Below are 103,231 nucleotides of genomic sequence, written 5' to 3'. Positions count from 1 at the left end.
CCCCCCCCCCCCCGGCAACATTGTGCCCACCCTTAAGAAAATTACATAAATTTAAGTTTACACAGTTAAAAAAGGTATCAATATATTTTTCAAAAAAGGGTTCTTTAGGGGGGCACAATTTTATTTTTTGCACGCTGACGCCTGCAAAATATGCCCCTCCTACACAAATGCTCTCGTATGCCCCTGTTTATGACATTGAATAATAACCAATTCAATTCATGACTTTTTAAACCCATGAAAAAAATTGTGATATTTTAAAATAAATTAAAGAAAATTTTTGTACAATGTTGGTTTTCAATTTACAATTTATTCGTATGTAAAAAACCTAAAAAATCCAATGAATCAGGAATTTTTAGGTTTTTCCTAAACGTAGATTTAGGTTTGAAAAAATCCTATCATTTCTTAATTTTTGGAATTTTAGGTTTTACATATACGTAAAAATACGTATTTTTCAAGTTATAAAACTAAAATGTTAAGAAGTGAACTATAATTTAGCATGGGCATTTTTCAGAGGCGTATTCAGGGGGGGGGGGATAGGGGCTAAGCCCCCCCTGGACCAGTGAACTCTATTGAATTCAGGGGGTTTTCAGACCCCCATGGATGCTGAACTCCCCCCCGGAACAAATTCCTAAATACACCCCTTCCTTCGTTTCTATACAACTAATTCCACAAATTTCTTAAATCCATATTCATTGATATTAATTATTTTTAATCGAATCCAATAATCTGTCTACAGAATTTCACACCATCAACATTCCTTCATCTATAGCTGTATCCATCTACATTCATATATGCAATTTGTCTGTATTTTCGACAATTACGTATTCAATATGTGTTATACTGTATACAATTACCATTATACCTGTTACAAGACTGTCAAAATTTTTGAAACATTGATTTTTCCAAAATATTTCATTAAATTTCTTACAGAACAATTCTCTTAAAAAGAGTACAAAATATTTTCAAATTCTAACTTAAAAATGCGTTTTTGTGCACGTTGAGGTTTCGTGAATAAATTAACAAGTAAACAATTAAAAGTAAACAAAAACTAAAAAATATGTAAAAATACGTAAATTAAAAAACCTAAAACTTTGAAAAATTTCTTGGTATGAAATTTACGAAAATATACGTATTTTTAGGTTTGCATCTAACTTTCAGACTCTAAAAAATACAACTTTTTAAGTAAAGCAAACCCCTAAAAATACGTAAAAATACGTAAAATAAAAACCTTAAAACTTTGAGATATTACTTGGTATGAAATTTACGAAAATACGAAATATACGTATCTTTAGGTTTGCATCAAACTTTTAATTACTCTGAAAAAATACAATTTTTTAAGTGAAGAAAAAACCTAAAAAATAAGAAAAAATACGTAATATAAAAACCTAAAAATTGAAACATATTGGTGTGAAATTTACGAAAATATACGTATTTTTAGGTTATGCATCAAACTTTTAAACTCGAAAAAAATACATTTTCTAAAGTATAAAGAAAAAACCTAAAAAATGCGTAAAAATACGTAAAATTAAAACCTAAAAATTTAGAATAATTACTTGGTAAAAAGTATACGTATACTTTTTCGTATAAATACGTTTTTGGAAAATCAAAGCATGATTTAAAAAAATTGTTTGGTATGATAAATACGTAAAAGTTCTTTACCCAAAAGTTGAGCATACGCATTTATACGTAAAAATACCGCGCGTATACCTATATATAGAGACTTTGGTATTTTTAGGCTTCCGGGTTTATAGTAGGGTGACTGACGGTAATGTTACATCGTCTATACGCAACATCCCCCTACTGAACTTCTGACCTACTAACTTTCCGACCTACAGCAATATCGGACCTACGCCAGCTGTTTATGTTTGTATTATTTGAGGGTTTGATTAGGTTAAGACGATTTCTGGGCCGAGCGCTGCGGCTAGGGGGCCGGGCGCTGCGACCACAAGTCCATATACCAGCTGTAAAACCACTTCCTAGTTGGTCGGATGTGTAGTATAGCGGATTTGGCGTAGGTCAGAAGTGGAGTATCGCGGATTTGCGTAGGTCGAAAAATACACCACTTTGACTGACACCGGTAAGACACCGGAAAGAGAACTTTCAGAAAACAAAGACGACCAAGCTTAATATACATATTTTAAAATTTATGTTTTTCAAAAAATTGTTTTCAAACGTAAAAATGTTTTAAAGCTATGATATTTTTTTACACTTCTTCAGCTATTAACCCATTTTAAATAATTTTACACACCCCTGAATTCCATCAATGCCGCAATACAATCAACAAAATTTCCACAGCAGCACGTGAACTATTAGCGATGAACATTGTACTGTGTAATGTGAAGATTGAAGAATGAATTCAATGGATCCAGTTGCTTCTGTTAAAGTTACAATATAGTCAAATAAGAAAATTTAAAATTCTATGAACGTGAATTTTCAAAGTGTATACATGTGTTTTTACATTTCTCTCACTTGATCATTACATTATTATGTTTTCTTTTCCAGAGTCCTTAAACTTATCCTTAATCGCTTCAAGATGGTTAGGGAGGACAAGAGCGCCTGGAAGGCTGGATATTTCGAGAAGTTGGCCACCCTCCTCGAGGAATACCCTAAATGCTTCATCGTTGGGGCTGACAATGTCGGATCCAAGCAGATGCAGGTGACGTCTTAAACTTAATTATATAATTCGGTACATTCCCAGAGAACGAGTTTTGGACCCCCCCCCGGGTCCCTTCCCCCTACCCAGGGTAGCAGTTAACTCTAGTCTAGGGTTTTAGAAATCTTTAAGAAATTGGACTTTACTCCATTATCTTCTCAAAAGCACCGTGTCGACCTTTCATGTCAACCCTGGTCGTCAGTAGAAGTAGATCGACTTGTTTCTGGGTGTGATTAATTTACTCTTAGTGAGATTAGTCTCAATCAGATCCATACATTGTTTAATTTTTTTGGTATTTTCTATCGTTCGGTATTTAAACCCCCTACCATGACGCCCAATTTTTCTAATTCATCTTGTATCATTTTATCGGTTCAGAAGCATTTACCCCCAGAAGTGGGGTGAGAAAAATGAGTCATTTTGCCGCCGGTGTCCTGCATTTGTTAACTTACCTGCGACAGCTCACCACCCCTGATGTGAACATTTAAAACGCATTGTTAAGACTTAACATATCAATAGTAAACGTTCAAGTTTTTGCGGATCCCAAGGATCTGGATTTAAGGGTGAAAGATCAACCAAAAACTTGAAAAAAAACTTTTTCACTCCTAAAACCCAAATCTGAACTTTTGAACAAAGAGAATATAAAAATTTCGTTTTTTATGAATGGTTCATCAAGTTTTAGGTTAAAAATAAGCGAAAAAAATAAAACAACAAATTCGAAAAAATTATTAAAAAAAACTCAGTAAATCTTAAACAAATGACCCGGATCCGGATTTGGATCCATTTTTTTCCAGTGCGGATTCAGGATCCGGATCCGCATCAATAATAAATGGATCCTAAGCACTGATTTGTTCTGTATAAAAATATATACATGTATATTTTTTAGTTCGTTTGTACTATCCAATTGTATATAAAGATAAATTAATTCTCTAATCATTGCTTTTTGATGCCTTAAATTGTATTTAAACTAAACTATCTCAGGGCTGACAACCGGTTAATTTTTCTTCAGATACTTATTTTCTGAAATTCATAAATGTTCCTGGGGAGTAAGATTTAATTAATTTGATCTGTATTTGGGAAAATGTAAATTATGATCTGTACGTGGTAAAAGGTTGTTAGTTATGTGGGGGGGGGGGGGAGTTTCCTCAATGGGACTGAAGCTAGGTTTTTTTTGTTATAACTTATTATCATTTTAGGAGATCCGTATCGCCCTCCGTGGTAAGGCTGTTGTGTTGATGGGTAAGAACACCATGATGCGCAAGGCCATCAGGGGACACTTGGAGAAGAACCCCGAGCTCGACAGGTAGAAATACTTAAGCTGGGGTACACGTGAATTAATCCCCTCACTCCTTACTGTGTGTAAGCTCAAACATATTTTAGGGTTCCTAAATATTGGGGTAGAGATTCATACTGGGGAGAAATTAAAACTTACAATTGAGTGAGAACATTCGTTAGTAAATTATTTTTTTTCTCCGTTATCAAATGTCCTAGACTATTTTCTTATCCTTCATTTCAAAAATTACAATTATACGCGTCCGGTATGGTTGGACTGTATTTTATTTAATTCTCACGTTGAATCGCACCATCTGTCCTAACATGGTCAAGTTGGTCGGAAAGATGAGATATACTAAGCTCCTAGATTACTACAGCTACTACCCCCAGATCTCTTCATGGGGTCTGGTTCATAGTAATTTTGGAAACATTTCTATTGTTATAAAGCATTTTCACACATGAATATCAAGCCTTTAAGATAACGTTAATATTGATTTTTTATTTATCATTTCAGGCTTCTGCCTCACATCAAGAACAATGTTGGGTTTGTTTTCACCAAGAACGACCTCACTGAAGTCCGTGATCTCCTGGTCGCTAACAAGGTTAAGGCCCCTGCTAAGGCTGGTGCCCTTGCCCCCCTGGATGTCGTTGTCCCTGCCCAGAACACCGGTATGGGTCCTGAGAAGACTTCTTTCTTCCAGGCCTTGAGTATCCCAACCAAGATTACCAAGGGTACAATTGAGATTATCAGTGATGTCGATCTGATCACAGCTGGAGATAGGGTTGGTATGTCCGAAGCTACTCTCCTGAACATGCTGAAGATGTCTCCCTTCACTTACGGTCTGGTTGTGCAGAAGGTCTACGAGGCCGGATCAGTCTTCGACCCCGCTATCCTCGACATTACCGAGGCTGATATTAAGGCCAAGTTCATGTCCGGAGTCGCCAGCGTCGCTGCAGTCAGTCTCGAGATCGGATACCCTACTATGGCTTCTGTGCCCCACTCTCTGGTGAATGGCATGAAGAACCTGTTGGCTATCGCTGCCGTCACCGATATCACCTTCAAGGAGGCTGAGATGATCAAAGAGTTCTTGGCTGACCCTAGTAAGTTTGCCGCCGCTGCTCCAGCTGCCGCCGCTGCTGCTCCCGCAGCTGCTGCTGCCAAGCCTGCCGCTAAGGTCGAGGAGGAGGAAGAAGAAGATGATGATATGGGATTCGGTCTCTTCGATTAACTCGAAATCTCTTTAACAAGGGTTTTAATCCTTCCAAGGCAAATAATATTTTCTGATTTCAGATTGTGCTTTGACCCGTTTCGTGTCTCATATCGACTTAAAAATGCGTTACGTGGCCGCTGCACTTCTGCTCGCTCTCGCCGAGGATAAAATTACCGCCGAGAATATCGAGAAGATCCTGAGTTCTGTTGGTGTGGAAAGCGATAAGGAGAAACTGGCATTGGTAAGGAACACATTAAACAGAGTTAAAACCGCGTCGCTGAACCGCCAAAAACCGGTTCCTATTGAGTGCAGGTTCAAATCGCAATCCAATCTCAAACCAACCATATTTTAATTCGGCTACAGGTCTTTTATCCTACATTAATGAAATTACATTGATGAAATGATAAAAAAGTAATGTTTTTCCCTGAACCAATTAACATCAAATGGTTGGTGGGAGCTGGGAGTGGAGTTATTTTAAGGAAATGGTTTTAATTTACCAGGGACATAATTTATTCCTAGGACCTTAATACAATTTACGCTTAGTTTTATTTTTTTTTTCCTAGGACCTTAACACAATTTACGCTTAGTTTTTTTCATGAAATATAGCGTGGTTCTCCATGCTTAAACTGTTCAGTTATTTGATTTAACATTGCACATTGTTTAGGTTGTGAAACAACTTGCCGGTAAATCTATCGACGAGCTCGCTGCCGCTGGCCGATCTAAGCTCGCAGCCATGCCTTCAGGTAGACTTCGTTTGCTAATTATTTTTTGTCTGAAAGCGTGAAGATAAGTGACCCTCCTTTCAAAAATGAAATGTCCGATTTACAACAGTACCCTTGAAAAGTGATGAGAAGTGTGAAAGATACCGTCGTTTTTATCTCTTGCGCAGGTCACTTTCGCAGAGAACCCTAAAATGAAAATAGATAGTTTAAGGAAACAAAAACAAGCATCTAATTTGATCAGACTAAGCTTTAAGGGTACCGTTGTAAATCGGGCGTTATCATATTTGCATAAAGAATATCTTGAAATTACGGTTACATATCCTGTAATTATATTATTCCGGGACATAGTCTGATCTCTTAGTTTTACTTAGTTTTCTCGCTTCAGAATCGCACCACTAGGTCCTAATAAAATCGAGTAGGTCGGATAGTTGAGATAAATTAAATTCAGAACCCATTCTACTCTAACCAACATGGTTCCTGTACAAGTAATTCTGAATCAAATTCACCACGTACTCATCATGGTTTGGATGTGGAAAGTTTTTACGTAATTTCAAGTAAATATTTTAATGCCAGAGTCACAACGGTACCATTTATTTTACGTCTGATCAAGTATGACATAAATATCTATGTTGAGGTTTGAACCCTTTTCCGTACCGTTGCAAATCTGACACTGCCATCCTTGCATGGAGGGTCACTTTTAGCAATTAAGAAAAAAGTAATTAGTCTTTACAGTGTGCTGGTCACTGAAAATAAAACTTTATTTTCTTCTCGATTAAAAGAATCGCACCACTAGGTCCTAATATGATCTAGTTGGTCGGATAGTTGAGATAAATTAAATTCAGAACCCATTCTACTCTAACCAACATGGTTTCTGTACAAGTAATTCTGAAACAAATTAACTAGTTTATTTTGTTAAGTCTATGGTACTAGGCTAATTCTAACCAACATGGTTTCTGTACAAGTAATTCTGAAACAACAGAAGACTAATCGAAGTTAAGTTAAAACTTCACATTTGTAAGACAAACTGTCAAAGTTTAAAATAACTAAAATGTCAAGTTTCTTTTTGACTTAAACAACCTTGTTGAAAACATTTGGTGCACAGTGAAATTAGGCGAATTTAAAATGCCTTTTAATTTCATTAAATAAGAGTGATGTCTGTCTAACTTTCATTTTCATCAAATCAGTGTGATGTCTTTGTCTAATTTTACCAACACCCTTAAATCTGAATATCGTCTGTTCTCTATCTGAAATGGTATATATTTTTAGTAATAAAACTAACTTAATTTTGTAATTTTTTATTGTCGCTCAAGATCGAAATTCAAATTTTATTCGTGCTTTCAAAGCATTAAAATCGAAATAGTGAAGCTTTTTTCGTGCTTTCAAAGTATTTTAATCGTTTTACTTGATACAGGTGGTGCTGCCGCCCCTGCTGCTGCTGGAGACGCACCTGCCGCCGCCGGTGGTGCCGCCCCCGCTGGCAAGAAGGAGGAGAAGAAGGTTGAGGAGGAAGAAGAAGAAGATGATGATATGGGATTCGGACTCTTTGATTAATTCCGATAAAGCTGTTCACATCTATTTTGTAAACTTCCTCGTAACATTCAACGGAATAAAATGGAAAATAAAAAACTGAAATTATTTTCAATCTTTCAGATTAAAGATGGTTGTAGAAGAGGATTATTTCCCCCGAGGGAAACAAAAGGCAGGATTTATTTAAACTTGTTAAATTACGTTCTTAATATTTTTAACAAAGCAAGACAAAGTCCTAATTAAATTAGAACTTAATTTTTGTCTGGCAAATGGATCATACAGGGTGTCCCATATCAAATTAGACCGCGTCAATCTAGTCTAAATTACGATTTGGGAACGATTCAGAAAATTTAAGAAGGATTAATCATTTTGATAAATTTAATAAGTCTAATAGAAATTTTTTGCAGAAAATGCTACATTTTTTTGAGTAATATGTGCGTAATTTGGCGTTAAAGAGGATATAATTTAATATGATAAGGGACGCTCTGTAGCATAATTAAGCTTATCTCATGCGGATGAAATTTCCTTTCCAGATTTGGAATTTATGGAATAGACGTAAAATATTCGTTAAGTATTAAGTCTTATTTTGAGCAAAAGTTAGTTTGATATGATGTTGACTATTGAAGGCACAACGAATGCCTGTGTCGTACGTGTCGTGAAGGATGCCTTGGGAAACTTTTGTTTAGCAATGTTAACCTAAGAATTATCTTAATTCCGTGTCCTGCGACAATATATCGGATACTTATCTAACCTTTTCAATACCAAACTTTAATTAATTTAAAAATTGATGTCAATATATTTTTAAAAGAAAACAAATTTACTTGTAAAGATAGATTAATGTAAGTTAATTCTGGTTTTAACGTATTTTTCAAGCGTTACACTAGTTTATACAAACTTTCAAACCTAGTTTGCTCCAGTAAAATCATTTATTAAGTAATCAGTTGCAACAATTGATAATAAAAAATCTGAAGAAATCCGAATTCACTCGTTTAAAGACTTACAAGAACTTATCGTAAAGTAAGATTGATTCCTCATTTTTGGTTTAAAATGCCGTCGCAAGACATGTTCATAGTCCAATTCATTTTTATTCTGGATTATAAAAAATGTTTTTCGTTTTAACAAAAGAAAAAAAATTTAGGTCCAACATGAGCTTTAAAATATTTTAAACATCGACCGATTCTACCTTATATAGTGTTAAAAAACCTACCCCCCCTCTCAGATGTTAGGCATTTTTAGGGTTTTATTTACTAAGTTAGGAAAAATAATTGCATTTTTGGGAGGAATAAACAAGGGGGCCATACACATATTTTAAATACGAGATTAAATCCAAACAACTAGAGGTTTTTTAAACCTTTGTGTCAATGCGTAGTTTGTTCTTCAAAAACAGAAATCGATTTTAAAAAAAGCGCGTAGGATCCTTTTAATTTTGATGCGGATCCGCACTGGATCCAGGTCATAAAGATTATTGTAAGATTTACTGAAATTTTTAACAAAGCAGAATTGTAAAGTTATTTTTCTACTTTATTCGCCCATTTTTATCGTAAAACTTGATAAAACATTCAGAGATTTGAAAATTTGTAAAATCTCTCTTGTTTTTCAATATTTTAGATTTGGGGTTGAAGAGTAAAAAAGTTTTTTTTTCAGTTTTTGTTTGATCTTTTTCTCTTTGGATCCGTATCCAGGAAACTATGATCTTGCGGACCCAATGGATCCAGATCCTTAGCACTATTTTTTCTTGCGTTTAATCTTTAATCTTTAATCTAAATAATTTAATACTTTTTGAGTTTGAAATTTTTGAAATTACTGTTATTTTTATTTCATATATATAATAATTATAGTTTAACAAATATCTGGTCCAGAGTGAGAAGGTGGAGGGAGAGGAGAAGGTTGAAGACTTGAACAAGGAGAAGAAGTTCGTTAATATCTTCTCCGAGAAGGACACTAATGTCAAACTTCAGAAGAAAAAAAAAATTAAAGGAAAACATTTTATTTTAAAATTCTTAACAGCTTGTGTGTGTATATATAAATTAAGGTGGTTTAAGGTGTTCATGAAAACAGGTTACCCAGTGACCATTTAGTTTTGCAAATTGAATAGTAATCATTTCGATGGTCGACCACTCTAGAGTATCTTAAAACTAAACTCTCGAGTTTTCTTTTTGGGGTCTGTACATTTGTATAGATTTCGATTAAAGAGATTCGAAAAAATTAAATGAAACAAAAAATATTAAACAAAAATATTGATATCGACATAACCTGCCTAACCCAATTCGTGAAACCTGGGTTTCAAAACTGGTTTTCATAACGATACCCTGTCTTAAGTTTTGGACTCGGAGAGAAAAGTATAGGAATGACTACACATGTCGTCCAATGTTGTAATAAAATGAATGTTCAGGAGTGAAGACTCAAGTCTCCTCCGTCCTTTTTGTTAAATCTGTGCCAACCCTCTCCTACAGTGATCTCAAACAGGTAAGGGGGGGGGGGGGGGGGGATAATGTCAAAACTACCGTAATCTATCTGTCTTTAATATGAAGAATATCATTTTTTTCTCTTTATGAAAAGGTTGAAACAAATAATTATCTGGAAGGACATCAAAGAAGTTTTTCAGATTATTTTTTTTTCATTCCACCTTCATTATAAACAAAACAAATGGAATTATTTAAATTAGGGATATAAATATTTTGCGGTTTTTACCATTTATGTTTACAAAAAACTGCTTATATTTAAAGGGAAAAAGTTGGAAGGAAAGATAAATTTTATTTAATACAACAAAAAATTGTCAAATCAAATATCAATATCATCAAAAAACTTCTAATTACGGAATAAAATACAGAACGTAAAAGCAAAAGGTTTTTTATTATTATTTTTTTTTCTCCTAGGGAATGGTCTTGTCTGGAGTAGTTAGTGAGGTCGCTGAGTTCGAGGTTCGGATATCTCTTCCCGGTCACTTGGTGGCCTCTCTTCCCATCACCAATATCAGCTCAGCGTACACTGACGCACTCAGGTAAAAACGTACAGAGCCGCACTTTGGTTAACAGTGTACACAAACGCACTGTAGTAAACAGCAAAAATAGACTCACTTTAGTTAACAGCGTACATAAACGCACAAATAATTAGTGTACATAAACGCAAAAGGTCAACAGCGTATACAGACGCAGGAAGGATAATAAAATATTAATCTTGAAACTATTAAGGAAAGCAGCTGAGGCTTTTGAGAATAAAATATCTATCTTTTAACTGTAAAGGAAAGGTGCTGCAGTTCCAGAGAAAAAAATATTAATCTTGAAACTGTTAAGGAAAGCAGCTGAGGCTGCTGAGAATAAAATATCTATCTTTAAACTGTAAAGAAAAGCTGCTGCGGACCCTGAGAAAAAAAAATATTAATCTTGAAACTATGTAGGAAATCTGCTAAAGCTGCTGAGAAAAAAATATTAATTTTGAAACTGTAAAGGAAAGCTGCTGAGAATAGAATATTATTCTTGAAACTATAAAGAAAAGCAGCTGAAGCTGCTGAGAATAAAATATTAATCTTGAAACTGATGAGGAAAGCTGCTGAGAATAGAATATTAATCTTCAAACTTTAAAGGAAAGCCGCTGAAGCTGCTGAGGATGATGGCGATGATGATGTGGTTCCTCTCTCCTCACTCTTCACTGTGGGACAGTTCCTTGTTGTGGCAGTTGTATCATGTGAGAAGGTGAAGGAGAGCAAGAAGATGGGGGGGCACACAAAATATCCCCTTTTCTTATTTTTACTATTTTCTCGAAGAATAAAGAATTTTTATAAACGGTTTAAGTTGTGTCCCTTGTTGGCAGGTGTTCAGATATTATTTGAAAACAAATCTGTAAAAATGTATTTAATGGCTTTGTTTGGTTTAGGGTAAACACTACAAAGTAATTGTATCTGTTGATCCTAATCATGTGATGGCGGGACGAATTCCAGGTAGATAAGTTATTAATTAATAATTGATAATTAATTCATTAGTTAATTCATTTATTAATTTATTTATTAATTCATTTATTTATTCAATAACTAATTGAAATGAATGTTAAAGGAAATAGTGTTGCAACTTGTAAAATGTCAGATTTGTTAATTGTTTTGAATAATTTTCATGTAGAGGTTCTCTGATCAAAATTTATTTACTAAACTCTGTTTATTAACTAATTTTTTTCAAAAAATATATATTTTTTTTCATTTCTTTATTTATTTTCGCCAAGTCATTTATACATAATTTTTCTGGTTAAAAATCATCGATTCTATTTTTATAACTTCATCAGTTAAAAATTCCTGCAAGAATTTTAAAGTAACACTTTGGATTTTACATCTTTCAAAATAGCCAATAAACATGTTTAGTTTTTTCACCTTTTGAAACACCCGGCCCAAAGCCCCCCCCCCCTCCCCCCCCCTGTTCAGCAAATAACAGTCAAAAATACATTACAAACATTAGGGGGGGGGGGGTACTATTTATAGTAGGGGGAAATGATTTTGCAGAAAATATATTCTCTTTTATAAATAATATGACTGTGTTCAGGTGAAGGTGATCTGTGTGTGGCCAGTATTCTGTCTAAAGAAGATCATGGTTATATTATGGATGTTGGAAATAAAACCGTCCGAGGCTTTATTCCAAACAAAGCTGCTGCAAAGTAAGTGGAAAAATTAGTGTTAATGCAATGGCAGGGCTGTCAAATTTTAAGAATTACTAAATAAAATAATTATTGAACGTCTGATTCAAAAAAAGTACATTCTAGAGGCAACCTGTTCAGATTCTTTTTGCACTTTTTACCCAAAAATTTATTTATTTTCCCCTAAAAATCATTTATTTTCTCTAATTCAGTTATTAAAACTAAAAAAATACATATCTTTGGTGGGGGGGGGGGGGGTGATTTTTCAAGACAATATACACCCATGTGAAACATTATCATCCTGATCATTTGTCGAAAAAAAGAAGAGAAAGTGTCTCTTTCTGCATCATTTTTGATTTTGATTTTGCATAATTAATTAACCTGATATTTTAGTAACAATTATATAATTGAATAGAAATTGTAAAGCTTAAAAACGCAAATTTCAAAGCATTTCAATCGAATGTAATTTCAGGCACTGGATAAAGGATTTACGTGAGGGTATGAGCATACTGTGTGTAGTTGTCAAGAAGGAGAAAGGAGCAATTATACTTAAATGTGACCCAGGTAAAGAAATGCAGACTCAACGAACTCTATTACATTCAGTAGTTTAAAGATAAAACTACTACTGATTGCACTACTGACTAAATGAACATTTTACCAGTTAAACTGGTCATGTGTTTATTTTTAAGACATCTTTGTCTGGGAATTAGAAGATCAAAATTAGAAATCCCTGTGGAGTCCTTATTGAGAAAATCCATATTCAAGAAATCGTAAAAATCAAATGCATTTTCAGTTATTATATCCACTAAATGTTTTAAATGTGTTGGCCTTATTTCTGAGATTGTCTTATTCTGATGTTCGTAAGTCTGGGTAAAGGTTTCCTTAAAAGACCACATATACTTATTGTTATGAACTGAAATTTTAAAATATTTGTAATCAATTCTTGAATATAAAACTGAAGGTCAATAAGCCCTGGCTGAGATATGTAATGGACCATGGTTCTTTCAAGGGTTAAAATAATGAAGGCACCTTGGTCTAATAGTTCATACTTTTTAGGAAAAGTTTTTAACACTGCGAGACAAGAGCCAAACCTTCATAATACGCTTCCAGGAACTACATTTAACGGAAAGGTAAAGATAACATATTAAAACTGTTTTCGCCAGCATTTATGGGGATAGACAATAAACAATAATTTATTAATACAGGGGTGGATATTTTCTCAAATCACCGCTTCCCATCTTTTTCATGAACATTATTTTTCCCCAGATGGTATGTAATATGTAATATGTATGTTTGCGCGTAATGCGTAATTCTTGAAATTACATATTCCTTTATTATTATCATGAAACACCATTTGAAAGAATGATTTTTCTTTTTACCCAAAAATGAATTTATTTGTTTGAAAATGTTTTGTCCGAGGCTAGATTTGATAAGTTTGAATTGTAATGTCATTTTATTTTTAGTTGAAAAGTTGTTTCAATTTCGTTTTTACAATGCAATTTCTTGGATCTTATGGGTATTATCCTAGATATCTCAAATTGTTTTGCCGATTTTTTTTTTGTGGCACCGTAAGCGATTTATGTAACAAAACTATTTTGTATCTTTTTTTTGAAATATTTAATTTAGAAAAAAAGATTCTATCTGGGTTGACCTAGATTTATAGTTGTTTATTTGTGCAGGTACTCTCGCACCTTGAGAACGGGTTGAAGGTTGGGTTCGGGAAGGATCTTGTCGGATACCTCCACCAGAACCTTCTCCCTAGTCCAGTAGAGGACTTGAAATCTATCCCTCTAGGCTCAGAGATTAAAGTTAGATTAGGAAAACATAAACACTCATTCACATTCAAAATTATTTTAATACCGACGTTTTTTATTTTTGTTCTTTGTTCTTTTTAAAAGTCGATTCACCATTTAGAGATCTGAGTCCGAATTTATTGAATTTAAGCCGCCTATCAAATATCCCAAAAACCGCTTTCAATCGAGCGCCGGCTTCAATCTTTAAATATTTAATACAGTTTTAAGTGGAACCAACCATATTTGAGCCGCGGCTTCAATTTAAACCGCGGCTCAAATTCTTTAAATTCGGCCTCTGAGCTGGGAATTTTTGTGTTGGACATTTATCTGGATAAACACAGTGGACACTAATTTATATAATTTTTTTCATTTCATTTTTTCCTTCAGGGTACGATTACCATGTGAGACATAGAAATAAGATTAAATTAATCTACAGATTAACAGAAGATTGAGATCAAGCGTTGATCTCGATATCTCGTGAGTTCCCACCACTCTGGAAAGTTTTAACAATTTCTCATCAGTTAACGCTTTAAGTTTATATGTTTAACACATTTTTTGTCTAGTTTGAATATGATATAGCTTGTCTGATTCGATTTCATGATTATGATCGATTTGGGATGAACTTGAATGAATTTCCGTTTTAATGCAATAGATTTCAATTTTAATTGATTATTAACTAAAGAGTTGGATTGATTTCTGTCTGTTGTTCATAAATTGAAAAAATTCATAATGATTAATGGGTTATTTAGTTTGTTGTTCAGGTTATTAAATGGTATATTTACGTCTGCATGTATTTAGCTTGTTGGTCAGGTTATTAAATGATATATTTACGTCTTCATGTATTTAGCTGGTTGATCAGGTTATTAAATGGTATATTTACGTCTGCATGTATTTAGCTGGTTGATCGGGTTATTAAATGAGATATCTACGTCTGCATGTATTTAGCTGGTTAATCAGGTTATTAAATGATATATTTACGTCTGAAAAACAACGACGAAGGCTAATGTTTATGTTGGGTTTAGTGTACGTTGTACCAACCATAAACACGGTAATCCTGAGCGCCAGATCAGTCTATCCATTCAAACAACCATTCCAGGAGATTAAGGTAAATATATTTTTTTTTTACTAAATTACACTTTGTAAGCTCTTCGTCAAGTTCGTTTACAAAATAGAGGGAAAAGCTTCCTTGTTCAACCCCGACTTTCTCTAATCAACGCCACCTTTTTAAATAAACTATTTTTTTTTCTTCATTGCAGACGGGAACTTTTATCTCTGACGCCGAGATCCTGGTTGTTACTTCTAGTTATCTACTCGTTCAACTCTCCGAGTCTTGCATTGGATATGTGTCTGCAAGGCAGGCTAGGAGTACGCCGGAGGATAAAACAAATCTCAAGGAGAAGTACAAGTAAGTTTTCATTGAAATGTCATTGTCCTGGTTAATTTTTTGGATTGTTTATTTTTAGAAGTTTTTAAAGAATTGAGGAAAAATAAACAGAATTGACATCAAATTGTTGGTCTTTCGTCCTTTCTGATACTTCTGACAACCCCCCCCCCCCTTCAGTGATTTCCCTTGTATTCTTTCACTTCCTGTTGGAATGAACTTGACCCAGCTTTGTCTTGTATTGCTAGTAATAATGAATTTAAATGTAAACTTAAGCAACATTTTCTGGATAGATTATCGAACTTTGAATGCAATCGGCTATTTTGCTATAATTGTTCAACTCTAATTTCTTAGATTAGATTGGGGTTTCCATGGTCTTTAATATGATCTGTTCATATTTTTTAATACTTGATACATATAATGAATATCATATATATGTATCCTTGTCTGAAGAAATATTCAGCTTATTCTTGATCTCTTATCTTGATTAGAATGACATGTATTAATAATATTTCTTGATCAAGAAACATCTTTTACGTTATTGAGCCTAAAACTTCCTGTATTTCTGACTAAAGATTGACGCCATGTTTCCGCCTCCTGTTCTCCAACCGCCACCGCCGCTACTCTTCGACATTTTTGTGCTCCATAAAGGCACATTGCCCAACGTTTGAATCTAATCATTATTTTTCTGAACCAGGGGAGCTCGTGTGAAAACAGCCTGAGCTCCCCGGCCACAAAATATATATATGTAATTGTATAGTCATTTTTATTAATATGAATATTGTTAACTTGTGGCCCAATAAATGATTTGAAAATGGGGGAAAAAGTGATTTTTTGAAAGGGGGCGTGAGAAATGATTTTTTTATTAAACACACACCCCTAGATGTTATTAACATGTATTTTTTCTTCTAGGATTGGTGAGAAAGTAAAAGCCCGAGTACTCGGCCTGGATTACTACTCTGAGGTTGCTGTGTGTACTCTGCAGAAAGCACTCCTCTCCGGTCTTTCAAAGATAGACAACCTTACCATCGGTTAGTACTGATTTTACTCAGCAGATGGCTCTGATTCGCGAAAATAGAATATGAAAATCACAAGGTCCAGTGCGGAAACGGATTCGTCATGAAAAAATTTGATCCAGATTTGGATAAATATCTAAAGAGTTTATTTGTTTAGCTTTAGCAAAACTGCCTACTGTCATACTCTTATTTGTTTGTGTTTTCATAGCTAATATTGTTATGTTTGGAATCTTAATTTTGCGGATCCGGATTCAGGGAGCTGAAAGTTTGCAGATCTGGATCATAAAAACCACTTAATAGATAATGGTTGAACATGTTAAATTTTGCCAACCATGAAGGAAAGTATCGCTTAAGTCTATCAGCATTTTTCTGACTTGAAACTAGCTGGAGTGCCCAGCGTTGCCCGTGGAATAAAAAATCCCAATTTTGAATAAACAAATGGAGTTTTTTAGCCTATGTTTCCCCTTGGGTAACCTGAAAAATGTCAGCCCATTCGGGCCAGTCTTCTGGCCAGCTATAGCTGACATATATGTATAAACATATATATGAGTTCAAAGCTTTATTATATAGATATTGATTTCAGGTCAGAAGGTACGAGGAACCATCAAGGGGTTTGTAGACGGTGGATTAGAGGTTAAAGTTGGAGCTACTCTTGTCGGATTCATCCCAACCCTCTTCCTCTCAGATGTTCGTCTACAACACCCAGAAAAGAAGTTCTTCATAGGTAATAAACAAGAATTACGTAATCCGGCAGAATGGATATTTAATTTCTATTTTCAAGAATTATTCTATTTGTGATGCTCTGGGGGGGCCCCCTTCCACTCTAATTCAGCCAAGTTGCATTTCAATTTTTAAATAGTTGTTTTTAAGTCACCTCTCGTTAAATGTGTCTAGCAAGAGCAAATATATACTATTCAAAGAAATATACTTAATCATTTTCTTCTCTTTTTACGCAATAACTTTTGTAATTTTTAAAGAAAATTAAAGACAATTTTAAAGGACTTCAAGAAAAAATGAATTTTTGAAGATGTTAAAAATAGCTTAAGTCGAAATTCTTTTGCTGTTAATCAAATAGTTAATGACTCAATGACTGAACAATTAACATGTTTTTTGTCAAAAATCGAATTAATTACTCTTGGATAATGATATCCCTAGCTTGATTGAAATCTTGCAAACATAACCTATGGGAATACACACTTGTCCCTCAAAGTTCTAAGTTACCACAGTGGATATCGAGATTAAGCGTTACTAGATTATTGCTATTTCCGTCCTTTGGCGGTTATTTTTGTAGGGGACTCGGCCTTGACTTCCACGAAATGATAATTGACCTTCTACTTCTTTATTTGTATCACTCAAAAGTGTTCATCAAGTTAGCAATGTATACATTTTTCACTTATCCCTTAAGCTTAAAATTAGTAAAAAACGGGATTATTTTTAGTTTTTCGCATTTTAGGCAAAAATAAAGTAAAATGTGAAGAAGAAAAAATATTTTTTGAACATTGAAAAAAATCGCAAAACAAAAATTACCTCAAAACATCTGTAATTCCGGTTTGTTTGTCTCAGCCCGTAGATTGTAGGGAGATAAAAATATACATTTCTTATGTTATTCAGGGGATAAGATTGACTGTAGAGTTCTCCGAGTAAATCCGAAGAAAAATCGTCTTCATTTGACCTCCAAGCCTATTCTTGTCAAAGAAGAGTTCAGGTGTGATAAGATAGTTTTTTTATGATATTTCTATTTACGACTTACCCACCTATTTATCAATATTTTTTAACCTACTTATTGGCCGCTAATTTAACCTCTACCTATAATGGGATATACAAAACTGGAATAGGAAGACGACATTTATGCAATTATTATTAGATATTATTCAGCAAAAAGTGTTAAAAGTTGCATAAAAACGTACTTATTTAGTGAGTTTGGTTTGTGTACACTAGTGCACAATTACTGTGTTTTATATCCATTGAACTTGATTTAAAATCATAACTTGTCCTAATAGTGTTCATTCTATTCCACAGGTCAACAGATCTCGTTATATTCACCTTTTACTTATTTTATCTTGGGCTGCGAACTTACCTCCTCATATTCCTACATACTTATTTCACCACCTATCTACCCAGTTTTGAGCATTCATACCAACATTAGTTCATACTTACTTTCCTACCTACTGATGTACCCACCAGCTTATTTACCAACATATCTGCTAAGATAATAGATATAGACCTTACCTCCTTTCATGTAACTTTTAAACTATACACAAGTGCATACTTCATATCTAGTTAATATATAATTATTTACTACCTAACTACTTTTCAGCCTAGTTTTATCTGCCTGCTAGTGCTAATATTCATATATTGTCTAGTATTGTATCAACCTATGAACAAGCTGTGGTTGGAACTATTACCGAAGGAGTTATAACTAAAATCACCCAGGTTGGAAGATTTTATTTCTATTTTAGTTTTGGGCAAACTTTCAAAAAAATCATTTATTCGTTGAAAGAATTCTGCTGCCCTTATTTTCGAATATGCACGTCTTCTCGAAAAAATCGCAAATCTAAAGTAAAGTTAAAGGAATTGTCGGAGTAATATCAAGTTACTCAAGTTAAAGAGTTTCAGGGTGGCCAAAATGTACGGATTGTACGGTTTTTTTAACCCTTAAATTGTACGGATAGTACGGTTTTATTTCAAATTTTACGGATTGTACGGATTTTTACACCTTTTTTCCTGTTTACTCATTTCAGCAACTTTAGCATGAAAATTTTCAAAACAATATCTCGTCAAAATGAAGTTAGTTTAATTATTTTCTGCATTCTAAATAATATTAGGTTAATTGTTGTTTCAATTGAAAATCAAAATTCATTCATAATTTTTCGAAAATATTGATTAATGCTAAATGCCGAGTTTTTTAAAAAGCTTAAACAAAGAAGGAAACCCATCCCAACGAAGAGAAGTAAAAGACTAAATGCCATGTTTATAGATATTTAGATTTTAAATTCACGTGTTTCTCCTCTCATTCACATCATAATTTACTTGTTTCTCCTCTCATTCTCATCATAATTTACTTGTTTCTCCTCACATTCTCATCCTGGTTTACTTGTTTCTCCTCACATTCTCATCCTAATTTACTTGTTTTCTCCTCTCATTCTCATCCTGATTTACTTTTTGAACCGATTATCTTTTAAATGTACTGATTGTACGGGTTTTTTTTCAATAAAATGTACGGATGTACGGATTTTTCTGCACGGATTGTTCGGATTTTTTCCCAAAAATGTTCGGAATGTGTTCTGGAAATGTACGGATTTTTTCAAAAAAACTTTTGGCCACTTGTATGCCCGACTCTAAAAACCGGTGGACTCGGATTCAAAACCGGATCCGTGTCCAGATCCGGGTTATAAACATTACTGTTAGTTCAACTTTTATCGGTTTTGTGTAATAAAACTTGATGTAGTATTTGGAGATTAGGAAGTTTTTAATAATCCCTCATTTCCTAACAGTTAATGTTAATGTTTTCAGAACTTAAATTTTCTTTGCAGGCTTTGTCTGTTTTTTTTTGCTTCTTGGTCCGTCGATCTGCATTTTTGTGAAGATCCGGATCATTTTTAGTCAGAGTTTAGCAGATTTACCGGATCCGGATCCCAAGTATTGCTTAAACCATTAAGCACCAATTAGGAAGAAATCTTCGTTTTTATTCTGAAAAAGTGATAAATCTGAACATATGATATAATTAATTAGATTTTTTATAGCATGGATTGCTGATCAGCTTATTCGGCGATCTCATGGGATTTGCTCCAAAACATATGATATCAGAGGAAGTTATTCAGCATCTGGAGAAACTTTTCTTCTTAGGCCAGGTAGCAGATTTTGCTCCCTTTCTTTTCTAAATTTTAAATCTGGGGTCGTCTTCATTCACAAAACTAATCTTGAAAGATTTTGAACAATCAAATAAAAAAAATCTAATTTAAAAAAAGGAAAAAAAAATATTTTAATAATATGGAACTTATCACCCTTCAACTTTCATGTTTTACTTAATTTCTTTAAAATATATATCCCTGCCTTTGTAAAGTTTAAACCTGAACAAATAAATACATGTGCGTAATAAAATATAAAAATGTCAAGGCTGTGAAATGTCAAATAGTTGGGAGTGATGAGGAAAAGAACAGGTAAGAGAAACATTAAGAAACTTAATTTATTTCGTAACAAATCCCCCCCCCCCCCCCCCACACTCGTTTGCAAATGGTAAAGGTTTTGTTTCAGTTATAACAATAAAACTGTCAAAGGATAACGTAAATGAAATTGGTAATAAATTATGGGTCTCATTGTATAGTAATAATCTGGAACATCTGTGTAAATAAGTGTTGTATTGGATTGGTGGGCACCCCTCCTCTACCTCTAAATCAACATGTGCAACGTGATAGTCTGATGATAGTGAAATTGGAAATCTCAAATGTGCAGCATTTTAATAAGCAATTCTGACCCGTTAAGAAATTCGGCAGCTGTACAGGGTTCCGTAAAATAAACTTTTTTCCAAATTGCCTGAAGGGAGAGTCAACAAAAGAAGAAGATAGAGAATGAAGGGGGAAAGAAGATTAACAATTAAAATATATTTTTTAAGCATGATCTGTACCCAATAATTAAAAAAAATAAAATGTTTAAGGATAACACTGTCCCTGAAGATAGGAAGCATGAAGCCCCTGGGGAAAAAGCAGAAGGAGAGGGGGAAATCTCTTGCACTGGGGAGTATATATACTGCAAAGGTAAAGATCTGTTTTACAAAAAAAAATTAAATNTGTTTACTCAGTTAAATTTTAGCACAATTATTTTATAATTATTGTTAAATTCATTCTAGGTTACAGGGATCACAGAGAAGGGTTTGGATTGTGAAGTAGAGAAGGATGAGCTTTGTATAACCTGCTGTATACCAACCCAACATCTAACAGATAATACGGGCCTAGCCGCAGCGCTTCTCAACCATTACAAGGTTACATTGACACCAGATACAGAATAAGAAAATATTTTATTTTTTAAAGAATTTTATGTTCTTGTACAGTTTTTTTAATTATGACATCTGTTTCATTTCGTTTGTTTGTATCTATGACACTTCTTAATTAGTATTGTTTATGTTACTTATAGTAGGTTTTGTTCATGGCCATTTATATTTGGATCTGTTTGAAACACTAGATTGGGTTCTGTTAATGCCCCTTCTATGGCACTCTATAGTGGTTGCTGTTTATTGCACTCTTTATTGAGTTCTGTCTATGGCACTCTATATTGGGTGCTGTTTATGGCACTCTATATAGGGTTCTGTTTTTGGCACTCTATATTGGGTTCTGTTGATGGCAATCTATATTGGGTGCTGTTTATGGCACTCTATATTGGGTTCTGTTTTTGGCAATTTATATTGGGTTCTGTTCGTGGCACTCTATATTGGGTTCTTATAATACTTCATATTGGGTTCTCTTTATGGCACTTTATTAGGTACTGAGTGTTTATGGCACTTTATGACACGCAATATTGAAAGTGCCTGTGAACTTTCCAAAATTAATTCTTAGTCTTTTTATTTGTTGGATGGTTTGTTTGGATGGTTGATTTTGTAAAAAATAATTTTTGATATTTTCTTAAGGTTGATGATAGCGTGGAGGCTGTTTGTTTCCAGCACGACGTTGTTCCTGTTCTAACACTGAAGCAGTCAATTATTAGAGCTGTCCAGGTAATATTACAGTTATTACAGTGACAACCAGAATTCTCTCAAATAGGAAGACGACTTCTAGATTCAAGTTGTAACTTTTAAAGGTACAACTCTAAGTAAGTGAGTGAGTAAACGGATCAAATTGACTAACAGATCTAAAAAGTTCATCAGGGGCAAGGTTATAATGCAAGGAAAGTTAATTACTGTACCGTATACTCTGCGTACATATTGAAACCAGTTCTCTCTGGGCGGAATTTGTAAACAACAGTAGATGCATCAGTGTTCGTTTAGTTTCCAAGGAGGTTAAAATCATTAAATTTGATAATTTTGATAATTCACCCAGAAGAAATTCTGCGCCTATACATTTTTCGAAATGTATAATCTACAAACATAGTAGTTTCCTATGACCAGAATAATTCATTGATTTTTATGTGAAAGATGGATCCCATGTCAGACTTTGAGATCCGTCTTGTATTTACATTACCGCCCAGAGACATTACACTGCAATGTACAAAAAATGCATACACTCTGAAATAACTTTCCTTGCATTACAACCTCAATCAGGGGTTTAAAGTCATGTTTTCCCCAGAAGTGGAGCGGAAGCGATGCGCCAACTAAATTTAAAGGTTTTTTTTTCGCTGAATTTGAGGAAATATTCATGTCTTTCATGGATTCTACAATTGGAATTAGTCAACTTTTTGATAAAAACTAGTCTCTTTAAATATAGGGTCACCTGAAATACGCTGACAGTCCCACTAGCCAGTATATATTTGAAGGTGTGTGCTGTGTAATGTTTGTTTTATGTTTCACTTCTAATTTATATTATTTGTTAAAGATTTTAAATTGTATTTTATTCAGGAAGGATGTTTACCGGATGAATTCTCTAAGATCGAGGTAGGTAGTCTGCTGCCAGCTGTTCTACAGTCCATCAAACCTTTTGGAATCTTCCTTCGTCTCCCTGTCTGGTCGTACTGGAAACCTATTTTAGGTAATTTTTCGATGTTTCACCTCTTATTTTAGGGTTGTGCAAACTAATTATCACGAATTTCTTGAACCAAGAGATTTTTTATTTAAAGAAAAAATTATTTGACGCTTATATAATTGTCATTTTTTGTCTTATATGCAGTATTAAACCTGAATTTCTGTTATTAGTTCCGAATCGTCACATTGCGAACTTCTACATGGAACGGCCGGCGGACGTTCTAGAAATTGGCCAAACTCTTATTGTAAAGGTTAGTAATTGTTAAATTGTTGTTTATAAAGCTTGTTTTTAAGATTGGGATTAAAAAGATAATTCATTACTTTGTAGAAGGTTTGACAAATAATTAAGTTTTTTGTATTGTTCCTTCCTTTATAACGTTCTATGGAGTGCTTGATACTTAGTACAAATGTTAAAGAATCAATGATATATTTAATCATAAAAGTCATTTCCGGAAAAAGATGGCGCGCGTTGCAACTGGATTTATATCTTGAAGTCCATCTCGTTGACTGCAACTTCTGTTTGTGTGGCTCTATTGATAAATTTCTTATCGGACTGCAGACGTAATTTCAAGTGACCTTCAGTTATTGAGTGGCATGTCCCAGCTTTGTTTTATCAAGATAATATCCATGGTTTCTCTTAATTTCATTCGAGGGTTTCCAAGTAAACTGGTTAAACGAAGGAAGACATGTTCCACAATATTGCTAAGATAAAGGATACTTCTGTAAATCAGGTTTTCTTTAAATGTAGGGTCACTCAGATTTTTCATCGACAGTTCATTGAACTTGAGCGCTTTAACATGATCCAACAAATCAACATGTTTGTTTCAGATAACAGAGAAGGTAGATGATGGAATGAGATTAGCAGGCTCTACTAATTTTATGGTAAGATTTTAGTTCTCAACAGTTTATCAATTTCAGCGAAATTGGATTTTAAATAGTTCAAGCTTTTTTATAAATCCTCCGACAAGAAGTTTAAAGTTTGTTTTTAATACTGTGGTCAGCAGATATGTTAATCATCATTTCAGTAGAGAGGCTGGTATATATTTTAACACAGAATCCGTAACTTTAATATTACAGTCCCGGAATTATTTTATAATTAATTAGACGACTTAACAATTTAATTTTACAAATATGATTAATGAAAAGATAATAACTAAATAACCTAGTCCTGCCAATTACAAACTGGTGTCTGCCTTTATTGTGTTTTTAAGATTACCAAAGATATATATGTAAAAGTCATCAGTCAATTCATTCCGGGTCTTTCTGGTTATGACATGACTGTACATAATAAAGATGGGTCGTTCAATTCATTTTATTTCAAGAAGCTTGGAAGGTGTACAACAGCTCCTTGACCTATGGGGGGTATGTCATCACAATCCCTTCTAGGTTAAGGCTTTTCAGCCTGACATAGTTTAAAAGCCTAACGTCGGACAGACAACCAAATTTGAGCCATACCACTACACCGGTCCGATTCCTTATGTCAGCCAATTACCTAACAAATGTATAATACATTTAATAAAAATACCATGCAATGAATTATCGGGTACCGAGATTGTAATCTATCACAATCTATGTTGCAGGATATGCCGATAAAAAGCTCTGAAACTGTTGATGTCATGAAGGGAATACTACAGGATTTAGCTTTACTCAGGTTAGGGAGTTTTCTAAATCATCAATCTTTGAAAGTCATCAGTGAGAAAGGGGGCAAGGCCAGGGGGAAGTAATAAGATATTAACACCAGGATACAGTGAAAATATTAATATTAAAATTATTTTGATTGATTTGTAGATGTCTGGATTCTCAAACTCGGTGTTTTTTAATTAATTAAATTGGCAAAGGCAAAAAATTATAATTTAAACCGTAAACATATATTTTTTTTGTGGGAAATTTAGACTCCAGCATGAAAATTAGGTTTAAGGATCAATAAAGAAAATTCACAAAATGGTTTTGAAATAAAATTTCCGAGAGAATCGTATTATGGAATATTCATGTTTCATACTATTATTATCATGTTTCATTTCAGCCCTGGTTTACTAAGGTTTTATTTTCAGGTCTAAGTCCGAGAAGCTGTCTAGTATTCGTATTGGAGATTTATTGACTGCAACCGTCAAAGAGATTACTGATATGGGAGCCATCCTTGGTAAACGATGACTTATTTACTTTTCAGGGTGTTTTATACTCTTTTTAACTTTTAATTCGACTGCAGAAATTTATTGCATAGGATCTGGATCTGTTGGATCTGCAATATTTTATCCTCCTGGATCCGGATCCGCAAAAAATATGCGTATCCACGGATCCGTATCAAAACAGAAAAATATCAAAACCTGCAAAAAAATTAAAAATCAACTTGTTACTCTCAAAACGCACATCTCAACTGTTAACTTTTATGAGTTATCATTGAAAATCATAATCTCTGAATGGTTTATGAATTAAGTTTTAAGTATAAAAGTAAGCTCAAAACAAAAAAGTTTAATTTTGTCTGTCTGTTTAAAAAAAAATAGCAAATCTTTAAGAAAACTTTATGACCTGTATCTAGTTTCATCCAGATCCATTTTTTTCACGGTGGATCCAGGATCCAAATCCTCTCCTGAGCCCTGTACAGAATTGAAACAAACTTGATCTGGATTTCTCAAATTTGTGACGTATGAAAACTGTAAAATTTTAAGATGTATCCGGTCATGTGAGTTTAGCTCCTCAATCCAACCTTGGGGATTCTCAACTTAAACCCGGAGACAGGGTTCCAGCAATGGTTCTATTTGTAGACTATCAGGTTCGTTACATAGATTTATTTCGGATAAGATAACAATAAAAACATTTCAAATTTTGTAATTTATTAACTATCTAAAGTGTCCGGCGTTGCCCATGAAAAAAAAATATTTGAATTTTGAAAAAATTTCAGCCTATTCGGTCCAGCCGTTTGGTCAGCTATAGCTAATATGTAAATATACTATAATATACTGTGCTGTGCTGTATTGTCTACTGTACAGATTGGTGTACTAATGTATTGTCTACTATACAGGCTGGTGTATTAGAGGTTAGTTGTGATCCAGGAATTATTACAAAAGCAGCAGTTTGTGTGAATATACCAGAGGTAGGATAATTTATGGAATAATATCAACTTCCTAAACGTATAAAGAATTAAAAAACCTAAATTTTTGTGTTAAACACACAAAAATCTACAAAATATGAATATGAATTTCATGGTCATAGGTGGAAGTTAACCTCTGCGAGGGATTTTTGACATTTTTTCAGTCCATGATTCTACCCTTATATTTATTCAGTCTCTCATAAAAAAGATTATTTTCTTCAATTCAGCAAATAAAACCCTTTACAAAAAAATTTTCCATTCCGCGGAAACATATCTATCTTCTGCTTGGAGAATTAAGATATGGGGCAGGGGTATACGTTGATACGTTGATAGTTTCACCGCCAAGGTCCTGCATCATGCAAGAATGAAGTGGCGGGTCAGGTCATCATTTATTATTCTGGATCCATGGCTGCATTTCTATGCTCATCATAACTGTTTTTAAAAGCATGGACCATTGCCTCAGGCAGTTGGTTCCAGACTTTAACAACTCAAATAGAAAAAAAGTTTTTTCTAATGCCAAGGTTTGTTCTCTTCATCTCCAGGTTGATTATAGCTGAATTCAACCTTGTGCTTACTGTAGAGGCTGAATTTAACCTAGTAAACCAGGTTTCGCAAACATCATCATGCTGGTGCAATATTTTCGAGGTTTGTATCATGTCACCTCTTCTTCTTCTCTCCTCTAGGGAGGGTAAGCCTAATTCTTTCAGCTTGTCTTGGTAGGTTCCTGGCTTCAGTCCTGCTGTCATTCTCACAACTCTTTTCTGGACATCCTCTAGGAGGTCAATATCCTTCTGGTTCAAGGGTGACCATGCATGGACAGCATATTCTAGATTAGGTCTCACATAAACCTTGTACAGTCTTATCCAATTGTATTTGTCTCGATATGTAAAAGATCTAGACATTTGTCCTACTAGTTGGTTTGCTTTCAATCCTGCAGCTTAACATTGACTTGAAGGTTTCAATGTGTCAGAAATCTTCACTCCTACATCCTTCTCATCTACAGACTCCAACACTGTACCACCTGGAGCAAAACCATGCATTGTGTAGGTGAAATGATTATATATTTTCCCTCGTTATCAACCGGAGATAAAGTATATTTTAGACCCCTGAATTGCGGGGAATTTTCAAGAAATTGTTTACTCCTGATTCTCAAAATCTATGAGTAGGAAATGTGTTCTACTGCGTCCATATGACATGTAAACAACAATACAAATTAAGGAGTTCAAAAAATGGAGCTGCTTCAGTTAGACCTCCTGATATACCTAGGGAGTTTCTAGAAATGGAGCTGTCTCAGGTAGCTCCCTGTTGTAAGTCTTTCTCCCTTTATGCATGCTGGATTGATGCCAATAAAGGACCGCATCATGATCTGACAGGCCAACTACCTCTGGATTGCTGTATGCAAAAGGAAGAACTTGATTTATACATGCAGTACTTCAGATCCAGTTGGAATGGCCGATGGACCCATACACCAAGGTGTTGATGGCCATCCAGAAGGAAGTGGGTATACTAACAGACTTCCCGATGCGCCAGGCTCTAAACAAAGCACTGTCCAGCATATCTGTGAACCATGCACTTTAGGTCCAGGCAAAAGCTGTGACCAATGGACAGAGCACGCCAGTCCGTCCTCAGAGCCTACTTGGGAGGCGGTGGTCCTGCTGGAAAGAGGAAGGAGGATGGCCACTGTGATAGAGGCTTGGCTCCTAAAAGTCTACAAATAGCTCAGTAAGATATTGACCAATCTAAAAAAAACGAAGAGAACCTGAAATGGTTCTGTTCCAGGCGATCCGCCCAGCAATAAGCCTCCTACCGGGGTAGTGGAAACATTATCCTTTTGAAACGTTATGTGGGAGAGGAGCACCGACCCCTACCTCATCGAGCGATGGTTGGTGTTATAGTAATTGTAATAGTAATAGGGAATAACAAACCACGGTCCCCATGTATACGTTTCAACGTCTAGGAGCGCCAACCTCTATTTCATCAAATGCCGGATTGTCCGTTAATAATAATGATAAATTGAGTTAATAATTGATTAATATTTTAGGTTGGATCCAACGTTAAAGGAAAGATTATTTTAACTCGGACTGAACTGAACCTAAGAATTGTATCAGTGACCAGCCCAGCTAAATTTGCAGGTTACTCATACATTCATATTTGATAAAAGAACAAAAATTATGGATACCATTTGGTTTTTCCCTAATATTTCCTCGTAGGATGAAAAACTTTTACAGAATACTGTTTTTAAATATTGGAATCTTCACAAGTTCACAGTATTGGCGCGGTGCCTTCAAAAGTAAAAAAAAAACGAAAAAAGAACCCCATCTTTACTTTATGACTGCAATTTCGTACTGCCAATCCCGTTTTTCACTCAACATAAAACGCGTACAGTTTAATTGATCTGGGTTTTTCTTGAATTGAATTCAGAGTTTGGAATTTATGAAAAGTGAGAGATAGTTCAACCAAGTACACAGATTATTTAACCGTTTCTATGTTGTAGCAGAGATTGCAACTAAGCATTTGAACTAGCAATACCAAAGTTTGACTGCTTCTCATTAAGTATTAAATCCGACTTGAGAAGGAAAATTGGTGACTAAGCGGATTCCGTAATCCCGTCATGTTAATAAAGTAGTTTTGTTGTAGGGTGTTTGGTGTACACTCCGACTGTTATCCATCTCAATGATTTGGCTGGAGAAGATACAGAGCTGGTTGTGGATAAACTGACCAATATAAATATACAGGTAACAAAAAATTGGAAATTAGATATAAAACCTAAAAAGTCGGTAATTTTAACAAAAAGCTTGATTAAAAAGAAACATACATCTTTAGAATTTTTAATAAGTCGACCTGTCTTACTGTCCAGGTATCTGGCGATGAGATTATTGGACTAAATGACCGACAGCACAGACTTCAGGGGAAGAAGAGAAGAGACAGGCATAATTCATTAGGTAATAAATTAGTTGCAAGCTCTGTGGTATATTTTTATTTAAATTTGAAATCTCAGAAATGAATATATTTTAACAAAACTATATGTAGAGATTTTTGCCCTTGCTTATTAAGTTATTGGTTTAAGGAAACAAGATGTAAAATAGTTTGAAGCAAACACACTTTTAATTAGTTTCAAATAGATACGATGTGAATTAGTTAAGTTCAGAGTAGACACAAATTTAATTAGTTTAAAATAGACGCAATGCTTATTAGTATAAAGTAGAGACAATCTTGATAAGTTTGTTAATTAGTTTAAAGTAGGCACAATGTTGAATGTTGATAAGTTAAAAGTAGATACAATGTTAATTTGTTTAAAGTCGACATAATGTTAATCAGTATAAAGTAGACACAATGTTAGTTAGATTTGATTTGATTTGATTTGATTTGATTTGATTTGATTTGATTTGATTTGATTTGAATGTAGGTTCAATTATTATTATTTAAAGTAGACGCAATATTAATTAGTTTAAAGCAGATGCAGTGTTGTTAGTTTAAAGTAAACATAATCTTAATTAGTTTAAATTAGACACAATATTAATAAGGTTAATGTAGACACAATGTTAATAAGTTTTAAACAGACACAATGCTAATAAGTATAAAGCAGACACAGTGTTAATTAGTTTTAAGTAGACACAATTTTAAATGTTAATTAGTAAAAGTAGATGTGCACTTTTCAGTTTTTAGTTTATCTCTCTATAACTTTCAGCGTCGGAACAATAGAAGTGCATAACTATTTAACCAATGTATTGTTTATACGCCACCCCGTACACAGAATAATCAAGTCTAGTACATACTTTTAGAATTTATTTCTTGATCATCTAGCTGTGAAGCTGAAATATAACAATTAATTAGTATTATAAATTTATAAAATGCAATGTTTGGTAAAATCTTGCGACCAGACAAAGTTACTTAACAATACACATTAAAATCCAATATTTCAAAATGTTACGTCTGGTGATATGTTGTGACCAGATAAATGGATTCAAAGCAACATATGAAGACTTTATAAAAGCTTAATCATCAGTTTTAAAAGGCACATAAGAATATTTCACAAAACACAACGACGTCCCAAGCTTTCTAATAAAAATCTTACATTTGATGGCGGTTTGGTTTTCTCACACGCTGATCCAAATGTCTTCAATTAGTGTTTATCAGGTTTCAAGTTCTCCATGTACAATGTAACTTCTCCTGCGAATGTAAAGAACCATAAGCACTAGTTCATTGTAGGTTATAAATCATTTACAGAGTTACATTTAAATTGTGCCATTAATAGTTTCTATAAAATGCTTGTTGATAAATATGCTTGATAAAATACAGTTTCATTTCATATCGTAATTTTTAAAAAACAGGTAGAAATTGCATTTAACATTATTTTAACTTGAATAGTGCGGGATTAATAAGAGTTTATTGTTCATATTCAATCACCCTGCATAGAAAGTTCTTGACAGGATCACACTGATTCACAAATCTTCTCACAGGCTGTAGTTTATCCTAGAATAATAGTTTAGATTTTACAGTAGACACAATGTTAATAGGTTTAGAATAGGCACAATGTTAATTAGTATAAAGTAGACACAATGTTTATACATATAAAGTTGACACATTGTTAATAAGTTTAACGTAGACATAGTGTTTATTAGTTTAAAGTAGGCACAATGTTGATAAGTTAAAAGTAAATACAATGTTAATTAGTTCAAAGTCGACATAATGTTCATCAGTTTAAAGTAGACACAATGTTAATAAGTTTGAAGTAGATACAATGTTAAAAAGGTTGATGTAGATACAAAGTTGATATAAATAAAGTCGACATTATATTGAAAGTTTAAAGTAGACACTTGGTTAATAAGTTTAAAGTAGACATAATATAAAAGTTTAAAATAGAGACGGTGTAATTTGTTTAAAGCAGTCACAATGTTAATTAGTATTAAGTCAATAGTTGTAATCTAAGTAGGCGTAATGTTAAATGGTAAAGAGTACAATCGAGAAAACAAACTAGAAACAAATAAAGCCTTGTTAAGATGACAGTGGAAAATCGAAAAGGATGAGAACTGAATCTGAATCCTCTGTTTCTCAACTCCTTGCCTCGGTTCAGACTTCCGCTCCTGAACTCCTGAATTCTGCGCCTGAACAGAAGTCTCCTGCTAAACATGTTGATAACAAATCAGAGGTAATGTTTTTATCAACATCATAGCAATGTCTCAGATTTCTTTTTAGTGTTCTTTAATTGCTTGTAACAACTGATAAAATTCTCTAAATTGAATTCAAGAAAACTGGAATTCACTGACCTCATTGTTATTAATTTAGATTTTACCCGACTTTGTGCCACCCAACCCTGTGTCACCGAAGGTTGCTAAGAAGCGCAAAGCTACCAATGTCGAAAAAGACACAACTTTGGAATCGTCCGCTGAACCCAACACCGAGTCTTCCTCAAAACCCAGCGTCGAATTAGAAACTGGTACCCCAGAGAAGAAGAGAAATAGGAGAGGTAAAAAGAAGAAGAAATCGGAATCAAAGTCCAAGAAAACCGAAGACACTGGTAGTGAAGAGCCAACTCTGAAAGACCCGGTGAAAGAGAAAGAAAAGGTACATTGGATGAAATGGTTTAAACAAAACAATTAATTTAACTATTGAAATGGGTTAGTCGGTCACTTAATTTTTTTTTTCACACTTTTAAACTTTGAATGGTCTAAAAGGAGTTCAGTTGACTAACTTATTTAATTTTATCATTTTGAAGGTTGTTCTGGCAGACCCTGGCTGGGATTTTTCTCTGACAAGTGTGACCTTACCCGCCTGGGGGCAGGTGTCCATCTGGGGAGACGAGGAGGCTGAGGCGGAGGAATCAGAAGCAGATACAAGCAAGAAGCACGTAGGAAAAAAGGAAGCTAAAGAGCTGCGCCGGAAAGAAGAAATTGCCGCGGAGCGCGAGGAAAAGAAAGTTCTTGACGGAGAAAACCTTCCACCTTCGTCTTCACAAGAATTTGAGAAATTAGGTTAATTATGCGTTTTAACAAAATGCTTTATCATATTTGAAATATTGTTAAATTGTTTTCTATTTTAGTTTTATCAAGTCCCGACTCCTCCCTTGTTTGGATCCAGTACATGGCCTTCTACCTGCAGACCTGCCAGTACGATCAGGCCAGGGCAGTAGCGACCAGGGCAATACAGAGGATTAATTTCAGGTTAATATTTTGTCATCTTTGCTTCCCCTTAAGTTTGCTACTCTTAAATTGTCATTTTTACAATTATTTATACATTATTTAATATTATTCTTAAATTGGTGAGAAGATTTGACCTTTAAAAAAGTTTGCGGCATTCTTTCGGCGATTTCAAAAATGTTGTGCCATTTTTCTGCTTTCTAAATTACAGAAGATATTAAGATTTTTTTTGTATTTAAATTTTTTAAGATGTTAAAGTTGACTTTTATTAAACTTTTATTAAACAATATCTTAATCCTAAATAAAATTGGAAAAACGATCTTTGAAGTTTGCACCGCGATTTTTAGATTGCGTCTGGGTCGTTTTTAAATATCACCTAGATTCAGCCTGCTTATTTAAAGTCTCGTCAATCATTAAGACAGGGTCGACTTTGAAGTGTCGCAACGCCTTGGGCTTTGATTTTACGGTTCTAACTCACTTGTGCTTTTCTATAGCCCTTTACCGTACATTTTAGCACTATTAAGCACTTGTTGTTAGGTTAGGTTTTTAAGAAGTAATTGGCAATATTCTCATCGATTTTTGCTTGAGAGTTGAGTGATATACCTACAGTGTACTCAGTACTGTCAGGGTCAATAGTTGAAAAGAAATGTTTAGAATAAAAAAATTGGAAAACATTGACTTTTTTGACTCGGCAAAAAAACATCACATCACCCCCCCCCCCCCATATTACGTTTTGTTTTGAATTGTTAATTTTGCTTTTTAATGATGATAGTGAACATGAACGATACTGTGCTGTTGTGAATAGTCCAATTTAATTTTGGCGTCACATGAAGACCACATTCGATTTAAATTTTGATTTGTAAGAAGCTATGAAGCAGCTTACCCTTTGTCATGGAATCAGAGTAAAGCTATTAAACAACTGCTTCTCTTTGTTTGCTTGTAAACTTGTAACTCTAAAAAAAAAGTTTGTTAACAATCAAAACTTAAAATAAAAAATCGAGCTCATTGTAATGAAATAAACGCAGACCACTCTACGTAGACTGTCCCTTTATATATGATTATGTCAGGGAGGAGGGTGAGATATTGAACGTGTATTTGGCCTGGCTCAATCTAGAGAATACATTCGGCAACCCGGAATCCTTGCAGAAGGTGAGAGAACATCAGTGTGCTCCGTCTACCTTATCTTTAGGATTGGATTTTCAGTTTTGCCTTAAATCTTAAATTTTCAACTTTTAAAAAATGTACCGCCCTTTGACCAACATTACCGGGATCCATGTTTGGTCCAGTACGATTTTTTTCTATATTCGGTCCAACCAATTTTTTAGTGAATTAAAGTCAATTGATAACTTAATAACAATATCCAAAAATCAGTTGTCATTTCACAAAACGTAAATTTAAGTAGTGTTTGGAATATGCTTGAATGACACGAGTGTAAAAATCAAAGACGACATTTAAGTCCTCTCTATTAAGTTTAGTGGGTTATGTTTATGTTGTTTAGGTTTTGAAAAGTGCCCTGGAGAGGAACGACGAGTACAAGGTGTACTCCCAGATGGCGGATATATTCTCAAAGTCTGGGAAACAGCTTGAAGCCGAGAATATATTTAAAATTTTAGCAAAGAAGTTCAGCAAAGTGAAAGAAGTCTGGGTCAGGTGGGTTAATACTTAATAAGTAATAGACCGTTTTAACAAACTATTGCACTGTTACAAGAAACAATTACACTGTTACAACAAACTATTTCACTGTTACAAGAAACTATTACACCGTTTCAACAAACTATTACACTTTTACAAGAAACTATTACACCGTTACAAGAAACTATTACACTGTTACAAGAAACTATTACATTGTTACAAGAAACTATTACACTGTTAAAAGAAACTATTACACTGTTTCAAAAAACTATTACACTGTTAAAAGAAACTATTACACTATTTCAAAAACTATTACACTGTTACAAGAAACTATTACACTTTAAAAAAACTATTACACTGTTACAAGAAACTAATACACTGTTTTAAGAAACTATTACACTGTTACAAGAAACTATTGCACTGTTACAAGAAACTATTACACTTTAAAAAAACTATTACACTGTTACAAGAAACTATTACACTCACTATTTCAAAAAACTATTACACTGTTACAAGAAACTATTACACTATTTCAAAAAACTATTACACTGTAACAAGAAACTATTACACTGTTACAAGAAACTATTACACTATTTCAAAAAACTATTACACTGTAACAAGAAACTATTACACTGTTACAAGAAACTATTACACTATTTCAAAAAACTATTACACTGTAACTAGAAACTATTACACTGTTACAAGAAACTATTACACTATTTCAAAAAACTATTACGCTGTTGCGAGAAACTATTACACTGTTACAAGAAACTACTACACTGTTACAAGAAACTATTACACTGTTACAAGAAACTAATACACTGTTACAAGAAACCAATAAACTGTTAAAAGAAACTATTGAACTAAAAGGAACTATTACACTAAAAGAAATTATTACACTGTTACAAGAAACCAATAAACGGTTAAAAGAAACTATTACACTAAAAGAAACTATTACACTGTTACAAGAAACTAATACACTGTTACAAGAAACTAATACACTTTTATAAGAAACTATTACACTGTTACAAGAAACTATTACACTGTTAAAAGAAACGATTACAATGAAACGTATACATACACTGTTTCAAGATACAAAATAAAACTAATTTTTAAACTAAATGTCACAAGAAAAAGAAACTTTAAATTTTTAAAACTTATTGTAGAAAATTCGGTCTATCACAATATTGCACAATTTGTTAATAACAAGTTATTAAATTTTAACATTAATAATTTGCTTTCTTTGAAGATGGAACTTACTTTTAAGGCATTGGATTTCTGACTTTTTCTTATTAACACCTCTATAAGAGCCGTATTAGATCATCAATTTTCTCTTTCCATTCAAAATTTGGAAATTTGGGGCATTTGTCAATTTTAAATTTAAAAATCTGTTTATTTTTCCTGGAACATTATAGAGCAGAGGGGATGGAGACGGGAAGGAATTACCGCGGTTTATGACCAATAACATATTATTTAAGAAAAAGATGATATTTAAAAATTTTCAGATTTGGATTGTTTTATTACAAGAACACACGAGTGGAGGATGGTAGATTTGTGTTCACGAGGTAGGCGGTTTTTTAATTAGTTTATTCCGACTATTTTTACATTTAAGATTTAACCCATACTTTACTAACACTGCTATGAATATCTTAAATAAGACGACACGTCATCTCTATGGAAGGCATTTTATATGCTGCTTGAACTACTGTCTTGTGTTCTCTGAACGTTTGAACAGCAACACATCATTTAAAAATGTTTTTAAGTCAAGTATTTTAATTGAACATTAGTTTAAAACAGAAAATTTGTGGTAATAAGAACTGCTCAGTTCAAGGCAAGTTTAAATGAACAAAATAAATTAGTTTAAAAATCTAAAAAAAAGAACTACAGTAAATAACATCATGTCTGTAGTAAAAGCTTAAAAAAATTTGCAAATATTTAATATTTTATTAAAGATCAGTAGTTCAAATGATGGTAGTCCAAATTGTAAAAAATGGGTGTTTTAAATGTCGTCCTCTGATAATCTTGTCAGTGTGCGTAGAGTGTGGACTTGTGGAGTGAGCAACGACCCACTGAGATACCGGGTTGTTCAGAGTCCATCAACTGTTGATATTCCTTACTCTACCATTACATTTATAAGCAAGCATTTACTAAATAGAAGAAACAAATGCTAAATTCTGTACTGTACACTTACAATTGTTTACTAATATTATAGGTTAGGCTAGAATCTCCTTAAAATAAACAAATATGCAGTAAGCTCTCGGTATAGTTCCTGGCCTATACAATTAATAAAGGATTAGCGTACATCATCACTCTATACACTATAACCTCGTTGTCTGAAACGTTTTAAAAACAAACTATTTAAATTTTTCATTTTTTTCCTTTTGAAATCCCAATTATCGGTATGAATGATCTATAAGTGAAAAAATAACACATAAGCTTGACACTAAAATTTTACTTTCTTCAATCTACATGTAATCTTAAAACATTTCTGAGTCTGGCAATTAAAATTCTCAGAATATTCTATTAGTAATAATTTATAACAATGTTTTGTTTTTAGTTTACAGAAACTCTATTGAAATATATTGAAAATGAATAAGTAAGCACATGCTAGAAACAATTTTAATTTATAATACAGAAAACGAAAAAGTGAAAAATATGGGTTTTTTAAATTTGCAAATAAGTTTTTGTCAAAAATAAAGGCTATTTCTTCTGTAAAGAATAAGACTAGAACCGCCTGCGGGGTGGTGGAGGGGGTGTTATCGGAGTTAAGAAGTTTAAAATAGTTTTAATAAAATTACTCCAGATCCCTACAGAACCTGGAGGCTAGGGATGCTACAGATATATCCGCTAAGTTTGCACAGATTGAATTTAGATATGGGGATCCAGAGACAGGTACAAGATTCATTTAAAGTGTTCGGATTTTTCCTAATAATAAGCTCTCTTCTCTTTGGGAAAAATGAAAAATTCTAAATTAAAATGAAAGTTATATACACTTTACCCTAAATTCTATGTATTTTTCTTAATTCAACGAATAAAAACCGTTAAAAAAAGTGTCCTCGCAAAAATACCTAACTTCTTGCCTCTGAGGTGGAAAATGATGTTCGAAAGGAGGTGAATGAATTTTCAAGAAAATATTCAGTATTTCCCTAGGGGATTCAGTCCTCAAAGTTTCTATTGATATTCCTTCAGTTGGTTCGTTTTTTTGTCGTTTTTCGCTTATATCTTCTTATAGAGTGAAAATGTGGTTACGTGTAAGAAAGAAAGCATGCTTTCTAGATTTTTTATTCTAAACATTTGCATTTCTTTCACTTAGTCAATTTTGACCATGAAATGAGATTTATTCAATTTTAACTTTAATAATTTATTTTTGGATAAGGGTTGTGGGCACAAGCTCACGCATACAAATAAAAACGAAATATCAATAAATCTATTTCCATTTTGTTATCAAAGTCTTCCTATTATTTTGTTCTGCTCAAGATTAGTTAAAAGTCATACACCCCAACGTTTTTTGTTGTGCCATTGTCTTAAAAACTTGACTATGGGTAACCCTGTAAACCAAAGCGCGGGCGAGATTTATTCAATAAATCACCCGAAAATGATCCAAAAACCATCGTCATTCCAACACGTTTGCTTTGGGATCATTTTGTATTTTTTTTAGGAAAAAGATTTGCTATTTAAAAACTATCCTAATCGAATAACTACACAACCCCCCAGTTCAGTAACCGGCCCCTGGAATATCAGAAAATGATAAGCCCCCGGGTAAAATTTCTGTATACACCCCTGAATGATAGGAATGTTGTAAATATAAAGTATAAAAAATACTGTTCATGAATATTAATTTTCCTTGATATTAGACATTCAACTGAAAAATATAGATCGGGTTGAAAATCCAGAAATTGGGAAATAATTGAAACTCTAACCGAAACATTGTGGACTATGATATGATATGATTTGATTGGTGATGTTCAGGGAAGACAATGTATGAAAAGTTAGTGACCTCCCATCCTAAGCGTGTTGACCTGTGGACCAGTTACGCCGACCAGCTTACGAGGATAGGAGATACTAGTGCAGCAAGGGCTCTCTACGCAAGGATTTCAACGCTAGGACTGCAGGTTCTTTTTTTGTACAGTATTTTCTCGAGTTGTTTGTCATTTTAAAACTTAATACTTTTCCCAATGTGCCTATTTTTGCAATTTCATACTCGTAGACAAGTTCTGATTACTACAGTTTAATCCAGAATTTAGGAGATATCTTAAGAATTTATACGATGTCGTCTTGGCAATTTTTCAATGGTTTTTTTTTTACTATTTGACCTACATCTTAGTAATTGTAAAAATAAATCAATACCCATGAAATATGCGGGATCAGTTAAAAGAGTTCCATATAATTATTGAGTTAAAAAACTAAATATCTGCAGCATTCCACTATCATTATTCAGTAGGTTTAAAAGAAGACATTTTATAACTTAGTTTGATGTCTCCAAAGTTTTGGATTAAACTGAATAAAAAATCAATGTAACCTCAACCTCAAATAGAAACACGTAATTTCATGTTACTCTATCTGAAAAAGTACCATCCGATTTACAACGGTTGAAATAATGTGAGAGTTTTTTATCTTGAAAATTGTGAAATTCTGAGGGGAAATCGATGGTAAAAATCAGCCAGGGAACGTTTTTTTTGAGAAATCTCAATTTAAAATCATTTTTTGTAAAAGGGATATCTCATTCATTCTTGGCTAAGCAAAATTTTTAGAATACTGTTGTCTGTCGTGAATTGGACAATGACATTCTGTGAACTCTAAACAATTCCTTTAATAACTTTATTCTAGGCTAAGAAGATGAAGTCACTGTTTGGTCGTTGGCTTGAGTTCGAGAAGGTGCATGGTACTGAGGAACAGCAAGGAGAAGTACGACGCTCTGCTCTTCAATACCTCAATGCTAAAAACACAGGAGACACCATGGACATCTAGATTTCCGGAAACTTTTTTTTTTGTAAAATTTATTAAATATATTGTTAACTTCAAAGAGTTCATTCAGATATTTATTGATTTTTCGGTCTGTATTAGGAACAAAAGGAAACTTTTCAGAACTGAACACTCAAAGCCAGAACAACTCGAGCTTTAATTGATCAGCTGGGTCAGATCAAGGTTTTTAGAGAACCGCTGTGAAAAGGTAAAATTACGCTTACATTTACACTTACAGTACCGTTGTAAATTATGCATTGCCATCTTCGCATTGAGGATCACTTGAAATTACGCTTACAGTCCCTTTTTTACTTAGTTTATACATACAATTTCCGCAAAGATTTTATTATTGTTCACCGTGCAAAGAAGAAAAGGATAACAGATAATAAACACATTGCTGAAAATGAACCATCAGGTTTCAAGTCGAAACGCCTAATTTTTTTCTTTGGAATATATTAATATTGTTATGTAATTGTTACCCTGGAGGGAGAACTGAGATGAAGAGATAAAAAAGGAACTGCGTCTTTGACACAAACTGAAGTTTTCTCATCCCTATGTCTTTGCAACCTGATGAGCTAAGCCTTTGATATTTCAAACTTAGATTACTTGATCCAACAGAATTCGTAGTTTGAAATATATAAGATCTACGTTATTGGGTTGCGAAGATGAAGGGGTTAGAAAATCTGAATTTGTGGAAAACATTCATTTTCTTTATCTTCAATTTAAAAGCGCACTTTGAATATCGAGATCAAGGAGATCAGGCAATTTGTATTTGGAGTTTCCAGCACATAACTTCCCAACTCAGGACATATGTTGAACCATTGTGCATGTGTTCAGTCTCCCATATCATATTAGATTATCTCTAATCTTTAACGCCAAAGTACGAACAAAATACTTGACAAATCTAGCATTTTCTGCAAAAAAAAATTCTAATAGCCTTATTAAATTTTTCAAAATGGTTTATTCTAATTAAATTTTCTGATTTGTCTCCAAATCGTAATTTAGACCCATTGACGCGGTCTAATTTGATATGGGACACCCTGTAAATGCAATAACGCACACTGAAACATTACGCACATTTCACAACTTATACCGCACACACTTACCATGAAATTGAATAATATACGCACTGGGGAGGCTTCTGTCAAAAATTATGCGTAACGCTAAACGGGCGCCAACAAAATGAAAACAGAACCTTTAGTTCAAAATCAACGAACGGCTTAAATTCGATAAAGAGGGTTAAACGTCACAGTTTTTCGTTACATGTATTTTCAGTTTAACTGAGTCTTGTACTCTTGAAATGGCTTTTTATGGGTTTTTCAATTTGAAAGTAGTTGAAACCTACTAAAATTCATACTAATTCATAATTAAAGGATTATTTTCAAAGCATATAATTTGTAAACATTTACATGATTTGTACACTTGTAACTCCCTTTCAGGCTGAAAGGGACTGACAAAATTCATACCGAGGGATAGACTAAATTCCACTCTAATATATATTCTATTCTCTTTGATTATTTATTATTTAAGCAATGGGTGAACTTTATAGTTATGAGAAATGATAATAGTGTTATGATAATAGGTTAGAATCGTAATAAATGCTCTTCAAATACAATAATATTATTGTATATGAATAAAAATCAATAAAGCAATGCACTGAGTTTCTCAAATATTCAACGAGTCGGTTTTTCTTACAATATATTTATATACAAAAGATACAAAAATACAAACTTTAAATCGAACGATACTTATACAAACTAAATATTATGAATCAAATCAGTTTCATCAAATAGGGGAATTCTTCAAGGGAACCTCAGTTTAAGGGAGCTGACGATCAACTAACTCTCCTCCTTCGATTTTGCTTTATCCTAGGATCGCATTTAACCCTAGCTACCCCGGGGTTGTTCCGCCCCCTCCCCAACGCTTGGGTCTTCAAGATAACGGAACATTCGGCGTCGCTTGGGTTATTTATAGAATCCAAATGCAAACTCAAATAAATCCGTTAGGATTCAAAATAGGACTCTAAAGTCCAACCGTAGGGTTAAAGAATGGGGGGGGGGAAGGGGGCATGATTCCCCTTGGTAGCTATGATCTCAGCGATCCAAAAAATCCTTGAATTGCTGATCGTAAAAGATCAACAAAACTCGCCCACTGTTACAATATCACCTCCCTTCTTTATAAGGGGAATACTGCAATTTTTAAAATTATACTTCTATAATTTTCAGACGACTTCTATTTTCTCACTTGGATACATATTTCTGATTGGGGGTGGGGCTACTCAAATTAATTGGTAGATATTTATATGCTCAAGAAGGAAGACCACTATTAAATATCGAAAAACTTCAGATCACTCACACATAAGAATGGTGAAGGGATTTTATTTCGCAACATATATTTTGAAAACTCGTGTGAAAAGAATAAATGTGTTAGTGCTGTAAACTCCCTAAAAATCTATATATTTGATAGTAGACCTTATTTTTTGAAGAATTTATCATTATGAGAGTGATTGAAAGGGTAATAATTAGAAAAATTCTAAAAACAAACCCAATAAATCCCAAAAAAGCCCAACTTCTGGTGGTTTTTTTAAGTGAGTTTTTTTTGGGCTGGGTCTTTTCATGCCAACCCTGTCCTTTGTATAGTATTTAGTAATGACATAAAGTGTATTAAAAAAGATTGAACGTCTTATGAGCTTTCCAAAATGTGGTCTACCTTCTTTCTATCTTATAAATTGACGGAGATATTAAACATTTGAACAGTTTTGTTGATTTTTAATTAACTGGAATCTGGACAAATTTCCTAATATCTCCATCTTGAAGGTGAAAAAAATGGTAGACCACATTTTGGAAATCCAGAGACTAGTAGTTTTCGCTGTTCAATGTTTTAATTGTAATACTACAAACTCATATTTACGAAATAATTCCGCTTGAAACAAAGACGATATAGAAGTCTTCATTTAATTCCCATGTTTAACTGAGCACCCTGTAAATTCCGTGCAGTCATCTCTAGAGATTAATCTATTGAGGGTCACCCTGTACGTAAATAAATAGACTGTATATACACAAAAACCCAACCTATAAACAGACTCAAAATGTAAATATTTCTATAGAACTATGATTTTATGGGGTTTCTTGTGGAAAATAGGTCAATATATTTACAAAAGGTTTAAAAAAACATTTTTACAAAAAAGTGGAATTTTGTTCCAAATTGTCCAGGTTTATTGGATGTATGATTCCATATCTATATTATCTGGAATTTGATGCTTTTAAGATAAAGTATTTGTGGTTGAGTTTACCCTTGTGTACAATAGGGAGGGAACCCCGGCCGCCATGAGCCTCCCAGATTTGCTATGTAGCACGGAGCCTCCGCTTTGCAGTAAAAAGTGTATACAAAAACACGCGAAATTGAAGATATTTAGAAAATAAATTCTAAAATGAATTCGATTTCATTGGTTAAAATTTTGTTAATAACATAAAAAAAATTAAAGAAGGAATAGTTTAAGTCAAAGATTTTAACAAATCAAATCGAATTCCACTTAAAAATTTATTTTAAAGTTTTAGTTTAAAAGATGTTCTGCATTTTCATAGCGGAGGCTCGGTGCTGCATAGTAAACCTGGGAGGCTCATGGCGGCCGGGGTTTCTCTGCCACGAGTACCCACACTCAGTAACAACTCTCTCTAGGTCACACCTCCAAGGTTATTCCCGTCAACTTAAAATAAGTTCAAATACTTTAAGTACAACAGATTTTCTTCAGAAGACGTTGTTTTTTTTCCAATTATTATTTGCCACTTTTTATGAAATATGAAATCAAATCTTATTCATGTTTGTGTAAATAGTTAATCATGAATTGATTTTGATTTTGCATCACTGCAAGATTTATTCAAAATGTGACGAAAAAAATCGACCATTTTTATGTTTGTACTTATTCACAATAAATTTGTCTCCTAAAATATCTGATAATTTTTAAACCTTGACAATAATATATTGTTATACTGTTTCATATTGCAGCAAGAATCCTTCGAACTAAGTATTTTGCTTTCCAGCTCACCCTTTAGGAGAGCTGGCAGCCAAAAGTAAATGAGGGGGGGAGGGGTGCTAGAAATGAGGGGGATGGGTTTCTCTGAGCTTGGAATACATTATATGAATAGAACTGATTTCTGATAAAAATCAAGATATAACAATGCTATAGTGCAGGTCGGTATATTTATGTTGGGTTGTAAATCGTTTTCTTTCGTTTTTCAGGCTTTTTGGGCTTTGTAAATATAAGAAGTTTAACAAATTTAAAAATTATTTACTCTAAAAAATTACTTTTCATACACTATGCCAAATTTTAACCGAGAGAAAAAAAAAGCAAAAATTAAACCAATCACAAATCAAAAACGATTACTTTTTGGTTCGATTTTCCTTTATAATAATAATAATGATTATGCAAGTTTATTAAAAGCTTACCGTTACAGAATACAGTTTTAAAATGTTGGAAGTTTCGTTTATCTATAAATATGTAAAGTAGTAATCACTATTTGGTTGTTTTTATATGTACGATCATAATTCAAACCCCCCTTGACCGATTTGCCTTAAATTTTGATCGGGAAAGTTTAGTTTCCAGGCAAAGCTAGGTTACCAAGCTAGTTCATAAAATAAAGCTCTTCACACATAAACATATATTTGTCATATATATGTTATTTATACCTGGCCAAACGGCTGAACCAAATTTAATGTTAAAAAAATTTTAATTGCTATTTAACTTCCATAGGAAACGCCAGGCACTTGTGCTAGTTGTTCTATAAGAACGCCGGGAACTTGAGCTAGTTGTTCTATAAAAAAATGCCCCTTATTTTTTTATTCTGCTAAAAAAATAAGAAGGTTTGCTCCCAACAAAAAATAAACCCTAAGTTAAAAAATGCCCATTTACAGTGAAACCCTTAATAACGAATACATCGAAAGAATTCATCAAATGTCGTATTCTTCACTTTCTGATAATGGAGTGTTGCAGATATTTAGTTTTTTAATTAAATGATTATATGGAACTCTTTAAAACTGTTCGCGCATATTCATGGATATTTATTTATTTTCACAATACTGAAATTTACGTAATATAGTATAAAACTCATTGAAAAATTGTCAAGACGACATTTGATAAATTCTTTTGAAGTATTCTTTATAAAGGGTTTCACTGTATATATTTCAAAAATGCCCTTAAATAAAAAAATTTGACCCCAAAAAAAAGATTTAAGATTTCCCATACACAAAATTCATCAAACTGAAAAAGCCAACCAAAAATTAAATTTGCCCGGAAAACAAAGATTTGAGATTTTCCCAAACTAAACAAAAATTTGCCCTAAAAAATTTGACCCTGAAATAAAGTTAAAGATTTTCCCCACAAAAAAATGCCCCAAACTGAATGAATGCCCCCAAATATATAAATTGTCCCCAAAAATATCCTGAATTGGTAAGGTAGTTTTTTCATGGTCAAGTAAAATACAATCTTTTTCTCCTATTTCCCTGAAAACTAATGATTGTCAAAACTATAAAATTTGAATTATCATGAAGTAAATATTTATTCTTACAGAGTATAGGAAAATATTGAATCTTCCTGAAAACAATAACTAAACATGCAGCTGTTTTATCATCAAAGTAATTTGACAGATTTTTTTCCCCAAACCAATTAAAGGCTGTTAACTCGTTGATCTCTGTACTCTGTACACTAAACATGATGAGGATTTTAACCTCTATAAGTATACAGATTACACACGTGCATTTCTATGCACTCATGAACTGCAATAAATAAGTGGTTCATGCACTTTTTTCGGATTAAAGTGATAGCTTATAGAATAATGGGTAGGTGTATAGAGCAAGGAGTAGGGGGGGGGGGGGTCAGGAAGTAAAAAATGGGTTTGGTTTAGTGACCATTTACAGATTAAAATGGATGATAAGATATTTAAGTTTGAACATTTCTTATTCTCTAAAATACATCTCAAAATATAAAAATGTCAGATTTCACAGAATTTTTACTTTTGATACTGGATCATTTGTTTTGGTATCCTTCAGTACACCATCTGGTATCCAAGTATACCCCCATGGTATCCAAGTATACCCCTGGTATCCAATTATACCCCCTGGTATCCAATTATACCCCCTGGTATCCAAGTATACCCTTGGTATCCAATTATACCTCCTGGTATCCAAGTATACCTCTTAGTATCTCCAAGTATACCCCCCTGGTATCCAAGTATACCTCTTGGTATCCAAGTATACGCACCTGGTATCTAAGTATACCCCTTGTATATCCAAGTACACCCCCCTGGTATCCAAGTATACCTCTTGGTATCCATGTATACGCCCCTGGTATCCAAGTATACCTGTAGTATCCAAGTATACCCCCCTTGTATCCAAATATACTCCCCTGGCATCCAAGTATACCCCCTGGTATCTAAGTATACCCCCCTTCTATTCAAGTATACCCGTAGTATCAAAGTATACCCCCCTTGTATCCAAGTATACCCCTAGTATCCAAGTATACCCCTTTGTATATCCAAGTATACCCTTTTGTATATCCAAGTATACTCCCCTGGTATCCAAGTATACCTCTTGGTATCCAAGTATACCCCCCTGGTATCCAAGTATACCCCCTAGTATCCAAGTATGTCCCCTAGTATCTCCCCTGGTACTCTGTATGGTATCTACCAGCCTGCAGTATGAAGATGGCTGCTAAGGAATGCGGACCTATCCTTACACCAGAACTCTCACAGTTTATATTTGTGACGTCATGTAACGTGACCAACCCTCTAGTTCTGTAGCTAAACTACAAAAGATAATGGTCAAAAATTAGTTGAAATGCCACTTCGAGGTTAATTGAAGGATCATTTAAAACTCTTTTTGTATTAAAATCCCAAATTTTCAGAAAAATTATATAATATCTTAAATTGAAGGATAGTTTTTGATGCAAGTAAAGTGACAAAGACGAAAGAAAATATTTTATTATTTGGATAAAATAAATTTAAAGTTTATTTTTTTCCATCCGGAATTGACTTTAAGCCTTTTTCTCATATTTCTTTTATGCTACACGTCTGTCCAGGATTTAGCATGAAAAAAATCAAAAAAATTAAATTTCTGAAGAGAATATATCCAACATTAATGGTTAGAGAACTACTAATGGATATAATTGTGAATTTATGATGGCACATAGGACGAAATTCAGATATTCATAGTATTAGATAAATATTCATAAATATAAGAGATATTTTATAGACATATCAGACATTTTATAGATTAAGAAGTTTCAGAGATATCGGACTTTTAATCTTTATCTCGCAAAACAGCTGTCAATGTAATGTCCTACATAGCTTTAAAATATATCTTATGTGTGAAAGGTTCATCGTTGAAAGATCTTATCAATGAAATATTCATCCATGAAAGAACAGTCTATAAAAAAAATATTCATCTTTGAAAGGTTTCATCTTAGCAATATTCATCTTTGAAAGGTCCTATCTTTAAAATATTCACGTTTGAAAGTTTCTATTCAAACAATATTCATCTTTGAAAGGTCCTGTCTATTAAATATTCATCTTTGGAAGGACCTATCAATGAAATATTCATTTTTAGAAAAAACCTTCCAAATCATTTATATCTTTTTTATCTTATTTTATAAATGGGTTTGGTTTAGTGACCATTTACAGATTAAAATGGATGATAAGATATTTAAGTTTGAACATATTTTGATAAATTAACAAATATGAGTTGGCAGCCAATATAATATACAGACAGATAATAACACATTGCAGTTATTACCTCTCATAAACAAGTTTAAGAGAAAAAATGAAAGTTCCTCAGATTTCATTCTAGCAAAGGAATCCTTTGATGCGTTGTAAAAAAATATTTGTTTCCGAAATAGATTTTATTAAAAGGTGATTTCAAAACTGGTTGTTGAAAAGTTCACAAAGTTGTCAATTTCTGGTCGTTAGCTATGCATTGGCAAATCGTTAACAACGATTAGTCTGTACGCGCGATTAACATTTTTAAATTTTCATTTAAAGGATGAAGCTTTTTCGTGGTCTATAATCAAATTCCCATAATTGTACTTAGTTTACAAAATTAATTAAATTTTTGACTCAAATCCCTTTTTTATTGTTCGTTGGTCTACAATTACTCCAATCTGATAAAAGTCAGTTTAAACATAATTTAATTTTCTGAAAAGTTTTTAGAGAGTTGAACGAAATAATTATGTCAGTGACGGTTAGCCAAAGACCAGACATTACACCTCCCTCCCCTCCCCTCCCCTCAACATCAATTTCTTCCCCCTAACATCCACCCCTCCATCCATTTTCCCCCTCCCCTACCCACGCCCATCCATTTCATCCCACCCATCCATTTCTTCCCTTTCATCCCCTCCGCCCACTCATCCACTTCTTCCCTCCCCTCCCGGCATCCCCTCCCATTCTTCTCTTCCCTCCCTTCCCCCCCTCCCTACCCCCCTGCATGTCTCTCTTCAAACAAGAATGAGCATTGAGCAAGCTATACATCATAAAACCTCCTGGCTATTGATCGATTAAGTGTTAAAAATAAAAGATTAACAATTAGAGAAGGAACAAATATTTATACAGATAGAACATAATTTTTCAGCACACAGTCCTTCCTAGATCATAGATGTCTTCCTAGATCATAGCTATCTTCCAAGATCATAGCTGTCTTTCCGGATCATAGCTGTCTTCGTAGATCATAGCTGTCTTTCTAGATCATAGCTGTCTTCCTAGATCATAGCTGGCTTCCTAGATCATAACCGGTCTCAGTCCTTCCCAGATCATAGCTGGTCGCAGACCTCCTTAGATCAAAGCTGTTCTCAGTCCTTCCTAAATCATAGCTGTCTTCTCTCTTTAGTCCTTCCTAAATCTTAGTTTTGTTTACTCTTTAGTTCACTATAACATAGCTGTCTTTACTCTTAATCCTTCCTATAACTTAGGTGTCTTTACTCTTTAGTCCTTACTATAACTTAGCTGTCTTTACTCTTTAGTCCTTACTATAACTTAGCTGTCTTTACTCTTTAGTCTTTCCTATAACTTAGATGTCTTTACTCTTAATTCTTCCTATAACTTAGCTGTCTTTACTCTTTAATCCTTACTATAACATAGCTGTCTTTACTCTTAAGTCTTTCCTATAACATAAATTTCTTCACTCTTTAATTTGTCCTTCCTAGGTCATAACTGCGCTTTACTCTTTACTCCTTCCTAACTGTCTTTACTCTTTAGTCCTTCTTAGGTCATAACAGTCTTTACTCTTTAGTCATTCCTAGGTCATAACTGTCTTTATTCTTTATATCTTCCTAGGTTATAACTGTCTTTACTTTTTCGTCCTTTCTAGGTCATAACTGTCTTTACTCTTTAGTCCTTACTAGGTCATAACTGTCTTTATTCTTTATATCTTCCTAGGTTATAACTGTCTTTACTCTTTAGTCCTTCCTAAGTCATAACTGTCTTTACTCTTTAGTCCTTCCTAGGTCATAACTGTCTTTATTCTTTGTATCTTCCTAGGTTATAACTGTCTTTACTCTTTCGTCCTTTCTATGATATGACTGTCTTTACTCTTTCTTTGGTCCTTCCTAGGTAATAACTGTCTTTACTCTTTCTTTAGTCCTTCCTAGGTCATAACTGTCTTTACTCTTTAGTCCTTCCTAGGTCATAATTTTCTTTACTTTTTATTCTTTCCTATAAAAAAGCTGTCTTTACTCTTTAGTCCATCTTATACCATAGCTGTCTATACTCTTTAGTCCATCCTACTATATAATTTTCTTCAAGTTGTCTCTCCACCTTTACATTCTCTATCAAACCCTATCCATACCCCCCACCCCCACTCTCCTGTTATTGCTTGAATGCATATGGTCTAAACAAGCCGCAATTAGATTATAGTGTACTGTGTACAGTGGATCCCAAATATATAGTAAATACAACCACAAAGTAATCTAAGAATCCATATTTCCAGTGAAACCAACTGGGTTTACCATATCGTTCAGATTTTATTATACCATTTAACCGATGAGAGACTGAGTGTTTACCTAAGGAGAGGGGATAAAGGGTTGTTAACACGACCTGGTGACGTTTTAGAACAGTCCAGGGACCAATTTAAATTTCTACAAAAATCTGATCAATTTCGTATTTAGAACATTTTTTTGATTAATTTTGGACCCCCTTTAGTATCTGGATGCAGTGAAGCACCTCCTGTGAAAAGTCAAAATAATTAGTGATGTATTCATACATCATGCATACTCCATTCTGTTCATGGGATAGGACAGGCTTAAGGTGATAAGGACACATATAGAATACATAGGACAAGGTAGGAATTCAACATGCTGTGTGTTGGGCCTTTCATTTCAAAGATAAAAAAGATTCCAATGTATTTTATCAATGAGACTATTCATGAACAGAGAAAAATCTGTTTTCTTACATCCTAAAATTAACAGTGTTCTATATATCAAAAAAGGAGAAAATGAAAAATTTGTTCTTAAAATGTCTTTCTATAAAATGTTCTAACATCATAAACAGGTCCTAACTCCTAAGTAAAGGACAGGGCCAATGCATACAGACCACGTACATGAATGTGGATTGGTTTGGATAGGATTGAATAAGATTGGATAGGATTGGATAGGATTGGATAGGATTGGATAGGATTGGATAGGATTGGATAGGATTGGATAGGATTGGATAGGATTGGATAGGATTGGATTGGACTGGATAGGATAGGATAGGATTGGATAGAAATTGGATAAAATTGGATAGATTTGGTAAAGGATTAGATAGGATAGGATTGGATAGGATTGGTTAGGATTGTATAGGATTGGATAGGATTAGATTAGAGATAGGATTGGATAGGATTGGATAGGATTAGATTAGAGATAGGATTGGATAGTATTGAATAGGATTAGCTAGGATTGGATAGGAAGAATCGATGGGATTGGATAGTATTGGATAGGGTTTCATAGGATTGGATAGGATTGGATAGGATTGGATAGGATTGGATAGGATTGATAGAATTGGATAGAATTGGATAGGATTGGATAAAATTGGTATAGGATTAGATAGGATAGGATTGGATAGGATTGAATAGGATTGGAAAGGATTGGATAGGATTAGATTAGAGATAGGATTGAATAGGATTGGATAGGATGAAAGAATGATATATGACAAAATGGTTTAATAGGATTCAACAGAATAGATTCGTTTAGGAGAGGTTGGAATAGAATAGGCTGGGATGGGATATATATAAAGAATAGATTTGATGGCAAAACACTAGCAATCAATAAATCACACCCAGTGTCTACCAAATAAAGAGATAGATTGGAAAACTCAGAAATAACACACTTTTATAAGTAGCATAATTTCAACCCTTGACCTTGGTTTAAAGTTGCAAAAATCGATGCATTTTGACTGAAATTTGAACTCAGCTAAACATTGCAAAGTTCAGACAATTACAACACTCCTCAGTCCATCAATAAATTTCCAAGCTTGCCAATAGGCTCCAGGTTTAAATAGATAAACAGAGATAAACAGATAGATAAACAGATAAATAAACAGATAGATAAACAGAGATAAACANTCAACACGACAAACTAAATTAAGTTGCACGTAAGATTAAAAATCTTGTATGTTTTCAACACGACAAACTAAATTAAGTTGCACGTAAGATTAAAAATCTTGTATGTTTTCAACACGACAAACTAAATTAAGTTGCACGTAAGATTAAAAATCTTGTATGTTTTCAACACGACAAACTAAATTAAGTTGCACGTAAGATTAAAAATCTTGTATGTTTTCAACACGACAAACTAAATTAAGTTGCACGTAAGATTAAAAATCTTGTATGTTTTCAACACGACAAACTAAATTAAGTTGCACGTAAGATTAAAAATCTTGTATGTTTTCAACACGACAAACTAAATTAAGTTGCACGTAAGATTAAAAATCTTGTATGTTTTCAACACGACAAACTAAATTAAGTTGCACGTAAGATTAAAAATCTTGTATGTTTTCAACACGACAAACTAAATTAAGTTGCACGTAAGATTAAAAATCTTGTATGTTTTCAACACGACAAACTAAATTAAGTTGCACGTAAGATTAAAAATCTTGTATGTTTTCAACACGACAAACTAAATTAAGTTACACGCAAATAGAATAGAATATATATTAGAGGGGAATTTAGAGAATCTCTCGATATGAATTTTTTCAGTCCCTTTCAGCCTGAAAGGGAGTTCAAAGTGTACAAATCATGCACATGTTCAGAAATTGATGCAGTAGAGCACATTAATACGATATGTTCCCTAGACTATCCATTTCAATTTCGAATTTTTTAAAGCTGTTAAATAAACTTTATAATGAATTAGGTGAAAAAAACATCATTTGAATTATAGTTATAACGGAAAATCATCGTTGGTAAAGTGAAAGGCATAGAGTCTATTTGAAATGATCATTGGTCAATTATGAAACCAGCCTATTTCATAATTTGGTTTTCTTTTAATATTTATTTTAGATTTTCTATAAAATGATATTCCAGGGCCCAAAAGGTTTTACAGCATAAATATGTGAAGTACACCTGCAGTATGAAAACAGTACAACAAAATGGACGTTTTGCACTTTTTTCTAGTAAATTTCACTCTGATTTATATTCTATTCTCTTTGGTTACACGCAAGATTAAAAATCTTGAATGTTTTCAACCAGAATTCCTCTTGTTGAAGAGCTATTGAGAAGAACAAAAGTGTTTTCAATCATATTTAATTGGATAAATTTGATTTTGTCAAACCTGCATGCGTAACTGGAACTTTTTATCCTGAATGTTTTTTCAAATGTAACAATACTCGTGAAGGGGAAACTGGAAATATCTTCGTTCTAACACGTGACTTTTGTATTTCTACAGCGCAGACAAGTCTGTAATTAACACAACTGTTCCCATTTTCATGTTTACAAAAAACGTCGAAAAGAGGGGAAAAGGCGGGTGGAGTTTTTTGGTACATTCTATGCGTTGAAAAATGTTCTTAACTAAAAGAAGAAACATTGTAAAAGATAATATTAAAAGACGATATTTAAACAATATTTTGTGCATTTGACGTTGTTTTTGATAAAATGTATATTTCTTCCAGGTTTATTGGAAAATCTTGACTAGTTGCTCTCCTACACCACACTTGTATGGGTCTCACTGTATCTGATATTTTGTTTACAAAGAAACTAGTTTTTCAACAGCATAAAGTTTTAGTTGTCGTAACTCGTCGTAAATATTATTCGAATATTTAATTATTCAAAACAGCTCTACACATTTAGCTTAATAGAGTAGTGTTAAATCTAATGAAGAAAAGCAATATACGAAGTGCATAATTTAATTAATTATAGAATATTTTGTCTGGAGACTGAGACGCAACACAGAACAGTAGCGTTTTCGTGGTTAGACTTCTCAAACACATCTTATAGTTAATTCCTGTACCTGTCTAATTACGCATTGTTAAACACTATTTAGACACACATTAATAAGCCATTAATTAATTTAATGCGTCAGAAAATGTTTAATTATCATTTGAACAGTTTAAAAGAGAATTAAATCAATAGAATGAGTAAGGGTCGGAATTTAAAGCGGAAATGTGCTCTTCAAGCAAGAGAAGATACTAAATAGCAAATAAACTGTTAAGTACAATAGATGGCAACGTAGTATTCTCAGTACAGCTGTATTCTTACGTCACAAGCGTTAACTCAGTTTTTGTGTTCGACAAAATTATTAGTAATAGTGATAATTTTAGAATAAAGTGCTCATCTTACACTGCAATTTTTTATGTTATTTTTTACATTTTTTATTTAATCTTGAAAACATGTCAAATGATTTCGTTTTCCTTGTTATATTTGACACTTGTGACGTCGTGTATAATTGATCCATTTCTCTGTTGCCACCTTGTGCACTTGATAATCTATTTGCTATATAGTATAAACTATCCAATTTGAATTGTTAACTACAAATTACGTATTTTAAATCATTGATCTCATGAGATTTTATTAATTTGATCTACCTCTTTCAACTATAAATTAACTTTCACGATTTCAAAATAAAATTTAGTTAGCAATAATTTTGACTAAATAATACATTTAGGAATTGTTCAATAGTCATGTTGGACTGAGGCTATATTAGACTTTTTTGTAAATTGCATATTCCTCTAATGTAAATAGATTTTAAAATCTTGTCAGGGATGTGAATTTACGATCAGACTTTATTAAATTTTGGCGATTATTTCCTTTAAGATTTTTGCAGAAACCAGAACAGGATTTGAACTTTCTCCCGATAAATCTGCTTAATTAAACTCTAAGTAAAAATATGCAACGTCTCAATTTTAAGAGATTAAATTGTTAAACCCTATAGGTATGCTCCTTGATCAATGGTCATATTATTTTGCACAAGAAGACGAAAAAGAGAATTTTAAAATTAGTTTTTTCTTATGAACGTATGAAGCTCAGAGTAAAATAGACTAAATATAACTTTCTTATCTCTGATACAACCCAACATATAATCATATAGATGAAAACTATTCTGCTTAATCATTCAAATATTGGGGGGAGGGGGAAGATGATTGTGGGGTGTAAAAAGGGTGGGTAGGGGGAAGGAAGAGAGAGGGGGGGAGGGATTGAATAGGTTTCATGGTCTCGGTGCGAAGATTGTTTGTAATGTGTTCAGTCCCTTTCAGCCGGAAAGGGAGTTCAAAGTGTACAAATCATGTAAATGTTCACAAATTATATGCATTAAAGTACATTAATACAGTATGTTCCCTAGACTATCCATTTCAATTTCGAATTTTTTAAAGCTGTTAAATAAACTTTATAATGAATTAGGTGAAAAAAATTGGGTGTATACTGTATGTATAGAAAGGAAATTGGAATGTTTCAAATGATTAGACATTTAAACTTGACATAGATAACCTTGTACATAGATAACCTTGTTCATAGATAACCTTGTACATAGATAACATTGTACATAGATAACCTTGTACATAGATAACCTTGTACATAGATAACCTTTTACATAGATAACCTTATACATAAACAACCTTGTTAACCGTGTACATAGATAATCTTGAACCTAGATAATCCTGTACATAGATACGTTGTACAAAGATAATCATGTACATAGATAACTTTGTACTTAAACAAGTTTTTATGTTTTGAATGTACCATGTTCAAGCAAACAACATTGATTCAAACCTTCTTCTTTTCCTGAAAATACATGTTCAATTAATTTACAACGAACCCTTTAAACTTAACTACAGCTTCAATAATGTGAAGTATATCGTTGTTTCTCTGGATTAAAAAGTGATTTTTTTGATTAATTTCCTTCAATTGCATCTGCACAAGAGTTGTGGCAGGTCGCAATTGAAAATAATAAACTTTTAAAGAGATTAACATGGATATATAGATGTAGTAAATACCCTACTCCAGAATGGTTTCTCTAACCCGTTTCTATCCAGGTACAATCCAGTTTCATTTAGCTGTCGATGTTTAAACCTGGATACAATTTGGTCAACTATCAATGTCAACCAGAACACTAGCAATTAACTATTAATGCCTCACCTATGCCAACATCTCGTAAACTATCAATGCCTCAGCTAGGATAACATCTCGTAAACTATCAATACCTCAACTAAGACATGATCTTCAAGTCCATCTTTATCTATATCACATCATTAAGCTAACAAAGCTACGTATTCATTTGAAACGCAGTTCAAATGAATAATGAGTTTTACTTAGAAGTTTACAAACATAAATAGTTAATCATGTACAATGTACTGCAAGTTTATAGAATTGCGTGTTACCCGATATTTATTACATGGAGATCTAATTCATTCTTGATAGGACGATTCGTTTATGGGTACAGCTGTGAATCGGACATGGCACTTGAAGTGGAGCGTCACTAGTTATTACTGCTACAGTTCTTGTAAAGACTAAAAGTAAAAAAGTAAAAAAATTTAACAAGCACACAAACTTGCAAGCCAGCAGATAAACAGTATTCTAGGGTAGGGCTACTGGCGCGGCAAGGTGTGGTCAAGAATTTTGTAAAATAATTATGTCCTAAAAGTTACCAATTTATCTTTCCGTTTTGATAAATTCCTTTTTGATAACTTGATACATGTAGTTATTTCTCTCTCTCCTGATAACTTGATACATGTAGTTATTTCTCTCTCGCCTGATAACTTGATACATTTAGTAATTTCTCTCTCCTGATAATTTGATACATGTAGTTATTTCTCTCTCCTGATAACTTAATACATGTAGTAATTTCTCTCTCCTGATAACTTAATTTTTCTTTATTTTTAAATATCAGCCAATATATTGTCGATGATACAAAACAAGAACAATAAAATGGAGATTTTAAGAAACATATAGAGATATAAGAAAAACAGGAATTTCTATCATCTGATTATTTATACAATTTTGTAATAAAATTTGTTAAAACCATTAATCAAAAATAAATGTTAAAAAGTACTTGCTTAAAAAATAAGTGAAAAAATGATTTTCTGAAAGTAATATAAACCCTCCTTTTCCTCACTAATACGTCAGAACTAAAAATATCTAATTCATGACGATTTAACGGTTTAAAACAACGTAAACGCGAACAAGCTTAAGATTGCACATTTGAATGATTCTTGAAATTTGAATTTCCGCTAAAAATAAAGATCACGCAATGCTATATGAATAATGCAATTATTGTCAGTTTTCCTGGGAAAAAAGTCGGATTATAATCAATTTGAAAATAAAACACTTTGGTTCTAATCAACGAGGTTATAGTATATATAGTGATGATGTACGCTAATCCTTTACTAATTGTACAGGCCATGTGTACTTCACTTCCAAAGGTAAATCTGTATATTTAGTACTCGGGGGTGATTTCTGAAAATATTTAAATGGAGCATTTGTTTTCCATGTAACTATTAAAAAACTTCACCAATATTTCAGCGTTAATAAACTGTTCTGAGAAAACTGAGTAAAATTCAAGATACAAAACCTCCCCAGTCCCCATACACTTGTACTCCGAAAGCGTACTGCATATTTTATATTTGTTCTGTATAAATGGGCCATAATCTCTTAACATCCTTTATCAGTAAACTATCCCAAGTGTACACTCAGGCCAATACACACTGAGAGGTAGCTAAGATCTAATTCAGAGTGTTAGTTTAATTGGTTTGGAATTATCGTTAGAAAAAAGCGGAGAGAATGGAAATATTTCCCCCATATTCACATTTTTTAATTTCTTGTTGATGGATTAAAGGTTATTGGAATATANTCTGATTGTATAATTTGACATGAAGTTTTTTCACTTGATGAGTGTTTTTGTTCTCCACTTGAAACCTGTAATTTTAGTCCTCATGTACTCGTCGTACCCTCTGGCTCGCTTGGGGTTTTAATAAAGTCATTCCGAGAATAATTGTGAATGCTTGGTGCCTTCTCTAGGCTTGAAATTCTGTGTTGAAAATGCTCCAAACCTCACAGAGTAAAAAAGTAGATGTTAGTTCCACATTTTTTGAAAATATATTTCTGTCTGGGTTCACCCTTCTCAGTTCTAACGATATAATAACCATCAAAATCAATATTAAAAATGTTTTTAAAATCACAAGGAAAAAAAAAACATAATACGAAAATGGCTGTCAAATAAAATCTTTGTGAATATTGAGAAACCAGAATAACGAGAAAATAGAAACTAATAATTGAATAAGAATACTTATTTTCGATGATAAGATTGATTTTTATTTTCTCAACCGGTTCCTAAACAACTAATTAGTTTACTGTAGAGTTTTTTTTTACATATTTTGTCTTCGTTATTTAATTAATAATTTTTAAAAAATCGATTCTGAAAACGTATCCACCCCTAAAGTAAAAGTTTTGAACGTCGAATTTGCGCTCAAACTCAGGATTTACAGATCTTTAAAAAGTTTAATATGTCTCAAATGAATCCGAAAGACGTTTTCCACAATTACCTAGTCTACCTAGTGTACCTTTTGTATTTAGTGTACCTATTGTACCTAGTCTACCTAGTGTACCTAGTGTACCTAGTCTACCTAGTGTACCTAGTCTACCTAGTGTACCTAGTCTACCTAGTGTACCTAGTGTACCTCGTGTACCTAGTGTACCTAGTGTACCTAGTCTACCTAGTGTACCTAGTGTACCTAGTGTACCTAGTGTACCTAGTGTACCTAGTCTACCTAGTGTACCTAGTGTATCTAGTGTACCTAGTGCACCTAGTCTACCTAGTATACCTAGTCTACCTAGTCTACCTAGTCTACCTAGTCTACCTAGTCTACATAGTCTACATAGTCTACCTAGTCTACCTAGTCTACCTAGTCTACCTAGTCTACCTAGTGTACCCAGTGTACCTAGTCTACCTAGTGTAACTAGTGTACCTAGTGTACCTAGTGTACCTAGTCTACCTAGTGTAACTAGTCTACCTAGTGTACCTAGTCTACCAAGTGTACCTAGTGTACCTAGTGTACCTAGTGTACCTAGTGTACCTAGTGTACCTAGTGTACCTAGTGTACCTAATCTACTTAGTGTACCTAGTGTACCTAGTGTACCTAGTCTACCTAGTGTACCTAGTCTACCTAGTGTACCTAGTATACCTAGTGTACCTAGTGTACCTAGTCTACCTAGTCTACCTATTCTACCTATGCAACCTAATGTACTTAGTCTACCTAGTGTACCTAGTGTACCTAGTGTACCTAGTGTACCTTTCCTAGTCTACCTAGTCTACCTAGTCTACCTAGTGTACCTAGTGTACCTGGTCTACCTAGTCTACCTATTCTACCTAGTCTACCTATTCTACCTAGTCTACCTAGTATAACAAGAAGAGGAAGGGGGAGGGGAAGGGGGAATATAATGATGTATCATGTCAATAAATATTCTAAAATCAAAATAACTGTCAGAAGTCTAATGTAAAATAAATTGATATTTTGATGAAACCGTCTCCCTTAACACTCAACAGTTTGTGTCTTATACACTGTCAGTAGCAATGTAGTAAATCAAATGTTTATAAACTACGTCAAGCTAAAGTAAATTGAAAAAAATGTTTTGAAGTGCTAAAATGTTTTGAAGTGCTAAAATGTTTTAACGTGCTAAAATGTTAGATAGATAGATAGATAACGTTTATTGCTAAAATACATGTATCTGTGTACAGAACGAGTTTACAATTACAAATTGATGATTATATTAACAGTACAAGTATAAAGCAATTAGGTGGAAAATATTTTTTTCACCTAATTTCAATAATGATAACAACACATTTCAATTAAATAGATTTAAGGAGAACTATTAGAGATCAGGGTGCGAGTTTATCTTTTGCAAAATAGTTTATACATTGATTTTTTGAAGTGCTAAAATGTTTTAAAGTGCTAAAATGTTTTAAAGTGCTAAAATGTTTTAAAGTGCTTAAAATGTTTTAAAGTGCTAAAAGGTTTTAAAGTGCTAAAAGGTTTAAAGTGCTAAAATGTTTTAAAGTGCTAAAATGTTTTAAAGTGCTAAAATGTAACCAAATAAATTTGCTTTTCTCTAAAATCAGAATTAGCGTAACAGAAATCTCACACTCACAAAATCATAAGAATGTAAATTGAATTTTACCTTCTCCCGATTAGTTTGCTGTGAAACTAATATTTAAAGTAGTAATCTCTGTTTGTCTGTCTATTTATTGTGTTGATGTTTGTATGTCCGATCAGTAATCCTTCGTGAATCCCTGGACCGATCTGCCTCAAATTTTGATTATGAAACACGATAGAACTATGGGAATGTTCCTAACAATGTTATGAAAAGGCAAATTTTTATGTAAAAATTAAATCTTTATATTTAAAAAACTCAGTTTAATTGTGAAAAATCTAGACTTAATTGTGAGAGCTGTTTTCTGTTTCATGTTTTATAATTTTATGGGGTTCACTGAATACTCACTGCTTGTTTAACAACCTATTAATGGTTAATTATTAATTAAAGGATCTCTGAAGAGGAGTTATTGTCATGGAATTAAAAATCTAAGCCAAGATGTTTGGATACAACGTGCAGTACAGATGCTTCATTAAGATAGATAGATAGGAAGATAAATAAATAGATATATAAATAAATAAGTAGATAGATAGATATATAGATAGATAGATAGATAGATAGATAGATAGATATATAGATAAATAAATAAGTAGATAGAAAGATATATAGATAGATAGATGGATATAAAGGGTGATTCTAAAAAAACCGCACAAGATGGTAAAACTCAAAATTAACCAACAAAATCAGATAAAAGATAACCAGAAACCCAATACATGTTAAGTACAGGACCCTAAAAGATTAATTGATGGACAAAATAATGATAAAAACATCTGAACCCATCTTGAAAAATCAGATCAAGGTTTGTATTCAAAATACTAAATAAGCCAGTGCTGGAGAAATTATGAAATGACTATTTTCTGGCACCACGGTTCTAGTCGAATACCCATCATACTAACAATTTTTTAGCAATAACTTCTTAAAGAAAGATTGGTTGGGTGGTGAATTTGATAATCAATAACATGTAAAAATTTTCAATTGAATTGTGGAATACATTTAAAAAATCTAGATTCAACCCATAGTTTAAGTAATGGGAACAAACAAATACAGATGAACAAACTCCAATCGAAATAGTGCCCTAGGAGGATGGAGCTGCATTCTAAGGAGCTGACATCTCCTTAAATGCTGAAAAAGAGATTTTCAACTCCTTGCTGAATTAAGGTCTTCCAACCACCAAAATGGCAAATGTTTGGCTTTGAGAACTTTCTGAGTATTCTTCAGGAAATGGCTGCCAAGAGACGGTATTGCATGATAAGCAAAATAAAAAAAAACGTAGTTAACCCTGAAGAAAGTTCCAGTTCGTTTTCGATAAAATTGGGAGTCAGGTTGATAATAGAGACTGATATGAGTGAGATAAAAACATAATTTTCTTATGCAAACCTTTAGAGTGGTGCATTTTTAATCTTTAAATTTACCGTTTTTAGCCCCAAAAAATGAAAATTTGCATTTGTGTGTTTTTTTAGAATCAACCTTTAGATAAATTAAGATTTAATAATTTAATGAAATTAAAAAACGTATTAGTTTTTTCGTTTTCATAATTCAAATTTGTTTTCGTTTTTTTTTGTAAAAATTACACGGGCAACGCCGTGAACTCTAGCTTGTATTCAATACATTTAAAGTATAGACTGTGTATAATTGATGCATGAGAATATGCAAAATGATCTAGACTTATATATCTATATATTTATTCAAACCCTCAAATATATTCAAGATGATATAGTTCAAAGTAGATAACTTTTTTTAATAACTTGTGGAATAGAAGTACAGGGATTTTTTACTCCGTGGAATAGAAATACAGGGATTTTTTACTCCGTGGAATAGAAATACAGGGATTTTTTACTCCGTGGAATAGAAATACAGGGATTTTTTACTCTGTGGAATAGAAATACAGGGATTTTTTACTATGTGGACTAGAAATACAGGGATTTTTTACTCTGTGGACTAGAAATACAGGGATTTTTTAATCTGTGGACTAGAAATGCAGGGATTTTTTACTCTATGGACTAGAAATACAGGAATTTTTTACTATGTGAACTAGAAATACAGGGATTTTTTAATCTGTGGACTAGAAATACAGTGATTTTTAACTAAGTGGACTTGAAATACGGGAATTGGAACTTTTTGAAATATATTGATTTGATTTACCTATATGAAATTATTGTTGATTAATAAAAAAAACTAATTAAGGTTTGCTGAACACTTAAAAACCTAAGTGGGGTCTTCAATATATCACTTTTTTCTATAACAGTCAGGCCATCATATAATACTTTTTTACACTCCTTATTTTCATGATTCCATATCTTGTTTATCTAATGCAAAAATCCATGTTTATACATAAATCGCAAAGCTTTTGTTATCGAGCGCTCCATTTATTATTTCGTTTTGAGTCCATGGATGTAGTTAAATCCTGGTGTTCATGTAAACTTGATGAGTTGAACACGTTTTTCTTGTAATAGTATGAACATTTATATGAACAGATTGGGAGGAAGAGTCATGGGAATTAAAAGAGGAAGGTGTGGTCACTGGGGGATTAATTGAGGAATGAGGGGGATTGTATTTTGATTTTTAGATGCTCTTCTTCATGTTGTTGTTGTGTAGTATTCTCACCCCGGGTCTTGTATTCATAAAATTATCCTTTACAACTCAATCCTGTTTTCATATTCAAGGAACTGCAATTCATCCAGGCTCGGCCAATTCAATATTTTTAGAATAAAAACAATGAAAACTTTAAACAAAGGATGTTTTGAAAACACCTTTCCATAAAAATGCAAAATAATACAGAAATTTAACAAATCTTACTATGCTTGATTGATTTATTATTATGTTGAAAAACATAAAAAATTGCATTCTGTAAACTGCTGCTTTTTGTTTCTTAACTTGAAGAATATATTAAATGAAATAAAGACATAAAGGGAGTGGCTGGCTAGACATGGTAGTTGAATTGAGAATGCAGTATTGTTGAGAATTGTTTTTAGGATTCATTTATGACCTATCGAACTTTTTACTGCACATATTTTATAATTGTTGAGCAAGAGCGCAAATTCAATTTCGAAGATTTCTTCAAATTCTTTAAATGTCAACTGAATAAGATTACTTATTTTCGATGATAAGAGTTAATTTTTATGTTCTAGGCCTATTCAAAACAATTAGTTAGTTTACTGTAGAACGTTTGTTAATTTTTCGTGGTTTGGCATTGAATTATTAAAAAAAGATTTTAAAAATCATCCTGCCAAAATGGACAATCTATGGTGATTATAAAGATTGAATTTGCGCTCTTGCTGAACAAATATACAACGTAAAAACGTCTGATAGGTCTCCAATGAATTAAAAAATTCTTATACAATACTTTATTCTTAGCTCAGCTACCGTGTCTAGCTGCAGACTCTACCTTTAATATAAAAATGAAAAACAAAACAAATGATAGAACTAAACTGTACAAAATTTAGCATAAAATAAAATTCATTAATTTTGATAATAATAATTCATTTTAAAATTTCTATTAAGATTTGATAATAGATGTAACAAACCTGAATTCTCTAATTTCAGATAATGTCATGTAATGCCGGGGGAGGTTTATCAACTGCCCCCTGATTGGTCCAGATGTCCATTTCTAAATTAGTTCCAAATTCCACCACCAGGCTGGCGCTACACGCGCTTTTAGTTCTGGGGTTGGTCATCAGAGGGCAATGTCAAGAATTTGTTTCAAGTAATCACATTGGAGGTATGTACACATTTGTTTCAAGTAATCACATTGGAGGTATGTAGACATTATAAAATCATGCACATTGCAAAAAAATACAGATTTTATTATAATCATACACTTCACATTATCTTTTTCTTTTTACAAATTGTCTTCCAGATTTTTTTAAACAGGTGACTAAAGATTATATATAGTCTGCTAATTTTTTCAAACATATTTATAAACATAGTAATATGTAATACAGATTTGCAGAACACTCAAACATATTTATGAACATAATACATATTTACAGAACACTCAAACATATTTATGAACATAATACAGATTTACAGAACACTCAAACATATTTATAAACATAATAATGCAGACTTCCAGAACACTCAAACATATTTATTAAAACAATAATACAGATTTACAGAACATTCAAACATATTTATAAACATAATAATGCAGACTTCCAGAACACTCAAACATATTTATAAACACAATAATACAGATTTTCAGAACACTCATCAGATTTATAAACATAATTATACAGATTTACAGAACATTCAAACATATTTATAAACATAATAATGCAGACTTCCAGAACACTCAAACATATTTATGAACATAATACAGATTTACAGAACACTCAAACATATTTATTTTATATTATAGAGAATTTCAGAACAGTAAAACAGATTTAAAAATATAATAATAAAGATTTTTAGAAAAATAAAACAGATTTTTAAACACAATCATAAAGATTTTAAGAAAATAAAATGACTAGATTGAGGCGGGAGACAGGGGCCTTTCCAACATGGGGATCTATGCCAGACAAAATAGTTTACCGGGAAATTTGTTTAGTTAATTCAAAATACAGTGATTTTGAAGTTTTTTACCTTTATAGTGCACTAAATATTGCTAATTAAGAATTATTTGTTCCTTTAGTCAGTTATATGCGAAGTCAATTTGATTTTCGAATTAAGTTTGAAAGAAAGCGAATGACAAGTTATTCATTAAAAAAAAGCCTAATTTTAAGTCGAAATTAATTCAAAGGCTATTTAAATTTGTTATGTTACAGTATAATACGGTCATAATAAGAAAGACTAGGCATTAATTGACAGTGAATCAGACGACTTTACATATATATCCCTGGCAATTTTAAATGCTCAAAAAAGAGATCACAATTTGGAAATGGCAGGATTTTGTGATTATCGATTTAGCAATTATATTTGTAAATTTTTATTGTATAGTCGTCTGATTAATTGTAAACTAATTCCGGGTTTATCTAATTAGGACTGTATTTTATCTTAATTTACTTCAAATGTATGTTTAAGAGAAAAAAACTTGAGATTATAGTGTACACTGTTGTTAACAAATTCAAGAAAACACGAAGACGATTACTACTGTGTAGCGAAGTTGACCACGGAAGATTCACAATACTATAATACTATATCCGCTCCAAATGTGTCTCCTCATGTTCCCCCCCCCCCTTACCGCCTCTACTTGTGGGGAACAGCGTCAGTTAGCTTTAGAACGTCGAGATGTGAACACCTCCGATCAGGAACTACTAACTCCTTCATACTGCTGCAGATGCCTACTCTAGCAACGAATGCTGCTAATGTCTAAGCCTCCAGATGTCCAAATCCACAAAACAGTTGCATGTCCTGTGGTATGAGAGGCAAATCGTTCCTCCCCACACATGTTACAGACTGCAAACCCAGTCGCATGTCCTGTGGTATGAGAGGCAAATCGTTCCTCCCCACACATGTTACAGACTGCAAACCCCTCAGGACCGTCGCCTAGATGTGAACCCTTTGCTGCCAAGATGCTGACACCTGCAAGCTGACCATCATGAAGCTCCAACTGTTCCGTTCCTTTCAACACTAATAATCAATGTTATTTCATTTTCAACCGTTTAGATACTCCCAATTAAGGGTCAATATTTTTAAACTTTGCTTTTATTTCTCATTTCATGCTATTATTCAATAAAGTTACCGAATATCCCTGTTGTTCTTTTATTTGTGTCAACAACTGTACTCTCCGTACTAGTGTACACTCGCGCGGTTTTTTGGCAATTGATTTCCCGAATCCCGATATAAAACAAGATTATCGACAAAAAAATCCTTAACAAAACGAAGGTTGTAAATCGGATATACAACTCATATATAAATGGAAGGTCACTTGAAATTACAGTTCCTTTAAAACGCATAATTATAAATTATATTCTTTATTAATTATCGCAAATCAAAGACGATATACAAGTCCCTCTAAATTTCCATGTTTATTAGGACACCCTGTGTAATAAAACACATTTCATAATTAAGGATAATTTGAAATATTTCCAGGCTCTTCCCATTCCCATTTTGGCTGCGACTGCATGGAGTACTGGACCTGCATATTAGGGTATGTTGAATTCGGCTTGGATTTGTATATGACCGTTAGCTTAACTGCTTGAAATAGTTTAAACTAATTAATGCAAGAAGTCCTAAACCAATCTATGAGTTGAGATGGGATCCTATTTCAGAGAATTTAAAACAATTACAAAACCTTTGATGAGATTGGTGGAGAAGCAGTTTTCAGGCTGAAAGGGATTGTTCCTTATTTCAAAATATTCATGATATCACAATTTGTATAAATAAGAATATATCTCAGTCCATCTTCCTGCTCATAGATGTTCCTCGGGGCCAGAATGATCCAAACTTTAAGTTAAAATTTCTTTCACAAATGATGAACTTTTTCACTTTTTTCTTCAAATTTGATTTTAAGGGAAATTAAAAACAAAGCAGTCATAATTTTCGATTGTTTTTATTCAACAATTGTAAAGTTTAAATGTGCTAAGAAGATAATTTACTATTTTCTTGTTTCCAGGGGTGGTAGTCCACACAGCTATTGCGGGTTGACAGATCATGATGTCTGCTGTTTTGTTCCGGAGAATGCCGCGCCAGTTGGGATTTTACCCTCGCCGTCCGCCACACAGTGCGGCAGGTAAAAATCTATTCTTCGACGCCATCTTGGCAATAAAAATCCATATTGAAACCATGGAACACATATTGGAACTATTGAAACCATGGAAAAAGTATTAGAATTATGATAGCAATATTCTATCTATTCTATCTATTCTATCTATTCTATCTATTCTATCTATGTTATCTATTCTATCTATTCTATCTATTCTATCTATTCTATCTATTCTATCTATTCTATCTATTCTATCTATTCTATCTATTCTATCTATTCTATCTATTCTTTCTATTCTATCTATTCTATCTATTCTTTCTATTCTATCTATTCTATCTATTCTTTATATTCTATTTTTCAAGTGAATTTTATTTTTTAGAAAAGGATTTGACTCTGGGAGGGATGGGAAGGCAGAAATGGGGGAATGGCCCTGGCATGTGAGTAATCTATTTATGTACAGTCAGAACCATACAAATGTGGAATAGGAAGACGACTGTAAGACTCAAATTTTTAAAATTAAACAGTTCGATCAACAAGAAATACACCAATTGTCTAGTGCATGTTCATTTTAACTCATTTTACTTTATAATTATTTAAGTTGATTTATTAGCTATACTGGTAAAACTGTAAATCAAATATACGTAATATTGCGCTAATGTCGTCTTTTAATTCCATAGTTTTAATGGTATCTCTGTTCTATTTATTTTCTTGCAGACATGTAAGCAATTTATCTATATATCTATTTATTCCACTATCCAAGCTATGTACATTAAACCTTTCCTGATCTATATTTGTATACTCCTCTGTAGACCAGTATTATTAGTGTGATATCTATTTTTTAAAATCTTTATTTCGTATTTCCCTCGATAACTATATTGTTTTTATATTTATCATTTCTTTCCGTCTTAAGTTTTTATTTTTTCATTCTTCGAACTTTTTCACCTTTTTTCATCTATCCTTTTTTATCTTTTTTTATTTATTCTTTCTATTTATCTTGTTTGTTTTGCGTTTATTCTTTTTATTTTCTGACTTCTTATTTCTATAATATACATGGAACCACTGGACCAATTTGCCACAAATTTAGATTGGAAAACTCGGGAGATCCACGGAAGTTTTCTTAGCTTGGTTTTGCTATTCAAAGTTTAGTGCAGGTCGACTTTGATAGCGAAAAATTTTGTTTCCCGGTTCGTTCAAGTGCGGGTAAACGGCGGGGTAACTTTTAGTAACCTTGGCAGCGCTGAGTTCCCAGGCTAGTGCTAAATCAATGACAGACTTTGAAAGAATCCAGACTTATTACAAACAAAGAGTTAAATTTGAGATCAAACCCTGCTGTGATTATAGGTCAATGTTTTATCATAACGGAGCAGAATACGAGGGGGCATTCATCAGAATTCTCCCCCCCCCCTTATAATGTTCAAGAAGGAGCATAGAAGAAAAAGAATTAAACTGACATACAGAAAGAACCATACAGTAATAATTCAATTAAAAACACAAATAAATCATTATTTACCGCCATCTGTATTTTTCTTGTTTTGACAATTAATCTTGGCTAAGCATATATCTGATAATTTAACCTATAATTACCTTGTCATATCCTTAAACAAATAGATTTAATGGTCTCCAGATATCAGAACTAACTGATATTATGTAGATTTATATTAAGAACGTGGCCCAACTTCTGTTTGCATTAAACAGAATTATCAAATTTATGACAATCTGATGAATTTTTAATGAATAATGAATAATTTCTTCACAAGTGTAGTCTGTAGTGTGTCTCATTTAATATGAGACACAGAAAGTGAAAGTGAAGTGAAAATTCATACGTTGTAAATCTGCCACTGCAATCTAGACAGGCGGAGAAGGTATAATATATGCGACGTCACCGATAAGACTTTGTGACCTCGTAGCACCTCCAGTTCTGGTTTTACACAAAACTACAAGAACATCAAGTTGACTTGGTTTCACACATGTTCTTCTCAATAAATCTTAAATTAGAGGATTTATAATTGAAAACATAGAAAACTTCAATGTTTCATGGAATTTACTTTAGTTCAACGTGAGCTGCTGCTGTGCTACAATTCTATATTTAATGGAATTTACTTTAGTTCAACGTGAGCTGCTGCTGTGCTACAATTCTATATTTAATGGAATTCACTTTAGTTTAACGTGAGCTGCTCTGTGCTACAATTCTATATTTCATGGAATTTACTTTAGTTCAATGTGAGCTGCTGCTGTGCTACAATTCTATATTTCATGGAATTCACTTTAGTTCAATGTGAGCTGCTGCTGTGCTACAATTCTATATTCAATGGAATTCACTTTAGTTCAATGTGAGCTGCTGCTGCTGCTGTGCTACAATTCTATATTTAATGGAATTTACTTTAGTTCAACGTGAGCTGCTACTGTGCTATAATTCTATATTTGCCAGCTCAAAATTTAAGAGAGTATATGGACGAAACTTTACTTTATTGGGCATAGACCCCAAAATCAGAAGACAAAAAACAGAATGGAAAGTAACCACATAAAATAATATTTCTTAGCAAAAATATTGGTATCTACAAAACTGCCTGCACGACTTTATTTATGAAACTGAGTTTCCGATACTGGGTTTCATTACATAATCTGTCTTAAGTTTCGGCTCTGGCGTATATTGTTTGAGGCCTACACAACGCAAGATACAAAAGTGTTCTGTGGTTATAATAGTTTAACGGTTGACAATATTATGATAAAACATTAAACACAACGAAAACAGTTGTACAACAAGGTGAGAAGTTACAAGGTGCCAAATCCAACTTTTTGTCTCCGTTATTTATCTATCAGAGGCCGACACTTTTGTGTGGATAGATTTAGTTAATCTGCAATATTTGATTTTGATATCCAATGTGGATACTTCTAAATTTAAGGCTTAATGCTTGATCTCTCTACTAAATTATTCCCTGCAGATTAAGCCCAGCACGGTACACCGGAGAGGAATTAGATTAATCTGTATATCTGCTTAAGCTGGAGATTAAAGCTTGATCTCGAGTTTACAACAACACAAAATTTTCTGATTTCAGGATAAATACAAATAATTGCAAGAAGTGAATTGCAAAATATCTGATATCAAATACTGTCAGTTTATCTAAACGTTTATCAACTATATATATAATATATAATATATATATATAATGTTATATTTTTGGACAATTTATTTTAACATCTATCTATCAATCTATCTATCTATCTCTCTATCTATCTATCTATCTATCTATCTATCTATCTATCTATCTATCTATCTATCTATCTATCTATCTATCTATCTATCTATCTATTATTACTATTATTATTACCATCTATTTATCTATCCTCTATTAAGTGTACCCTATGTATCTGGTATCCGTGAGATATTAAAAGTACGACTGGGTGAGTATGATGTATCAACTACTAGTGAACCATTGAAACATCAGGTAAAATTAGCTGCGGCTTGGATAACTCTTCTCTCTTATACAGTAATAACCAAATAATTAAGAAATAGGAAGTTATACTCATGTTATGACTTCAAACAGTCGAATGTACATGAGACTTAGCCATTGTAAAACTCCATTTCATTTAATTAGTGATTTAATGAGTGTCTAGGAAATTATTTAATTTGTAAAAATATCAAATAGATTTAAATGTTGTTGTAAAGTCGTCTTCCTATTTCAGAATTTTCTAGTTATCAATGTATCTTATATTTCAAAGTTTAAATCCTAACGAGGTCAAATATTCAAGATTTTAAATATCAACGGTTTACACCATCAGGTTGTGAGGATGTAAGCGATTATAAAAATTAAGTTTGTTCGAAGTATTAATTGAGGAACTGAGTTTTTTTCCACAAACTGAAATTCTCTAATCCCTATATCTTTGCAACCTGATGGCGTAAGCATTTGATATTTAAAAATTAGATTAGTTCTAGTACAAAATATCAAAGGTCTATGACATTAACTCGGGTTCCAAAGAAAGGGATTAGAAAATCAGAGTTTGTGGCAAAGACTGAATTCCTTTACTAACGTTAGTTGTATTTATATAATGTATATATTTTCAGGAAATAAATGTGTCAGATATCAGAATTCATCCGTTTTTTAATAACGCTACTTTAGGAAAACAGAGTTTTTTTTTTCAAATCTGATGAAACTTTAATGGTAGTGTTCGCGAAAAATGAAAGGGGGTATAGGCTTACGACGGCGATAAATAATCGCTTTTGATCGCCACTAATCTTTCTTCTATCTGTTGTGTCTATAATGATAAAATTGTTAAAAAAGTCTCATACCGAAGAACGTAGATTCCTTACAAATTCAGAAAGTTGCAACATACGACTCGGATCGTAACAAAATTAATTTAATTCAAGACAAAGCATTCAGATATTACAACTTATAGTCATCGATTCTATTTCGACGCATTCGTATATAGTTAATATTTTTATAATATTTTTTACTATCTATGATCTGAGAGTGACTTTTGAAAACATTCATTCCTGTTTCGAGGATTTTGCTAATGAAGACGACATTTTCCATATCTCCGGGAACGCGCCAGTCGTGAAAACAAGTTGTAAGCGAAATATTAATTTAAAAAACACAAAATATTATGAAATATCAACTATATACAAATGCGTCGAAAAATAATCGATGACTATAGGATTTAATATCTAAATTATTTTTTTGATATTAATTTGATTTTTTACGATCCAAGTCGTATGTTCTAACTTTCTCAATTTGTATAAACGCTCCGTTCTTCGGTATGAGACGTTTTTAACAATTTTCTCCATATAGACGCAACAGATAGAAGTAAGATTAGTAGCGATCAGAAACGATTATTTATCGCCGTAAGCCTATACCCCCTTTCATTTTTCGCGAACACTCCCTTTAAATGGCACTTTATACAAAGTAAATGATACATTTTCAGCCATTTGTTGAAATAAGAAAAATTTAACATTATGTTATGTTGATATAAATATGAAAACAACCCTGTCAAATCAGTAAATGATATTGCACTTCTCAAGCTAGAACACCCTGCTAAAAGAAAACAGGTTAGATATTCATAAAATTATAACAAAAAAGATAAAATTTAAGAAAGTTTCTCTTGTCAGTAGAAATTAAAGGAATGAACTAAAAGATAATAATTCTTAAATATAATTTTTTTGTTTAAAAATGTGTTTGAAATGAAGAAAAAGCAAATCATAAATATTTTAGCTTTTTGATACAAATTGAGAGATTAATGGATCAAAATAAGCTGAGAGATTAATGGATTAAAGTTAGCTGAGAGATTAATGGATCAAAATAAGCTAAAGGAATAAAGGATTGTAACAAATTGAGAGATTAATGGATTAAAGTTAGCTGAGAGATTAATGGATCAAAATAAGCTGAGGGATTAAAGGAATGTAACAAATTGGGAGATTAATGGATCAAAATAAGCTGATAGATTAAAGGATTGAAATAAGCTGATAGATTAAAGGATTGAAATAAGCTAAGAGATTAAAGGATTGTAACAAATTGAGAGATTTATGGATCAAAATAAGCTGAGAGATTAAAGGATTTAAATAAGCTGAGAGATTAAAGAATTGAAATAAGCTGACAGATTAATGGATCCAAATAATCTGAACAATTAAAAGATTGGTACAAATTGACAGATTAAAGGATCGAAATAAGCTGAGAGATTAAAGAATAGAAATAAGCTGAGAGATTAATGAATAAAAATAAGCTGAGAGACTGAAGGATTGTAACAAACTGACTTATTAAAGGATCAAAATAACCTGGGAGATTAAAGGATTGATAAAAACTGAGAAAATAATGAATTAAACAGAGAGATTAAAGGATGAAATAAACTAAGAACTTATAGGATTGAAATAAGCTGAAAGATTAAAGTATAGAACTAAGCTGAGAGATTAAAGGATTGAAATAAGCTGAGAGATTAATGGATTATAGTTAGCTGAGAGACTAAAGGATTGTAACAAACTGAGAGACTAAAGGATTGTAACAAACTGAGAGATTAAAGGATTGAAATAAGCTGAGAAATAAAAAGGATTTAAATAAGCTGAGAAATAAAAAGGATTCTAATAAGCTGAGAGATTAAAGGTTTGAAATAAGTAAAGGAACTAACTAAATTTGTATGTTGTATTTTAGATGTTGTATGTGTATTTTCTAGAATATAGATGTTGTATATGTATTTTCTAGAATATAGATGTTGTATATGTATTTTCTAGAATATAGATGTTGTATGTATTTTCTAGAATATAGATGTTGTATATGTATTTTCTAGAATATAGATGTTGTATGTGTCCCTGAGGATAAGGGACTAGATTTATCTGTGTTCACAAACTGCTATGTTACCGGCTGGGGTAGAAGGGACGAGGGTAGGATTTTTAATCTAAATTTTTTATCTTTAAAAGATTTTGATATTCAAATATATATTTTTAATAATTACCTTGCACAATAATAAAACTTTAATAACTTTTTTATTAAAGCTAGAAATAGAAAATGATTGAATTATATTATTGCTTCTCTATTTTCTAAAGAAAGTGAGCACAGTGTGATTCTGAAGGAAATATCTGTTCCTCTCTGGGATCAAAGCAAATGCAACGCGGCACTACAGGCATGAAATATAAATAATTTAAATTTTTTTTAGAATGTTTGAGGTATTAATTTTAAACTGAAATTCAAAGTTCTTCAGAAATGCGAAAATTGAGTGTAAGCTTAATTTCAAGTATAACTCCCTCCATGCTTCATGGGGGAAATTCTGTAAACCTCTTACGCCCCACCGGTTTACATTTGTACATACGAGCTGGACCAACCTTTGCAGTTCTACTTTGGACTGTACAACCGCCAATTTACAATTACTGAAGCTGATACAGGAGTGTGCTTTGCCTGATCAATATTTTGGAATATATCTTCGTGTTTTAGCGTTGAACGGGTTTGATTCTGATAGTTTACCAACATATTTCTGAAGCAGAAATCACAATTGAAAATTGAAAATCAGTTTTCAAAAAAAAGAAACATTAATATATAAAATTCTGCACAGTGCTGAAAACTTTAGAATTGGATATCATTAATCTTGATCGCTTAATCTGAATATTCACTGTGAAAATATTATTTTTAATCCAATGTCGTTAGATATCACACATCCTACCACATGTAATAAAGATACGTTTGATTTCCAATACAGAAAAGATGCTAGATCGATTGGACTAATATCCGATTGAACTAAAGTCAGCTGTTCATAAGCCGGCTTTTAGGGCATTTAAACGAGCGTCACATATTTAAGCCGCGTCTCAAATTCTTGAAATTCGGGGTTAGTCCCTTAAAAGAGAAGGGGTTAAAGGGAAAAAAAAATGTTTTGTTTAGTCTCAGTTTGGTCCGAGCTATACACTGCCCACCTCAGCACTATGTGCCGGAGCCCAGGGGAGAGATGCCTGTGATGTAAGTTAGGTTTATAAATACATAGTACAGGGTTATCCACAAAGCATGAGCATTCAATTTCATTCAATTCATACTTTCATAGGTACTGCAGCTATATCTTGTTTCTTTCTTTGCCAAATCATCTAATTTATACCATTAAAAGACTATTCAAGACAAAAATCCAAATTCAACAATAAGATAGTTAGGTTAAAGCGTTTAAAGGGAGTGACCTGCATTGTATGGAAGTTGAACTGAGATTGCAGTATTATTGAGACCTATCAGACGTTTTTACGGTGCATATTTGTTCAGAAAATTCGCAAATTCAATATTTAAAATCCTCATTGGTTGTCCATTTTGGAGGAATGACTTTGAGAATCAGTTTTTAAAAAGTTATTCAAAAACGACGAAGAAAAATTTAACAAAATTTCTACAGGAAACTAATTAGATGTTTAGGAACATTTCTTATTAGAAATTTCCCAATAAATCAATGTTAGAATCAATTGTCTATTTTTCATTATTTTGATTTTCTTATTCTTTATGAATTTGTTCGCAGATTTGTTCAAATTCTTCAAATGGCGTCTTTTCAATAAAATTCCAGGAAATCTACAGTAAATGGTTTTGAATATTGAGACATTACAGTAAGCAACAACTGAATAAGATTACTTAATTTTGAGGAAAAGACTCAATTTTTTATTTTTTCAACCAGATCCTGAACACTAATTAGTTTACTGTAGAATTTTCGTTACATTTTAAAAAACGATTCTCAAAATCATACCTCCAAAATGGACAATCTATTTGAGAATTTTAAAGATTGTATTTGCGCTCTTGCTAAATAAATAGGCACCCCAAAAAACGTCTCACAGGTCTTAGATGAATTCTAAAAAATTTCTCAATTATACTCCAATCTCAGTTCTACCATACATTGCCGGTCACTCCCCTTAAGGTCCGTCTTATAAAGCCCTATATCCTTTGTGGGAAATCCTGTAATAAAAAGAAAAATATCCNCCCCAACAAGTAGTGTTTAGATTCTGTAATAAATCATATTTAAAAAGACGATTCTTCTGTGAAATGTTTTTGTTTAAAGGGAATGTAAACATAATTTCATTTCCTCCATTTATAGAATGGGATGTCAGATTTACATTGGCACCCTCAAAACCTTTTTCAGATCAACTCTAAATTTTTGTTTTAAAATATTAATTTTTTCATTTTTGGGGTCAATACATAAATGATTTGTCATAACAAAAAACAACGTTATTTTCTACTTTTAAAATTAAGGTTGAAAGGGTTTAATTTGAGAATCTGTAATTACAACTACGATGATAGTCCCTTTAATACTATTTCTATGATTATTTGTTCCGAGGAAATTCTAGATTTTTCCCGAAGATTCCAAGGCTGGGCAGAGAAATATTCAAGTTCTTAGAAACTGAAGAAAATTTTCTCGAGAACTCCAGGGTTTGGATCCTACCAGAGAACTCCAGGGTTTAGATCCTACCAGAGAACTCCAGGGTTTAGATCCTACCAGAGAACTCCAGGGTTTGGATCCTACCAGAGAACTACATGGTGGTTTAGATCCTACCAGAGAACTCCAGGGTTTAGATCCTACCAGAGAACTCCAGGGTTTGGATCCTACCAGAGAACTCCAGGGTTTGGATCCTACCAGAGAACTACATGGTTTAGATCCTACCAGAGAACTACATGGTTGGGATCCTACCAGAAAAGTCCAGGTTTTGGATCCTACCAGAGAACTACATGGTTTCGATTCTACCAGAGAATTACATGGTTTAGATCCTACCAGAGAACTCCAGGGGTTGGGATCCTACCAGATAACTACATGGTTTAGATTCTACCAGAGAACTACAGGGTTTGGATCCTACCAGAGAATTACAGGGTTTGAATCCTACCAGAGAAGTCCAGGGTTTATATGCTACCAGAGAACTACATGGTTGGGATCCTACCAGAGAACTCCAGGGTTTGGATCCTACCAGCGAACTCCAGGGGTTGGATCCTACCAGCGAACACCAGGGTTTAGATCCTATACCAGAGAACTTCATGGTTTGGATTCTACCAGAGAACTCCAGGGTTTGGATCCTACCAGAGAGTTATATGGTTTGGATTCTAATAGAGAACTCTAGGGTTTGGATCCTACCAAAGAACTCCAGGGTTTGGATCATACCAGAGAACCAAATCTTATCAAATTCATATAAATTACGTTTAGGGGGATGGGGGAGGACCCCTGGTTTGTGAAGACGACGGTCAATGGTTTCAAATCGGCATTGTTAGGTAATTATACAATAATAAGCAGCTATGCAGGGTGACCCGCAAAGAATGAGACGTTCTGGTATCCGGCCGCGGCAAGCTTGTTGATAGCTGATTTACTAAGATATGAAGACACAAACTAAAAGAAAAAATATAAAAGGAAAATAAGGTTGAATAAATGAATAAATGAATAAATGAATAAATGAATAAATGAATAAATGAAAAAATGAGTAAATGAATTTAATGAATAAATGAATAAATGAGTAAATGAATAAATGAATAAATGAATAAATGAATAAATGAATAAATGAATAAATGAATAAATGAATAAATGACTAAATGAATAAATAAATAACTGAATAAATAAATAAATGAATGTTGCGTCCTCCCTTGTCGAACTCCCCAGGCTGAAGAAACCCATCCATGTCTATGTCCAACTCGTCCAAGATGGTCTTTGCCAGGGCCAAGGTGATTTCGTCAACATCGCCGAAAAGTCTACGGACGAACATATACTCAATAGTAATCAGTAAAAATTGCATTTTTGTTCCTTTCTTTCTATTTTGAAATGTCGCTGACTCAAAATCGAGAAATAATTCATAATTCGAAAATGTCATTCCAAAATAATTACTATTATTAGTCAAAGTATTAAAAATCATAAAAATCTAAGCGACAGAAAAAATATATATAATAATTATTCTATTGTAAGTGTGTCGAGAACATTATGCCTTTAATTATTGATTGTTTAAATATAGGCCAAAGCAAGACCAAAATAGATAAAAAAAAGTTGGTTAAAGGGAGTGTTCGCGAAAAATAAAAAGGGGTATAGGCTTACGGCGAAAATAATCGCTTTTGATCGCTACTAATCTTACTTCTATCTGTTGCGTCTATAAGGAGAAAAATAGTTACACACGACTTATAATGAAGAACGTATAGCGTCCATACAAATTCAGAAAGTTGCAATATACAACTTGTATCATAAAATAATAAATTTAATTTCAAACAAATTATTCAAATATTACAAACCGTAGTCGTCGATTATTTTTCGACGCATTCATATTTAGTTGATATTTCATTATATTTTCTATTTTTATGATCTGATAGTTACTTTTATTCCTGATTCTAGGATTTTTGATAATAAAGACGACATTATCATATTTTCCAGGAATGTTCGAAAATCCAGCGCCAGAGAAATATCTTTAAAAAAATGAAATCAAAAATATTATAAAACATAAACTTTATACAAATGTTGCGAAAGATAATCGATGACTATAGGTTGTAATATCTGAATGATTATTTTTCGACACATTTTTCAAGAACCTTTGAAAGGACCTTACTTTGAGATCTCTATAGGGTCTAGATTGTAGGAATCATCTTCATCCAACATTTTAAATTTAAGGATAGTTCCTTTCAGTCCTCCCACTTGCCTCTTAGATCTACCCAGCATCTGGATACATACAGTGAGAATCAGGTTTAGTCATGTACTTTCAGCTGGTTCATTATTCCCTCGTTTTTTTTTGCAGAGATTTTCTTTCAGGGGCAAAATTTGGCATAATGAAAGAGAAACAAATGTTTTTAAATTTTGAATTCTGAACAATTTTTTTTTTTTAATTAGCTGAAGGGCCAGGCGTTGCTCATGGAAAAAATGAGAAAAAAATGAAAAAATATTTTCGATTTGTTTACCCTATAACACCCCTGGCCATCCATAAGTGTCCACAAAAAATTTCAGCCCAATGGTTCAGATGTTAAGCCGGCTATACGCAACACATATATATATATACGAATGTGTTGTTTTATTATACAAATTATGACCCTGATAGAATATATATGCCAAAAACGACCAAAAAACTATGCAAAAATCTACTTCTTAGATCTACCCAGCATCTAGAATCATGTGGAATAAGAAGACGACTTTATATTAAAATTTTGATTTTAAACAGTCCAATTAACATGAGAAAAAGCAATTGTGCAGTGTTTACAGATCTATTTTTGTGTAAAAGTTAAACTTAAAACTTGTATAACTATTTGCTCTATTAAGACATCAAATACAAATTATTGATTGTTTCAATGTTGTCTTTGCATTCCACATTTTTATGGCGGTCACTATAGATACTTAAATATCTCAATTCCATTAAACAAGGTTACTGCTTACTCGACTCACACTCAAACTTACTAATCATTCCAAGGTTCTTTAGTAAGGTTGGTTACTCTGGATGCGCTCCAATGTACGGAAAATGTCGGCTAGAATCTGCATGTAACGTCACGCTCGCCTCTGTAATCAGTGACGTCATTTGCGGTATGCGGATTCTTTTTATCTATGCTAAGGAGACGACAACCTTCTTAAAGAACCTTGAATCATGCGTAACTTGACTAAAAGCATTTCGTTTAATTATATTTTGAACCTGTACAGTGGGTGTAAGCCGGTCAGCGTTGAAAAGTAAATCCCAATCCTCCTCTTCGTCCTCTGCAGCCTCAGTCTCATACAGCTCAATCATTGCATCCTCGGAATATAACCCAGCAGTCTCATCAAGTCCAGTCGTATTCTTCCTAACATTATAGTTATTGCTCTTTTGCTCTTGTTCTTTTTGGGCAAAGATTACACATGTCAGAAGTACAATATCCAAACATACTGTAGGAACTGAAAGATGAGGTTGGACTTTGGGGAGGGATCTGATCCATCCAACTGGGGGATTAGAGATTCCCTCGGGAAGCTCACATCACAGGATGGGAAAGTTTCTGTGTAAGAAGCACTAGATAGTACTCCTCGAATTGGGGAACCTGCAATAATAGGGTCTCCTACAACGGAAGGACCTTCACCAGGGGCTCCATATGTAGAGGAACCTGCACCAGGGGCTCCAACTGTAGAGAAACCATCACCAGGGGCTCCTACTGTAGAGTAACCATAACCAGGGGCACCTACTGTAAAGGAACCATCACCAGGGGCTCCTACTGTAGAGAAACCATCACCAGGGGCTCCATATGTAGAGGAACCTGCACCAGGGGCTCCTACTGTAGGTAAACCATCACCAGGGGCTCCATATGTAGAGTAACCTGCACCAGGGGCTCCTACTGTTGAGGAACCATCACCAGGGGCTTCTACTGTAGAGGAACCATCGCCAGGGGCACCTACTGTAAAGGAACCATCACCAGGGGCTCCTACTGTAGAGGAACCTGCACCAGGGTTTTTTAGTTTTAAAAAAACTAGGTCCTCCTTCTTTACTAAAACCTGCTCTGTGGGTTCTAAAAGCTCTAGGAAAAACTGGTCTCAGAGCTCTGGATCCTGGAAGATTTCCTCTATGGGCTCCTAAACCAGTAGAACCCGCTCTAGGGGTTCCTGTGCTATCAGAAACTGCTTTAAGTGTTCCTCCTTGACCTGCACCTGTTCTTTTGGGTCCTAACTGGCTGAAACCTTTACTGCTGGTTCTTTCTTTGGATAGAACCATTCTAGGGGCTTCGGCTGTACTGGAACCTGTTCCAAGGTCAGGAACTGCTGAAGAAATTGCTCCGAGGGTACCATTTACAGGCCTCAGGATTTCTTTTCTTCTCTTTATCCTTCTCCTTAAGTTTCGAATCTGAGTTTGTGTTTGAGTTTTGTTTCTCCTGGTTCCATCCTGATGACAGAGAATCCCCGGACAAGGATGAGGAGAATTCGTGAGTGTGAAAAACTCCTGACCTCCCCTATACCACAGGTTTAGTGAAACATCTAGGCCTGATAGAGAAAACTGATGATACAAGTCTAGGATCCTTTGTCTGAGTTCCATAGTAACTATAAGGTGTAATTCAACTGATTCAGCTGACAGATTGTACTGCAGCCGGTATATGTATACATGTTGACAGGAGTAAAGGTGGGGTGGAACTTAATATCAAAAAACATGTTTTTATCCTTTTTTTTACAATTCATACAAAATATTCAGCAAATAAAACCCTGCACATTTTTATACTGCGCCGAAAGATTTTTCAAGAAAGCAACAAAGTTTTTGGCTCAAACTCAAATTTTCTAATTCCTTTTTTTTTGAAACCTGATGGTGTAAATCTTATTTTAAGCATAAGCATTTTTCATTGTTCATAGAATTCATTGTTTGAAATATTAAGATCTACGTCATCGGGTTGCATAGATATATAGGGATTATAAGTTTGGAGTTTTTGCAACATCTCATTTCTTTTAAAACTCTGATATATAATCAACAAATATATGTTCTAAACTAGAGTTTCCAATCGGAATTCCGTTGCGTGGAATTGCGCGCAAGGGCTTGCAATTTTTTATAGATAAAAAAATAATCAGTAATTTGATTAAAATAAGGGTTTCTAAGGGGGGGGGGGGGCACAAAATCTTCAAGGAGGTGCATAAAAGCTCTCGTACGTCAATTAAATCTTGTTATTTTTGCTACTGAGAACAACACTTAAACTTTAATATCGGTCCCCGACAAGCTTAATAAAGTTCAAAATTATATACCCGGCATGTTCATTGCGGAGCTTTGACCTTCGACTTGCATTCTTGGGCTTTGTTTGAGAGATTATTATGACACAATATTATTGGATTAAACAACTTGATTTTTTTCTTCATCGAATTAGATTAAAAACTGGTCCAACTTGTTTTAAGGGTTTCTTGTTAAAATGAGAGAAGTCAAGGTAAATATAAGTTGTTATTGACTGTTTATATGAAACACGAGTCATATTGAACACTTAAAAGTTTAAATTACTTTGTTTTGAGACTTTAATGATAATAATTACCAATTGACCTTTATAATGACTTAACGAGTCATCAAAAAATTTCAAAATTAACTTTTTCTTCTTTTAGTAAGGTTTATTTTTTTAGGTTTCATGCAAAAGAACAAATTGCACTGATTTCCTCACTATTTGATGAATTACGGGTTGTCATTGGTTGTGGGAATTACCCTGTCGTTGAAACAGGAAGAAAGTCTTTCCGTTTTAAAGATATTTGATCCCGGAAATAATTCTCACAAAAAAGATCATTATTATAGTGAACTAAAATAATCTTTTCACATTATCTGAATAAATTCTAATTTGTTAATTCGTCTCTTTAGTTAGTTTTGAACCACCAATTGGCAATTTTCATATTGAATCATCTGAGCTGAAAACTTTAGAATGGTGGATACCAAGAAGTTTTCAGCTCTGGTGTTATATAATGATATAATATCAGATAAGTATGTCTCAGGCAAAAAAAATTGAAGCATAATTGGCTATAATTGCAAATACGCCGCAAAAACAAAAGACAATTAGCTTTGAGGAAACCAACGGGACTAATGGGTTCACTCTAAAGTCAGTGCCAAGATTACATTTCTCGTAAATTTGATTTAAAGTCCTGTGGAAAGAAGGATTAGAAATATAACCTGCATTCTCCATCACAATTGCAGCAGAATACATTACAGTCCCCCACACTGCAGCATTCCCAGGGGTGAACTAGACACAGTTTAAGCGATTCAAGCGTCAGTTTAGTAAACGTTTTCAAGAACGACATACTGTATAGACAAATTTCTAGTCATCTTCATTTAAAAAAGATTGCCATGTCCGACTCACAGCAGTGCCCTTGAAACCTCTAAAGTAATAATAATTGAGGAAGATGTTGTTGTTTTCCTGTCTTGAAAAGTGTTGAATTCTCACATTAAGCTTCATTGTTTCTGCAGCAGAAGTCCGCAAGTCATATAAAAAGAATTTTAAAAAATGAACTTTTGACAATAAAAAAACTTGAAAAGTTTCATTACATAAAAATAAAAAGGACAACTGGGAAAATTCAAGCTCTTGTTGTAATTCATTTTTCATAAATAAGAAAATTTACCTAGTTCTCCGTCATCACACGCACATTTTATATCCTCTGTTGGGTGCCAGGGACAGCAGAGACCTAATTATAAATTGTATTTTAAATTTTTTAATTTAAACTACGCCATTAATACATGTAATACTAGATTTTCAGGGCGCTTCGTGCCCATCTTCTATTTCAACTGTGAACATATTTTCTCTTTGTTTAGATACATTGTAAAATAAAAACAAACAAAAAATTTTCGTGGATTTTTTAAATTCAATAAAAATCGATTTTTGCTGGAGCCTAATTTTTAAGGCTTGGATCATTCATAAACCTTCCCTGGGTTCATGTAATTTGGGCCCGATCGGTTCAGCCATTTTGGCGTTTATTGGATACAAACAAACAGACAAAAAACCTTTGATTGTTTTACAAAGTTTGAATATTTCATCGAACAGAACTCGTAGTTTAAAATGTCAAAGGTCAAGATCAGATTATAAAGATAAGGGGATTTCAAGTTTTTGGCAGGTTTTCAGTACCTTTTTCTTGCTATAGAGTATTCACCTGCTGCCATTGATATGGTTACTGAAGCAATCAGAGCAAACAATAAATTCATTTTTGTCTGAATTAAAATCACTTTTTATACTACATGTAATTTCAGATGACCCATCATTTAAACTCGATTTACAAGCTAATTTCAACAAGGAAAACCTGGATATCTCATTTATTCTTGATTGAACAAAGCTAAACGTTAAACTTTGAATCGGACATGCCCAGGGGCGTATTCAGGAATAAAGGGGCATGCCACTTTATAAACGGAGAGTCACTTCAAATCACGCTCACGGTCCCTTAATAATTAGAGAGAAAAATACCTTTCCAGATTCACAACCGTACCTTTAAAACCTTTGTCTGATCAAGTATGAATTAGATATCGATGTTTATGATTTTTAAAACTGATTATTTTAAATAGTAGGTTCTCTACAAAAGTGAATTGCGCATTTGTTTGAAAGAAAATAAAGGAATTATAAAAATTAAATACTTTTAACTATTCAATATCTTCCACATTATTGATAAGATAAAGGTATCGCTGTGAATTACGTAATATTAAAAAAGAGAGAAAATGATTAAAAATACGTTGATAAAGTTGATCAAATCACTAAATCATGTTTTTTATGATAACCTTATCAAATTTGAAATTTAGATATAAAAAGATGGCTTTAAATGCATATTATAAAGATGGCTGCATGTTGTTTATAATATGAAGACTGTGTTCTACTGTTGAGTTAAGCTTAAAGCTAGATTCTAGGGCTTCAGAGAAGATTAATGACTAATCAAATCAAGATTGAAAGACCGGGTAGATATATAGTCACAAAATATCATTCACAATGTTTATGCTATTCAATCATCTATGTTAATCGCTTACTTTTTTAAAAGTCTAACTTTTAAACCTACTGTAAAAATGTCACAGTAAAAATGTCGTTTTCATCTACCACAATTTTCTGGTTCCCACCTATTGACATTTTAAAAAATGTATTCTTATTGCTTTGTCCAATCATCATAGTTTCCTTACAAATCCTAAGTTATCAAACATTTGATTACTAAGATTAAAAAAAAATTTCGAATATGTTTTTGCAACTTTTCTGTTTTTGTTTTACAATAATAAGGTAGAATTAAAGGTTGTGATGTTAAAAATTAAAGAAAAATGGAAAAGTTGTCAAAAATAGATTAACTTTCATTAATTGCAACATCAAAAATTCATTCTGTGACGCAGGACTTGTGAAATTTTCACCTTTCAGCCACGTCCCAGACTTTTTTATAATTTAAATCTGAAGTTTAATCTTAATCTACCTTAAATCTTAAATTTTATCAAACTAAATGGAAATTTAACAATACCACACTGATTTAACCGTTCGGTCCTTGCCCCAGCAAACTTGAAATTTCGATCCCAATTGGACCTTTTAATTATATTTTTTTTACTTTATTCTCTTTCATATTTCCAATTGAGTTAGCTACATTCGTAGTCGACCCTAGAAATAACATTTATAATACCATAGATAAAGATAGATTGTGCATAAGACGACATTTTTCATCTTGAAAGATATAAATGTACAGAGATGTTTTAAAGATATTCCTATTATATAGATTAACTAGGTCGGTTGTGAACATTGGCTGTTCTTATGTCATTGAGTACTTGTGGTGTACATGAGTTCTGTAGAGATAAATTTTAGTTGGTTTAGTCCTTCTCACGTCCTTCTTCAGCTCTCGTCAATATGATAAATTGCTCATTGAAATATTGCTGTTCAAATAGTTCCATTCCCGGAGTTACTTTACACTCTATTATAAAATCCATTAAAACACCAAACCATCCCGCTTATCATTGAATTACACTTTGACCCCTAGAAGTATGAGTTCGCGGACTGTACAATTCTTGGTGATTTTGCGTACATAAGCTATCTATGTTTATTTATTTATTTATGAAGAATACTATACATATACATCCTAGCTCTAATTTGAATTAAGAAACTAGCAAGTTTAGAATCAGAAGAATCAGACAGAAAAACTTCTTCTCAAAAAATTTCTTATTATACCCAGGATGTAAAAATACCTAAAATGATCATCCTAGGTTGGTAAAGTAATAATATATATAGAATTATAAACCAAACTTGAGCAGGGGCGGATACAGGGGAGTGGCGGGGTGACATTCGCCCTCCCCTGAATTTGGAATTTTTGTTCCTATTTTCAGAATAGCTTTTCAATAGCATGCTTAAGGGAAAGAAACCCTAGTTCAAAACAGGAAAAATATCTGTCTTAATAAACTATAATGTGTGAAAAGTTAAAAATCTAGTTTTTTAGTCTTTAGTCATTAATTTTAACTCTTTTTGAGTCTTTGAAGTCAAAAAAAATTTTCGCCTGCGCCGCGATTTTTTGTTCCTAAAAAATATTGCCCCCCCCCCTCACTTAAATCCTGTATCCGCCCCTGAACTTGAGTCATCTTGAGTATTAAATGATCGTGGATTTTGGTGTTAAAATTGTTCATTTCTGATTAGAGATGAGCTGTATGTATGTATCCTGTATGTATGTATCCTGTATGTATGTATCCTGTATGTATGTATCCTGTATGTATGACTGTTGCAACCAGAGCAGTACAACTGAACACGTTGAGTTAAATTTAAAGATTTAAGAAATCTTTCCAAAAATTTGCCAATTGTTGGTGGATGCGTTTTAATTAAAAAATGTAGACAACTACGTATTAAGTTTAAAGATTGTTGAGTTGTAGACCAAAACCAAAACGAAATTGATTTCAAGTTAAAGAAACGAATCACATTTAGCCCTGGTTAGTCCAGTGTGAATAATTATGTTCAAATTTTTCTTCTTGTTGTCAATAAGGGGGGTGGCGGTAGGGTGGAATGGTGAAGGTTCTATCGAAAGGTTGAGTTTATTTTCTAATTATAATTAATATTTTAGGGTAAAAACCCCGAGAACCTCAGAGGTTAACTTGTACAGTTTACACAAATTATCCGGCATGCGAACAACTAAATGAAATAGCTCTTTTGTAAACATCAGGGCTCCCAGGAGGCGAGGCGCTTCTAGGACACATTTTCGCAGATTTCATGTTTTCATCGTTAGATTTCTAAAATATTCCAAAAATTTTGATTACTTTAAGTAAGGTTGTTAATCGTTTTTAAAAAGGATCGAAAAACGATCGTTTTTTATTGCGTTTTTATTTTTTTTTTCAAAAAACGATTGTTTCTTTTTTGAAAAAAAATATCGTTTTTAGAATGGATCACTCGTTTTTAAATTTCTAAAAACGAAAAACGATCGTTTTTGAAATACGATTGCTTTTTTAAACAACAGTTTTTTTAAATTGTCGCTAATGAATCTGAGTTTTATGAAGAAAAAAAAATTCAGAAAGATATATAAGGTTATGAATGTTGTCTTAAATTTTTTTATCGAAACAAAAAACCTGAAAGTTTCCTGACCTCGGATTTTCCTACAAAAATATGTATTTTCTCTATAAAAGGTCGTTAAAGATCGTTGTTAATGGTTCTAAACTGAGGATCATTTTCAAAAACGATCATTTTTAAAAACGAAAATCTATTTTTTTAACGATTGTTTGTAATTTTTACCGAAAAACGATAGTTTTGCTTTTCTTTTTTTCTTTATCGTTTTCAAAATGAAACAATCGTGAAAGTGAAAAGGATCCATTCCTAACGATAACTAGCTTGGAGGCACAATATTTTAAATCTATTTTAATTTTAAGTTTGAAAAAGATAAGGTTTTTAGATGTAAATATTAAATTAAACAAAAACATTATGCTCCACTTTTAAAGGAAAGAAAAGATTTTTATTCGACATTCTTTTATTTTGAATAATAAAGAATTAGTTTAATAAGTTTCAATCTTTTATCATCAGAATTTGATGATGACGGTACAAAAGCTAAACCCGGAAAGAATTTTTTTTTCTCATTCCAGTAACGAAGTTATTTATTAAAACCAATCGATAACGAATTAAATTCGGATTTATTTCACATCAATTTTCATTTTTCACAAAAACTCCATTTAAAAATATATCATAATCTAGACACTAGAATGGGGTGTGGTGGGTCAATACCGGAAACCAATTCATCGGAGGAAGACGACAAACCAGTGGTGAGATATGGTTTGAGATTTTTTGTAAACAGCTTAGTAATGTTGGGAAGAATCCAGGGGTTTATATTTTATTGAAAAATCCCCCCCCTCACATGTGAAGTAATCCTTAAAGATTTATATCACTAAAAACATTGATAGAAACTTGCGTGTAAATATCCAATTCCCGTAATTCCTTCAAATATAAAAAACATAAACCCCTGGCCCTTACCAGAACCACTAAGCTCATGTTAATCTTGGTATTCACATAAAGAGATTGTTGACATAATTTCAAATAACTCTCCGTGTACAGAGTGGCATGTCTGATTTACCTCGGTGTCCTCAAAAGCTTCACCTGATCAAGAAGCTTTTTTGCTTTCGAAACAATGGAGGTTTTTTAATCTTTAATTAAAACTTTTTCAAGCTAGATAAAGTCAATATATTCTGCATTATTGATCAGATAAAAGTTTACAGGGTACTGTTGTGAATCGGACTCACACCTTTTTAATGGAGGATTATTATAACAATAGTCTCTTCTTACATATTTGTCTTGTCTATTGTTTGTTCGCGGCTAAAAAAAGGACAGAAAACTTTGCCAAATGAGTTTAATTTGATTATGAGAAATGACAATATTTTTGTCTGAGAATGTTTATGAAACGTGTGTACAATATGTACATGATTGCAAGAATTTACTTTTAAACTTATGAAGCCTCATGGCGATTAGATAAAAAAGATAAGTTTAAAGAAAATTAAAAATGTTTATAAATGTAATTTTATAAAAAAAAGTTTTTCTTCTGAAAAGATTTTTAATATAAATACGTTCATAAAGATTCAGAACATGCTTTGAAGTTTAAAAGTCTTGCTGAAGTGTACTTTTCATTTGTATTGCTGTAAAAATAGCTATTTCAATCATATTGTGTGTTTCTTTGTTTTTCATTATCTTTTTGTCCCACGTACAGTACACTGTATCGTACGCACAGGGTGTACCACGAAACATGACAGTTGGTGAATAGTTTAAAATGTCTTCTTCCATAATTTGTAAAGTCATTTGATACCAAAGAATGACAAAAATATCCCAAGGCAGTCATATTATAGAAAAATTGATTTCAAAGTAAAATATATTCGAGTAAAACATTTTTTTAGCAAAATAAACAGCGAAAAGTCTTTAATATTTAATACAGCATATGGAAGAAGACATTCAATACTATTTACCAACAGTCATGTTATCAGCGATAGTGTTCAAAATACTTTTTAAACTTGGCATATTTCTAAAGAGCATTTTAGGACACCCTTCGAAAGAATAAAAAATAGAAAAACTAGAATTTTATCTTATAAACAATTTTCATTTCTAAACAAATAAGGAAATTTAGATTTTAAATAATTTTCGAATTTTGCCAAGATGGATTCATAATGCCAAATATGGCAGTAGTGTGCATTTCTACATTTGATTCATTTTGGTTGGTTTTGGTTTTTGTTTGGTTTGGTTTGGTTTTGTGTGCATCTAATTTCAGAGTGAGGGAGAGAACCCAAGTATATCCGGAAGAAAAGAAGAGGAAAATGTGAAGAAGGAAGAGAAGCAAAAAGAAGGAGAAGAAGATGGAACATATTTAAGAACTTGGGAATCTGCGGAGAGGCTTCCTGACATTTTGGTGAGTCTTAAAGGGACTGTATGCGTAATTTCAAGTCACGTCCGTTCTTGTGGTTTCGTTAAAAAAGTGACTTGAAGAAACAATCTCCTTGTAGAGGTTCTGATTCTTTTTGGTGTACTTTCCCATTTTGCCTGATATAGTCTTCATGTGTACTGTTCACGTGCTGTAACTGCTTAAAAGTCGTCCTAGTACTTTAAATAAACTGGAGTTTACAGTGATAGAGGAAATGTCCCAATTTTTAAATGGAGGTTTGCTTGAAATCATACCAACTCTTCCAAATTTTGAATGCTAAGTTGACATTATTTCATGAGTTCAATCTTATCGTTTCAATCTGGACCTATTAAAACTAAATTATATTTCAGAAATGAAATGGTTCAAATGAAAATAATATTTCACCCGTTGAATTAGCTTTCTAAAGAAAATATTTTTAAAAAATGGCAGAATTATTTATTTTCATGAAAAAATGGTAATTTATAGCCTTAACAATGCTTAATTAATTATTTAAAAAAGAAAAGTATAGGTTTAAATAGGTCACAAAACTAAACCAAAATTAGTTTATGAATTATTTAAACGTAAGACCTTGTGAAAAATTAAATTAAACTTATCTCTATTCCTTAAAAATAAAAAAATGGTGGAATACTTCTGCCCGCCCTCCTCCCCCCCCTCAAAAAAATACATTTCATTATAATAAAAAAAGCTCAGTTTGTTAATAATATCAAACTACTGAAAGTATTTCGAAATTACATAGATTTTGTTACAGTAATGACCAGAAAATCATGGAATAGGAAGACGACATTATTTGATGTCACTAGACCCTTATAAAATCACTGTTTTAGTGAAAAGGGTCGGTTTACACGGCACAACTGCTGTGCCTCATGCTCATTGGACTTTTAAAGTTACAACTTGATTCTAAAAGTCATATTCATATTATTTCAGAGTTTTTTGGTTCTCACTGTAAATATTACGAAAATAGTGTTAGGGACATAATAAATTGTATAAGTAATTTATATCCCTAACATTATCTTCATAATTTCGAACGGAATGTTCACCATTTCGAAAACATTTGTTAATTCGATATTTCGAAGAAAATGCTAAGATTGATCTCATCTAGGTTGGAAAGCGGATAGGAATGCATACTAAACTTATACGAAGTAGAAACTTTGATAATCAAGATGAAACTGGTTCAGACATTATTACTCCTGATATAGAAAACAGGTTCGACAACTTGATCACTACACCTCCAGGATCAACTACCAGATCCTCCTCATCTTCCGAAGCTTCTTCAGATGATTCCAATTCCTCGAGAAGCTCCCAGGAAGAGAGTTCAAACCATCCAAACCTTGATGCTTCTGAGCAAGAAAATGTTCCTGATCAAAAGGAAAATGAAAAGGTCAAGCTGATACCGTCAATTGAAAATATGTTACCTGCTGCAGACACAGTTTTACCTCCAACCGAAAATGTGTTGCCCTTAGCTGACAAATTGTTACCGTATGCAGACACAACAGAATCCTTAGATGACAAATTGTTACTCTCAGAAGACAAACTGTTACCCTCAGATGACAAATTTTTACCCTCAGAAGACAAATTGTTACCCTCAGATGACAAATTGTTACCCTCAGATGACAAACTGTTACCCTCAGATGACAAATTGTTACCCTCAGATGACAAATTGTTACCATCAACAGAGATTAATTTGGATCACCCTGTATTTGCAGCTGAGGAAAAGTCTTCGATTGTCAGTACTGACAAACCTGATCTTGATGCTGTTTTAAATAACGCATCTGAAAACTCAGAAAAGGTTGAATCTGAACCTCTTAAAGTTGAACCAGAAGAGATTTTGGACACATCTGAAGCTTTAAAAGTCATTTCCGAAGCCGTGGACGAAATTGATGCCAGCTATAGAAGTAATCAATCTGACACTAATATTGAGCAAGCAACTACTGTTATTTCTGCTTGGTTAAATACCTCCAATCAATAGACTTTACTGTCACTAAAAAGACATGTCACCGTTATTGTGTGAATAACATTGTACTTTTAAATCACTGCAAACTATGACTATAAAAAGAATTTCAAAGGAAATGAGTTTTTGACATAAACACCAACAACATAATCCATACTTCTGTGCAACCCGATGTCACATATCTTAGATACTTCTTAAACTATGCATTATAATTTAGATCAAATCATCTAAGTTTGAAATATCAAAAGTTTATACCACCAGGTTGCGAAGATATGGAGATTAAAAAATATGAGTTTGTGGCCAAGATTCAATTCCTTAAGGCAATATTATTGGTTCAATTACGTAACCTCTTAGCTCCTTTAGTTTGATATCATGTATAAGAATAAGAAAAGCCTATTTATCCGTGATTAGAGATATTTGAAATTTAAAACATTTTTGTTCTTCGGTTCTTTAACAAGAGAAATAGGAAATATTTTCAACATAACACTATATTACACTACAGTGTACAGTATACAGTGAATGCATGTACAGTATATTTGTAATATTGACAGTTTTCTTTTACTTTTAAAAGATCTCCACAAAAGGGATTTTATTGGCAGGTGCTACCACAAGATAAAAAACTTTCAGCAAAATTTTAATTATCACCAATCTTTAAAAAAGTAAAACTTCAATAAGGCATTTTTTCCAAACGTCTCTTTCTTACTTATTATATGTAGTATATGTATTATTTGTAAAAAAAAACTTCTATGGCCAGGTTCTTTTTATCATCAATAATGAAAACCAATTAGCAATTATCATCATTGATTTTCTTAATCATTAAATATTAATTTCATAATTTTTGTCCATTATTGTTGTAAATAATTTCTTTACAAAACAAGACGCTTGTAAAGATGTTTAAATACTCCTTATAGACTGGAGTTAACGACCTTAACTTTCTGCATGACGTTTGATGTTTAAATTTTGAGAAATTTTAGGGAAAAAAATAATAGTAAAATAATATGTTTTCACGCTAAAGTTTGGATTTTTACTCAAAAACATTTTACACATGCAGACTGAAATAGCTGAGTTTAATCCGCCACCTGATGAAGAAACAGCTGTTCCCGTAGAGGAAAGTAAAGATGGTGGCGATGCTGAACAACAAAATGGCGGCGAGGGTGGAACGGAAGACGACCCACCTGCTGATGAGTCAGCTCCTGTTCTTGTCAGTTTAGAATAAGTTAATGTACTAAAGCTTAATCTTTAATTTTAACAAGTTTAAAACTTAAATATATGTTTTTTAAATTAACTTAAGAACAAGGTGACACAAAGATTCTACTGACTATCTATATATAAATTTGGCTTGTCTGTCTGTTTGTTTGTTTGTATCCAATAAACGTCAAAACGGCTGAACCAATCGGGCAAAATTTTTTGTGGGACATCACGTGACCACAGGGAAGGTTTATGAATGATAAAAAATGTGTTTTACAGGTTTTTAATTTTGTAAAAAAAATTTAAATTCTTGAAAATCCGCGAATTTTTTTTTAAAAATCCGCAAAATTTTTTTCTTCTTTGTTAAAAAATTTAAATTCTTGAAAATCCGCGAATTTTTTTTTAAAAATCCGCAAAATTTTTTTCTTCTTTGTTTAAAAATGTAAACAAAAAGAACACGTTCACAATTTAATTAGAAGATGGGCGCGATTCGGGAAGCGCCCTAAAATCCTAGCAATATTATAAAAATGTTAAGTGAAAATTAAGGTAATTTTACACATTACACAAATTTTGATATTGTTCAGAAATGGGTTAAAAATTGTGTAACCAGTTTTAAATTTGTTAACCAGTTTTAAATTTGGTAACCCGTTAAAAATTTGGCCCAGTTTTAAATTTGGTAACCCTATGTAAATGTTATCATGTGCATTGTTCACTACAATAAGCAGTGTGCATACTGATATATTGTAAACAATTTAAAATACTGAGATGTTTTTTTCTCTTTCCATACTACAGGGTGTCCCATATCAAATCGGACTAATTAACGGGCTCGTTTTTTGGACGACGATATTAATTTATCCATCGTCATTATAGATAAAACTCTGAAACTTGTAGCTTNTGAGATAGATAGATATTTTGAAAACTTAGTAAGCGCATCTCCAAAGAATATCGTCTTTTATGGAAAACGATCTCTTTATTAGTCCGAATTGATAGGGGACACCCTGTATAAAACTGAATGTTCCCATATCAAATGTTGGTAAATTTAGTGTACCATTGATTTTTATTTTTTTCTCCAAATAAATTATGGTTTAATCAATTTTTAAACATTTTCTGAGTATTTTGAAGAAAAAAATAAAATATATTTGATATCTTTACATAAGTTTCTTAATAGAAAAAGAGATGCATTATCAATTTGAGCATGCCACGGGCAGCCGTAGTACATTTGAATTTCCGAGCCGAGTCAACTTTTCCGGTCCCAGTTTGTACTGTATCTAGCTCTATGGACAGCTCTATGGACCGCGTCAACAAGGTTGACGCGGTCAGATTTTATGCTTCATATAGGTTGAATTTACTTTTACTAAAGGGGCAGAGGTGAGTGATGCGGTGTTTAAATTTCGTCATTACAGCTTTTTATGTGACTTTCTACTATTTTTGTGTAACGTGAAACAACAATATCTTCCATAACGCACTAAAATAATGGAATAACTATAATAACACTGTTATTTTGGTTAGCAGTGTTATAATGTTTTTGGACAGAAATTTTGCTTTTCTAAACCTTTGATTTGATAAAAAAAAATGCTCGCAGATTTTTTTTGGACCAAAAAAAAAGAAATAATTTTCAAAAAATATTAAAATAAACACCTTACAGAAGAGTTGCACAAAAAAGGTACACTATTGCACCAGGCGCCGTAAATCACACTTTTTTTTGACTCACGCTGTAGATAGATAGATAGATAGATAGATAGATAGATAGATAGATAGATAGATAGATAGATAGATAGATAGATAGATATATAGATAGATAGATAGATAGATAGATAGATAGATAGATAGATAGATAGATAGATAGATAGATAGATAGATAGATAGATAGATAGATAGATAGAAAAGAATTCACAAATGTGTTGTGTATAATCTTTAATACTAGCTATACAGCTGTATTCTAATATATTAAAGCTGGTTCAGTTTCTTCTAAAGCTTTATATCCGTCACGTCTTAGATATACATACAGGGTGATCCAAAAAACATGGGAAACAAGTGACGACTGCATTTCCTATATACTTACAAAGCTGAGCGTCTTAGTAATAATATATAATGTAGCCGGTATCCAGTAGCAGTTACAAAGTAACATCTCTCTATTATTCACGACTTTTTTAATTCCAAGGGCAAGTACTGCAGCTGAAATATATGTACAGTGAGAACCAGAAAACTATGAAATAAGAAGACGACATTAAAGCAATACTTTTTTGTATTTGATGTTGTTACAAAGCAAATAGTTTTACCATAGTTTTTATTAAATCACCATATAAGTTAAATGAATCTGTTTACACTGAACAATTACTGTGTCTCATTGTCCATTAAACTATTCAATGTCATAACTTGAGTCTAAAAATCGTCTTCACATTCCAGAGTTTTCTGGTTCTTACTGTAAGTTGTACCGGGCGTGTACATTGGATAAAATATGTTCGTTAATTTTTAAAGACACAAAACAAGCTGGACTTCATTTTGAAAAGCTTATTCTACCCAAGGTTATAATGCAAGGAAAGTTAATTGCAGTTGCGTATACTCTGCCTACATATTGAAATAAGTTCTCTATGGGCGGAATTTGTAAACAAGAATAGATGCATCAGTGTTCGTTTAAGTATTGCTGTCGTCTTCCTATTCCAAATTTTGCTGGTTACCACTGTAGATAGTAGACTAGATACATGATTTAATAGTTTATAACATCTGTTTCTATAAATAGTATTCAAACATTCATAAACAAAATTGATGGAAGATTTAAACAGAGATACTTAAAAGGATTTTTTATTAAATGCAGTAAAAGGTTGCATCAATTTTCAAGCCTGGGCCGACTTTGCCCTGTCGCAACGCCTTTTTTCTTACTAACTCAATCATACTTTTTTGTAGTCCTAGAAATGTACTTCTTATAACTAAAAATTACTTGTTCTAGTGTAAGCTTAAAAGGAGTAATTGGAAAAATGCTTGCTGAAAGATTTTGCTATGAGAGATTGCAACCTTTGAATCAAAGTGTCATTTTATCAACTTTGGGCTCATTTTTCTGGGTATCCTGTATCTATTAAAAGTGGGCGTTTCTGTTGGCGTAACTACAGCTTTTAAAAAGGGCAGGGGTGGTTTAAAATATACTATTTGATATAATAAGTTGATAATTATTTGAAGTGAGGCACTTTAATAATCTCTCATTCCTTTTATTTTCTGAAAAAATTAAAATACAGGAAAATGTCAAATTGTGAAACTGGAAAAAATTCCATGTTTAACTTTTGGAGTAAACTACATGGTTACCTACAGTGAAGCCCTTAATAACGAATACATCGGAAGAATTTATCAAATGTCGTCTTGACAATTTTTCAATGAGTTTTATACAATATTACGTAAATTTCAGTATTTGCGAAAATAAATAAATAGCCATGAATATGCGGGAACAGTTTTAAGGAGTTCTATATAATCATTTAATTAAAAATCTAAATATCTGCAACATTCCATTATCAGAAAGTGAAGAATACGACATTTGATGAATTCTTTCGATGTATTCATTTTTAAGGGTTTCACTGTACAAAGGATGAAACTTCAGAGACGACTGTACAGAATTTATAGTATATGTTTCCTTATATTTATGATTTCTTGCAGCAGTTTAAACTTGTTGCTTTCTTCGCCAAATCGTTAAATAAGCCATTAAAAGAGTATTTGTAAGGCAGAATACTTATAATTTAACTTTGGGATCGTCTTAGTATATGAGTTTCAGGTCGTCTTTACAGTCTTATCCCTTGTGGATAACCCTGTATTTAAACAATTGTATATCCATGACGAATTTAAAGATAGCCTAAGATCTGTTTTTTCGTTCATTTTTTTCTTCATTTTTTCTAGATATCTTTGCTTTGAAACTGTCCTTCAGCTTCAAGATCTTTAAATATAGCGCCCTGGGGATTGAATAAAGGTTACTGCCATGTAAACTGTATTATCATGTCATATTAAATGGTTTGAAAACCATGAACCATAGTTTGGTAGCCCAGTTCATAAGATATCAATCTTAGGAGCCATTGATTAATAACAATACAGATATAACACTAGATGTCGTCTTTTCAAGGTTAAATGGTTTTTCGTTCACAATAACCCTGAGGCAAAGGAGTTACGCGCATGCTCTCTCTCTGTCTTGTCATATTCACGCGGCATGCGTGTAACTCCTTTGGGCTTCAGCATCAGCTTGGGCTATTGTGAACGAAAAACCCCTAAATCTTGAAAAGACGACTGCATCAAGTGTTCTATCTGTATTGCTAATTTATCTAGGAGCACTGAGTTTGTTTATATTTCCTCCAAAAGATGAAGTACACTTTGTGAGTAAATACATGGTGTCCCACAAATCATGTTATATTAAATTGATTTCAAAGTATAAAATATAACTAAGCAAAAGATTTGTTTATCTAAAAATAACTATTTATTAAATGTAATGTTTCGCGGGACACCCTGTAGTTCCAACGGTAAATCTTCCTTGGCATATATTGCATGTACACTATACACTGTACACAGCTGTGTACATATTTTCAGCTGTTTAATGTACACATATTTTTACTAGTTATTCTCTCTGTTCTATTAGTAATGTTATAGTTCAAGAAAACTGAAATGAAAGTGTAATATGGGAAATGTGATTCTAACGTATAAAAGCGTCCCATATTATATTAGATTATCTATAAGCTTGAACACAGAAATAAACACTGCAACTAGTAAAGCCTAGTTTTTTCATTCTTTTTAGATTTCTGATTAGTCTCGAAAATCACAATTAAGATCTATAAACGGTCTAAAAATGATGTGGGACACCCTGTCCATAATGCCAGTTATCTGCGTTTCTGAACGCTTCGCGCCCCTCTCGCCCATCTTATTAAAACTAATATTAAAGAAAATTATTATATTATTATTTTTACATCTTCAAAATAATTGAAATGACTTTTCCCAGGTTTAATTTATTTAACTAGCGTTGTTAGATATATCTGTTGCAGTGCAATTTTATGTCGGATCTTTAAATTTTTTTATAAATTTAAAAATACAAATACAATATTATTGTTAACAATTTATTCTAAGGTTTCTTGTTTGTACAATGTACATTTTGCAACAAAGAAGGTTGTTGGTCCCTGAACGAATCTATGCAAGAAAGTCACCGGAAAAAAAGTTTTTGGAATACCTGGAAATTAAGACTTTGGTAAAAAAAGTCATAATTTTCTGGAGTCCTAGGACAAAATGTCACTGGAAATAAAGTTCTGAATTTAATTCCTCGTATCTTTTTTCCTAAAATAGTATGGGGTCTGCCAATCAAGTCTCAGGAAATAAATCAGTCCTGAAGAAAATAAATCCGAAGAAAAAAAAACCAAGAAAAAAGTCCTGAGTTTTGTGAACATGAGGTCAAGTCTAAGACGTTTTCTATGCTTCTGCATTTTAATATCAATTGGCCCTTTTTTGTCATGGTTGTAAACATCCTTTGTTCCCATGTATTATTTACTAAAATAGGACTTCTTTCCGGGGACGTTTTTGTATAAAATCATACTGGAACCAGAAAAAAAGTCCAAGAAAAAAGTCTCAAAATGGTAGGACTCTAATTCTGCAGAAACTTTTTATTTCAAAGACTTTTTTTCCACAGGACTTTTTTAGTCTCAAAATTTAGGACTTTATTTCCGAAAATTTGTTTTCAGAGAACTTTTTGGCGGTTACCTCCTGAACATCGGTATCTTGGCGGTTACCTCCATTAACATCGTTATTTTGGCGGTTCATCCCTGAACATCGGTATTTTGGCAGTTACCTCCCTGAACACCGGTATTTTGGCGGTTACATCCCTGAACACCAGTATTTTGGCGGTTACCTCCCTGAACACCGGTATTTTGGCGGTTACCTCCCTGAACACCGGTATTTTGACGGTTACCTCCCTGAAAACCGGTATATAGGCGGTTACCTCCCGGAACAATAGTATTTTGGCGGTTACCCCCCTGAACCTCGGTATTTTGTTTCAATAACTACTTTCCTGGACTTTTGCAAGGCGCAAAGAAACTTAAAATTTTTTCAATAATAAGAATAAACTTTTTAATAAACTGACCATACATCCTAACCCAGAAATCAATAAATCACTCATATCTCAGAAAACCAAAGAAGCTAATTGACTGGATTTCGTATTACAGTGGATTTTGACGACTTTAATACCAGTTTCAGTACATTTGGAAGTCTTAATGCTTCTTCCTCTTCTCTATTTCAGGGCTAACTTTTACGATGATTACAAACTAAGTACAAATGTCAAATCAAAAATTAGATAATTTGCGAATATTTTAAGTTAGAACGTCTAAGATTACCCAAATAACGCGAAATATCGCACCTCTAGCAGGCAAACACTCTTTTGCCAGACATATTTTTTGTAATAAAAAATGTTGATTATTTGCTTATCCAATCCCACAAATTCTTATTTTTTTCAAAAATATATAGACGAAATTCATCTTTATTGTAAAATCAAGCATTTATTGATTTTAAAAATCCTAAAGTTGAGAATTTGATTTTTGGCCCTTAATCAAAAAAAAAATCAAATCCTTATTTATCAGTTACAACACCTCTGGTAGTTGTACCCAAATAGGAAAGTTTTATTTAAAGTACGACTATAGATAAGGAAAATAAAAATTACAAAATGTCTACATGGCCAAACAGAAACCTCCTCTTCTGCTTTATTGTTTTAGAAGTTTTCAACGCTAAAAGACGACATTATTCTAGAACTATTTATAAGTTTTCAACGCTAAAAGACGACATTATTCTAGAACTATTTATAAGTTTTCAACGCTAAAAGACGACATTATTCTAGAACTATTTAGAAGTTTTCAACGCTAACAGACGACATTATTCTAGAACCATTTAGAAGTTTTCAACGCTAAAAGACGACATTATTCTAGAACTATTTATAAGTTTTCAACGCTAAAGGACGACATTATTCGAGAGTTATTACTCGATAATAATTCCTGTATGTTTTTTTTGCCAGGGGCAGGGGGTTTAAATCTTCCTTGTCTTAACCTTTTCATATAATAAACTATTCGATATTATTAATTGCTATGAATTTTTATGCAGAATATTTATATAAAACGTTGAAGCAATTTATCTTCTTTCATAGCAAACATAATTCATAATACAAAAAACCTAACTTGTGGAGCATAATCTTTACAACATATAATAATTAATGTCGAGACCAGTTAAAAAGGGACCAAATATGATTCCCAATTAAAAATATTAATTGCTGGTGAATGATTATGGTGAGAAAGCTATGGTACTCTCTTATTGATTTCTAAGCTCCGAATACTGTTGAGGACAGGTGTCTAAGTTCTGTCATATGATTCCAGAAAACATGTGATGCTTGACATCTTATTGAGAGAATATAAAATTTTTTTTTGGACTGTACAGTGCCACTTTCTACGTAATTTAAAATAACTCTTAACTCTTTAACTAATAAGCATGCATAATTGTAGATATTTTTTTCTCTGAAATATTTTTGTCAATTTTTTCTTGACTTTGTAGAACTTAAAATGCCTTTTGAATAAAAGTATCCAGAGCTGAAAACTTTAGAATGGGATATCCTTACTCCCGATCTTTTAATTAATCTGGATATTTATAACAAGAGGAGAACAAGCATAATTTAATCTGTAGATTAAGAAAAAGAGTGGATCAAGCATTAATCCCGATAACCCCCATTAAAAAGTTCCCAGCTCAGATTTCCTTCCTGCCGGAAAGTTTTCCCTTTGGATATTTATTCCAGCAGAAAATTTACGATTTCAACCACTATTTCCATTTAGAACTTTCATCCTCCATTCCATTTAGAAGTTTCTCCAGTACAAGCTGACAATATAAAAGTTATATTGACAGTTTCCTATTGGAGGGATTTAAACGCTCAAAACTCGAGAAGACTTATTTCAAACACAAATAGATAGTTAATACATAGTTAACATGTTTCATTATTAAAGAGTTCATGATTTTCATTGAAAGGTTTAGAATTTTAATTGAAGGATTTATAATTTTCATTGAAGGATTAATAATTTTAATTGAAGAATTTATAATTTTAATTGAAGAATTTATAATTTTAATTGAAGAACTTATAATTTTAATTGAAGAATTTATAATTTTAATTGAAAAAATTATAATTTGTATTGAAGGATTTATATTTTTAATTTAAGGATAATAATTTTCATTGAAGAATTTATAATTTTCATTGAAGGAATTATAATTTTCATTGAACGATTTATAATTTTAATTGAAAAATTTATAATTTTGTATTGAAGGATAAAGGATATCCATTGAAGGATAATAATTTTCAATAAAGGATTTATAAATTTTTCAATTAAAAATCATTCTTAATTTTTAAGACTTTTTTCTTTGGACAGTTTTTAATTTTTATATCAGAGGTGTATTCTAATATTCATCAGATGGTTTAATTTGGATAATTTAAAATTATCATGAAAATGTTTATTGAAGTGTTTAAACTTTAAATCTGGAAAGATTTCAAGTTTTGAAGAGATCAGATTTTGAAGGAGAGATTTTGTTTTAGAATAAAGATCTAATATATTGTATAATTTAGAATTATTAAATAATTTGAATTATGAATTAATTCAATCTGAGATTAAACATTTAAGCCAGGAATAGAATGAGACATCTTGAGGAATTTCCGGGTTTCATTTGTGGATTTACAACATTAAACAAATTATATTTTTCTTGAGCTATTTTTTTACGGGCCAAAGGGTCATAAGATACCACAAAAAAATTGTTCCTAATTGGTTCAGCCGTTTTGGTGTTAATTGGGTTTAAACATACCAACAGTCAAGCAAAATATAAAGATTGAAATTTTAAAAAATGCATCTCCCACCAGTCTGGAGTTAAAATAGATATTAAATTCTTTTAAAATTATTTATCCCTCAAAAAAATAAGAACCCATTAGAATTATTGTGTTCATGAATCTTATTTTGTTATATTGTAGGTTTGCGCTATTATTGTATTCTTAAATCTTATTTTTATATATTGTAGGGTTGCGCTATTATTGTATTCATGAATCTTATTTTCTTATATTGTATAGGTTTGCGCTATTATTGTATTCTTGAATCTTATTTTGTTATATTGTAGGTTTGCGCTATTATTGTATTCATGAATCTTATTTTGTTATATTGTAGGTTTGCGCTATTATTGTATTCAGCTGTATATCTAGCGAGGGATGGCAGTTTCACCATTCCACAAACAAAGAGGTAAAAATTAAACCTTAAACCCTTACTCAAAGGATGAGACTGTAAAGAAAGACGACCCAAAACACTATAAACTTAATATTTGTTCTCTACCTTCTGATTAGTATTTAATGGTTTATTAAATGATTAAGCACAGAAATAAACCAGTTTTGGAATTCTGAATTTCAGAAAAGGGAGTAAACAAACTCCGTACAGTCGTCTCTAAAGTCTTATGCTTTGTGGGTAACTCTGTAGTAACTAAGTAAGGCAATGGCGGAAAGAAGAATTTGATTTATTCTTTTTTATTGTAAGTAGGAATTTTTTTTTTGCAACCTTCATTTACTTTTCTACCCTTCAAATCTATTGTAAAAATCTCTGCACGAAATATGAATAACGATTTATTTCAAGCATTTGGTTTGCATTAAACAAAAAATAAAATTTGTTTGGTTTTGATAAATTAAACGTGTTTAACAAATTTATTTTATCCTGTATTTGTACTTTGTACTTTCTAGTGGTAAGTTCTGCTATTTATGAACCCTAACTTTTCATAATTTTTATAGAACTTTTACGAACAATTATTTTTTGTTACAAAGTTTTTCTATAGCAAACTTGATTTTTTTTCTTATTTCATTTTGGATTCATAGCTTTGACCCATGTTTTGTCTGTGCAAGTATTTTTTTTTCTTATTACAATATACAAAATTTTACAAAATATATTTTTTGGCAACTTTTCAAAATTCAGAAAAATCTAATTTTTGTTTTTTGTTTCGCGTAGATTTTAAAAAAGTTCTTAATTTGGGAATCCGGTTTTAAATAAGTTTCTGTTTGTTTTGGACACCCTGTAGTCAGATGAACCTATGTGAATACTTTGTTTTTTTTTCTACTAAATATACTGTTGTTTACTTGTACGTGTACTGTTGTTTACTTGTAGGTGCACTGTTGTTTACTTGTAGGTGTACTGTTGTTTACTTGTAGGTGTACTGTTGTTTACTTGTAGGTGTACTGTTGTTTACTTGTAGGTGTGCATCATGAATGGATCAAGTACTGCTTGTAATCTGGGGAATACTGTGGCTGTTATAGCGTTCCTTGCAGCTATAGGGTAATAACACTTTACACTTTACGCGGGAAAACATCAAAAATTCACAAAAAAATCCTTTAAAAGGAGATTTAGCAATTGAGTCTTTGCCGCAAAATCATATCTTAAAATGCCGATATATTTGCAACCTGATGGTGCACCCTAAACTGAACTTTCGGTGCGTTCAGCGGTAGTTTGCAGAACACTGAACAAAGATTAAAGTAGCTTTTAGTGGAGAGTGGGTGTAAAACTTTGATATTTCAAAATTGAATTATTTGATCTAACAGAATCCATGATTTGTAATACCTAAGGTTTGCAACTAGATATAGGGATAAGAAAAACAGAGTTTGTTGCAAAAAAACTCAATTATTTTTCTTCCATGTTTCTGCTGCTAAAATTCGCAGGTCACCGTTGTGAGAAATGAGTCGCTTGAAATGATATCGACAGCTTCTTAAAATACAAGTTGGAAAACAAAAAGAAATAAGAATTAGAAATGAAGTTTAGAAAGAGCTGATCATCATAATTTTAGAAACTGCTGACAGATACTTTCTTTTTCTAAAACTTTGTCATATATCTTGATTTATTAAAAATTCGTTAAATAACTATCTTGAGAACTTTGCCTAGTCAACCCAATCAACTTGGAACTTCTAAACTAGCTCGTATCTACCGATTTCATCAAAATAAAAATAAGCCCACAGGTTCTTGAGTTATGATCGAACATCCATAAAAACAAAGATTACTACTTTATAATTACATATATAGCTACATATATTGATACATAACGAAAGTGATGTACACTTCACATAAATCTGACCCTGCTTATAAACAGTCTCAGTAATTTTTAGGACAGGGTCGAGCTTAAAGTGTCGCAATGCCTTGGGCTTAGATTTTACCGCTCTAACTCACTTATGATTTTCTGTAGCTATTTACATGTACACTTTCTGTAGCTATTTACATGTACATTTTCTGTAGCTATTTACATGTACATTTTCTGTAGCTATTTACATGTACATTTTCTGTAGCTATTTACATGTACATTTTCTGTAGCTATTTACATGTACATTTTCTGTAGCTATTTACATGTACATTTTCTGTAGCTATTTACATGTACACTTTCTGTAGCTATTTACATGTACACTTTCTGTACCTAATTTACATGCACATTTTCTGTAGCTATGTACATGTACACTTTCGCACAATAAAGTTAGCTTTGCTTTTTAAGAAATAATTGGCAAAATCTCGTATTTTTGCTTGATAGCGTGAGACCATAAACCGGACGTGGCACGCACATATGCAAGTTTTGAATTGAAAGGTTACAATTTCAGAAATTTGTAATTCAATCTTTTTCTATTTCTTAATAAAAGTTTTTAAAAAATGTTTAAATATATCAATTTATATCGGTCTGCATTGTTTGTATAATTATAAAATAAAAATGATAGTGCTGTATCATCTAGTGTTCTAACATCTTAGCATCACTCCATTATTTATTACAAATAATGCAGAATTACTGCTGAAACTCTATTACATCATAACTCCTAGTTTTAATTTTACAACAAAGATTCTAAAGAGTTCTTTGGACTTTTAATATATAGATAGCTCTTTAAAGATATATAAGTTGCTTGTTGAAAAACTTTCAATATTTCAAACTAAAAAAGAACTTTAGCTTGCAGAATTCAGATATGGCTTTTACCAAAACCCCTTCACTCTAGACCTAAAGAAAATGTCAAATTTAAGCGAGATTACTGACTTTTTGACTTCGTAGCTGAAACATAAAAACGTAGGCGATTATATCAATACTATGAAGACGACTTTTTTACTTAAGTTTTGATTGTTATTACAAGTTTACTAGTAATGAAAGAGAAGCGTTTTTAACTGAACGCTTCTCTTTGTTTCCATGTTTGTGAATCCATGCTGTTTAACAGCTTGATATAAACCAAAATTAACATCTAAAGTCGCCTTCCTTGTATTGATATAATCGCCTACCATTGTATTATATTGCAGGTTCCTGGTTGGAGAATATCTGTATGAGCAGATGAGTAGCATCAAGTCAAGGAAGCATTTCCTCTGGGCAGATATAGGATTTTCAGGTACACCGGATATAGGATTCTCAGGTACAGCAGATATAGGATTCTCAGGTACAGCAGATATAGGATTCTCAGGTACAGCAGATATAGGATTCTCAGGTTCAGAAGATATAGGATTCTCCGGTACAGCAGATATAGGATTCTCAGGTACACCAGATATAGGATTCTCAGGTACACCAGATATAGGATTCTCAGGTACACCAGATATAGGATTCTCAGGTACACCAGATATAGGATTCTCAGGTACACCAGATATAGGATTCTCAGGTGCACCAGATATAGGATTCTCAGGTACACCTGCTTTGTAAACCCTTTTAAAGGGACTGTACGTGTTATTTTAAGTGACCCTGCATGCAAAGGTTACAATGCCCGATTCACAGAAGTACACTTAAAAGTGTTGTCTAATTCAATATGAATAAGAAATCCATGTTTATAATTTGGAAAATTGATTATATTTAATTTGGCTTTCTCTACAAAAGTGGCTTGCGCATTTCTTTTAAACTAAGGAAAACGACAATATCCTTCATATCATTGATCAGATAAAGGTTTCAAGGGTACCGTTGTGAATCGGGCATTGCTAGTATAGCATGGAGGGGTGAAATTACTCTGAAAGCCCTCTAAACATTTATCAATTTAATATATTGTCGGCAAGCGTTGTTGCAATTAATGTCTAGTGTTTACTTTCATGTCTAAGTATATTGGTGATATATCCTTTATAGCAATGACAATATTTGTTTTTAGGGTGTTAGGACATTTTATAAAGAGACATTTGATAGATAGACATTCAATAGATAGACATTTCATAGATAGACATTTCTATTGATAGACATTTCATAGATAGACATTTCATATATATACTTTCTATTGATAGACATTTCATAGATAGACATTTCATATATAGACATTTCATAGATAGACATTTTCATAGATATACCCGCATAGAACAAACGACCCTGTTTTAGAGTCTGAAAACGACCCGCACGACCCCAAAAACTGGCGCCGGTCCGACTCTGTTTTAGTACTAATAAAAGAGTCGTTTTTAGACCGAAAAGACCCTGAATCCGTCTCTCCTCAAAACGGATGGGTGTCGGTTT

General features: G+C 32.7%; 8 protein-coding genes and 1 long non-coding RNA gene across 11 annotated transcripts; 7 read left to right on the top strand and 2 right to left on the bottom strand.

Moving 5' to 3' along the window:
* The first annotated feature begins 2,479 nt into the window (after positions 1–2,479).
* On the top strand, positions 2,480–5,214 carry LOC111701502 (60S acidic ribosomal protein P0). The gene is made up of 3 exons (XM_023472807.1): positions 2,480–2,656; positions 3,847–3,953; positions 4,437–5,214. The coding sequence occupies exons 1-3, from the start codon at positions 2,534–2,536 to the stop codon at positions 5,149–5,151; spliced, it is 945 nt and encodes a 314-aa protein (XP_023328575.1). The 5' UTR covers positions 2,480–2,533; the 3' UTR covers positions 5,152–5,214.
* A 27-nt stretch (positions 5,215–5,241) lies between these two features.
* LOC111701503 (60S acidic ribosomal protein P2) lies at positions 5,242–7,506 on the top strand. The gene is made up of 3 exons (XM_023472808.1): positions 5,242–5,374; positions 5,798–5,876; positions 7,267–7,506. Exons 1-3 carry the CDS (start codon positions 5,255–5,257, stop codon positions 7,404–7,406), a joined length of 339 nt encoding a protein of 112 aa, XP_023328576.1. The 5' UTR covers positions 5,242–5,254; the 3' UTR covers positions 7,407–7,506.
* Positions 7,507–7,508: 2 nt separating this feature from the next.
* LOC111701500 (protein RRP5 homolog) lies at positions 7,509–38,741 on the top strand. 2 transcript variants are annotated; one of them, XM_023472806.1, is made up of 41 exons: positions 7,509–7,554; positions 9,242–9,359; positions 9,775–9,848; positions 10,259–10,383; positions 10,966–11,074; positions 11,256–11,319; positions 11,909–12,020; positions 12,472–12,563; positions 13,056–13,129; positions 13,679–13,817; positions 14,815–14,897; positions 15,049–15,197; positions 16,086–16,204; positions 16,773–16,913; positions 17,801–17,894; positions 18,553–18,622; positions 19,933–20,040; positions 20,306–20,349; positions 20,844–20,943; positions 21,036–21,167; positions 21,810–21,896; positions 22,734–22,863; positions 23,028–23,107; positions 23,685–23,738; positions 24,437–24,507; positions 24,908–24,996; positions 25,523–25,626; positions 25,876–25,947; positions 27,986–28,076; positions 28,582–28,679; positions 28,802–28,886; positions 30,945–31,093; positions 31,231–31,509; positions 31,661–31,916; positions 31,985–32,105; positions 33,149–33,230; positions 33,580–33,731; positions 35,219–35,278; positions 36,517–36,605; positions 37,683–37,825; positions 38,541–38,741. In XM_023472806.1, exons 1-41 carry the CDS (start codon positions 7,513–7,515, stop codon positions 38,679–38,681), a joined length of 4,422 nt encoding a protein of 1,473 aa, XP_023328574.1. In that variant the 5' UTR covers positions 7,509–7,512; the 3' UTR covers positions 38,682–38,741. The 2 variants fall into 2 exon arrangements, with proteins under 2 accessions (XP_023328574.1, XP_023328573.1); XM_023472805.1 differs by having other exon boundaries at positions 7,510–7,554; positions 9,221–9,359.
* Positions 29,716–30,147, bottom strand: LOC111701504 (uncharacterized). The gene is made up of 2 exons (XR_002765208.1): positions 30,020–30,147; positions 29,716–29,756 (listed from the first exon to the last, which is right to left on the bottom strand). It is a non-coding gene; the product is annotated as an uncharacterized LOC111701504 (long non-coding RNA).
* Positions 38,742–45,373: 6,632 nt separating the features above from the next.
* LOC111701515 (protein app1-like) lies at positions 45,374–61,412 on the top strand. Its single transcript, XM_023472823.1, has 3 exons — positions 45,374–45,465; positions 57,024–57,443; positions 61,394–61,412. The coding sequence occupies exons 1-3, from the start codon at positions 45,374–45,376 to the stop codon at positions 61,410–61,412; spliced, it is 531 nt and encodes a 176-aa protein (XP_023328591.1).
* Positions 61,413–61,789: 377 nt separating this feature from the next.
* LOC111701514 (chymotrypsinogen A) lies at positions 61,790–74,622 on the top strand. The gene is made up of 11 exons (XM_023472822.1): positions 61,790–61,983; positions 64,296–64,353; positions 64,819–64,935; positions 65,288–65,384; positions 68,244–68,354; positions 68,972–69,026; positions 69,903–69,952; positions 71,182–71,275; positions 71,438–71,514; positions 72,264–72,338; positions 74,533–74,622. The coding sequence occupies exons 1-11, from the start codon at positions 61,863–61,865 to the stop codon at positions 74,599–74,601; spliced, it is 924 nt and encodes a 307-aa protein (XP_023328590.1). The 5' UTR covers positions 61,790–61,862; the 3' UTR covers positions 74,602–74,622.
* Positions 74,623–74,880: 258 nt separating this feature from the next.
* On the bottom strand, positions 74,881–80,955 carry LOC111701537 (uncharacterized). 2 transcript variants are annotated; one of them, XM_023472852.1, is made up of 6 exons: positions 80,893–80,955; positions 80,368–80,430; positions 79,922–79,991; positions 76,973–77,117; positions 75,908–76,017; positions 74,881–75,068 (listed from the first exon to the last, which is right to left on the bottom strand). In XM_023472852.1, the coding sequence occupies exons 1-6, from the start codon at positions 80,942–80,944 to the stop codon at positions 74,909–74,911; spliced, it is 600 nt and encodes a 199-aa protein (XP_023328620.1). In that variant the 5' UTR covers positions 80,945–80,955; the 3' UTR covers positions 74,881–74,908. The 2 variants fall into 2 exon arrangements, with proteins under 2 accessions (XP_023328620.1, XP_023328621.1); XM_023472853.1 differs by lacking the exons at positions 74,881–75,068; positions 75,908–76,017 and adding an exon at positions 76,416–76,454.
* Positions 80,956–84,907: 3,952 nt separating this feature from the next.
* Positions 84,908–89,846, top strand: LOC111701539 (uncharacterized). Its single transcript, XM_023472863.1, has 3 exons — positions 84,908–84,976; positions 86,464–86,601; positions 87,713–89,846. The coding sequence occupies exons 1-3, from the start codon at positions 84,917–84,919 to the stop codon at positions 88,577–88,579; spliced, it is 1,065 nt and encodes a 354-aa protein (XP_023328631.1). The 5' UTR covers positions 84,908–84,916; the 3' UTR covers positions 88,580–89,846.
* A 9,050-nt stretch (positions 89,847–98,896) lies between these two features.
* Positions 98,897–102,428, top strand: LOC111701510 (nuclear pore complex protein NUP98A; the record flags this gene model as incomplete). The annotated part of the gene is made up of 3 exons (XM_023472812.1): positions 98,897–99,003; positions 99,998–100,077; positions 102,055–102,428. Coding segments are annotated over exons 2-3 (445 nt in total), but the record flags the coding sequence as incomplete, so codon positions are not given.
* Positions 102,429–103,231: the final 803 nt, after the last annotated feature.

This window comes from Eurytemora carolleeae, unplaced genomic scaffold (assembly GCF_000591075.1).
Source record: "Eurytemora carolleeae unplaced genomic scaffold, Eaff_2.0 scaffold57, whole genome shotgun sequence".
NCBI classification, from domain to species: Eukaryota; Metazoa; Arthropoda; class Copepoda; order Calanoida; family Temoridae; genus Eurytemora; species Eurytemora carolleeae.
This window is presented reverse-complemented; position numbering and strand designations above follow the sequence as displayed.

Bases quoted from the DNA above. Each gene is read 5' to 3' on its own strand.
- LOC111701537 (XM_023472852.1), bottom strand. From the start codon at position 80,944: ATGAATTTATTGTTTGCTCTGATTGCTTCAGTAACCATATCAATGGCA. The intron at 77,118-79,921 runs GTTATATTTCTA...CTATAATGTTAG, and splicing joins AATTGTGATGGAGAATGCAG to GAAGAATACGACTGGACTTG. The intron at 76,018-76,972 runs GTTCAAAATATA...GTATGTATCCAG, and splicing joins GGCTTACACCCACTGTACAG to ATGCTGGGTAGATCTAAGAG.
- LOC111701539 (XM_023472863.1), top strand. From the start codon at position 84,917: ATGGGGTGTGGTGGGTCAATACCGGAAACCAATTCATCGGAGGAAGAC. The intron at 84,977-86,463 runs GTGAGATATGGT...ATCTAATTTCAG, and splicing joins AGGAAGACGACAAACCAGTG to AGTGAGGGAGAGAACCCAAG. The intron at 86,602-87,712 runs GTGAGTCTTAAA...GATCTCATCTAG, and splicing joins AGAGGCTTCCTGACATTTTG to GTTGGAAAGCGGATAGGAAT.
- LOC111701500 (XM_023472805.1), top strand. From the start codon at position 7,513: ATGGTTGTAGAAGAGGATTATTTCCCCCGAGGGAAACAAAAG. The intron at 11,075-11,255 runs GTGAAGGAGAGC...TGTTTGGTTTAG, and splicing joins CAGTTGTATCATGTGAGAAG to GGTAAACACTACAAAGTAAT. The intron at 28,680-28,801 runs GTAACAAAAAAT...CTTACTGTCCAG, and splicing joins TGACCAATATAAATATACAG to GTATCTGGCGATGAGATTAT.
- LOC111701514 (XM_023472822.1), top strand. From the start codon at position 61,863: ATGTCCATTTCTAAATTAGTTCCAAATTCCACCACCAGGCTGGCGCTA. The intron at 64,936-65,287 runs GTAAAAATCTAT...TTTATTTTTTAG, and splicing joins TCCGCCACACAGTGCGGCAG to AAAAGGATTTGACTCTGGGA. The intron at 68,355-68,971 runs GTAAAATTAGCT...ATATATTTTCAG, and splicing joins GTGAACCATTGAAACATCAG to GAAATAAATGTGTCAGATAT.
- LOC111701503 (XM_023472808.1), top strand. From the start codon at position 5,255: ATGCGTTACGTGGCCGCTGCACTTCTGCTCGCTCTCGCCGAGGATAAA. The intron at 5,375-5,797 runs GTAAGGAACACA...CACATTGTTTAG, and splicing joins ATAAGGAGAAACTGGCATTG to GTTGTGAAACAACTTGCCGG. The intron at 5,877-7,266 runs GTAGACTTCGTT...TACTTGATACAG, and splicing joins GCTCGCAGCCATGCCTTCAG to GTGGTGCTGCCGCCCCTGCT.
- LOC111701515 (XM_023472823.1), top strand. From the start codon at position 45,374: ATGGCTGCTAAGGAATGCGGACCTATCCTTACACCAGAACTCTCACAG. The intron at 45,466-57,023 runs GTAGCTAAACTA...TAGTCTACCTAG, and splicing joins GTGACCAACCCTCTAGTTCT to TCTACCTAGTCTACCTAGTG.
- LOC111701502 (XM_023472807.1), top strand. From the start codon at position 2,534: ATGGTTAGGGAGGACAAGAGCGCCTGGAAGGCTGGATATTTCGAGAAG. The intron at 2,657-3,846 runs GTGACGTCTTAA...TTATCATTTTAG, and splicing joins TCGGATCCAAGCAGATGCAG to GAGATCCGTATCGCCCTCCG. The intron at 3,954-4,436 runs GTAGAAATACTT...TTATCATTTCAG, and splicing joins AAGAACCCCGAGCTCGACAG to GCTTCTGCCTCACATCAAGA.